The sequence below is a fragment of the Notolepis coatsorum genome, assembly GCF_963971535.1.
Source record: "Notolepis coatsorum genome assembly, chromosome: 3".
Lineage (NCBI taxonomy): Eukaryota > Metazoa > Chordata > Actinopteri > Aulopiformes > Paralepididae > Notolepis > Notolepis coatsorum.
In genome coordinates, this window is record NC_140167.1 from 175,379,769 (window position 1) to 175,523,619 (window position 143,851).

General features: G+C 44.5%; 1 protein-coding gene across 4 annotated transcripts; it reads left to right on the top strand.

The window, feature by feature from the left end:
- Positions 1 to 5,660: 5,660 nt before the first annotated feature.
- Positions 5,661 to 63,350, top strand: sf3b1 (splicing factor 3b, subunit 1). 4 transcript variants are annotated; one of them, XM_084310826.1, is made up of 24 exons: positions 5,661 to 5,713; positions 9,385 to 9,557; positions 10,052 to 10,153; positions 11,248 to 11,362; positions 15,233 to 15,312; positions 16,862 to 17,071; positions 19,342 to 19,810; positions 20,066 to 20,187; positions 20,307 to 20,504; positions 20,984 to 21,085; positions 22,927 to 23,106; positions 23,308 to 23,394; positions 23,985 to 24,255; positions 27,559 to 27,704; positions 30,976 to 31,122; positions 31,606 to 31,731; positions 32,989 to 33,210; positions 44,049 to 44,231; positions 50,681 to 50,792; positions 52,480 to 52,600; positions 53,583 to 53,714; positions 56,855 to 57,127; positions 59,782 to 59,998; positions 62,633 to 63,350. In XM_084310826.1, exons 1-24 carry the CDS (start codon positions 5,686 to 5,688, stop codon positions 62,789 to 62,791), a joined length of 3,975 nt encoding a protein of 1,324 aa, XP_084166952.1. In that variant the 5' UTR covers positions 5,661 to 5,685; the 3' UTR covers positions 62,792 to 63,350. The 4 variants fall into 4 exon arrangements, 3 of the variants coding, with proteins under 3 accessions (XP_084166952.1, XP_084166953.1, XP_084166954.1); XM_084310827.1 differs by having other exon boundaries at positions 19,345 to 19,810; XM_084310828.1 differs by lacking the exons at positions 5,661 to 5,713; positions 9,385 to 9,557; positions 10,052 to 10,153 and adding an exon at positions 14,813 to 14,867 and having other exon boundaries at positions 11,280 to 11,362.
- Positions 63,351 to 143,851: the final 80,501 nt, after the last annotated feature.

Below are 143,851 nucleotides of genomic sequence, written 5' to 3' on the forward strand. Positions count from 1 at the left end.
ACTATTCCTAATTTATGCAAATTACATGTCATCAGCTTGTGACTGCAACTTGTTCCTGTTTGCGGACGACTCAGCCCTGCTGGTCTCTGACAAGAACAAGTTACAGGTTGAAAAAGCCCTCAGCTCGGAACTAGGCAAAATCTGCATATGGCTCGCCGACAACAAACTATCATTACACATGGGCAAAACAGAGTCCATTCTCTTCGGTTCAAATAACAAACTCAGCAAGACCGACGGCTTCTCGGTTACAGTGGGTGACAATATTGTCACAAGGAAAGATGAAATTACCTACCTGGGTTCCATCCTAGAGGCTAATCTTTCCTGTGACAAAATGGCATCCAATGTAATAAAAAAAGTCAACCAACGAACGCGATTCTTGTACCGGATCTCCTCTCTGGTAAACAAGAATACCCTGAAGACTCTAGCAGGAGCACTCATTCAAGGGTACTACGACTATGCTTGCACCTCATGGTACCAAAGCACCTCAAAGGCACTAAAAAACAAATTACAAACATCTCAAAACAAGCTAGTCAGACTACTGCTTGACCTGACTCCTAGAACCCACCTCACCCCTGCCCACTTTGACAACCTAGGATGGCTTAGAGTAGACGACAGAGTACAGCAACTTGCAATGGGCCTGGTCTACAAGATACACTACGCGACCAAGGTACCCATGTACATGTCAAAATACTTCCCAAAGGTCAGTGAATACCACGATCACAACACCAGAGGGAGCTCCACAAATCATGTAAAACCCAGATTCGGCTCAAACAAGGGACTAAACCAGTGGCGGCTCGTGGATGCTTCGCCACTAGGGGCGCTATACCAAACATTTTGCAAACATGTACAAGGCACGCATTGGCGAATATTATCACCATTGCCATCGATCAATATATGATCACAGTCAGTCAAATGCAACCACGTTTCCAATAGCCCAACACAAACACGCACAGCTCTCTCTCTCTCACTCTCTCTCTCCCTCTCTCTCCCTCTCTCTCTCTCTCCCTCTCTCTCTCTCTCTCTCAGATCGATTCAATAAGAAACACATCTGTATATATTGTCATTTTAAACAAGTTACCATTCATTGTCTGAGTGGTTATGCTCTACCCGCGGCGAAATTAGAGAGAGAGAGAGAGAGCGAGAGAGAGAGAGAGAGAGAGAGCGAGAGAGAGGGGGAGAGAGAGAGAGAGCGAGAGAGAGACCGAATTAACTCACTGTTTACGTGGTCCACCACTCACTGTTGTCCCGACTCCCCAGACTGTTCTTGATAAAGTGTATAATCCGCTGTTGATGATGTATATCCAGTCCACTGTCCAGACTGCCATATAGCTTGTCAGCTGTTAGCAGTTAGCACCACACAACAAGTAGTTTGATTTCTTTGTCCATTTCCGCGTCGAACAGACTGCAAACTACCTGGCGTTCTATCGCCATGCTCTAAGACAAACTCTAACCTTAACCAACTTTGAAAGAGTGCCTAAGCTTAACCGTCTAAAGAACTTGCAGTCACGCTCTAAGACAAACAGCTACATCTCATGTTACTTTTGTGTTTATTGTCTCTTTCTATATACACCATGGGAAGGGGGGCACTTAATTAAATTTTTCTGTATGTCTTGCACAAATTGGAAAATGACAAAGTTGACTTTGACTTTTAACATGTGTCTATAGTGTCAGACACTAATTGTAATGTTAAAAACGGATACTGCTGTAATATAAAGTGAAATTCTACCATGCCTCAATGTATCAACTTTAAACATACACTATAGAAATGTTAATTTCCATTATTTCCACCATGTGCAACATTTCCTAAGAACAGCAATGTCCATTCTATCAACTCCAAATCTGTGCTATGAGCTCAATTCTCCCGGTGCATGCAGAAGTTGAGTTGCTGTCTTCTTTTGGATGAATGAGTAGAAATGAAAAACAGAAATATTGTTTTATTAAAGTAGTTTTGACATGTGATATAGATAAAGATATTGTTTCATTGTGTATTGATTAACTTTAAAAAAAAATGTATCAAATTTTTTATTATTACTTACATGAAACAAGACAACACATTAATCACAATCACAATACACAGAACTTCACAGGAAAATAACAAAAACAATAATAATACAGAATATAACAATTTATAAATTATAAAGACAAAAAGAAAAGAAAACAGAGTTCAACCTTTTAAATTTTAAATTCAAAATTCCAGGGGTACTATCTAATAGATGACCAAATAGCGAAGAACTAGCTAAATAGCTGCCCCCCAATAAAATCCCTAGTTAAATTCAAGACATCACAAAAGACAAGACAGACAAGACATTTCCTCCTCCCCCTCCCACGAGACCGCCGGACTCCCCTGAACAAGCACCCCAACCCCGCTCAGCCGCACATGGCGGTCCTAACCTTCACAGCTGCTGCGAACCATAGGTCAATCCCAGCCTGCCCCACCCCAATCACCCGCGCTGTGGATATCTCAAGATAAATCACATCCAACAGTGTTAGGGACCAGTTAATCACTGTGAGCTTCTCAGGCTCCTTCCATCTCATTGCTATTAGCTTCTTCGCCGCTGTGACACCCGCTAGGACAACCCTTTTCAGTTGTACGGACGCGGGTAGTGTTGTTATATCATTCAGGAGTAGCGTAACAGCTGTGAATGGGATAGTTAAGCCACACAGATCTGAAAGTTTGTCCGTTATTGACCTCGAGAAGCGGGCCACTGGTGGGCAATCCCAATACATATGCATATAAGTGCCAGTGGCCTTTTGAGAGCACAATGTGCACTGAGAGTCGGTTATCAGTCCCATAGCAAATAGCTTCCTAGGTGTAAGATAGGTCCTATGAATATAATTAAAATTAATTTGCTGGTGATTGGGGTTGCGGGAAGACAATGCCACATTTGCCCAAACATCATCCCAGTCAAACTCGGGGTCCAACTCCGGGATATCCACACGCCAGATTGTATCCAATGATACATTTTTATACGTGGATTGAATTAAGAGCGTATAAAAGTCTGAGACAAACCCTCTGGAGGTCGTCCTGTCCACTATGAGCCTGAGGAAGGGGTGTGGTTGCAAAGCTTGAGCCCACGGCACGCCATGCGCCCTCAGCGCTGACCTTAGTTGAAGGTAAAGAAAGAAGGACTCGCCGGGAAGATCATAAAATTCTCTTAAGTCCTGAAACGCACGGAGGCCGTTCTTATCATAAATATCCTCCAGAGTATGAACCCCCCTCCTTTGCCATTGAGGAATATTAACTGGCTTGTGCCCAACAAGTAATTGCTGGTTATTAAAAATTGGAGAGTCCAGGTGCCAAGGGCATTTAACCCCACACGACTTCTGTACATTACGCCACGTCTGGATCACGTGAGTTATGATCGGTCCATACCTCAGTCGGCATTTCAAAATAGGGACAGTGGAGTACACCACATCCTGCAATCTTAGCGGTGAGACCGCCGCCGCTTCTAAGGAGTGCCAAGATACAGCATCTACAGGGTCTAGCCAGCACATCAGAGGTCTCAGTGAAAAGGACCAGAAATAAAGCTTAAAATCAGGGATTGCAAGGCCCCCATCTTGTTTCCTATGTTGAGTAGTAGCTCTTTTGATTCTCGGGCGTTTGTTATTCCAGATAAACTTAGATACCATCGATTGTACCTTGCGCCAGTGGTCTATTGGAGGGGGCAGGGGGAGCATTGAGCTAACAAAATGTATCCTAGGCAGGACGTTCATTTTGATTATGGAAGCTCGGGCTTGTAAGGAGTTAGGAATCTAGATCTGTCTAGATCCTGGCGTATTTTATCATAAGTACCCGTGAAGTTGAACTTAGTAGTTTGACTCAGTGTGGGGAATATCTCTATGCCTAAGTATTTAAAATGTTCCACTATGGGGATATCAGCTGGTAGTCGCACCGCTTTGGCCAGCTCATTGAGAGGTAGGCAGGCTGATTTGTTCCAGTTAATCTTAAAGCCTGACAATTTACCAAAGTCGTCGATTATTCCCAATAATTTTGTGGCCGACCGGGAAGGGTCATCCATAAAAATCTGTAGGTCATCCGCATAAAGAGCAATTTTGTGTGGTGTATTATTGATCATTATGGGGACGATGTCCTCCGATTGCCTAATAAATTGGGCCAAAGGTTCGAGGGAAAGCACGAATAGTCCTGGGCTCAGAGGACAACCCTGTCTAGAAGATCTGGAGACTGGGAAAAGTGTGGAACAATTTTTGCCTGTCAGTATCATTGCCGACGGCGAGGCATACAGGACTTTAATCATATGAATAAAATTCTTTCCAAGACCCATGACCTCAAGTACCTTCCACAGGTATGACCATTCTAGTCTGTCAAACGCCTTCATGGCATCCAAAGACAGAACTGTGGACGGAGCTGTATTGTCTTTACTGTTATCGACTACATGCAACAGCCTCATAAGATTATCTGCAGCCAGGCGCCCCGGGATAAAACCAGTTTGATCGCAGTGTACCAATACCGTCATAAATCTCTGCAGGCGGCGGGCCAGCACCTTGGCAAACACTTTTAAATCGGGCCCGAGAAGACTCAAGGGCCTATAGCTACCACAATCATTGGGATCTTTGTCCTTCTTGAGAAGTAAAGAAATCAACGCCATGTTGACATCTCTTGAGAACTCCCCTTGTTCGATAGCGTAATTGATCATATCGAGCATCAATGGACCCAGTTGGTCCCAGAAAGCTAAATACACCTCGGGTGGAATACCATCCCAGCCTGGTGCCTTACCCCTCTGCATTTCAGCAATCGTCTCCCTTAGTTCCATAAGAGTGATCGGTTTCCCCAGTTCCTTAGCCTCTTCCTCAGAAATGTGGGGTATCTCAAGCCCGCCAATGAACGATTCAAATTTAGAGTTGTCGAGATTAACCTCTGAGCTATATAACTGTGAGTAAAACTCTTTAAAAGTGTCGTTGATCTTTTTCGAATCAGTAGTGACTGTACCCTGTTGCGTCTTGATCGAGGGGATATCCGAGAAATGATCATTCTAATACAGCAATTGATTATGGGTAAATGCAACGTTAAAGCAGTGGCAATGTAAGACTGACTTTACATTAAACAAATGACAATAATATAGTATAAAGTAGGGTATTATTTGGACTAAAGAATGGTGTTGTCTCACCCTACTCGCATGTTGAGGGAGAGCACCATACATTATACACTGAGAAACCACAGCCGAGAGTGAGCTCTCCTGGGAACAACCCCACTTTGCCTGACAGTTTTCTCAGCAACCCTCTTCCGGTCTGACTTCCTGTGCTAACCTTACTAATCTAATTGCAGCCATTTTGTATTAAAAAAACCGGAAAAATACAGGAAAATATTTTAATGGGAGGATGGCAGGAGAGAAGGTTGAAATACGGGATTCGGGAAAAATGGGAGGGTTGACATCTCAGCTTTGAAAGAGGGCCTAAGCATAACCAGTTCGAAACAAGGCGAACATTAATAAAATGTTCAATCAATCAATCCAATAACACACAATTGTGAAAACTGCGCACCTCCGAGCTGCTTCTATAGAAAGTAGGTTCGTACTTTATGCCAGATGTACACCGGCGCTGCAGCTGGACCCTATTGAAACGAACACCCACTCGCTCAAATCTAAACTGATCTGAGGACAGCCAGCGACTAACGGAAACTCATGATCACAGACTTCCGGTGTCGGTCAGTCACGAACCACCACCAAAATGGCGAAGATCGCCAAAACGCACGAAGGTAAATTAAATTGTGAAAATACATTATAATGCAATGCATATATCGCCTCAATTTGTACTTCATCGTGAAACTGAAATAGCGCTCTTGCAGCCTGGATATTTTATTGCTGGTAGATAGACGTGTATGTTCTGCCGTGGCATAAACCGAGACAATCGGGTAGTAGGCCGAGCGACAACGCAACGCGGACGGATAAGATAATGGCGCCGGCTAGCTAGCTAGCAGGCTTACATTAGCTACCACAATGCAGCGTGTTAATTCTTTTATCAGAGAAATGGCGATGAATTATCACAACCATATTAACTGGCACACGTAATATATCACTAGTAAGACACCCGTAGATTGATCATCTCGTCTTCTGGTTAAGTAGGTTGGCTTGGCAACGGACCACATTGACATTGCTAAAGTAAAATGGCGTTGATGCATATTAGCCTGCTAACGTGTCGTCTTGGGCCCAAATAATTTGTGCTATTGTTAAATATAACTGAAATATAGACTTTATTTCCTAGTCAGATATACTAACGCTAGTGTTTTCTTCAGGTCTGGTGGTACCAACCTTTTCCCACCACCGTCTAACAAATTATCGTATTACAATCGTCCTGATGTATACATTGATACACGTTTATTTTTTTTACATAGTCAAAACTCAGATATAGACAACTATGATAAAATTCTGATACTCAAGAAATATGAGATTGAAATTGAGAAATAGTTAACTAACTACTAATGAATTAGGCCTAATGTCATGACAAATGGAATATAGTCAAAACTCAGATATAGACATCAACTATGATAAAATTCTGATACTCAAGAAATATGAGATTGAAATTGAGAGTTAACTAACTACTAATGAATTAGGCCTAATGACAAATAGAGTATAAAATGATGCCTTCCGAAATAGCAATGTTGAAATATCCAAATAGTTTGGGCCAGTCTTAAATTAGTTGGGCGGTGCTTGTTGACCCAATTTCCAATAGTGTTGGAGCCATCTGTGTTTGTTGACGGACTCGGTTACAAGCTAAATAGATAATCTAAGAGATCAGACATAATGAATATAATAATGTTGCTTGTGCAAGGCCATCTCCATCACTGGGCCACTGGCCATGCTATCTCACACTCCCTCACTTTGTCTCACTCACCTTCTTCCAATCAGAATGTAGATCTGAGCGCTCCCTGCCTGCACTGATTCACTTTCAACAACTCTGATTCTAGAACTTTACGTTTATAATACCGGTACTTAGTTTTCAGGTGTTGTGAGTGACAACATGGGTACACTATGCTTACCGTGGGAGCATACTCACATTACACAGCCTGCTCTTATGATCTACCAGTAAAGTGGCAAAATGTGTGAAGCAGAGTTTCAGACCCGGGAATTCACTATCTATCTTAGCTTGATGATATGATATTTGCATTTATAATGCGCCCCTCAGCAAAGGGTCACATTTGTACATATGTCTATTAGGGGTGGGACGATACATCGATCCAGATCGATACATCGATGTAATTATCAACAATCGAATCGGATCGATGCGATGTAATAAGATCGATTCATTTTTTTTTTTGATCCACTTTTTCTCCCATTTTTCTATTTTTTCTCCCATCCCAATTTCGTATCATCCAATTCAACCCTCCCCTGTCACGAACGCTGTTTCTTGCCTCCCACAAGCCGGCTGCAATGTGGACTAAGTCATACATAGCACAAGTCCCCTCCGGTACTTGAGGTAACAGCAGTCGCATCTTTTCACCTGCGCAGCTCGATCTCTCAGTGTCGAGGAGTAACGCGTGGGAGGCTCACGCTGCCCCCGACACTTCCTGATTCTACTGCGCAGGCGCACCAACCGACTTGTAGGAGTCGCTTGTTCACAACGTTCGATCCCCACCCTTCAGTTTTCCCTCCCCGTAATACGGCCAATGTGTATTACTGCGGACGACCAGCTAAACTGAAAACAATGTGGAGAGCTGGATTCGAACACGCGAATCCTAGCGTCTCCACACTGGTGGCGAGTGCCTTGCCCACTACACCACCTAGCCGCCCTTAATAAGATCGATTCATATCGATACTCTTATTTTGAAAATCCTGTGGCGAGTCTCATATCCGCCCAAGAACAACAGCAGTAGCTCCGTGTGTGTAGATGTTACAGCATAGCATTCTCCCTTTCTGTGTGTGTGTGTGTGCGCGCGTCTTTGGAAAGACCAGATGAGGTCAGAGGAGTTTGATGTTTAAATAAACAATATAATACATAATAAATGTAGGTCTATACATGATCATGCAACATCAACAAATTGTTGTAGGAACGGTTTGGGAGAGGGAGGTTGTGAGTTTTGAGTTCCAAAAAATGTAGCTTAAAGTTTAAAGCTCAATATATAAAAACGTGGCACTTTACAGTGAACAGGAGGTCTATTTGTATTAAAAACAATAGATTCATTTTCCTTTAAATGTCTGGAAGAGCTCAAAAATACAAATGTCAAATGATATTTTCATTACCTTTTTTTTGTTGATCTAAATGTTACTGATTGTGTTAAATGGGCATATGATATCATCTCATATCGATCGCAGGCACCTGAATCTAATCGTATCGTATTGTATCGTGAGAGACTTTGTGATATCGGCAAATATCGTATCGTTGTCCAAAGAATCTATATCGTATCGTATCATGATGAAACTGGTGATTCCCACCCCTAATGTCTATACTGAACACTGTGACCTCATTTTCTACTTCTAAATTACATGCTATACTATGTTATTTGATACTATCTTGTCTAGCACAGTCTCTGGAGCTTAACAGTAAGAAGCATTTTGTATGAAAGTATTCTGTACTTCTGTATGACAACTATTAAAGAAACTTGAAACTTGATGGATCGAAGCACAGACAAACGCACAAGTGCAGCAACTTGCTACATTAAGTTACTAACGTTGTTAGTCCAAATACATCATTATTGTTGTTCCCTGTTGGTTATTGCTAGCTTTCGGAATCCTGTTAATGTTAACCAACTTAATCTATTATCAGGCTTATCATCTAGCCCATTAGCAAATGTCACCCTTATAACTATCAAATCAATCGCTTACGGTAGCAGATTCAGATTGTCAAGATAAGAGGCTCTTCCTGTACTTGGGTTGTAGTATTGAAAGTGCAAACGGGAGACAAATACAGCGACTTTGCGGTTCCACAAGAAAATATAGTTTAAGAAGCCTGGAAGAAGAATCAATGAAGATAAAGGGAAAAAACAGCCAGCATGTCTCCGATCCACTCCTCTCCATCATTACCTGCATCCATACGCTCACACAGTCACACACACTCTGCAGTCATTTGAAGTCATTATAAAAAATCTGAGTGGCACTCGCATTGCCTCAAGACATAGAGGTTGACTCATGTTTCGGAACAGCGCCACATGGAGGCTCCCAAATGCAAATCATTATTGATTTTTGAACATAATTTTTTTGATATTTTGTGTTATTTTTGGCCTAAAATATATATTTTTGGGGGCCTGGCAGGGGTTCTAGTACAATTACACAGGAAACACTGCGCTCAGCACATGCCATTCACCAGCAGCAAAGGCCTTCCATGTCTTGATGGTGGCTTCTCACCCATGTCGTTTGACATTTTTCCCACCATCGATTGACATTTTTCAGTTATTGACAGTTTTTTGTGTCCTTGTTCTCTCTGTTCCCACAGACATAGAGGCCCAGATCCTGGAGATCCAGGGGATGAAGGCGGCCCTGCTCGAAGAGGGAGAGCAGGGTGTCGGTCTGGACTCCACTGGGTTCTATGATCAGGAGATCTACGGAGGCAGCGACAGCCGCTTTGCTGGATATGTCACCTCTATCGCTGCCAATGAACAGGAGGATGTAAGTGTTGTTGTGTAGGACTGATGGATCAGGGAGAGATTATATCTTGTGGACTGCTAGTAATTAAGTACTAACCTAGCTGGTATGCCCAAACTATACTGATGCTTGTCAATATTAGGATAACGTTGGGAGAAGATACCATAGAAATAAAAAAAAATTGGCCTGGTGTGGGTTCTCCCTGGCCTGGTGGGCCATCAGGCCTGTGTAGTTGCAGGGGAAACACTGGCTTCCATATGGCTTGTCCTCAAACAGCTACGGTATTTATTTTCACCCAAACCTCTCCTAATGTGGTAGAGCATTGATAAAGGTAGGGCATCCCAGCTAGCACTAGCCACACCAACATATTTAAAACGTATAACGCATGATCCAGTTGTTCCAGCATTTTTTTTAATGGAGCTTGACTGCTCCAGTTTGCCTGTTGTTGTTGTATACGAGCTGGGAGAGTGCCGCGTTGGCAAGGCTTGACTAGACTCTTGCTTCTCCCTCTTCCCCAGGACGACGAAGAAGATTCATCAACCAGTCTGTTGGGACAGAAGAAGCCGGGGTACCATGCGCCCGTGGCGATACTCAACGCCATACCACAGTCAGAAGAACAAGTGAGTGTTGAATAAGCATTACCACTGTCGTCCTGTTCCCTTCAGCTTAGGCCAAGTTACTCCAGCAAGTAATGTGTATCTTTTCACATCTGACTTTAAAGAGACCTCCAGCCAATGAGGGATTTCTTGTTATTTGAACAGTAGGGCTGGTTATTGAACCTTGATTTTTGATCACCGACCGTATTGCGTCCGTTTCGCCAAGTATTGAAAACTGATTGCGTATTTGAAAGGTGATTTTTCCATTTAGCCTACTTCTCGTCCGTCATCTCCTTTCTTCCGTTGACTCTGAGGATTCTCGATGCCTTATTCAATATAAAAGCCTCATTGAAAAGGTTTTATTTTTTAAATGTAAAATACGCCCTTAGTGACATGAACAGGGTATCTGCAGCATATTAAAAAGTCTTAAGTATTAAATTCATAATTCTCAATTGAAGGCCTTAAAGGTATTAAAAAGTCTTAAATAGTTTGGTGGCCAGCCCGGCTGTCTGGAGAATATTATATGCCCACGTTACGATTCCTGCGATCATTCTCGCCTGTTCGACCTTTCCATGCTCCGATCAGGGCTAGTACTTCGCAAGATAGACACCAACATGAGAGCTAGCAGAGTTGACCTGTGTCTTCTCTGTTCTCACTCTGCACCCGTTGGTTACAACTGTAACAAAGCCTTAAAGAAGGAAGTCACTTAGCAGGTATACATTTTTTTCCGGGGGGCAGCCCGGCTGTCGGGAGATTAAATAATATTAAATATATTAAATGTTTTTGTATTCAAGTCGTAATTTTGTCCGTGGTTACTGGGAGCTTGGTGCGTCTGGCGGGAGCTTGTATGGAATGCATGCAAATTTAAATTGGCCAGTTAAGTGTCGTTATGTGTGTAGTGTGGTCGGGAAATTGGTATAAAACTTTGCTCCAAGTGCTATTAAAAGGTCTTAAACTTGTTGAAACCGGCAGATACCCTGATGAAGGTAAAATAATTTGTACTGAACGTATTCTTTAAATTGTGTCCAAGCAGAGGTAGAAAAAACGATCCAAAGGTTATTGCGGTAAAGTAAAAGGTGCTAAACCTCCCCGTTCTCTGTCCCCTTCTCGTCTCTCAGTATGACCCCTTTGCGGAGCATCGGCCTGCGAAGATCGCAGAGCGGGAGGACGAGTACAAAGCCCGCCGCCGACAGATGATCATCTCCCCCGAGCGCCTCGATCCCTTTGCAGACGGTAAGTTTCACCACTCCTTTCTCCTCTACATCGCATCCTCCCCATCTCCCCCCCCCCCCCCCCCTCCTTCTCACTGTACACCCTTGTTGTGTTCCCATGGCTACCAAGGGCTTCACACGCCCACAGCCTTGCTGTTGAACCCTTCGACCACAACGCGACCGCTTGCCTCCCAGACATAGCACCTCCTCCGTGGTCATTCCTCTCTCTGCTCCAGAGGACTCTATTCTCTCCTGTGACGTCTCTCGTCTTTATTCCCATTTGAATCCTCCTTCAGTTTTGCAACAAACTGCGAGTTGAGCTCTTTCCGTTCAGTGTTTCGGGTTTGGAAAAAGTGTATGATTTGAAGTGTTGGGAGTGCCATTTGTTTTAGGAGAGGTGGTTTGGTGCTCTGTTGTTGTAAAAAAAAAAAAAAAAGCTAGCTCACCTGACAAAAATGGGTGGCAGGTAGGACGTGTTTGTGTCGAAGGGTTAACAGGACCCATATGGCTGTCGGTCTCAGAGGCCGACGATGAGAAGCACAGTGTCCTCCTGTCATGTCTTAGGCCAATGTTAGCATCAGGGATGAGGACTAAAGTTAAAATTAGCTTAGGTTTGATGGTCAACGTTGGGGCGTAATTCACCTGCCAATGCAATGTGCCTCACCCTGTTGTGTCTCGCTAACTGAGAGCACACTGCGTCCCTCATCCACTCTGAGCCCTCTCTCTCTCTCTGTCTCTCTCTCTCTCTCTCACGAGGCTGGCAGTGGAGCGGAATGTTCTGGCTCCCAGTAACCTTGACTCTCTGTCAACTCAGTCAAACAAAGAGCCACGTGCAGACTTAGGGGTGGGAATCACCAGTTTAATCACGATACGATACGATATCGATTCTTTGGACAACGATACGATATTATCCGATATCACACAGTCTGCCACGATACGATACGATTCGATTCAGGTGCCTGCGATCGATATGAGACGATATTATGTGCCCATTTAATACAATCGGTAACATTTAAATCAACAAACAAAAAAGGCAATGGAAATATCATGACATTTTTATTTTTGAGCTCTTCCAGACATTTAAATGAAAAACAATCTATTGTTTTTAATACAAATAGACCTCCTGTTCACTGTTTTTGGTTCATTTCTTTTTTTTCTCGATATTAATATCCTATTCACTGTCACAGAGCTGTATTTTGGCTGGAAAAGCATATTGGGAGTCCCAAGGTGCAGTACCGGCCAGATCCTGTTAGTGGGGCTATCCCAGAGAATGCACCCTCCCAGTCCCCACTTCTCTCTGCCTATGGCTCTGGGTTAGCTTGTTAGCTCACGCTAAAGTAACGTTATCTTCGATCTTTAACGCGACGTGGGCATAATGGAGTGACGGGGATTGCAAAGCAGGTTAGATGCATTGGACCCGTTGTGGAATAAAACAGCAGGGACATGTTTTGGGTCACAGAATAGGCACACTAGTCTTGCTCTAGTAGTGGCGCTCTAGACGCTACTGGCAGCTGTTGATGTTAAACGGAGTTTGAGTTTCACAACACTGGGCGCGGGGCGATGACGTCGCCGGATTTTCAAAATAAGAGTATCGCAATATGAATCGATCTTTTTACGTGGCATCGATCCTATTTGATTATTGATAATAGATCGATATATTGATCTGGATCGATGTATCGTCCCACCCCTACGTGCAGTTAGCGGCTAGTATTAAGACTTCATACCACCCTTACAATTAATTACACCATCGGATCGCCCCAACATGGCCCCTTCTCCTTGGTACTACTTCACAGGCTTATGGTCACTTACCTCCACTGTTGACCTGTCAGACTTATCAGAGGAAATGTGAAATAATAGATCAGTTGACAGGGCCGCCAGTACAGGACACTGTATGAAAGAGTTAAATGTGAACTACTGTAGTACAGTTGCCACAACACTTGTAGCCATCATGCCATGGTGTCAGAATTCAGGCTATGATCTGCAATATCGTTTAGTCCAACATGACCAGGGTATTTATCTAGTCCAATATGACCAGGGTATTTATCTAGTCCAATATGACCAGGGTATTTATCTAGTCCAATATGACCAGGGTATTTATCTAGTCCAATATGACCAGGGTATTTATCTAGTCCAACATGACCAGGGTATTTATCTAGTCCTCCAGGAGTGTCAGTAAAATATGAACTTTTTTAAATATATACTAGTTTTGGCCTTAATGTTTACCACTCGCCTATTTTTAAAAATGATCATCTTTACTTATTTGTCAACAATATACACCCATGAATTAAACAATGGTAGCCATTTCAGAGTCTTTTAGAACTTAGAAACGTCACCAAGAAAATAGCAATATGAATGTAAGCTATACGCACAACTCTACCAGCAAGCTAGATGAATGTAACTTCCATGTTAGGTGCTTTACACAGCTTCCTAGAACATGAACCAAAGAGTGCCTCAGCGTTAGCTTGGCATAGGGCTTTATTTGAAGCCTGCATGTAGAGAGAGAGAGCGTTCTTTTTACAAAGATGTTGTGTAAATATATTTTTATTTTACAACTCTCTGTAAAATAGAAATATATGTTATCAAGAAAACTGTGTACCACAATACCTCAGGCCCATACTAACTGTCCTTAATTTCTCTCCTACAGCAGTACTGCTTTGCCAGTCCTGTACTGCACTCTCTTAAGGGTGCAGCAACTCCTGCTGTGTAGGTTATGGTGAACACAGAGCAAATGCGCACTTGTCAGTTTGGTCAGGGTCCGCTGGCTGCTTGTCCGACGGGGGGGCCTGTGAGGGGAAACACAGCAGAACCAGCTACACCAAACCTCTGTCCCCAAGACACTTGTTTTACACATTTGAGCCTTAGATTACATTAATTTAGTAACTGTAAATAAATTGAAAGTCCAAGCAGTTAATTGAATGTAGCCTTTTTCCTTCAGTTGACTTTTATTTATATATATATATAATCATAAAAAAAAGTTTACCTTTGTCCTGAAAAGGAAGTCAAGATGTAAATTTAGATTGGATCACAGTCACTGCTGGAACCTGCCAGACATTAGTGTTCGTCTCTGGCCTGTCTTGGCTCATCTCCCCAAGACTTAAGAGACTGTGTAGTGACTTTGGCTCTATTTACGCTGACCTCTTCTACTGACTTGGCTTCAGTAAGTAGCATCAGACTAGTTAGTTCCGACCCCCCCCCCCCCACACACACACACACTGAGACGATGTCATATTTGAAGATTTGGCCTCAAAATCTTGACTTCATTTTTTGCTCATTTTGTTTATGGAAATCTGGACGGCAGAATCTTTTTTTTTTGTTTTGTTTATTACAGTATAATAGTTTTCAGGGTTATGCCCCACACAGGGGATACTTTTTCTTTTCTGAGTGAAAAAAATGCAACACAGGTGGTATACTATTGTGTGTGAGTTCCAACCCTTTTCCAAAGTGTTACTAATGGTAAAGAGACATTTTCTAGGCTTCTTTTCTGCCGGTTGAAGTCTGACTGCACATGGACCCTTGGCACTGAAAGTGTACGTATTCTGGAGAGTACTGCCCAGGACCCCTGCATCACTGATGGCTATATCCTCTCCTTAAACCTCCTTAAAGAAAACAGAACAACCTCAGCTCTTCTCTCAATGTATCTGCTTGTTTTTCTTAAGACTGCTACGTGTCTATGTAAGAATGAGAGGAATGTATATGTATATCCGTAGGGTTTTGTTGTTGTTCTTGTCATTCAGCTGTAAGACAAAAGGAGAGCGAATGTAATCAGCTTTTAAAGAGACTCAGGGTTAGCTGTCTGTGATGATTGTGTGCTTGTTATGTTTTGTTATGAACCGGGTCCCTAAGGTGTGTCCTAATGTGTGTCCTCTGTTCTTGTTGCTGCTCTTTCGCGCAGGGGGCAAAACGCCGGACCCCAAGCTGCAGGTCAGGTCTTATATGGACGTCATGAAAGAACAACACCTGACCAAAGAGGAGGTGAGGTGTCCCTAGACCACAACATATTACCAGGTCTCACTCGGGCTGTCTTTGGTCCTAGACCAGGGGTCGGCAACCTTTACTATCAAAAGAGCCACTTTCCCCCCGTCCCACAAAATAAAATGCTCAGGGAGCTGCACAACCTATTTACCCTTAAAATGAAGATAACAGTGTATAACGTTTTATATATCCCCAAGCATACCCCACATTTAGCATAAAACGCCTGACAATTGCATACCCAAAGTAATTTGCGATTTATTATACTTTATACTTATAGCACACAGTTTGTTACATTCATGGGATTATAAAGCAACAAAAAGAAAAATGTAGACTTTTTATTGCTGTTTTTACCTGTTAAAACAAAGGAAAACCTCAAACTCTTATGAAGAGAAAAAATACTGGCTATGTAGACCTATTTTTAAATAAAACACAGAAGAGGAGACAAAACATTGGTGTCTGTAGACCGACTTTGAAATAAAACCCTGAACTATTCAGGTATATTTGAGTCCTTCCCTTATTTGTGGAACATTTATAAAATAAAAAGTAGTCTACTTTGAAAAAAGACTACCATGTGTAGACCTACTTTGAAATAAAACACAGAAGGGGCGGCTACATGGTGCAGTGGGCAAGGCGCTCACCATGAATACTGGAGACTGGGCTCGAACAGGTTCGCCTCCCTGTTCGAGCCCAGCGCTCCATATTGCTTTCAGTTTAGCTGGTCCGTACTAATACACATTGGCAGTATTAGGGGGAGGGAAACTGATGGGTGGGGATCGGGCGTTGTGGACAGCGACTCCTACAGGTCGGTTGGTGCGCCTGCGCCGTAGAATCGGGAAGCGACGGGGGCGGGGCCCCTCCAAAGCCCAAACCCCTGACGCTGAAAGATCGAGCCGCGCAGGTGGAAAGATGCGACTGCTGTTACCTCGAGTATTGGAGGGGACTCGTGCTATGTATGACTTGGTCCACATTGCAGCCGGCTTGTGGGAGGCATGAAACAGCGTTCAAAGACAGGGGAGGGTTGAATTGGATGATACGAAAATTGGGATGGGAGAAAAAGTGGATAAAAAAAAATAAAAATAAAACACAGAAAAGGAGAAAACACTGGCATCTGTAGACCTACTTTGAAATAAAACCCTGAACTACGGTATGCAGCTATATTGGAGTCCTTCCCTTATTTGTGGAAAATCTATAAAATAAAAAGTAAATTTTTCGTTCACAAATTTCGCATCACATATCAGGCATACAGGTAAGCCTTTTGTTGACTAAATATCTTAGTTGATGAAATATTTTTTCATTTCAGTGTCACAGTATGACATCGATCTCCAAAATAAGAAAAAAAAAGTAAAAAAAAATATTTTTGGGCCAGGGAGCCGCAGCTGATTGGCTAAAGAGCCGCATGCGGCCTCGGAACCGCAGGTTGCCGACCCCTGTCTTAGACCACATCATATTACCAGGTCTCACTCGGACAGTCTTTGGTCCTAGACCACATCATATTACCAGGTGATTAGGTGTTTGTGCTTCTGTCTGATGTTTGTCTCCATTTCTGCAGAAAGAGATCCGTCAGCAGCTGGCAGAGAAGGCCAAGTCGGGAGAGCTGAAGGTGGTGAACGGCTCCGCTGCCTCCGCTGCTGCCGCGGCAAAACGCAAGCGCCGCTGGGACCAGACAGCCGAAAATGAAAGCAAATCCCAAAGCGGGACCCCCTCCAACACCACACCCAAGAAAATTTGCAGCTGGGACCAGGCTGATGACGCAAAGGAGGTAAAGGAGTCCGTCTCAGTATTGTGCAGCTAGTCCGTTAGCTTGGCACAGTGTAATAATGCCAGTTTGTGAGGTTCCTTTTCACAAAGCGTATGAGAACTGATTATCCCAACTAAAGTAGCTTGCTGTGGTTAAATGCAAACATCCTACCTTGTCTGTGGCCTTATAATGGATATATATATATATAAATGCTATTTCTATAGTGTTTAAGAGCATCTCTAAGCTTAAAGGGATCGTTTGGATCTTTGGACATTAAGTGGTATAGAATACTTGCTATTAGTGTTCAAACCTTTTATTTATTCTCAAAGGACAATTGAGGTCACCCTCATTTTCAATGTCGTCGAGACTTGGACATTTCAATGCATCCTTTTTTATTTTATTTTTTTAACATTATAATAACAACTATCTAATATAGCACCTTTCACACATGGACCGCAGCCCAAAGTGCCCCACAGCAAATAGCATAAAATTAACATAGGCATAAAATCAGCATACAGTTGATGGAATAAAAACAATGCATAAAGTGCAGACCTAAGAATAGGTATAAAAGTAGTGCAACGTATGTCGAGCGTGTAGACATAAGAATAGGCATAAAATAAGTACGATAAGATGTTGTTCATAGGCATGTGAACCCCCCCGGAACAGCCAGTCCCTCAAACACCCCACACATCAATCCTCACCACATCCCCATCCAAGACCCCCCCCCCCCGATAAAGTACGTCACAATCGAAGGAAAACACAAACGGCCTGCGCGCCACTCACACCGCCATCCATGTCCATGGCCTTATAATGGATGTGATATAATGCTATTTCTATAGTGTTTAAGAGCATCTCTGTAAGCTTAAAGGGATAGTTTGGGTCTTTGGACATTAACACTTTGAGTGCCAACGACAAGATTTCTCGTCCTAACTCGCCATGTGTTGAGTGCCAATGACGAGATTTCTCGTTATTTCTTTTATTAGCGATATCCATAAATGTTTCATCCATCCAGCCTGACGTTATCATTAGGAATGGCTCTGAGCTCGAAAAGGGCAAATACAGCCCCCTATCGTCTCCCGGATGGTATTGCACATCATTGGATTGGATTGGATTGGATTGGCTGAAAAAGTGCATCGAAAAAATAACTCCGGTCCACGTTTTACTTCTGGGGCATGCATCTGGATACTATTGCATTGACTGAGGGGACTGGAAGAAGCGTCCATTATCTGTTTCGGAGTATAGCGTTGAATAACGCGATCACATTGGACATTGTGGACAGCGACTCCTACAGGTCGGGTGGGTGACGCCGGTGCAGCGGAAACGGGAAGAATCGGGGGCAGCGTGAGCCTCCCACGCGTTACTCCTCGCCACAGAGTTCGAGCTGCTGCGGTGAAAAGATGAGACAGGCTGCCTCCTCGTGTACCGGAGGGGACACATGATGCAAGGCTTCTATCCTCACTACAGCCGAACAGTGGGAGGCATAGTCTAGCAACGTTCAAGACAGGGGAGGGAAGAATTGGAAATACGAAATTGGGATGGGAGAAAAATTGAAAAAATGGGGAGAAAAAGTGGATAAAAAAAGGAATTGGATTAATCTTTTTGCAGAACATCTGATCTGAGGTAAGGACTCTGTTACCAGTTTTGGGGTAATCAGATGTTTTTTTCACAGCGACCACAACGCGTGTGTGTGCGTGCGTAACGTTAGCGCTGAGCACGGCATGGATAATAGATTTTTCAGCCCGCTTCTCTAGCGTGCATAAGTACACATATACTATCGATAATCTAGTGTTTATTTGAAAACGATTCATAAATCGGCCGGATTTTTATTTGTGTTTTGTGTATTCCACTAAAGGGCTATTATCGCGGAATTTCTCTGAAATTACTAGAACTCTCTGAAACTATACTCTTATTCAAAACGGTATAAAACGGAAATGTACCAATGAAAAAACAATCTGTTTTGTACATGTTGACTGCAAGCAAGTCATTGATAAGCGAGGGGTGTTTTAGACCCATAGCCATAATTTAAGATATAGTTTAAGCGTTCGCAAATATCCCCAACCTCCCATTGACTAAAGCGCTGGCACTCAAGGGGTTATCTGGGCAAAGGGGCGTGGCACCCAATGTGTTAAGTGTTATGGAATACTTGCTAGTCGTGTAGCTGATGCAGTTAGCTTAATCTGCCACGCTGCCCATTTCCGAGCGAAGAGTCAAGGTGGGCCAAAAAAACAGTCCCCTGAATTTCTTTTTGAATCCACACCACAACATTTCTTCTTTTACATTTTGTCATTTAGCAGACTCCCGGACATACCCCCGCAAACACCCCCTCCAACAGCCGCTGGGACGAGACCCCCGGCAGAGCCAAAGGCAGCGAGACCCCGGGGGCCACGCCCAGCTCGCGCATGTGGGACCCCACACCCAGCCACACCCCAGGCGGCTCCGCCACGCCCGGCAGGGACACGCCGGGGCACGCCACTCCCGGACACGGGGGCTCTGCCACGGGCAGCGTCCGCAAGAACCGCTGGGACGAAACGCCCAAGACGGAGCGGGAGACTCCCGGACACGGCAGCGGCTGGGCGGAGACCCCGCGCACGGACCGAGGGGACGAGTCAGTAGGGGAGACGCCCACCCCGGGCGCCAGCAAGAGGAAGTCCCGCTGGGACGAGACCCCCGCCAGTCAGATGGGGTCCGGCACACCACTGCTCACTCCGGGGAAGACGCCCATAGGCACCCCGGCCATGAACATGGCCACGCCCACACCAGGTGAACTAGGGACCACCTCTTTATCTCTCCCCCTCTTTCTGTCTCTCTCTCCCCCTCTTTCTCTCTGTCTCTCCCCCTCTTTCTCTGTTTCTCCCTCTTTCTGTCTCCCCCTCTTTCTGTTTCCCCCTCTTTATCTCCCCCCCCTCTTTCTCTCTCCCTGTATCTCTCTCTCCCCCTCTTTATCTCTCTTTCTCTTTCTGTCTACCGGGTGAACTGTGTCTTAATGGAACACCGTTTCTCTTCTGCTCTCCTCAGGTCATCTGATGAGCATGACTCCAGAGCAGCTGCAGGCATGGAGGTGGGAGAGGGAAATCGACGAGAGGAACCGACCCCTCACAGATGACGAGCTGGACGCCATGTTCCCTGAGGGATACAAGGTACACGCACGCCTCCAATCTCATTAGATTCATCCATTATCAATAATTTCAATTCAAAAGCTGTATAAAAGGAAATGCATCAGTGCCGACTATAATATTCCCCTGACTCTCCTCCTCAGGTCCTGCCCCCACCAGCGGGCTACGTGCCCATCCGTACCCCGGCCCGTAAGCTGTCGGCCACCCCCACCCCCCTCGGAGGCATGACTGGCTTCCACATGCAGATAGAAGACCGCTCCATGAAGCAGACCAACGACCAGCCCTCTGGGAACCTGCCGTTCCTCAAACCCGATGACATCCAGTACTTTGACAAGCTGCTGGTGAGGACTGCATACATGCACCATTTATCTACCAGGAAAATCTGTTGGAAGTCTGACATATTTAAATCTCTGGTTATAATGACCAGTGAAAATAATTTCGGAGTGGGACAAACTGGCCACGGTAGCGTGCTTGATCCCTGTCTTTATGCCACAGCGGAGCTGACGCGCACCAATGTACCATCACATGTTGTGTGTTTGTACATCAATGTGTGTGTGTGTGTGTGTGTAACATTGGCTGTGTGTATACATCAATAGGTGTGTGTAACAGTGGCTGTGTGTGTACATCAATGTGTGTGTAACAGTGGCTGTGTGTGTACATCAATAGGGGTGTGTCTAACAGTGGCTGGCTGTGTGTGTGTACATCAATAGGGGTGTGTAACAGTGGCTGTGTGTGTGTACATCAATAGGGGTGTGTGTGCTAACAGTGCTGTGGAGGTGGATGAGTGTGCTCCTGCTAACACTGCTGTGTTTGCTTCCAGGTGGAGGTGGATGAGTCCACGCTGACCCCTGAGGAGCAGAAGGAGAGGAAGATTATGAAGCTGCTGCTCAAGATCAAGAATGGAACTCCACCAATGAGGAAGGTTTGTCAGTTACTTTCTCTTGGCCCTTCTACACGTGACTGCCAGTATCCCCCACTCAAAGCACCATCCCTCTGTGGTTCCCAATCCCCTCTTCAACGTGTCTCATTCATCAGAGGGCTTTCGCCTAATCTATATTCTGATGTCAAAGTGGTTGCGAAGGTTGCGATGAGCCTACCGCACTCCCGCAAGCCTACCGGTGAGGCCTACATGCAGCTGGCCAAAAATGTAACTGCAGAGCTGTGATTGGCCGATGGGCCGTGTATGTGTTCCTCTGACGTACTTCCGTATTTATAATCTCTTGGTCGGAGCGTTCCATTATCGATCGTGATTAACTACAATACAAACATGGACCAAATCAAAGAGACTGGCCAAAGAAGTCAGAAAATAGTCATTTGTACAACACAACACTGCCGCCTAGTGGTTCGGTGTTGTACTGCAACCCACACATTGAACTGACCTGGAAGTATGTCGGTTTAGCTCCCACACGCAAGAATTCGGCGACATCTGACATTGACACATATCTCGGCTTTCACTTCTTTCCCCTCCTGCCAGGTCTGTTTAGTGGACTGGCTTTGCTGGATTGTAGTACAAAAGCAGATTCCCAATGCAAGATCAACACCCAACACTGAGCCTATATGTGGCTGCAGTGTGAATATTTGCTTGCTACAGAATCTCCTCTGTAAGGAGGAGCTGCTGCTCTCGGTAGAGCGGTCAGATGTTGGACCACTATGTTCTGCTGGGAGCAATAGACACAACATTCACTCAACTTATCCATCCAGTCATTATTCCAGTTTCCTTTCAGGGCTGTACGCTAAGCTTTTTCACTAGGGGCACACTTGCCCCTAAATGAGAAATTTAGGGGCACATTTTTAAATAACAATTTTACCATTATTTATATCGATTTTTTGATTAAAAAAAATTATAATTTTTTTTTAATAAAATATATATATTATATAATCATACTTGTAGTTGTATTATCTGCGAGACATCGCCACCACGCAACAAGTCTAAATGCTCGCTATATGCAACCAGCTCCACTGTCTGTGTGTACTCGAGTAGCCTCCAGCTACGGCCAGGATTCCCCGGAGCTGCAGCTGGACCCTATACTGTAGCCTCCAGCTACGGCCAGGATTCTCCGGCGCTGCAGCTGGACCCTATTGACTATATTCAGCGTGCCCTCAGCTCGAATACGCATCGACTCAGTGTTATAAGACATGGATATCAGGAGCTATCTGAACTATTTAGTTTAATGGGACGTTTCGTTTTGAACAGTAAGCTAACGCGAGCTATCATGCACTACTAGACTTACTGGAGCATTTGTTGATAGCTATGGCTATGGCTCACCGAGGTCCCAGTGTCCCACTAGACTAGTGTTTACAACAGCCACGGGTGCGGGAGGGAGGAGGCGCAGCAGACGCCGCAGCTCTCTCCGTGTGTCTGAGTTCAGTTCAGTTCAGCTCACTATAGGAGGTCGAACGCGTCGAAAATATGAAGCAATACTAACTTTACTTTTCTTCATAGCTAAATCAGACAGTCAGCCAGTCTATCAGAGTGAGTGCTCAGTCGATTGTTCCCGCTGATCATGCCTGCTGAGTGCTCACTGCTCAGCTCGCGTGAGTGACGTCATCGCGTCATCACACGCCTTGGATAATTTAGGAGTGAAATGCGAATACAAGGCTTGAAAGCACTACTCGTAAGCCCGCCCCCAGATAATATTTACCAATCGCAACGGCCAATTAAAGGGGCAATTCGCGACGATATCGTCGCAGTGTACAGCCCTGCCTTTGCAAACAGAGTATCCAGCAAATCTCACCTGCTTTCTCTGCCCTCTCCACCCCCAGGCGGCCCTGCGTCAGATCACAGACAAGGCCCGTGAGTTTGGAGCAGGCCCTCTGTTCAACCAGATCCTGCCACTGCTGATGTCCCCCACCCTTGAGGACCAGGAGCGCCATCTGCTGGTCAAGGTCATCGACCGCATCCTCTACAAACTGGACGACCTGGTTCGGCCATATGTGCACAAGGTAGGCTCGGCGGTGACTGTAGTACAACAGGAGTACGTGTGTTTGTTGTGTTTACCAGGCCCCCACAATGTGTTCCGTTATACCTGTGGGGCGGGCCGATTTAGGGTCAGGAAATACTGTTTAAATTAAGATTAAAAAAAAATAATAATTTTGTACATGCTTGTTTGTGTACCTCTGACACTGATTGTCCTCTTTGTCCAGATCCTGGTGGTAATTGAGCCTCTTCTGATTGATGAAGACTACTATGCCAGAGTTGAAGGCAGAGAAATCATCTCTAACTTGGCCAAGGTGAGACGCATCACTGTAGCTTCACCTGTTGCTGCTGTGGTTTTAGTGAATGACATCAGATTTATTAATGCCCACGGTATGATTCCTGCGAATCATTCTCGCCTGTTCAACCTTTCCGTGGTCAGATCAGGGCTAGTACTTCGCCAGATAGACACCAACATGAGAGCTACCAGAGTTGACCTGTGTCTTCTCTGTTCTCACTCTGTACAACTGGAACAAAGCCTCACTAATGGTTTATGTTGCCGTTTTTAACATCATTGTTTCGGGGAAAGCACACGTTTGATGCTAAATCTATAACCTCAATCGTTTTCTCCATCAAACAACCATGTGCATGACCTCATTTTGATGTCGTACTAAAAGACCAGAGTCAAAAGGTTGTGTGTGACATAGCACCGTGAAATTATTCTTTGCAAAGAAGGATGTTTGTTTTATTTGGATAATTTATCTACTGTTTTTGACATCAGCGATAACACAAGTAATCTTTGTAAACTGTTTAATGTGAGCGTTACTTCATGAATAAAACCTTTATGTATTGAGTGCTGAATGGAGCATCGTTGACCAACGCTAGACATTCTCTCTTCGCTCTCTAGGCTGCAGGCCTGGCCACCATGATCTCCACCATGCGTCCAGATATCGACAACATGGACGAGTACGTCAGAAACACCACGGCCAGGGCCTTCGCCGTGGTGGCCTCCGCCCTGGGCATCCCCTCCCTGCTGCCCTTCCTCAAAGCCGTGTGCAAGAGCAAGAAGTCCTGGCAGGCCAGACACACGGGCATCAAGATCGTTCAGCAGATCGCCATCCTCATGGGCTGCGCCATCCTGCCCCACCTCCGCAGCTTGGTGGAGATCATAGAGCACGGTAAGAATATAGTACTTTATTGATCCTGAGGGAAATTCAGCACCACAGATCGCTCACAATAAACATTTAGGTAGTAAAAAATCTAAAATGAGAATAAGAATACAGTTATTAAAGATATACATTCTAAAATATGTATACCGTATATAAGCATGGGGCTCTGTCCACTCATTCATTCATTCATTCTTTATTTAATCTGGAATAGGGATGCCCCGATCATGTTTTTTGCCACCGATACCGATCACCGATCGTCTTGAGCCATATCGGCCGATACCGATCAGATCGTTTTTGATTAATAAAAAAATATTTTATATAATTTATTTTATTTTTTATAAAATATATATATTATATAATTACACTTGTAGTTGTATTATCTGCGAGACAACGCCACCACGCAACAAGTCAAAATGCTCGCTATCTCCACTGTCTGTGTGTATACTCTGCTTTGATCAAATCACATTCGGCTCTGCCGATATACCCTAGGCTCTGCAGATATACCCTACTCCCTCAGCTGCGTCTCTAAATTTCGTAGCCGCATTTCTGCAGACCCCTCTGATTGGTTGAGCCCATTTCTGCAGAGCCCTCTCTGATTGGCCGCGCGCATGCGCATGAGCCGCGACAAGCTCCTCTAGCCAGGAGTCAAAACTCCGTTAAGCTCCAGAGAGAGAGGCTGAAAACCCACAGTTCTTGCCCGACGGATGGGAGCCGAATCCCGGATCCGAGTTTTCTGATGAATAGCCCCAAAACATGGAGGTCACGAACGCAATTTATACGCATGGAAGTATTGATTACGCCATAACGAATCATTAAAAAAATATACCGTTAACTGGAATATGTTGTGTGTTCCTTTACACATATGTTGGATAGGCTTATGTAATTGGTTTGTCATTAAAAACCAATAATAATCGCTCGCCGGCTTCGCTGACCAGAGCTCTCTCAGATTCAAAGTTTTAATTGCAGCCTGGAACATGCATGTTTCGGAACCAATGTGTAACTAGACAGTTACAATATAACATTTATATTAATTAACCCACTTAATGCCTTAAGAGAGAGTCTGGTGGTCAATTGCTACGGAAATGTTGTGTCTTACTAATAATAACTAATTCCTTGGTCAATAGAAGTCTCTGTGATACTTTCTGAATATGATTTGGGAACATCAAATGGGCAGGCCGCGAAATAACAACGTTACAATGTACAGTTTCTGACAGCTGGCTGTGTTGTGAAATGTGCATAACGTTATGAATAAACCGCGAAGTCACGCGAAATAACGTTATACGCGATTGATATGATAACATTACATCCGCCTTTTACTGCGTGAGAAGCTAAACCAATCGGAGAGGGGTCTGCAGAAATGGAGTTCAACCAATCAGAGGGGTCTGCAGAAATGCGGCTACGAAATGTAGAGACGCCCCTCAGCTATCCCCGTTTGTGACTGCGATGCAAGCCGGGGCTCGAATACGCATCGAATGAGTGTTATAAGACATTGATATCAGGAGCTATCTGTAGCTACTGCTAGCCGGAAATATAACGTTAAGACAACGCCTCGGTGAACTATTTAGTTGAATGGGACATTTCGTTTTGAACAGTGAGCTAAGCTAACGTGAGCTAACGGAGGTATCATACACTATACTAGAGTATTGCTGGAGCATTTGTTGATATCAGGAGCTATCAGTAGCTAGCCGGCTAGATACCGTTCGGTTAGACAATGCCTATCATGTATTAAACTAAAAGTGAATAGTTGACTGGGTCATTTTGTAACGGTAGCTAACGTTAGCTCATGGACGTCCCGTCCCACTAGACTACACTAGACCCGTGTTTACATGCGTGCGGGAGGGGCTGGAGGAGGAGCAGACGCCGCAGTTCTGTGTGCAGCTCCCGGTGTCTGAGACAGAACTCAGCGAGTGAGATCGGTTTTGACGATCGGCGAAAATAAAGCATGATCACCGATCGCATATTTATACTGATTATCGGCCGATAACGATCGGTAGCCGATCGATCGGGGCATCCCTAATCTGGAAAGATCATCGCTCTCATTTACAATGACGTCGAGAGGAACGATACATAATACAAAATCAGAAAAGTCAATCCGTTAATAAACAATGAAATGTTTGGCAATTATATATTTAAACTGACCAATGAATACTAATGTATTGAGTTTTAAGGTGCTTTGCAAAACATTCCACGTGTCGGGGCCACAGAAGCTCAAAGCAGATTTTCCTAATTCAGTGCAAACTCTGGGGACCTTAAGCCAATCACCAGAGCGAGTGTGATAGGGTCCAGAGTTTGGAGTGTAATATATAATTCGCAGTATTTGTTAAAGGCGATTGGTGATTGAGCCTCTTCTGATTGATGAAGACCACTATGCCAGAGTTGAAGGCAGGGAATTCATCTCTAACTTGGCCAAGGTGAGACGCATTACTGATTTCTTTTATTTGATTTTATTGACAACAAACATAACAACATTGACAGATCAATATTTGTATTTGCCTTGTCAGGGATCAAACGAAAAGTCCAGGACTTATTTCCATCGTTGTCCCTGATGTAGCTTCACCTGTTGCTGCTGTGGTTTTAGTGAATGGCGTGAGATTTATTAATGCCCACGGTATGATTCCTGCGAATCATTCTTGCCTGTTCGACCTTTCCGTGGTCAGATCAGGGCTAGTACTTCGCCAGATAGACACCAACATGAGAGCTACCAGAGTTGACCTGTGTCTTCTCTGTTCTCACTCTGCACCCGTTGGTTACAACTGGAACAAAGCCTCACTAACAGTCGATGTTGGCGTTTTTAACATTGTTTCGAGGAAAGCACACGTTTGATGCTAAATCTATGACCTCAATCTGTTTCTCCATCAAACAACCATGTGCATGTATTTGTTAAAGTCGAAATGAGAGTCAAAATGCCATTCTAAATTGAGTGTTGTGCTGCTGAGATGTCATACCATACCAACATATAATTTTCTACACACTTAAGAAAACTTCTGTCTGTTTGGTACATCATGTTTGAATAATTGAACAATGATCATTCCCGCTAATGTCAATAGACCTATCTCAAACCCTGCCCCTTTTCTTGATCCTCCAATCACAGCTGTCGCTTACCTCTGACTTCCTCGTACAAACAAAGTTTGTACGAGGAAGTCAGAGGTAAGCGACAGCTGTGATTGGAGGATCAAGAAAAGAGGGCAGGGTTTTGAGACAGGTCCATTGTATCGCAATCACAAGATCAGTCAAAAATATTCTAAATGAAGATATTTTTCTTCAGCCCTCATTGAGACTGAATCGTTGTCTTGGTTGTGTGTCTGTCCACAGGCCTGGTAGACGAGCAGCAGAAGGTCAGGACCATCAGTGCTCTGGCCATCGCTGCCCTGGCCGAGGCTGCCACGCCCTATGGTATTGAGTCCTTCGACTCCGTCCTCAAGCCCCTCTGGAAGGGTATCAGACAGCACAGAGGAAAGGTGAGGACGCACACACGCACGCATGCGCACTAGTGCACTGCAACCTTGCCCAAGCCCGACGGGGCCCTACCCGACCCGACGGGTTCGGGCTGGGTAGGGCTTTGTTTTTAAATAAATAATTCGGGCTCGGCCGGGCCGGGCAGTGCCCTCTTTAAATTTTTTTTTTTTTTATTGCGTCTTTTTTTTTTTTTTTTTTTTTGCGCTCGCTATACTCATATAACTAGGGTTATAGGTTAACCTTAAGTTTCTGTTTCATTTTCGCGTAACGTAGTGCTGTCATCAGAGCGTGAAAGCCTCGTGTCTGAGGAGTCAAGATGTATAGGTTAACAGATCAAATAAAATAAGGGAAAGTTGCATTTTTGGAAACATTTGGATGTCTCCCTCCGCAGCCTGCAGGGATAACTCGAGGGGAGCGCGCGGCTCAGGTGGATGATAACTCGAGGGGAGCGCGCGGCTCAGGTGGATGATAACTCGAGGGGAGCGCGCGGCTCAGGTGGCTGATAACTCGAGGGGAGCGCGCGGCTCAGGTGGATGATAACTCGAGGGGAGCACGCGGCTCAGGTGGATGATAACTCGAGGGGAGCGCGCGGCTCAGGTGGATGATAACTCGAGGGGAGCGCGCGGCTCAGGTGGATGATAACTTGAGGGGAGCGCGCGGCTCAGGTGGATGATAACTCGAGGGGAGCGCGCGGCTCAGGTGGATGATAACTCGAGGGGAGCGCGCGGCTCAGGTGGATGATGAACAAATTAACCAGACCGAAGCGGCATAGGTTGAAGTTGGAATATAGCCAGTTGGCGAATGTTTTAATTTGTTCTTGGATGTTAACGTTGTTAACGTTGTTCAACGCCTTGCTGACATCAACACAGCGAAGTGGTGAGTTTGATTATTATTATTTGCTGGTGTCTGGGGTGACGTCGCTGCTGCCCTGTTCTGTTGCGCTTTCATTATATAAATGTTGCTCTGCTCGAAATCTGATTTATGTTTTCTGTTTGTTTGTACAGTGACTGAGTAGGCTATTGTGTCGTGTGTGTGTGTGTGTGTGTCAAAGAAGATTCCATATAGCCTTCAAATTACGAGTTTTACGAGGCTGACTCGCGCTGGGAAATAGAATTTGCGAAAAAAGGCTATACTGGTTGTTAGTTTTCAGTAGAGTTGTTCCGATACCGATACTAGTATCGGAAATGCCGCCGATACTGCCTAAAATGCTAGTATCGGTATCGGCGAGTACACGTAAATTCTAGCCTCCGATCCCATGATGTAATTTATCTCCTGCCGAGTCCTGCGGAGAGTGAGGATTATAAAATGAACATGTTTTAAAGTGTGATGCTGTGTCATTTTAACAGCAGATACACTTTCTTAAATTCCATTGTCCCCGACAGTGCGGTGTGACGGGGAGCTCGGACGGGAATCGGGATGTGTTTGGCTGGTGTTATGATAGCATTAGCTGGAAAGATAGCTAGTTGGAACAACATCCGCTTTTAACGTTACATCAAATCAGATGATCGCCTGTCCTTTCTCCAGGACCTAACACTGTCCGTGACCGTCTATCAACAATAATGCACCCATGGTGAATTGTATTTAAGTTAAGTAGCTACGGACTAGCGTTAGCTGACTATTACTAACGTTATCTTAATGTCGATGCGGGAAGGCGAGCTAGGTCAGTTAGCTTAGCTTGATAACGTTACCGTGTCTAAAGTTGGTGCTATTCACATAATCCAGCCATAATGGCTGCAGACCTGCAAGCAAAGTACAGCAAGTGCCAAAGGATAAGAGTCTGAGGCGGAGTTTCAAAAGAGAATGTTGAATATTTATTTTGCATCAAAAATCACAACATGAACGTCTGCCACTAGCTTACAGACTGAATAGGGTATATCTGCAGAGCCACTGAGTAGCGAGTGCAACACCGTTTAATGTCCGTGTGGATCATTGGAGTAGGGTATATCTGCAGTGCTGCAGCCCATACTCATTGATTAATGATACTAATACAAATCTATACAATCACCTGTTGTTGAATAAATACCATACGTTCTAGTTATTACTAAAAAACAGTATCTGAAAAAAAAAAAAAGGTATAATTTATATAAAAAAAAATTTAATTTTTTTTTTATGCACTGGTATCGGATAAATATCGGTATCGGCCGATACCCAAAGCTTAGGTATCGGAATCGGATCGGAAAGGGAAAAATGGTATCGGAACATCTCTAGTTTTCAGCATGATAATGTGTTATTTAGTTAGACCTATTGGACATTTTCGTTTTTGTTTATTTATTAAGTTAATATATAAACAGTGTTTAGAATATTTAAAACAAAAAAATAAAATAATTTTTGGCTATATGTTATAATATATATATTGTTTCTTTCGTTTTCACTATCTGTTATTTAGGTAGACCTATTGAACATTTTCGTTTTTGTTTATTTATTAAGTTCATATAAAACCGTGTTTCGAATATTTAAAACAAATTAAAAAAAAATTAATAATAAATAATAAAAAAAAAATCTGGTTTTCACGCGGGCTAGGGCCTAAAATATTATTTACAGTCGGGCTTATTTTCGGGCAGGGCCTGAAGTTCACGGGCTCGGGCTGGGTACGGGCTTCATTTCAAGGCCCTTGCAGACCACTAATGCGCACACACACACACACACACACACACCCAACGTGGAGGAATACAAATCCCTTCAATGATGACTTGATATGTATTGTAATAATAAGCTCACCTGTAAGCAGGGTATTACAAACTATTAAATTCATAATTTGCAATTTAATGCCATAAAAGGTATTAAAAAGTCTGAAATTTAATTTGCACAGGTATACGATTTTATTTGGGTGTGGCAGCCCGCCGGTCGAGATGAGCCTGGTGCCTCTGGCTAGAGCTTGTATGGAACAATCTGGGATTTAAATTGGCATGCCAGTTCTTTGTCGCTATGTTTTCTTGCTAGTATGGTCGTGAAATGGTGGTATTATAAAGGTCTTAAATTTAACTTTTTGAAACCTTTGAATACCCTGTTATAGGATGTTGTACAAAAACAGACTCTAATGCAAGATCAACACCCAACACTGAGCCTGTATGTGGCTGCAGTGTGAATATTTGCTTGCTACAGAATCCCCTCTGTGAGGAGGAGCTGCTGTTCTCGGTGGAGCGGTCAGATGTTAGACCACTTATGTTCTGCTGGGAGCAACGGACACAACATTCATCAATAAAACAAAATAGATATTAATAGGTGAATAAAATGCGGCATCCTAGTTTGAACCGTCTGTTCTGTGTTTCCCAGGGTCTGGCCGCCTTCCTCAAGGCCATTGGCTACCTGATCCCTCTGATGGACGCCGAGTACGCCAACTACTACACCAGGGAGGTGATGCTTATCCTCATCAGAGAGTTCCAGTCCCCTGATGAGGAGATGAAGAAGATCGTACTCAAGGTACCAGAGGGGAAGTGTGTTGTGTGGGGAGGGGCAGGGTCGGACTAGAGTCTCTTGACATTAAAAACATGACATACCGGGGGGCTGGAAGGGAGTTGGTGCTGTCGGTCTTCAGTTTAATGTCTTTAAAGTGTTTAGAATTCACATGTCTTTACTGTACCTATTATGACCGTATATTCGTAAACATTCACCTCACCTGAAGCAAAAAAATCTGATTTGAATTGTGATCTTACCTAGATGCAAAAAGTGGTGCGAATCATTCTCGCCTGTTCGACCTTTCCGTGGTCAGATCAGGGCTAGTACTTCGCTAGATAGACACCAACATGAGAACTAGCAGAGTTGACACCTGTGTCTTCTCTGTTCTCACTCTGCACCCCGTTGGTTACAATATCTACTACACAGAGCTCAAAAGACTAAATGCAAAGTAACTCAAGAAAAATGCCTTAAGTCTGACATGTTGTTGTCTTCTTCGCCGTGTCCCAGGTGGTGAAGCAGTGCTGTGGTACTGACGGTGTGGAGGCCAACTACATCAAGACGGAGATCCTGCCGCCCTTCTTCAAGCACTTCTGGCAGCACAGGATGGCCCTGGACAGACGCAACTACAGACAGGTGAGCATGCACGTTCTCCAGAGGAGTGTGGGAGTAGAGCGAAGCAGTGTTCATTTCAGGAGTCCATTTGTCAGGGTATCGGAGTCTTAAAGTCTTAAAAAGAAAAAATGAAATGAACGGGTATTAAATGTTTTGGGGGGGCTGTCGGGACAGGAAATAATATTAATGCCCACGGTATGGTTCCTGCGAATCATTCTCGCCTGTTCGACCTTTCCGTGGTCCAATCAGGGCTAGTACTTCGCCAGATAGACACCAACATGAGAGCTACCAGAGTTGACCTGTGTCTTCTCTGTTCTCACTCTGCACCCGTTGGTTACAACTGGAACAAAGCCTCACTTAACAGTCGATGGTGCATCATTGTTTCGAGGAAAGCACACGTTTGATGCTAAATCTATAACCTTAATCTATTTCTCCATCAAACAACCATGTGCATGACCTCATTGTCTTTTGAGGTTGTAGTAAAAGACAAACTGTTGTGTGTGATGACATCATAGCACTATGAAATGATTCTTTGCAAAGAAGGAAGTCATAAAAAAAAATGGGGGGGGGGGGGGCAGCCCGGTTGTTGGGAGATTAAATAATATTAAATATATGAAATGTTTTTGTATTCAAGTCGTTGTTTTTCTACTGGGCTGCTGGGAGCTTGGTGCGTCTGGCGAGAGCTGGTATGAACAAGCGAGGATTAAAATAGTGCAGCCAGTTCAGTGTTGCTATGTGCATTCCGTTTCTGGTGCTTTCAGTTACATTTGAATGGCTTGTGGTAGAGTTAGCTGAAGTAAACAGCACAGTGGTTTTCTCAGGGGTGAATGACCTATTCCTACTGACCTTAAAACAACTTTCTCAAGTCTCCAAGGAGCATCTTTCCACTCCTTTTCAACATTGTGTGAATTGTGATTAGTAAAGTAGAGATCTACTAAAACATACACACGTATACACCTATGAGTCAATGAACACATAACTAGTTATGGACAGGAGCAATCTCGAGTAATTTTTTAATGCGGCCTTTTGTTGATTTTTATTTTTATTTAGTTTTAGCTCCACAGATTTAATTAATTTGACTAGTTTTAGCCCTTCACATTTCATGTTATTTTTTTACTCTTACTAGTTTTTATGTTCTTCTACACTGTAGCGCCTTGAGATTTGTTCCACAAATATAAAGCACCCCTACAAATTGAATATATTATTATTAATGTCAGCAAGTCAGAATTACACCAGTAGGGTCCCTTTCTCTAAATTGTAGTTGTTCTCCGCATGCAGCTGGTGGACACCACGGTGGAGCTGGCCAACAAGGTGGGCGCGGCAGAGATCATCTCGCGCATCGTGGACGACCTGAAGGACGAGGCGGAGCAGTACAGGAAGATGGTGATGGAGACCATCGAGAAGATCATGGGCAACCTGGGGGCGGCCGACATCGACCACAAGCTGGAGGAGCAGCTCATCGACGGCATCCTCTACGCCTTCCAGGAGCAGACCACTGAGGTGAGGAGGACGGAGGAACTAGAGGAGAGCAGTAGGGATGCACGATATTGATTTTGACACCGATATCGATAACTTTATGCTCCTCAAGCCGATAACCGATACCGATAACCGATATTTATTGTATTATAATATTTTTTTTAAATGTATATATATATATATATATATATTAGAGGTGGGCATAGATTATTTTTTTTTAATCTAGATTAATCTATCTGCAATCCTGGATTTAATCTAGATTAAAATGGCAAAAAAAAGAAACTGCCGAAGGCATTCAAAATATGTGTGTTCTACCCAAATAATGACCAGAAGTAAGTCCTTACTTTTTCTTTCCTCCTTATGTTTCTCAGGCCAGGTGGCCCATTACACCATGAGCCCATCTCCCGTTTCCAAAATGCATTACAGACTGTTTGAAAAAGCTGTTTTGCTATGATAATTGGTAATGAAATATCAAAATAATGTTCAATAAGATGTACTTGTGTTTAATAAGTTGTTTTATTCAGAAGTTAACACAAATACATAATATTACCAGTACAGTACAGTATCTAGCACACTCTCAGGAGCAAAACAGAAAGAATCATTTCAAACTTGAACTATGTGACATGGCTTGAATCAACTGCTCCAGTGGAGTTGCTCAGTGGCCAATGGTGTCAACTGTGGTTGTACTGGGCAGCTCCCAGGTGTGAATGGAAAAGAACATCTGTGCTCAGCGAACCTACCCTGGGTAAATAAAGGTAGAAAAAAAATGTAAAAATTAGATTAATGCGTTAATTATATTATCGCGCAATACTAGTATAGCGTTAACGCAGCACGTTAACGCCGTTAACGGCCCAGCTCTAATATATATATATTATTATTATTTTTTTTTTTTTTTTTTTTTTTAAATAAGCTCCGACGTCATCGGTACTGCCATCGGTACTCGAGAAATTATGGAGTTTTTTTTTTTAGGAATTTAAACGTCGCAAACTAATCTTGTTGGCCGTTGTCTATATCTCTCCTGCCTCTGTCTCTGCCTGCGCGGGGAGCGGGCTGTGCTGTGCTCTCCTCTGTTCCCCTCCCACACACACTCACTCACTCACTCACTCACTCACTCACTCACTCACTCACTCACTCACTCACTCACTCACTCACTCACTCACTCACTCACTCACTCACTCACACACACACACACACACACACACACGGGTGCTGCGCTGCCGAGTACAGACAGCTCTGCTCTCATAATGGCGGACAGAACGAAACGTTCAAAAGTCTGGGTCTATTTTACTAAAGTCGATGCTGACCACGCTCGTTGCCACAAGTGCAACAAGACATTTGCCAGTAATGTAGAAGCGCTGGTACTTGTCAATGTGGCTGGCGGGGAGATAACGTTAGCTCCGAGTAGAGTAATGGCTGACAATCCGGAGGTAAATAAACGAACGAGAGCTTCTGATTGGTGGTAAGAAGAAGAGGTGGGTGCAAGCGGTGGGACGTCATTGGCAGATCGACTGTCTGTCTCCGAATGTAACGTGACTACGTCACAGCCAAGAAAGGGAGTGCTGGATTTGTGAAAAACTCCCTGTTCCTAAACCACACGCCATCAGTTTTACCACAGTACTGGCAAAACGGGAGGCTATAATAAAAACAAGCGCCCTTCATCCAAATCCACCCACACCGGATTTCTTTTAACCAAAAAATGTATTATATGTTATCGGAGCTATCGATAACGTTATCAGGTTTATCGGGATGACTTCATAATTGCTGATATCGGCCCGATAATTATCGTGCATCCCTAGAGAGCAGGTGGCTTCAGTGGGCTCGATAAAGAGACTGTGAAACCATGCGTCTTATGACTGAACCCGTGAAGGAAGTCTTGAGCACAACCCGACTTAGACTCTGGGTCAAGTAGAAGCCAATGTTAGCGTTGAAACCGTGCATATTTAGTAAAAGAAGACTACTATGTTTCTTGTAATATTAAGCCAGGGTTGAATAAAAGAAGCTTAATGTTCAGGGTTCAATGCCTCTTCCTACATTCCAAGAGAATGACTCCATTGTTACACCATTGGTGTGAACCAGCACCCAAGGTCTAAAGTAACTAGCTCCACCTTCTCAGAATTTTCCCTTTTTTTTTGTTACATAATGTAAAATTACAGATTCATACCTTCAAAATAAGCCATCAATTGTCAAATTTGAGACGATAGTTTTCAATCAATGTCCTATCAAACATTCTGGTAAAATCCTAACTACTTTTCAGGATAGGACTTGAACTTGATCCAAGTTCATTCAGCTATCTGATGAGAGAACTACACTCCCAGAATTCAATGTGATCATTGTCACTAGAACCATTTCACACCTGGAGCAAAGGCCCAGTCATTCCTTTGTTATTCCAGTGAATGGACCCAGCAGGAGGCCTAGCCTAGCGACAAGCGGCCACTACATATTATCCATACAATACCCAACATATGCACAATTACCATGATTTTACTGTGTTTACAGTAGTGTATTTTAGGGTGCGGTTACACCTTTCGTTTCATCTTCGTATTGTTGTCATATGCGTTTCGCCGCGACGTCGTGCGCCTCGAGTCACACTTTCGTTTTTTTTTTTCGTTTTTGTCACCCGAGCACACTGATGTAGTACACTGCCAAAGCAGTAGGTGGCAGTAGGTGGCAAACATGAAGGCAATTTCAACCAATCAGAACTTGAATGTGCCTGCAAAGCAAATGTCAACAAGGCGGCCACCATCTTTTGCCTAGTTACCCAATGCAGCAATTCTTTTTCAGCAAAGCCTAATAAAAGTGCAATAAACAAAACTGATACATTCACTGTGTGTTCTGCCTGTCATTTGTTGATGAAACAAAACTAACATCAACACAAGTGACCACCAAGAGCGGATAGTTTAGTCTAAAAAAAGATCGGTAGCATTGTTAGCTGCATGCTAACGTCAATGGAGTATGCCATTATAACAATATAGCATTGTGGCTAGAAGCTAACGTTAGCTCACGCTACTTAGCCAGCACCAAACTGATGATATCGCGAGCTATCAGTAGTTGGATAACATTAGAGACAACGCTGTGTGTATTAAACAAAGGTGAATAGATGACTGGGCCATTTTGTTTAATGCTTGTTAAGTTGAAAGAGGAGCTCTGCGCTAACAGGGTCTGAATCCTGATAGCTCACGTTAGCCAGCTGCTCATGCAATCGGTAATGCTAGCAGAATGAATGGATGTAAACTTTATTTAACATATTGCATATGGGTACAATACAATACGGCTCAATACAAACAATTGTTAAGGGAATGCAGACTGTTGTAGCTTGGACTGGGGTCCTTATAACAATAACTTGACAACACATCGTAGCTGAAGCTATTTGGGACACGGAGCTATGTCCCAAACACACACACACTGTTGTCACCGGAAGGGCACGGCGATGGTATCTACTGCGCATGGGCGTTTTCGCAACAACGGCTCATGCAGACTACACGCTGTTGTCGACGCGTTTTTTTGCGTTTCTCCAAAACGCAAACACAATTTTGCGTTTCAGCCGTATCCACAAAAAAAACGCCAAAAAACGCATTTCTGTGTAATAGGGACATGAAACGTATAAAAAACGTATAAAAAAACGCCAGGAATACACTAGTCTAACCATGGCCTTAGGCTGCGGTTACACCTTTCGTTTCATTGTCATACGCGTTTCGCCGCGACGTCCTGCGCCTCGAGTCACACTTTCGTTTTTTGTTTGTTTTTGTCACCTGAGCACACTGATGTAGTACACTGCCAAAGCAGTAGGTGGCGAACATGAAGGCAATTTCAACCAATCAGAACTTGAATGTGCCAATACACTTCCTGGTAGCTCCAGCAAAGAAAATGTCAACAAGGCAGACGCCTATGGGCGCCACCATCTTGCCTATTTACTCAATGCAGCAATTCTTTTTCAGCAAAGCCTAATAAAAGTGCAATAAACAAAACGGATACATTCACTGTGTGTTCTGCCTGTCATTTGTTGATGAAACAAAACTAACATCAACACAAGTGACCACCAAGAGCGGATAGTTTAGTCTAAAAAAAGATCGGTAGCATTGTTAGCTGCATGCTAACGTCAATGGAGTATGTCATTATAACAGTATAGCATTGTGGCTAGAAGCTAACGTTAGCTCACGCTATTTAGCCAGCACCAAACTGATGATATCGAGAGCTATCAGTAGTTAGATAACATTAGAGACAACGCTGTGTGTATTAAACAAAGGTGAATAGATGACTGGGCCATTTTGTTTAATGCTTGTTAAGTTGAAAGAGGAGCTTTGAGCTAACAGGATCTGATAGCTCACGTTAGCCAGCTGCTCATGCAATCGGTAATGCTAGCAGAATGAATGGATGTAAACTTTATTTAACATATTGCATATGGGTACAATACAATACGGCTCAATACAAACAATTGTTAAGGGAATGCAGACTGTTGTAGCTTGGACTGGGATCCTTATAACAATAACTTGACAACACATGGTAGCTGCAGCTATTTGGGACAGCTCTGCCTCTGTCCCAAACACACACACACACTCTGTTGTCACCGGAAGGGCACACAGATGGTATCTACTACGCATGGGCGTTTTCGCAACAACGGCTCATGCAGACTACACGCTGTTGTCGGCGTGTTTTTTAGCGGTTCTCCAAAACGCAAACACAATTTAGCGTTTCAGCCGTATCCACAAAAAAACGCATTTCTGTGTAATAGGGACATGAAACGTATTCAAAAACGTATAAAAAAACGCCACAAAAACACCAGTCTAACCATGGCCTGAGAGAGAGAGAGAGGGAGAGAGAGAGAGAGAGAGATGTACCTGACTGTTCTTCATAATTTTCTGATTGCACTCGCATTGTTTTTGTCCTTTGTATGAGGCTTCCTTGTACTTCTGTTTATGTGGACATAAATAAACATTTCAAATGTGTGTGTATCTGCGTGGGTGGGTGAGTGGGTGCCTGCGTGGCATCAGTTTGTCTTTCATATGCAGTTCAGAGAAAGTGAGAGGGAGAGGGAGAAAAAGGGAGATAAGGAGAGAGAGATAAGGAGAGATATATAGGGAGAGATAGAGGGAGAGAGGGGGAGAGAGAGGGATATAGAGGAAGAGAAAGAAAGAGGGAGATACAGAGGAGAGATGGAGAGGGAGATAGGGAGATATAGATAGACATGAAACCTAGGTATGTAATTTCATCTTTCCTTGTGACAATATTGTCACCCACTGTACAAGACTGTACAAGAAATTCCTTCTGTAATGTACTGATTTCTTTTGATTTCTCTGTTAGAGAGAGAGAGAGAGAGAGAGTGTGTGCAGGGGAGTAGCTGGGGGGGGGGGGGGGTTAGGATGATTCCAAGGGCCCAGCAAATGCCCCAAATTTTTTTATAGATTGGGGTCCCCAATTTTTTTCATAGATTTGGGGTAGGGGTGGACGGTATAAACGGTATACGGTATAAACGGTATTAATTTGCTCTACGGTATGGATTTTGACTATACCGTGTAACCGGTAGAGCAGCTCTAAAATAGCAATGACGTCATGTAACCACAGCGCGACTATTTCAATCGCATTTGCCCCTAAAAATAGATAGAATTAGTCATAGATAATAGATATGTGCAAACTGGAAAAAGTTATTTAGGAGGCTTCGCGCAGTGGGCGTGTCAACACGCAATTGTCATTTCATAATAAACAAATATCACCGCGGCGCACAGCAAGTTTCAATTTCAGTTCCTGGCATTTTTAACCAGTGGAGAAAGGTAAGGGATGTCCCTATCGTTTTTCTTATATGAATTATTCTACGTTAATAAAACATACCTGGTGATCAACTACAGTTTGCTGTAAACATTATGATATGCGTGTAGTGTTATGATTAGAGATGTTCCGATACCATTTTTCCCTTTCCGATCCGATTCCGATACCTAAGCTTTGGGTATCGGCCGATACCGATATTTATCCGATACCAGTGCATAAAAAAAAAATTATATAAATTATACTTTTTTTTTTTTTTTTCAGATACTGTTATACTGTTTTTTAGTAATAACTAGAACGTATGGTATTTATTCAACAACAGGTGATTGTATAGATTTGTATTAGTATCATTAATCAATGAGTATGGGCTGCAGCACTGCAGATATACCCTACTCCAATGATCCACACGGACATTAAAGGTGCTATGCATTATAAATGTCATTTTTCAGTCTCTAGCATTGTATTATAGTAATAGGAGTTCGTATCAATGTGTTTTTGGGCCTAAATACTATATTGGCGAATTCCTCAGCTACAGCCCATCCCCTCTTTGCCTCTAGTAAATCAGGTCATGTTGATTTGACGACCTGGTGCACGTCACAGGGCGCTGTTTATAGCGCACGGTCATGTGATTGGCTCTGTGGTTTTAGTAATGCCCGCCTCCATTCTTGCTACCTGCAGGGTGGAAGGCTTGTCCAGAAGATCACTAATCAGCTGAAGCCTGATGCGGTTCCCTCGGTCTTAGACAGACAGACCGGCGTTAGCTCTCGGGACTCGGGAGCTATCACTAGCTACTTAGCACCAGCCGGGGCCGGCGTTAGCAACCGGGAGCGTCGTTGAGCATTCAGCCTGCTGGCTACCTAGATCCACTTCAACCAGCGTCGCGGAGCATTCAGCCTGCTGGCTACACAGCTTGTCGGTGTGCTGGAGCCTCTGCAAGCTAACGTTAGCTGGCTACACAGCTTGTCGGTGTGCTGGAGCCTCGGCAAGCTAACGGTAGCTGGCTACACAGCTTGTCGGTGTGCTGGAGCCTCTGCAAGCTAACGGTAGCTGGCTCCAGGCTATTAGCACATCGACAAGCTGCTGGAGCTCCCGAAGCTCGGCTGGTTGAAGTGGATCTAGGTAGCCAGCAGGCTGAATGCTCCGCGATGCTCCCGGTTGCTATCATGTGCAGGTCCTCTTCTCAGACCTGTGTGGCAAAGCACTGCACACGCATCATGCAAGCTACACATCGCTGCATGTTGATCAATGGTGGCCCACTCGGTGCATCACAGTGGGCTACTATTGTGCTAACAACAACCGCGGTGTCCGGCTTGTCGGCCGGCATGAGTGCTCGATTTGGGGTGGTTCTCTCCTCCTTGTGTGCCCCCGTTCTCGCGGGTGTCCTGCCGGGGAGCTTGTGGACGCGACAACAGCGGCGGCCGTAGCGTTAGTTAGCTCATAGCTATTGTGTACCACTAGCGTTACGGCGGGCTCGAGCACCCTACGGCTGCCGCCGTTGTCGCGTCCATGGGCTCCCCGGCAGGGTACCCGTGGGGACGGGGGTGTACAGAGAGGAGAGAACCATTTTGTGTCGGGCGTGCATGCCGGCCAGCGAGCCGGACGTCGGGATATGATGTTAGCACAATAGCTACCAAGCTAAGCTATGTTAGCTTCTAACGGTGTATACACAATATGTACAACGACACAATGATTTACATTATTACAAATATGGTAACGTGGTTGTGGCTTTTACAAATAGTGGTAACATATATATAGATAGACAGTACTGCTATATTTATGACATACCATATTTGTATTGCTACAGTACTGCTCAGTACTGCTATGATGGAGACCAGAGAAAGACTTTCGTCTTGTTTACATCAGGGTCCCCCAATTTCAATTCATGGTAACATATTATATATATATAGATAGACAGTACTGCTACATCTCTATATTTATGACATACCATATTTGTATGTAACCTGAAACCTAATCTCTGACGGGGAGATGGGCGGAGCTATTTGGTGGGTGGCTGTCACTCAAAGCATTCTGCTAGTATGGGTGGAGCCAAGCCAATAATAGCCTGCTTTCATGAGGCTGAAAAATGCTGGTTTTGAGTACAAGATTAGAAATATAAAACAATGATTATTTTTGGAATAAAAATTACAGATGTGTTACATAGACTCACAGGAAGTGTGTAAAGTTGCCCAAATAGTGCTAGGAATAGCAGTGCATAACCCCTTTAAACGGTGTTGCACTCGCTACTCAGTGGCTCTGCAGATATACCCTATTCAGTCTGTAAGCTAGTGGCAGATAGAACGTTCATGTTGTGATTTTTGATGCAAAATAAATATTCAACATTCTCTTTTGAAACTCCGCCTCAGACTCTTATCCTTTGGCACTTGCTGTACTTTGCTTGCAGGTCTGCAGCCATTATTGCTGGACTATGTGAATAGCACCAACTTTAGACACGGTAACGTTATCAAGCTAAGCTAACTGACCTAGCTCGCCTTCCCGCATTGACATTAAGATAACGTTAGTAATAGTCAGCTAACGCTAGTCCGTAGCTACTTAACTTAAATACAATTCACCGTGGGTGCATTATTGTTGATAGACGGTCACGGACAGTGTTAGGTCCTGGAGAAAGGACAGGCGATCATCTGATTTGATGTAACGTTAAAAGCGGATGTTGTTCCAACTAGCTATCTTTCCAGCTAATGCTATCATAACACCAGCCAAACACATCCCGATTCCCGTCCGAGCTCCCCGTCACACCGCACTGTCGGGGACAATGGAATTTAAGAAAGTGTATCTGCTGTTAAAATGACACAGCATCACACTTTAAAACATGTTCATTTTATAATCCTCACTCTCCGCAGGACTCGGCAGGAGATAAATTACATCATGGGATCGGAGGCTAGAATTTACGTGTACTCGCCGATACCGATACCAGCATTTTAGGCAGTATCGGCGGCATTTCCGATACTAGTATCGGTATCGGAACAACTCTAGTTATGATAACGACGGCTGCAGCGGGAGGACGGCTGCAGCAGTGGATTTGCGAATAGCATGCAGCTGCAGAGCCAGCGGCGCTTTCAGGTCTGGTCACAGGCCCGCTCAACAGCGCCCCCCCCCACCCAACGGCTGAAAGCTGTGACCAGACCTGAAAGCGCCGCTGGCTCTGCAGCTACATATGCTTCTAGCAAAATCCAGCATCCAGCCCCGCTGTTTGCAATGGGAGCAGCACGGACTCGGGACTTATTTTATTTGGAATATAATGACTTTATACGCAAAAGTAGCCTAGTTTTAAGTTAAAATATTATAAATCTACATGCCTTGAGGATGTCATTCTTTATATAGCCTGCCTATCAGGCAAAAAAAATTATTCTAACGGAAACACTGATACCGTGATATATACCGTTACCGTCTATGCTTCAAATTATACCGTGATATAAATTTTAGACCATACCGTCCACCCCTAATTGGGGGCCCACAAATTGATTCTTTCATGGGGCCCAGAATCTCCAGCTACGCCCCTGTGAGCGCACCTTTCTACTCTAGATAGAGAGCTGTCATCACCGTGATGCGCGCTTGAATGAACTGCGAGATAACTCATAACTCGTACACACACGCACTCTGTCTCTGCCATACAGTAGTTATGTTGTTTTAGCGCGACGTGGGTATATACATGGGCGAGGATGAAAAGCATGTTAGACTACTTTTAATTCATAAATTAACGTTCCGTCGGGTCCGCGTGTATTCTCGAGAATGATAATAATAATAATGCAGGACCTCTTCAGATTATATTATCAACGACAGACAGTGAGAAACACAACCCCCCCCCTCTCGCGCTGAAGAATATGCATATTAGATCACTCAGTGATTAACACCTATGCGCTGTTTGTGTGTGTGCGCGCGTGCATGTACGTGACGCGTTGTAGTTTCGGGGAATACAGGGATCATTTAGAACTATACAATTTAGCAAGAATTAAACATATTTACAAGTCGTATTACGTTTAGCAAGTAAGGATACATATAGATTACACTATATGCACTCGAAATTGTCTTTGTTCTATTTTTACAGATTTCTGAAAAACGGGACTTCCTGAGCATTTGTGAGAGATTTAAATCCTTTTGTTCTCCGCCCACGGGTGCAATAAGCCCCGTTGACTCCTAAGGGTTAAGTCTGAGTCCCTAATCTCATTATATGAACGTATAATGACAATAGTCTATTATTTATTTTTTTTAAGATATTTTTTTTTAGCGTTTATCGCTTTATTCTACTGGGCAGTCCAGTAGAGAGAGAGAGGTGAAACGGGACACAGAGTGGGGGGAAGACATTTGACAAATAACGACGGGTTCGGGAATCGAACCCGAGTCGGCCGTGCCGCGACTCAGCGCGTTATGTGGTTCGCCACTGGGGCGCCCCAATAAAGTCTATTCTAAAATTAATTGATTTTGATACATTGCACCTCCCCCCGCAAAAGTGAATAGTTCTCATGTATGAAAGAGTCTGATACGATCCACGGATACTTTCACCCACTGGTGTAATGTATGGCAGGGCCGGAGGGAATATGTCCATGGCACTTTTTAATTTGATATTTAATAGCATATGCGTTTTAAATCAAATATTGTTTCCATCGGCTCCACACAAAGGGTTAACTCCCTCATGTTCCTACCAGATGAGGAAAGATGGAGTTAAACGGAGCAGACTAGTATCTCCTCAGTGCCTCAGTGGGCTATAACATGACACCTGTAGGCTTATTATTCAGTGATGTATAAGAAAGAGCCATGTCTAGCTGGCTAACCTAAAGCAAACTAAATGCATATGGAAGGAGAGACTGAGAGTACCCAGATCAGGCAGGGCGAGAGGAGGCCGAAGTGAACGGGTGTAAATTTAGACTTGAGAGTTGATTGTTAATTCTAACATTCATGTGATTTTTAAGATTTCTTTTCAACTACTTTTTCCCCTGGTAATTCATGCCATTGCGTGAACAAAGCAAACCAAATATATTGTCTGTGTTAACCCCCTCCCCCCTTTCCCTGATTTGTGACCATACCACTTTCCACATCGATTGTAACAATGACTAAACCCCACCTCTCTCCTCTCTGGCTCCTCCCTCCAGGACTCTGTGATGCTGAACGGCTTCGGCACGGTGGTGAACGCTCTGGGGAAGCGTGTGAAGCCCTACCTGCCGCAGATCTGCGGTACGGTGCTGTGGCGTCTCAACAACAAGTCAGCTAAGGTCCGTCAGCAGGCTGCCGACCTCATCTCCCGCACAGCCGTGGTCATGAAGACCTGCCAAGAGGTACGCCTACACACACACACACACACACACACACACACACACACACACACAGCATGAAGACCTTCCAAGAGGTACGCTGTCTGTCACACTCACTCACTCACACAGAGCATGAAGACCTGCCAAGTGGTACGCCTTCCGTCACACTCACACACGCACATGTAACGGAGGTACCGCGTGTCTATCCACAGTCACGATGGACTGTGTATAGTGAAGTGGCTGTGGACGTTAACACATTCGTGGCCAACCACGTGTGTATATACTGTAATTCCTCTAATAGTAACCCCGGCTTGTATTTGTTTCAACTGTAGTGGGTACCAGGCTTGTATTAGGAGGAGGCATGTATAAGAGAGGCCTATATTTCTAATTTTCAAACAGATCATAATGAATAAATCAACATTTTGTGTCAGTTTGAACCCAGTAAAATGTACTGGGTTCATTTATTGAAACCAAGTACTGTATGAAATAGTAAACTGTGCAATTACAGGTGGTCACTGGTCATTTCAACGTTTTCAAAGTGAAATCAAGTAACTTTACCTTAGCAGCTCCGGGTGCTGTGGGTAGCAACCAGGGATGCACCGAATGGGAAATTCTTGGCCGAAACCGATACCGAAAATAGGAAACAGTTGGCCGAAAGCCGAAAGGCCGAAAATGATTCATAGAATAGAAGTTTTTTTTACCAATGTTGTTCACCTGATTATGGAAAAATATATGATTATGGCTAAACTTAACTTAAATAATAAATAATCACTATTATGGGTCCATAAAACATTTATTAAACACAAGCCAAGGTGCTTTAAAATTTTAATAAACATCTAGGCCAGTAGGCCTACAACAAAATAGTGTAAATAAAGACTAACAGCCAGGCCTTCAACAACAACAAAAAAACAAATGCACCTATACGTGCATGCATACAAATGTGCAAACTGGATAAATCCACATGAATGTAACTTACAAAGAAATTAAATTACAATTGAATTTCAAGAATCTGCAAATAAGGTGGTCTGTCCTCATGAGCAATGTAAACATTGTATCATTTAGATACATAAAGTAAACTGGATACAACATCCACAATCAATTACAAATTAAATGTAAATTCCAAGAATTTGCAAATAAGTTGGTCTGTCCTCATGAGCAATGTAAACTAGTAAACAAAATTGTATCATTTAGATACAGAAAGTACAATATATTGAACACTGTGCTGCTGTCATTTCCCCCTAATGATAACCTGAGATAATGAATTAACTACAACAAAGTGCATTCAGAACAAAGCCAAGGTGCTTATTGCATAAACATCTTCTAGGCCAGTAGGCCTACAACAAAATAGTGTAAATAAAGACTGTAACAGCCAGGCCTTCAACAACAACAAAAAACAAATGCACCTATACGTGCATGCATACAAATGTGCAAACTGGATAAATCCACATGAATGTAACTTACAAAGAAATTAAATTACAAATCAAAAATCTGCAAATAAGGTGGTCTGTCCTCATGAGCAATGTAAACAAACTAAACATTGTATAATTTAGATACATAAAGTGAAAAGTAAACTGGATACAACATCCACAATCAATTACAAATGAAATGTAAATTCCAAGAATCTGCAAATAAGTTTGTCTGTCCTCATGAGCAATGTAAACTAGTAAACAAAATTGTATCATTTAGATACAGAAAGTACAATATATTGAACACTGTGCTGCTGTCATTTTCCCCTAATGATAACCTGAGATGGTGAAGTAGAACTAGATAAGCCTATGATATGCCAGCCTTGTCTACTTATTAAGGAAAAGTGGGAGGTTCTTTTTAATGAACAGTAGCTTCTCTGCTTTATCAGCCATAAGTCTGTTCCTCTTCTCATCAAGCACATGAGAGGCAGCACTGAACAGTCTCTCGCTGTTGGTGCTTGTGCATGGAGCACTCAAATACTTGCGTGCCACCTTGGCCAGGTCAGGAAAGCGGTCTTGTTTGTTTCTCCAGTATCCAAGAGGGTTCTCGCTTCTGGGGATGGGTACTTCGGAGAGATAATCATCCAACTGTTGAGCAGTTGGGCTTGTCACCCTCCTGGCATTTAAGAGGTTTGAGAGAATAAGATTGTATTTAAAAAAGGACAGTGCATAATGAACATTTAGTCAAATTTATTCACGCATGCCAGATCACTTGGCAGACAAATAAAATCATCTGACATGTCAAAAGAAATTACAAGATTATTAAGAATACATAGCAGCACATACAGTACTAATATAAATAAACAATATCGCATTCAGTAGCACAGTACAGTAAGTAACCAAGTCGGAACAGAGTAGCCTACCTATTTGGGGTAGTATTCTCTTCCATGATCTCGTTGAACATATCAGACAACGAGGGTGGTTGCCCCCTCTTCCTCCTCCTCTTCCTCTGCTGTAGACTGACGAGCCCTTTTTTCTGTCGTCTGCGTCACGTCTCCTGTGCTGTGCGCAGCAGCCTCCTCTCCAAGTGGGGTCTCCTTATCCAACACAGCCTGGATCATGTGTCGTGCGCTTTGCTTTTTCCCTGCATCAAAATAATTATCTTTATATCGCGGGTCAAGTACAGTCGCGATACAGTACAGGGGATCAGAGTAGATATCAGCTAAACGTGTTGACAGACTCCAAGAGTGTACTCTTCATAGTTTTGACTCCACGGTCCGTTTCAACCTCTTTCATTAGAAGACGCTTTAGAGCCGCAACTAAAGGTATAACGTCTGCCACCGATGCGTCAGATGAGCTAATCTCTCTAGTTAGCTGTTCAAATGGGGCAAGAATGGAGAGAATGTTCTATATTAAGATCCACTGGTTTAGAGTGAATGATGCGGGGAGCTCATGATCTGCGCTGTATGTAGCCAAGGTTCGCTTTTGCGCAAAGAGACTTTCCAGCATATAATAAGTACTGTTCCACCGTGTCGTGTACTCACATCTTGTTGGAACCGTTTCCTTGTTACTCCAAGCTCATCTTGTATTGTCTCTATGCGAGAATAGGCCAGTTGCGAATGTTTAAATTGACCAACAATCTTTCTGCCTACGGCCAAAAGATCTTTTACACTGCGTTGAGCCAACACTCCCTCGTTCACAGCTAATTGCACAGTGTGGGCCATGCAGCGGATTCCACTCAGATTGCCGTGTTCCATAGCTTTAGTCATGTTTCTTGCGTTATCACTGACTATTGCGTGCACTTTAGGTCGGTCGATATGCCATGTCTCGAACATATTGGCGAATGCCAAGGAGATGGCTTGTGCTGTATGAGACCCCCTAAACTCTTGCGAATGCAGCAGAATCTTCCTCAGTTTAAAGTCCGTGTCGATCCATTGTGCGGTTAGACTGAGCATACTGGTGATGCTTATGTCTGAGCTCCATATGTCTGTCGTGAAGCTGATGGCTGTAATATCTGTAGCCAATAGCTCATGTATGTGATTCGCAACGACATTGTACAGTTCAGGTAAGCACACGTCGGCTAAGTGCCGTCTGCTAGGCAAGGAATACCGTGGCTCAATGTGCTCAATAAGCCTACGAAATCCAACGTCCTGTACGCCTAAATATTAAAGGCAACCAACTTGTGTCTAACCACGCCGAACTTGCGTCTAGCCACGCCCCCGCGGCGACGCGGCAGCAGCAGAGCGGAGCTCATTATATGCCAGTAACCGCCCCTTATTCAGTATCCAGAAATAGCTCAATTGGCAAAGCTGCATGGCTGTGGATCCTACGGCTCGTTGCTGGCGAGTTCGAATCCCTTCAATTTTTTTTTTTTTTTTTTTACGTGCATTTGCATTCTTTCGCCGTTAAGTTTAGGCATAACTTTAAGCATTGTTTCGGAGTTGGTTAAGGTTAGGCATTGTTTCGGAGTTGCTTAAGGTTAGAAGGGTTAAGTTTAGGCGCTGTTAAGGAGCTGGTTAAGGTTAGAGTTTGACTTAGAGAATGGCAATAGACAGCCTATTTCCGCGCTGCAGCGCGAGGCAATAGACAGCCTATTTCCGCGCTGCCGCTCTCTCGCGCTGCCGTGGTCACATGGGCGTATTGGCCAATCAGAGAAACGCTAAACACAAGTTGGTTGCCTAAAATATTCACGCGTCCTGTACGACAGAAAACGGTTGATCATCCATGGCGATGCATTCCATTAACTTTCGCGTAATGCCCTTTGCCTTTGGACCATCACTGGGAAACTTCTTTACTTTTTCAAAAAGGTCCGCCACAGAAGGAGTCGGGGCGCTGGGGAGGATTTTTCTTTTCTGTGCGGCAGTGACTTGCTCATACTCAGCATATTTCTCCGGGTGTTTTGATTTTAAGTGGTGGAGTAATCCCGAAGTGGAGAAATTCTTTGCAGTTGCACCCCCTCGAGAAACGTCAGCTGAACACGTTGTACAAATCGCAAATCGTGCATCTTTCTCTGATATTTTGAAATATCTCCAAGCAGCAGACATGTTGTTGTTGTCTGTGAGCCAGCCTCAAGCGTATCGTATTACCTTTACGCGTGAACTTTTTTTCTACCTTGACCTGTCGCGCGCCATGCTTGTCGCCGCGTTTTGATGACATCATCACAACAACACGTTGTTTCTGTTTCGGTGAAATATTTTCGGTGCATCCCTGGTAGCAACGTTAGCTCTCATAGCGTTAGCCAGTTAGCAGCTCTGGGTGCTGTGGGTAGCAACGTTAGCTCTCATAGCGTTAGCCAGTTAGCAGCTCCGGGTGCTGTGGGTAGCAATGTTAGCTCTCATAACGTTAGCCAGTTAGCAGCTCCGGGTGCTGTGGGTAGCAACGTTAGCTCGGTATACGTGTGTCGGATCCAACGCCATCCATGTATATATATACACGTGGTAAGGTTTTGGCTTTTATTCAAATTTAATATCCTACTCAATGTCACAGAGCGGCACTGCAGATTTACCCTACTCTTGGGATTCGGAAAAGTGCATTACCGGCCAGATCCTCGTAGGGGCGCTGTCTCGATAATGCAGTGTTCCCTATGGCAGAACCGGTGACGTTTTTTTTCATCCTGCAGTGAATTTTCCTGTTAGCCTGAAGCTATGCCTGTAGTGTGTAGCCTGGAATGCTTTTTGGGACGCTGAATTCAGTATGCAGTTAAGGAATATAGCATCAGCCAATGGACATATCTATCTACCAGATGGGATCGATAACTGGGAAATCCTTTTTGGGATACAAACGGCCCACGGTAAGAGCTTTTTCATGTAAATTTCATGCTGATCAGGCCTTGCTTTGATAGCCGATCAGCTAATGAGGCTAATGCCGTTATTGGTAATCGATAATCAGAACGACGCCCCCCCCCCCCCCCCCTTTCATGCATTCACGGTGGACCATGATGTCGATAATATGCATTGAGTTTTAGCTCTAGCTTGTGTATAGCCGAAACGCCATTCGATTTAACGTTATTAGCTTAGCGCCCTGTATCTCGCCTTCCAGGAAATACCCCAGACCAATCTGGTATAACGCTTATATTCACGACGCTATAAAATGGGAACGTATTGATGAAAAAATTATTTATTTAAGGCATATTGAAGGGACTGTTTATAGTGTCAATTGACAATGGACAGATAGCAATAAACAGCCTCACGCACAATGAAAGGTTGTTATGATAAGCTGGCCTTATAGAGTGAGATTAGACGGAGCCCAGTGGCGGAAATGTTAATCGGTACTGCAAGTAAACTCACTACCCAGAGGCATCCAGACCCATTACTAAGGTGAATTCATCTCTTGGTCTAGTGGTCTTTGATGTCGCCTGTGACGCGGGAGACCGGGGTTCAACTCCCACTCGGGGCATGTCAAATGAGACCGGTTACACACACACACACAACATGAAGAGGTACTCCATCTGTCGGACACACACACACACATACACACCGCATGAAGACCTGCCAAAAGGTACTCTTGTCTGTCAGACACACAGAGTTTGATCCAACCACATTCAGTCCGGTCCATACATATTTGAACCATGACACAATTTTCACAACTTTCGCCATCTCTCTGAAAGGTTTGTTTAGATTTCCAGCCTAATGATGGCTTGCTTCAGTGATAGTGACAGCTCTTTGGACCTCATATTGAGAGTTGACGGAAACGGATTCCAAATGCAAATACCACACTTGAAATCAACTCTAGACCTTTTATCTGCTCCTTGTAAAATGAAATGACGCATACCTGGCAATGGAACAGCTGAGCAGCCAATTGTCCAATTACTTTTGGTCCCTTAAACATTTTTTTAATAAAAATGTCCTACACTGTTCACCTGATTTGGATGTACCCTCAAATTTAAAGGTGAAAGTCTGCACTTAAAGCGCACATTGTTTCATTTCAAGTCCATTGTGGTGGTGTACAGAGACATTGTGGTGTTGTACAGTGAGAGACAGAATTGTGAAAATTGTCTCAATGTCCTAATATTTGTGGACCTGACTACATGTTCCTTCCCCTGCTAATGCATGTGGTCCCGCTCTGCAGGAGAAGCTGATGGGTCATTTGGGAGTGGTGCTGTATGAGTACCTGGGAGAGGAGTACCCCGAGGTGCTGGGCAGCATCCTAGGAGCGCTGAAGGCCATCGTCAACGTCATCGGTACGTCTGCGCTCATCTCATGCAGGGTATCTGCGGGGTATTAAAGTCTTAAAAAGTATTGCATTCATATTATATAATTAATAATAATTCTGAATTTAAGGCCTTAAAAGTTATTAAAGTCTTACATTTAATTTTCAACGGTATTAAATGTCTGTTGGGAGATGAAATAATATTAAATATATGAAACTTTTGGGGCGGCTACGTGGCGTAGTGGGCAAGGCGCTCACCACAAAATCTGGAGACGCTGGGCTCGCCTGTTCGAGCCCAGCGCTCCACATTTGCTTTCAGTTTAGCTGGTCGTCCGTACTAATACACATTGGCCGTATTAGGGGGTGGGAAACTGATGGGTGGGGATCGGGCGTTGTGGACAGCGACTCCTACAGGTCGGTTGGTGCGCCTGCACAGTAGAATCAGGAAGTGTCGGGGGCAGCGTGAGCCTCCCACGCGTTACTCCTTGCCACTGAGAGATCGAGCTGCGCAGGTGAAAAGATGCGACTGCTGTTACCTCAAGTACCGGAGGGGACTTGTGCTATGTATGACTTAGTCCACATTGCAGCCGGCTTGTGGGAGGCAAGAAACCGCGTTCGTGACGGGAGGGTTGAATTGGATGATACGAAATTGGGATGGGAGAAAATATAGAAAATGGGAGAAAAAGTGGATAAAAAAAATATATATATATGAAACTTTTTTGTGGGGCTACTGGGATGCTTGACACGTCTGGCGAGAGCTTGTATGGAATGCGTGAGAATTTAGTGCAGCAGTTCAATTAAATATTAATGCCCACGGTATGATTCCTACGAATAATTCTCGCCTGTTCGACCTTTTCCGTGGTCAGATCAGGGCTAGTACTTCGCCAGATAGACACCAACATGAGAGCTACCAGAGTTGACTTGTGTCTTTTCTGTTCTGTGTGTGAGAATTTAGTGCAGCAGTTCAATTAAATATTAATGCCCACGGTATGATTCCTGCGAATCATTCTCGCCTGTTCGACCTTTCTGTGGTCAGATCAGGGCTAGTACTTCGCCAGATAGACACCAACATGAGAGCTACCAGAGTTGACTTGTGTCTTCTCTGTTCTCACTCTGCACCCGTTGGTTACAACTGGAACAAAGCCTCACTAACTGTTGATGTTGCTTAAATGTTAACAATATTGTTTCGGGGGTGAAAGCACGTTTGATGCTAAATCTATGACCTCAATTTATTTCTCCATCAAACAACCATGTGTATGGCCTCATTGTCTTTTGAGGTTGTAGTAAAAGACCTGAGTTAAAAGGTTGAGTGTGATGACATTATAGCACAGTGAAATTATTCTTTGCAGAGAAGGAAGTCACTGTTTTTGCAGGGCTCCCGGGAGCCTGGTGCGCCTGACGAGAGCTTGTATGGAACGTGCAAGAATTTTAAGTGCATCCGCCAGTTGTGTTTTTTCTTTTTTCTTTTTCTTTTTTGTGCTAGTATGGTCGTGAAATTGGTATTACATTTAGCTTTAAGTGGTATTAAAAAGTCTTAAATGTAACTTGCTAAATCCTTCAGATACCCTGCCATGTATTCCCTGCAAACCTTCAACTCTTTCCGATCAAAACGTGCAGTGGGCATATTTTAACAACCAATCATGGTTCGCGGTTTTAACTATTCTGAGGGGAATGTTTCTGAAGAGCTGATTGGTTATTTTAATTAATTTCCATTGTAGGTATGCACAAGATGACCCCACCAATCAAAGACTTGCTTCCTCGCCTGACGCCCATCCTGAAGAACAGACATGAGAAAGTGCAGGAGAATTGTATCGACTTGGTGGGCAGGATCGCTGACAGGTCAGTACTGGGGAATGGTGTGGAACAAACCTGAGTGCTGATTCTAGAAATGCATAGTGGGAGGGTAGTGAATAGACTCATATATTGGAGTGATGGCCCACATGGCTGATTAACAAAAATGTATGTATGATTCCATTGATTACAGTCTTTTTATGAGAGACCTAGCTGTCATCAACCAGCTAAGCTAGCCAATAGTAAACAAAAGGTCTGTTAATCAGTCTTGGTATCAATCAGTCCCAAAATTCAACCATGTCAAGACTAGTCTCTTGACATTTAAAACATGACATGCCTGGTGGCTGGAAGGAAGTTGGTGCTGTGGGTGTTCAGTTTAATATGTCCATCTTATTAAAGGGTCATTCACCCATTTTTAGAATTCACATGTTTTTACTGTACCTCTTATGACTGTATTTGTGAACATTCACCTCACCTGAAGCTAAGAATCTGAGAGAACCCTGGAATAGTGATCTTACCTGTATGCAAAGGGTGTTGCGAATCATTCTCGCCTGTTCGACCTTTCCGTGGTCAGAATCAGGGCTAGTATTTCGCTAGATAGACACCAACATGAGAACTAGCAGAGTTGACACCTGTGTCTTCTCTGTTCTCACTCTGCACCCGTGGGTTACAATCTCTACTACACAGAGCTCAAAAGACTAAATGCAAAGTAACTAAAAAGCCTTATGTTCATCTATGCTTGGTATTCCAACAAAAAATGAAATTTACAGCATAAAAACCACAAAAAACATTGAGGAATTTGAGGAAAGCCACTTAAAAATCAAGCATTTTTTATTTGCAACAATCAAAACAAAATTGCCCTTGTTGATGATGGAAAGGTTTTCTTGATGTCCTGCTTCATGAGGTCCTGTTGTCATTGAACCATGAGTGTCTTGATGTACATTGTTGATTTGTCTCTACCGTTGTCACCAAGGTAAATTACTGTACATTGGTTGTATTTAGTGAATAACCAGTTTGTGTTTGTGTTCAGGGGAGCTGAGTACGTGTCGGCCAGGGAGTGGATGAGGATCTGCTTTGAGCTGTTGGAGCTGCTCAAGGCTCACAAGAAGGCCATCCGCAGAGCCACCGTCAACACCTTCGGATACATCGCCAAAGCTATTGGGTGAGTCAACACCTGTCTGAATGCCACGTGACCAAACCTAGTTCATCCGAGGATGAATGACAACAGAGTAACGGTATCAGGGTTTCCATTAGAAAAAATTGTTGCCGGCCTCAGTGTCCGGTAGATTTCAATCTACCGGTCAAATGAGAGACATTCCGGTCAGAGTTTATTGAGCTTAAAAACAATTGATAGGCAAAAGAATGACAACAAAACAAAAGAATGACATCATCAAGGCATGTAGATTTATAATATTTTTACTTAAAACTAGGCTACTTTTGCGTATAAAGTCATTATATTCCAAATAAAATAAGTCCCGAGACTCGTGCTGCTGCCGACTTTAAATCAAATAGGTGTCTGTGGGCAGTCGCCCGACATTAATAAACAACAGTCTGTTATAATCACATTTTTATGAGCTAACGAATTCCGTTATATTGGACATTTGTATTAATTATATCAAGCGAAGAACTGAGAAATTTGGCAGAGAGAGACGGCAACATTATCGTGGGTCTGCGTGACGACTCTCTCTCTCCACCTCCCAATGACTTATTTGCGAGAGTATGGCGCTGCAGAGCAGCAGATTCAGCGGTTATTGGCTCTTTTCTGGGAACCGCACAACAGCGCCCCCCACCCAACATTGAATTGAAAATGGCTGAATTGGAGTACTGCTGGAGTACTGCATTGTGCTGCTGTTGCTCCGGCTCTGCAGCTTCACAAAAGTTCGCACACCCAGCACTAAGCTCTCGCTGACAACGTCGTTGTCATTATTAGAAGCAACGATGAAACAAATCATGTAATGATTGTTTCGTTCATCGCATAGGCTATTTAATTTTAGCCTATTTTAATACAATTCAAATAATCAAATTGTGCTTAGACTCAGGGAATTATTTTCACCGGACATTAAGACCGGAGAGATTAAATATGTCGGACTTCAACAGATTTTGTCGGTCAAATACCGGTAATTACCGGCTAACGGAAACGCTGAACGGTATAATAACAGAATATAGAACATCTCAAAGAGTTTACTAAAGGGCACAAAAACAAGGAGCACTGTTCAGTAAGGTTGCTCGATACACAGATACTAGAAAAGTATTGCGATACCCAGTCGAGGTCCAATACTCCATTTTATTAGTATCGATACTTTTAGAATAGCCTGATGTATTTTCTATGAGTTGAGTGACTGCAGTAGTGTTTGTGTGTGTGTGTGTGAGTGAGAGAGCACAGGCTTTGTGTAGTGGGTGTGTCAGCTGATTTGAAGTAGCCAGAGATTAGCTATATAGCTCAGCAGCGGGTAACGGAATACTTTATAATTTATTTTAATGTAAGTTTCAACTGTGTCAAAATGATTTCTGTTTATTCTATTCATAAATTTTTTCCCCCCAATATTAATGCCCACGGTATGGTTCCTGCGAATCATTCTCGCCTGTTCGACCTTTCCATGGTCAGATCAGGGCTAGTACTTCGCCAGATAGACACCAACATGAGAGCTACCAGAGTTGACCTGTGTCTTCTCTGTTCTCACTCTGCACCCGTTGGTTACAACTGGAACAAAGTTGATGTCGGGAGATGAAATGATATTAAATATATTAAATGTTTTTGTATTCAAGTCATTGTTTTTTGTGTGGCTACTGGGAGCTTGGTGCGGTCTGGCGAGAGCTTGTATGGAACGTGCAAGAATCTTAAGTGCAGCTGCCAGTTCAGTGTTTTGTTGTTTGTTGACATTTTTATTTATTTTTTATTTTTTTAATGTTAAACTAGTATGGTCAATCATGAAATTGGTATTAAATGTAGCTCTTAACTCATTGGACGCCATCGCTTAAGTGCGCCAGAGGGCGGTAGAGCGCCACCGCTTTAATCAATGGGAGGACGGGGAGATTTGCGAGTGCTTAAAATATATCTTAAATTATGGGTCTAATACACCCGTCGCTTATCAATGAGTTGCTTGCAGTCAACATGTGCACAACGGATTGTTTTTTCATCGGTACATTTCCGTTTTATACCGTGATGAATATCAATATATTTCTAGAGTGTTCTGGCTCATCTCAATAAACTCCAGCAAATCGAGCTTCAATGTATTTAGTTAGAAATCGCGCCATTTGTCGCTTGATTTATGAATTGTTTTCAAATAAACGCTAGATTATCGATATTATGTGTCCTCATGCACGATACAGAATCGCTTATCCGTGCCTTGGTCGGCGCCAACGGCACACACAGACACGTTGTGATCGCTGTGAAAGAAACATCTGATTAACCCAAGATTGGTAACTCCTTGGTGAGTCCTTACCTCACATCTCATGTCCTGCAAAAAGATTAATCCAATTCCTTGATCGCCATTCCAAATATTGATCGCATTTATTGATCCAACGTTATATATCCAAAACACATAATCCGCTGCTCAGTGTCCCCAGTCAATGTGTTATAATATACTGCATGCCCGAGAAGGAAAAACTTTTTTTTTTTTGAAGCACAGTCCCAGCCAGAGGGATTCCAATGATGTGCAATACTATCCGGGAGACGATAGGCGGCGGTATTTGCCCTTTTGCGAGCTCAGACCCATTCCCAACGATAACATCAGGTTGGATGGATGAAAATGAATGGATATTGCTAATAAAATAAATAACGATTAAAACCCGACTATACTCGGGTCTGGCGCTCAAGCGATGGCGAGTTAACCCGACTATCATCGGGTCTGGCATCCAATGAGTTAAGTGGTAGGGCTGAACGATTAATCAATTTTAAATCGCAATGCCTGCAATTTGGGATACGTTATACAGCAAGTCTGATTCAAGGTTTTCTTGCGTGCCAGCCATTGCTCACCATCAGAAGTATCCCGTGCTAGCCACAACAACAGCATGTGAAACGCCCATATGTGAATACGTTACAGCCATACGTGTGAGCCTATTCGGTCACACATTGCGACCCCAAATAAGTCTCTGCTTTCTTTTCTTCTCCGCGCTGTTTCTATGTGCAGTGAAAACTATGAGTCCAATGAGTCAAGCTTTGCATCCTCACCGTTCCACAATTTTGTCATCTACTATTATTCTAGTACTATACTCCATTAGGTCCTGAAGTCAAAATGTTGGTATTGTGACAACAACACCATTGAGATAACTAACCCTCTCTCACACTCTCTCTCCTCCCAGTCCTCACGACGTGTTGGCCACGCTGCTCAACAACCTGAAAGTCCAGGAGCGACAGAACCGCGTCTGCACCACCGTGGCCATCGCCATCGTGGCCGAGACCTGCTCGCCCTTCACAGTGCTGCCGGCGCTCATGAACGAGTACCGCGTGCCGGAGCTCAACGTGCAGAACGGAGTCCTGAAGTCCCTGTCCTTCCTGTTCGAGTACATCGGGGAGATGGGGAAGGACTACATCTACGCCGTCACACCGCTGCTGGAGGACGCGCTAATGGACCGGTGAGGACCGGGGGGGCTGAACAAATATAATAATGATGATAATAAACTTTACTTGTATAGTAGCACCTTTCATACAAGAATTGCAGCCCAAAGTGCTTCACAGCAGTAAGGTAGACATAAAGTGAGCAGAGAATTGACGTTAAAACCTCCTGAAAAAGTTGTAATAGATTCGTCATTCAAATCTATTAAATCGGGGCACTCTAGTAGCACACCATGTAACACGCTGCGTCGCGAAACGGCCGACCCGGGTTCGACTCCCGGACCCGGCGTCCTTTGCCGAATGTCTTCCCCTGCGCTGTCTCCCATTTCCTCCTCTCCCTCTCTCTACCGGACTGCCCGGTAGTACAAACCAATAAAAATCTACAAAAACATATGGTATATATAAAATTTAAAAAATAAATCTATTACCGGTAAATATTTTTTTTATAGATTTCTGACGACATGAAAAGCACACTTTCGCCTTTCCATGCTATGAAATTTGTATAAAATAGACGGAATAAGAGCAATGCAAAACAAAAAGTGTAGACGGAATAAGAGCAGTGCAATAAAACATTTACATTTACATAAAATTAGCATAAGATGAATAGTGCAGTGCAATAAAATGGCTCCCATCTACAGTACAATCAGTCTTGATGCAATGAGTCCAAGCAGCAGAGTATTAAAATATGCCCTTACAGTAAGTATTTGACCACTGCTCTATATTAGTAGTGGCGTTTGGCCCGTTTCACATGCAGTCTTTTACCGTTTTGGAGGACTCAAATCAAATCAAATCAAATTTATTTATAAGGCCCGACTACACACGTTAATGTCCCCATGGGCCGTACATGTCTTCTTTAAACAAGTCAAGAAGAAAACATAACAATAAGTCAAGAACAGAACAAGAACACCATAAGGTCCAACAAATTTAAAATAAATGAAAGAATGCAAGCACTCCCAGACATACCCCACGCGAAGGTAAGGAAAAACTCACTAAAACCTAACAATAGGAAAAAATGCTCCACAGGCAGTGTGGAGGAGAGAAACCTTAGAAGGGCCATTCAAGGGGGGATCTCCCTTCTTAGATGTCGGTGATAGTAGTGTTGCAGACGGCCAGTTGGTAAGCATGCACTCAAGTGTGTAGTGAAACACAGATGAGTGCATGCAATAGCAACTGAACATTTTGAAAGATTAAAGATAGAGCTGATAGCGATAGCAACTGAACATTTTGAAAGATTGAAGATAGAGCTGATGGCGAATCTATTTGAGGCACAGGGGCGGCGCAAAGAGGGTCGCGTCCTCCCCGTCTTAATCACGGGACATTCAACACTCCGGTCATTGCTCAGACATCTGTCTTTACCGCTTGGAGGACACAATATTCAAGTGTGCTGAGATGGGTCCCAATTCGTGTTTCTAAGCAACCGAAACCAACTGCTTCTCAGAGGGTTGTAATTTAACAGCTCCATTAGCGTGGTCATTATCTCCTAGGACCCGTGCACTGGTACAGGCAACTTCTGCTCCATGTTTGTAGATAAAGAAACATGCAGCTTGTTTTCATCTTGGTTTCACCTCAACAGTGTCACTTTAGAGGGCACCTTCCACCTGTATCGGGTATCTGCAGGGTATTAAAAAGTCTTAAAATGTAATGCATAATTCTCAATTTAAGTATTAAAAAGTCTTAAAGGGGAACTCCAACATTTTGGGAAATTAGCTTATTTAACATCTTCCCTGGAGTTAGACAAGAAGATACATACCTTTTTTGTCTCTGTGCGACGTGCGTGCATTTTAGCTTTGGGAATAGACGCTCCGTTAGCATAGCTTAGCTTCATCACTGGAAGTGGGGGAGGGTTAGAGCCTTACAGTGCCTTACAGTGTATTGCAAGGTCTGACATTGACCAAACTTGATATGCATGACCTTGGTGGGCTCTAGGTCAACTCCTGAAAAGGGGGTCAATGTCAGACCTTGCAATCAAAAGTTAAGGGCGCACTGAAATTATGGCAAGGGTTATTAGCCCCCTAACTTTTGATTGCAAAGTCTGACATTGACCCCCTTTTCAGGAGTTGACCTAGAGCCCACCAAGGTCATGCATATCAAGTTTGGTCAATGTCAGACCTTGCAATACACTGTAAGGCACTGTAAGGCTCTAACCCTCCCCCACTTCCAGTGATGAAGCTAAGCTATGCTAACGGAGCGTCTATTCCCAAAGCTAAAATGCCCGCACAGAGACAAAAAAGGTATGTATCTTCTTGTCTAACTCCAGGGAAGATGTTAAATAAGCTAATTTCCCAAAATGTTGGAGTTCCCCTTTAAATTTCATTTGCACAAGTATTCGATTTTGGGGGTAGCAGCCTGGCTGTCGCTATATGAAATGTTTTTGTATTCAAGTCGTTGTTTTTTGCGGGGCTCCCGGGAGCTTGGTGTGTCTGGCGAGAGCTTGTATGGAACGTGTGATAATAGTGCAGCTGCCACGTCATTGTTGCTTGTGTGTTTTGTTTTTTGTTTATTTTGCTAGTATGGTGATGAAAGTGCTATTAGATTTGGCTATAAGTGGGTATTAAAAAGTCTTGGATTTAACTTGTCGACGCCTGCTGATACCCTGTGTCTGTGATCATGCTGGTAGCCTTGTCTTCAGTGTGTGTCTAGTCCTGACCACCACCCCTCGTCTCCCTCTCTGCAGAGATCTTGTCCACAGACAGACGGCCAGCGCCGTGGTCCAACACATGTCGCTGGGCGTCTACGGCTTCGGCTGCGAGGACTCCCTGAACCACCTGCTCAACTACGTCTGGCCCAACGTGTTCGAGACGTCGCCCCACGTCATCCAGGCCGTCATGGGGGCTCTGGAGGGGCTGCGGGTGGCCATCGGGCCCTGCCGGATGCTCCAGTACTGCTTACAGGTGAGCCCGAGCATCCATCGGACACAGGAGGAAATATCTATCATCTCTATAGTACTTTTTTTATTCTATTTATTTTTGGGCTTTCTGTATTTTTCATTTGGTCGTTATGCCAATTCCCTTCCTGGTCATTGGGTGCATTGCCCCACTGTCGGCCTGTGGAGGGTGTAGAACTACCACATGCCTCCTCCGATACATGTGGAGTCGCCAGCTGCTTCTTTTCACCTGACAGCGAGGACTCACTGGGGGAATGTAATGCGTGCAGAGGTTTGTGCTATTTTGCCCAGATCCCCTCCCTGCTGAACAGGCGCCCCGACCGATCAGTAGGAGTCACAGTTTACAACGACCAGGACGCGTGAATATTTTAGGCAACCAACTTGTGTTTAGCGTTTCTCTGATTGGCCAATACGCCCATGTGACCACGGCAGCGCGAGAGAGCGGCAGCGCGGAAATAGGCTGTCTATTGCCTCGCGCTGCAGCGCGGAAATAGGCTGTCTATTGCCATTCTCTAAGTCAAACTCTAACCTTAACCAGCTCCTTAACAGCGCCTAAACTTAACCCTTCTAACCTTAAGCAACTCCGAAACAATGCCTAACCTTAACCAACTCCGAAACAATGCTTAAAGTTATGCCTAAACTTAACGGCGAAAGAATGCGAATGCACGTTAAATTGAAGGGAATCGAACTAGCCAGCAACGAGCCGTAGGATCCACAGCCATGCAGCTTTGCCAATTGAGCTATTTTTGGATACTGAATAAGGGGCGGTTACTGCCGCTACGCTCTGCTGCTGCCGCGGGGGCGTGGCTAGACGCAAGTTGGGCGTGGTTAGACACAAGTTGGTTGCCTTTAATATTTAGGCGACCAGGACACGTACCCCACCGGCTTCCCAACCTGCTAACACTGCCAATTGTGTAGTATAGGGACGACTGACCAAGCCGGAGGTACCACTGACAGCTGGATTCAATCCCAGAGTCTGCGGTGGTAGGCAAGTGCTTAGTCCACTGCGCTACCCAGCCACCCCAGCAACATCGATTTAAACTTTAAAGACTTCACATGAGGACAAATTCAAACTGATTAACTATCTTTTTAGGATGTGTGAGAAAAATATCAACATTGTTGTTTTAGTTTTTTTCTATGTGCACCTATTAATGCCGTCAAACAGTGACCCTAGGCAAAAGAGCCCTGCTGTGTATTGCACTTGGTTTACATTTTTTGTTTTGGTCTGAGGGAAGAAGATGGGGAATAAGTTGCTATTCCTGGCCATAGAGGTCTGGAAAAACGCACTATAATAATTTACTGAAACTCCAACCCACACATAGACCAAAACAAAAGAATGTAAACAAGGTGCAATACCAAGCGGAGGTTGCCGTTTGACTGCATTACAGAATCAACCTTTTTAACACTTTGATCGCCGGGGTTAAATTCATAATTTACCATCCCTCGCCAGCCCTATTTAACATGGAGAAGTTCCCCTTCTTTGCAGGGCTATAACATTTTAAATTTTATTGCTAAATTGACATTACTATGGCCCATTCAACGTCCTATATCTATTGTTCAGGGTGTAGCAACGTTATACTTTTTCATTCACATATTCATACTAAAATACGGTCTAAAGTATAAGTATGTTTTTATCGTTTTCTGCAGCTTTCTCCAGAACTTGATTTATAGCCCTAAATGCATTATATTGATGATCAAATACAGTTTGGTAGGAATCTGTGCGAGATAAAAAAAAAAATCAACTGGACGTGGTTCTAAGAGTTACTACGTATGATCTGATGTTGACCGGATGGGCGGGGGTCGTTTATAATTCCGTGGGCAACGTTATATCATTCATCTAGTGTGGGTGATATGATCATCAGAGCAGTTTATATGGAACACGTTAAAAAAAAACGCTGAATCTTACCGTAGCTTCCTCATAGCGTTGGGCGATGAGCGTGGAGCAGAGATATTCCAGGTTGTATAATAGTATATACGTCCAAATCATGTCGTTTATCGAGTTATTTGCAACCGATCGACATCCATTGTGTCAAGATGGAGTCCTGCTAATGATAGCGAGTGCCCGGACGAAATATGGGTGAGCACCACTTCATCCGCATCACTTCCTGTTTGGGCGAGCGGCCGATCGGCCACCAGATGGCGCTCTTTGAACCGTTGGAGAATTGAGAGGGGCTCACCAGTACATATAATGTCTCCGGGGGAGAAATCTGATTTCGATCACAGATTTTTGAAATATTGATATCAAAGACGCTGTCCAGCGTCTTCGGCGATTAAAGTGTTAAAAGTCGATGCATCCCTTACAATGTAACTTTTCACCCAGTGAAAATAACAGATTCCCCTCTTTTTAATATAAACATCGAACAAAAAGTTTGGAAATGTGTGTTTGTTTGATGGTAGGTTATTTGTTATTTCTGTTGTAACAATGCTTCTTGGCAATAGTTTTTATACTGTTGGAAAGCCTGTTTATTTCCCTTTTTTTAAATGGTGCCCCATTTGTAAGGAACATGCATTTGTGCGATGAGCAGCATGTGGGTTGCACCCATAAAAAATGTGCCACAAATGTCCAAACTTTGTTTATATATAAGATGTTTTTTAATAAACAGAACTGAATTAAAACGTGCTGTGTTGCCTGTGTTCCCAGGGTCTTTTCCACCCGGCCAGGAAGGTGAGGGATGTGTACTGGAAGATCTACAACTCCATCTACATTGGCTCCCAAGACGCCCTGATCGCCCACTACCCACAGGTCTACAACGACGAGAAGAACCCTTTTGTCCGCTGCGAGCTGGAGTACGTGGTGTAAATACAAGTTCATGCTCTCTCTCTTTCTCTCTCTCTCTCTCTCTCTCTCTCTCTCTCTCTCACACAATTATGTCTCTCTCCCGTCTCTCTCCTTTGTCCTATCTATCCTGGCATAGGACTCAGTCCATTTTTTTATCGTTATTATTATTTAGCCTCGTTGATCTTGGTAGTGGGTGCCCAACAACAATAACCCCGACACCACATTCAGCCTCAGCCGGCCGACACCAAAACACCAATCGATTTCTTTCTTTCGTTTTATATTGAAAAGAAGTTGTAAAATTAGGGGAAGCATAAAACAGAACAATGTAGAGCCTGTATGTATTTCTTGTTTTGTTTTAATTCTCTGTATGCGTTTCCAGTAAGGAGTGACGGAGTAAGTAGCCTGCCTAAAGGAACGAGAAAGCAGTCAAGTGGAATTGTTTAAAAGAATGTTGTTGTGTTGGTTTCTCTGTGTACCGCTAGGCCTCAGTGCTGCTCCTTCTGCTCTTCTACCAGTCAGACTACACCTGTTCTTATCACAATGTTGCTTTATTTGACTTAATAAAAATGTTTGTGTATAAAATAAATTTTCTGTAGTAGAGTTTTTATTTCGTCACACTGAATAATGAGCGTCTGAATTTGACGACTAATTATGCGTTTTTTTATCCAACGAATGGACATAGTGACGGTCTCTTGTATTGCAGGGCTTTCCCTAAACACTGATATAGGGGCACAGTACCACTGCAAATCTTTTATTTTATTTTTTTGTAATGAAAGCTTGGGGCCAGCTTAGAAATGGTCTAATACATGATTGCTTGATCCTCTGTTCCACTGTGTCTGTGCATGGGTTTTCGTGTTCCAACGTTTGTGCAACCTTATATATTGTACTTAAATAACTTAAACTTATTTGGAACTTACCCTTTGCTATTTTATTTAAATTCAGTTTTTAACTTGCAGGAAATTACAGCAAATGGCTTTCTTTATTGCAATTTGTTTAGCCTCCACCCCCTAGTTGCAACTTAGCGCCATCTTGTTTGGAAATCCTGGGGATAGCCCTGTATTGGCATGCTTTGTATCCAAGGGGAGTGGACATAGTGGTGGAGACCTTGTATTGGCAGGCTTTGTATCCAAGGGGAGTGGACATAGTGGTGGTGACCTTGTATTGGCAGGCTTTGTATCCAAGGGGAATGGACATAGTGATGGTGACCTTGTATTGGCAGGCTTAGTATCCAAGGGGGGTGGACATAGTGATGGTCACCTTGTATTGGCAGGCTTTGTATCCAAGGGAGGTGGACATAGTGATGGTGACCTTGTATTGGCAGGCTTTGTATCCAAGGGGGGTGGACATAGTGGTGGTGACCTTGTATTGGCATGCTTTGTATCCAAGGGGAGTGGACATAGTGATGGTGGTGACCTTGTATAGAAATGCTTTGTATCCAAGGGGAGTGGACATAGTGATGGTGACCTTGTATAGGCATGCTTTGTATCCAAGGGGGGTAGACATGGTAATTGTGATCTCTCTATTGGCATGCTTTGTATCCAAGGGGAGTGGACATAGTGATGGTGACCTCTTGTACTGATATTACTTGTCCCAACAGTGCAAAGTTGAGATAGCTAGGATGGCCAGAATGACATCAATCTGGTTCAGGGGTGCCCCACCCTTTTTTCTCGTGGAGGGCCAGGAAATCTTGTGATATGGGTGGTGGGTTGTGCAGCCCAAATATTGCATTGCTTATTTATAAATGTAAATGTGATGTCATATCTTCCCACTCTTTGGAACCATTTGACGGGCCAAAAACCACTGAGGGCAACATTTGGACTGATGACCCTGATCTAGGAAGGTGCAGTTTTTATGCACTTGATGCTTGTAATTGTATCTGCGGTGTAGCCCTGTGTGGATTGAAGCCTAGTAAGCCTAATATCTCCCTTGTCCAGGGGGGGGATTTCACTCTTGCCGACTGGGTGATGTTTGGTTACCTACTATGCAAGGGACCCATGTTCAAATTCACGTGAGTTACAAAGCTTCTGAGAGAAAGGGATTCCTGAATTTAGATACTGAAGTAGTAGTGTCACAAACCAGCATTTGTCTGATGATTCATGGCGCTAATTGTCAGTAAAGGTATTATAGCCTCTGGCGGCTAGGTGGTGTAGTGGGCAAGGCACTCGCCACCAGTGTGGAGACGCTAGGATTCGCGTGTTCGAATCCAGCTCTCCACATTGTTTTTCAGTTTGGCTGGTCGTCCGCAGTAATACACATTGGCCGTATTACGGGGAGGGAAAACTGAAGGGTGGGGATCGAACGTTGTGAACAAGCGACTCCTACAAGTCGGTTGGTGCGCCTGCGCAGTAGAATCAGGAAGTGTCGGGGGCAGCGTGAGCCTCCCACGCGTTACTCCTCGACACTGAGAGATCGAGCTGCGCAGGTGAAAAGATGCGACTGCTGTTACCTCAAGTACCGGAGGGGACTTGTGCTATGTATGACTTAGTCCACATTGCAGCCGGCTTGTGGGAGGCAAGAAACAGCGTTCGTGACAGGGGAGGGTTGAATTGGATGATACGAAATTGGGATGGGAGAAAATATGGAAAAATGGGAGAAAAAGTGGATCAAAAAAAAAAAGGTATTATAGCCTCTATTGTAACGACCTTTTTGGTGGAATTCCATTGCTAGGCGAACAGCTGCCAGGAAATTAACTTGGGACCCATGTTTGTTATGTTTGAAAAGGTCTGTACATACTAGGGGTGGGAATCACCAGAGGCCTCACGATACGATAGTATTGCGATACTAAATATTGCGATATGCTGAGTATTGCGATATTAATATTCCGATATATTGCAATGTATTACCTTTTTTCAACTGCAAAGTAAAACTGTCAACACACCTTAAAATAGATGAACTCACATCCCTGTTTAATTCCACCTGCCTCTCCATTCTGGACTCAGTAGCCCCCCTTAGACTAAAAAAACAAACAAAGTCTAAGGGCCAGCCGTGGCTAAATGACACCACCAGAGCCCAGAGGAGAGAGTACAGGAGAGCAGAGCGTAAGTGGAAAAATGATAGACTCCATGTCTCTCTCGAGATGCTTAGAGACACTCGCATCAGTTATCAGTTAGCAGTTAAAGCAGCGAGAGCCGCATACTTCTCAGACCTCATCCGTAACTCTCAAAACCCCAGGACCCTATTTGCCACCATTAACTCTTTCATTAGCCCCCCCCCCTAGAACTAGCCTGGATGTGTCTCCAACCAAATGTGAGGAATTCTTAAAATTCTTCATAAACAAAGTTGAGGTAATCAGAAACAACATCACACCACCTACACGTAGCTTAGATGTCTCGCCGCCCTGTTCATCCACCCTGGCCTGTTTTCAACCCATCACCCTCTCTACTCTCACAGATATAGTCTCAGCCATGAAACCAACCACCTCCCCCCTTGACATAGTTCCCTCTGTTCTTCTCAAAGAAGTATTTCCCACAACTGGCCCCAGCATCCTCTATCATTAACACCTCCCTAGTCACTGGTACCGTTCCAACCTGCTTCAAACAAGCAGTGGTCCAGCCCCTTCTGAAAAAACCCAACCTAGACTCCACCCAGCTCAATAATTACAGGCCAATCTCCAAGCTCCCATTCCTATCAAAGGTCCTTGAAAAGGCTATTCTCTCTCAGCTGTCTCCCTACCTGCACTTGAATAACATCCTGGACACATTTCAGTCAGGTTTCAGAGCCAACCACAGCACAGAATCTGCCCTGCTTAAGGTCACCAATGACCTGCTCCTCACTACAGACAACCGGGACTGCGCTGTCCTTATGCTCTTAGACCTCAGTGCAGCTTTCGATACAATAGACCATGCTATCCTCATTGACCGTCTCCACCAAGCAGTTGGTGTCAGTGGCACAGCCCTATCATGGTTCACCTCCTACCTCAGTGACAGAAGCTTTTCCGTTAACATCGGAAACTGCTCCTCCCCCTCTGCCTCTCTCTCTTGCGGGGTTCCACAAGGCTCCATCCTTGGCCCTATCCTATTCTCCCTATACATGCTGCCCCTTGGTCTGATAATTAAAAAACACAACATCTCTTTCCATTTTTATGCTGACGACACTCAGGTCTATCTCCCCATGAAACCCAACAATATAAACAATCTTGACAGTCTTCATTCCTGCCTAGACGACATCAAATGCTGGATGGCACACAATTTTCTACAACTCAATCACTCAAAATGTGAAATCCTCCTTTTCGGCCCTCCAAACCAAACCAATGTCATTGCCAGCAGCCTGGGTAACCTGTCTCCCCTAGTCAAGCCCTTTGTTAAAAACCTGGGCGTGCTCTTTGACCCCGAGTTTTCCTTCAATAGGCAGGTAAACTCGGTGGTGAAGGGATGCTTTTTCCAGCTCCGGTCCATAGCCAAGATCAAGGCCATTCTCTCCCCCTCAGACCTGGAAAGAATAATTCATGCCTTCATATCCTCACGCTTAGACTACTGTAACTCCCTGTACCTGGGGCTAAATAAATCCACCATAGCCCGTCTACAACTCCCCCAAAACGCTGCCGCTAGACTGCTCACAGGTACCCGGAAGAGAGCTCACATCACCCCTGTACTTGCCTCCCTCCACTGGCTCCCGGTGCGCTTTAGAATAGACTTCAAGGTCCTCTTAATGGTGTACAAAGCCCTAAATGGTAAAGCCCCTGCTTACCTAGCAGACCTCCTCACCCCCTATACCAACGCCAGGGCCCTCAGATCGGCTGATAAGGGTCTCCTAACCACTCGTAGGTCCAACTTCAAGTCTAGGGGGGGACGTGCTTTTGCGGTCGCAGCCCCTGACCTCTGGAACAGCATCCCCATGTCCATCAAATCTGCCCCCTCCATCGAGTCTTTTAAATCAAAACTCAAAACCCACCTATATCGCCTGGCCTTCCCTGACTCACTTTGACTCTTGCCGTACTTGTTGACGTGTTGTTCTGTTTTTCCTTTGTCTATCCGTTGATTTTATTTTGTTTCTCTGTTTATTTTATACTTTGTACTTAGCTTAGCCATGTGAAGCACTTTGGTTGACAAGCGTCATGTTTAAACGTGCTATACAAATACATTTGATTGATTGATTGATTGATTGAACATGTTTTATCTAATAAAATAAAGTTCAGTCTGTTCATCTCACTTCAATCAGTTTTATTGCAGAACATGGTATTTTCTCACGCAGACAGATGTAAACACTGTCATCTGTGTTGCATGTACCTGACAAACTGAACTGTTTGTATTAGTCATATTCAAACTTAACTGGATGCACACGTGTGCGTGGACTACTGTACTATTACAGGTATTGAAATGAACAATGCAACTTATACAAAAAAATATATATCTTTAAATCTTTTTTTTTTGTGAATAATTAAATATCGATACTAGGCGTCCCTGTATCGATACAGTATCGCCACGCAACGTATCGCGATACTACTACGTATCGATTTTTTCCCCCCACCCCTAGTACATACGCACGTATTTTCGCTAATCTGTTTTTATACCTCATAGGAATCATTCACTCTATCACTTAAGTGGTCTTGTTTGTATTCAATTTGTTTTTGGTTGTTTTTTTAACAGGCCCTGTCCAGTTTAGAATTTCCAGACAGTTCCTCTAAGATTTAATTTAATTTCTTTTTTGATACATTTTTTCTCCCCCCTTTTTTCCGTATTTTTCTCCCATCCCAATTTAGTCGTTATGCCAATTCCCTTCCTGGTCGTTGCACACATTTCCCCCCCACTTGCCGGCCTAGGGAGGGTTGAAGACTATCACATGTCTCCTCCGATACATGTGGAGTCAGCCAGCTGCTTCTTTTCACCTAACAGCGAGGACTCTCACTGGGGGAGTGTAATGCGTGGGAGGATCACACTACCTCACCCAGATCCCTTCCCTGCTGAGCAGGTGCCCCGACCGACCACTAGGAATCGCTGTTTTACAACGACCAGGATACATACTCCACCGGCTTCCCACCCGCTAACACTGCCAATTGTGTTAGTAAGGACGACTGACCAAGCCGGAGGTACCGCTGACAGCTGGATTCGAACCCAGTGTCTCTGCGGTGGTAGGTGAGCGCTTAGTCCGCTGCGCTACCCAGCCGCCCCGGATTTCATCTAATTTCAAACCTTTATTTAAACTCGAAAGGCAACTGAGGTTTCCCTCATTTACAGTCACGTTGAGTGTTCATACAGAATGTTTTTTGACAATGGTTGGAGATCAAGGTTTTAAACTCTGCAACAAAGGGGAGAATCTCAAGCTTTAAGGACTGTTGGAGTTCATTCCATGAGCTAGAGGGGCGTCATAGCAAAATGCAGATTTGCCCTTGTTCCGGGAAAACTGGGAACAGCCAGACACTAGCGGGTTCCAAAATTCCATTCCAATAATGATGTAGTATAAGGAGCAGACTCAGCAGAGTGATATACAGAGTCTAATGATTTAAGGGTTGAGGCCGCAACATGCCTATAAATTACATCACCACAGTCCAGGACTGATAAGAAAACTGCTTTGACAACTCTCTTCCTACTAATCAAAGGGAAGCTGGTTCTGTTTCTGTACAGGAAGCCAATTTTCTGTCGCAACTTGGAGGCAAGGTTATCCACATGGAATTTAAATGTAAAAAGTGCCCCGTCAGGGCGGCTAAGTGGCGCAATGGGCAAGGCGCTCGCCACTAACGCAGGAGATGCTGGGTTCGAGCCCAGCTCTCGGCGTTGCTACCAGCTTGGCTGGTCGTTCATACTAACACAATTGGCAGTGTTAGGGGTGGGAAAGCCGGTGGGTGGGGATCGGACGTTGTGGACAGCGACTCCTACAGGTCGGTTGGTGCGCCTGTACAGCAGAATCAGGAAGTAACAGGGGCAGCGTGAGCCTCCCATGCGTTACTCATCACCACTGAGAGATTGCGCTGTACAGGTGAAAAGATGCGACGGCTGCCTCCTCGTGTACCGGAGGGGACATGTGATGCAAGGCTTCGTCCTCACTGCAGCCGAGCAGTGGGAGGCATGGTCTAGCAACGTTCGAGACAGGGGAGGGGAGAATTGAAGGGAGAATTGGCAAGGCGTAATTGGGATGGGAGAAAAATAGAAAAAGTGGATAAAAAAAAAAGTGCCCCGTCCAGTTTAGACAGTTCCTCTGTAGGATGGCGCATAATGAAAGTCTTCCTCGTCTAAACCATTTGCCTCTACTGATATTTCACTCTAGTCACCATCAAAATCAAATGACCTCCCCCCTGTGTGGAGCTGTTCAGAGGCCAACAGATGACTATAGTCGTACTGGGTATTTCCCCTGTGTGTTTACCCTCCATCGTCCTGCATCCACTCCCCCAGGCTGTTGCTCTAAATTAAAGATGTGTTCTTATTTTAGTCCGCTTGCCTGGGGTTGAGAAAGTAGCACAACACTGCTTGTGTTGGCTGTGTTTATGGAGGGAGATGTATCGCCTGCATGACGAGCCTATTGTCGTCCTAATCGGACTCACCATCCTGCTGAGACACAACAAGATCAAGCAGGGAGAGGCCATGGGGGTAGCATGGTAGGGCTGTGTGGTGCTACCCTCATGGATCCATGCAACGGTATGGCTTTTTACTATACCGCTGTTAATGTGTAGAAATTGTAAAATTATATATATTTTTAAAGGTGCTATAGATAACAGCATTTTTATTTAATTTTAATAAATAATACATCCACATAGCTTTTAGAAAGGTGCAAAAAACTAAATAAGATAAGATATTCCTTTATTGATCCCCATGGGGAAATTCTGGGAATCATAGCAGGGTAGGGGAGGTACAGGTATGGGCAGGGTAATAGTAGAAAGACAAATATAGGCAATAGAATTAGATCTGAATATAGAAATATGAGAGAAATACTGTCAAAAATAAGAAACATTGTGATATCATGTTTTCACCATATCCCCCAGCCCTCATCCCTGTGGCCTTGTTGGGGGTCAAGTTATAACCCAGATATGGCAGCGAGCACCTGGGGGGGGGGGGGCTGATGCTAGCATGGGCTCAGAATGTGAGCAAGCTTTAAGAGATGCATGGCTGTGTTCCGCGAGTCCTCAGCAGACCCTATAATCACAAAACCACGTCTTCTCACGGATCCTCAACCCTTTATGAAGGGGAACAGGTACTAGGTCCGACTGCTAGCGAGATGGGGTTTCAATGCGCCGGAAATGTACCAGATACTAAACATCTGTACCTCCCGGAAAAATATGGAATTCTCTGCCACTTCCTTTACCCCCCCGAGACCTTCTCTTTCTCGCTCTTGTCTGTTCCTCGCCGCAGAGAGAGGAGAGGTCAGGTCGGAGTTGTACGGATGAATGGATGGGGGAGCGACAACTCCGTTGAACCATAGAACTCGTATGAAAGCACTACTACTACTCAAAGAGCAGAGATCAAGCCCGGCCCTCCCAGCCCTCCCACAAAAGTCAGTCACACTAAACTAAGCTGCCTTTGCTGAGAGGTCAGTGTTGCCAGATGGGGAAACGTAAAATATTGTCCCCGAGGTTTAAGATTATCGTATTTTGGGGGATTTGAGGGAAATTATCATTTGCAAGTCATAACATACATCAGAGGGAGGAAATTCTATGTTAAACTAGGAGATCACATGTCTGATATATACGACAACAACTATGGAGTTGCACAAGGGAGTTGCTTAGGTCCTTTACTCTTCTCCCTTTACATGTTACCGCTGGGTGATATCATCAGAGAACATAATGTAGATTTCCATAGCTATGCGGATGATACACAACTGTACATATCTGCTGAACCAAATGATACAGCGATTAGCTCCATTACAGACTGCTTACTGGCAATAAATAAATGGATGAGTAAGAACTTCCTGAAACTAAACGAGAACAAAACTGAAATTCTAATTATCGGCTCCAAAACTAAAAAAGAAACATTAATAAAGAACCTGGGGGGACTAACCCCTTGGATCAAATCTGAGGTCACTAGTCTTGGGGTTATCATAGATTCAGAACTGAACTTCAATTCTCATATTAGCAAAGTGACGAAAACATCGTTCTTCCATCTCAGAAATATAGCAAAAGTACGACCATTTATTAATCAGAACGATGCTGAGAAGCTAATTCATGCATTCATATCTAGCCGGTTAGACTACTGTAATGCACTTTTCACAGGTCTCCCTAAGAAAACCACAGAGAGGCTTCAGCTAATCCAAAACTCTGCAGCCCGACTGCTAACTAGAACCAAAAGGAGAGAGCACATTAGTCCAGTCCTAGCCGCTTTACACTGGCTTCCTGTAACATTTAGAATTGACTTTAAGGTCCTTCTCCTTACATACAAAGCTCTAAATGGACAGGGACCTAGCTACATCGCCAACACTCTAATAAATTACACACCAGCAAGAACACTGCGATCATCAGCTGCTGGACTACTAGAGGCTCCCAGAAGCAGTCAAAAGAGGATCGGTAATGCAGCCTTTATCAACTATGCCCCAAAACTATGGAACAAACTACCCCAAAACATCAGGGAAGCCAACTCGCTAGACATCTTTAAAAGACAGCTTAAAACCTATCTCTTTGCTCAGGCATTTCACTGATAGATATCTGCTACCACCTAGTGGCAAGAGGAAACATCAGGGATATCCTGACACAACTTGTATTTATTCTTACCCTGCCTACTCTTTTACACTGCCTATCAAATTCATGTGTCGGTTATTGCACTTTTTACTTCTTACTGATGACTATTTTTAAACTGAATCATTTTAAACTATTCTTATTATTTGCTAGATCCAAATGTGAAACACTGATTATTTATGACTATTTTTAAACTGAATCATTTTATTCTTATTATTTGCTAGATCCAAATGTGAAACACTGTGATTATTTGTTCATGAACTACAGGAGTATTACTGAATAGAGAGCCTATTAGGATGCTAGATCCTAATGTGAAACACTGTGATTTGCCATATCTTGCTATGCTCGCTCATGCCTGTATTTTTTATGTCCGTTCTATTTTATAATTTTTTGACTATTTTTAAACTGAATCATTTTAAACTATTTTTACTATTTGTGTTACTGAAAACTGTAAGCGGAGAGCCTATTGGGATGCTAGATCCTAATGTGAAACACTGTGATTCTACCTGTCTATCTTTTTATGCTCGCTTATGCCTGTATTTTTTGCTGTTGTGAAGCACTTTGAACTGCAACCTCTGTATGAAAAGTGCTATACAAATAAAGTTATTATTATTATTATTATTATTATTATAACCAATAAAAAAAAATAGGCGTACAGAGGGCAAAACCAATCGTACAGAAGGCAGAATTATTGTGCAAATATGATAATTGTCGTACATCTGGCAACATCTGTGCAAGGTCTCCCCCCACTTCACACACATGCATATTCGTTTGCACACACAAAACGAACCCCCTCCCCCACGTTTCCTTCCATCCCGTCAGCTCCCCACAGCTCAATAGTGGGGCCCATGTGCTTTGACCCAGATTTCCCAAGCAGACACCATCCATGCTTTGGATCTGCCAGTCTGGCAGAAAGGAGTCGGACCATATGAGGTCTAGAAGGACTGTGTGGGTGTGTGTAAATGGTAAATGGCTGCATTTATATATTGCTTTTATCCAAAGCGCTTTACAATTTGTTCCTCACATTTTACCCATTCACACACCGATGGCAGAGGCGACCATTCAAGGTGCCAACCTGCACATCGGGAGCAATTAGGGGTTAAGTGTCTTGCTCAAGGACACTTCGACACGCTGCCTGGGAGGAGCGGGTATCGAACCGGGAATGTCCAGATTACCAGACGACTGCTCTACCTCCCGAGCCACTGTCGTGTGTGTGTAAGAAAAAAATAGAGGACTAACAACATAGAGGCAATTGCCTGTAGATGCTACTGTGTGTGTGGCCTTGTTTTCCTACCATTGTAGAGACCACATGTCCCCACTAGTGATGAAAACAAGGTTTCTTTGGGGGTTGTGGGCATATTGGCAGACAAGGTATAAGAGCTATTTTAGAGTTAGGGGTTCAAGTTCAAGTTCAAGTTCAAGTTCTTTAATAGTTGTCATACAGAAGTACAGAATACTTTCATACAAAATGCTTCTTACTGTTACGCTCCAGAGACTGTGCTAGACAAGATAGTATCAAATAACATAATAACATAATATAGCATGAATTTAGAAGAAGAAAATGAGGTCACAGTTGTTCGGTATAGACATATGTACAATGTTCTGAGTTACCATATAATATACAATACACAATACTATGCAGTGTACTAATGTACAGTACTATCTAGTGCAAAGCAGAAATGGGATGAGGTACAATTTTAGGTACAATTTACAGTAAGGTGTACGAGTTGTAGTGCAATCCTTCATCCATAAATATAAAGTGTGGGGAGTGGGTGCTACAGTGTGTTTGTTTAAAGTGGGTGTGTGCTATAAAGTGTGTGTAGTGGGTGCTACAGTGTGTTTGTTTAAAGTGAGTGTGTGCGTGTGGATGTGTGTGCTATGTGTGTTTGGTGGTTGTTGTTGTGTAGTGTTCATTCATTGTTCGTTTAGCAGCCTGATGGCCTGGGGATAGAAGCTACTTCTGAGTCTTTCTGTGCTCGCCTTGAGACTCCTGTATCGCTTGCCTGACGGCAGCAGTTCAAAGAGGCAGTTGTTCGGGTGGCTCGAGTCCTTAATAATTCTCTTAGCCTTCCCCTTGCAACGCTTGTAGTAAATGTTCTGGAGGGTGGGGAGCCCCCCTCCAATTGTGCGTTCGGCTGAACGTGTCACTCTTTGTAGTCTGCTTTGGTCTTTTGCAGTGCTATTCCCAAACCAGGAGGTGATGTTGCCGGTCAAGATGCTCTCTATTGTACATGAGTAGAAGTTCTTAAGGATCTTCTGGCTGACTTGGAACTTCCTTAGGCGCCTGAGGAAGTAGAGGCGTTGTCGTGCCTTCTTCACCACACTGTTAATGTGTATGGTCCATGTCAAGTCCTCGGATATGTAGGCTCCGAGGTACTTGAAGCTGTTGACTCTCTCAACCGGTGCCCCGTCGATGCTGAGGGGGCTGTAGTCCTTGACCCCCGACCTCCTGAAGTCCACAATCATCTCCTTTGTTTTGCTGACGTTCAGGGAGAGGCTGTTTTCCTGGCACCATCCCGCCAGGACCTTGACCTCTTCCAGGTAGGCCCTCTCGTCGTTGGCAGAGATCAGGCCCACCACCACTGTGTCGTCAGCAAATTTGACGATTGTATTGCTACTCCGCTGAGCCACACAGTCGTGTGTGTACAGGGAGTAGAGGAGGGGACTCAGAACACAGCCCTGGGGGGCCCCTATGTTGAGGGTGATGGATGAGGAGGTGCAGTTGCCTGCTCTCACCACCTGGGGTCTGCCAGTCAGGAAGTCCAAGACCCACTGGCAGAGGTCATAGCCCAAGCCCAGGTCCCTGAGCTTGGCTATGAGTATGGAGGGGACTATGGTATTGAATGCCGAGCTGTAGTCGATGAATAGCATTCTCACATAGTTATGATTAGGGTAAGGAGTTAGGGAATTAATGTAAGTATATGGAGTGTCGCCACAATGCATGAAGAAATGGCTGTGTGTGTGTGTGTGTGTGTGTGTGTGTGTGTTTGCTCATGTATGCCACAGAAAGGGTATTACCTCAGGCCTCTCCAGTGAAGGGCAAGTGACAGAGGACCTGTGAGGAAGAGATGACTCATATTTGGTCTGACCCAGGGCTTTGGCTGGTCTGAATCACATTTTCCCAGTCAGTCCTCTTTCTGTTGTGTGTGTTGCCTGGTTTCTATTGGTCGAGGCCCAAATTGGGGTGCAGGCCTTCTAGTAAAGTCAAAGTCAAGTCACATATTATTTGCACAGTCCAATGTTTAATTACAAACCTTTTAGAAATGTCCGTCATTTACAATGATGTTGAGTGAATAGACACGTTAATATAATAAATAAGACAAACACAGATGCAAATGAAGAATAATCAGTTAAAACAGTGGTTTGTGATCATGGTTTTAAACTTTCCATATGTTAGGAGAGTAGTGGTTTTTAAGGTGTGTTGAAGATCGTTCCATGAATTTGGAGCACTAAAATAAAAGGCTGACTTTCAGCCTATGCTTGGAGGACCTTAAAAGCATAAGCCAATCATTTGAGCAAGTTAGGGTCCAAAATTCCAATCTGGTATAATTTTGATGTAAGGCGGTAGCTTTCCAATAAGTTTTTTTTTTTGTATTTTATTTTTTTATTATTTTTTAAACAAACACATAAACAAACATGACAACACACGATAAGATATACAAGCATTAGTTGACAGTGCACATCCAATGAAATCACCATTTAGTTAATTGTCTTATACAGGATATACCCCTAATACCTGTTACAGTATCTAATACCCTACACACATATGCTCTTGCTCGTACCCCCCCCCCCCGGACCCCCCATTGGATAATCCAACCATTATAACTTGTTCCTAACCATACACTACCATTATATGCTAGCTTTTATTCTCTCCACCACTTCTAACCACATTGTCATTTTGGATTCATTGAGACCCAAAATTCTTGCTGTAGATATTTCTTGATAAATCACATCGAGATATGTAAGAATCCAGACCTTCCGGCACATTTTTTCCGGTTGAAACCATCGTAAGGGCTTTATAGATACTGATGTTTATTACGCCTCTCTGCCAGAGAAGACCAGCCCGCACCTTATCATACAGGATACAATGGTGAGTACCATAGCTATCACCAGTAACAAATCTATGGGCGGAATGATAGACCGAGTCTAGGGGTTCAAGAGTGGAAACAGCAGCATTTCTATTAATGACAGGGAGGGACTGGGAGACCCATGATAAATGGTAAATGGACTGCATTTATATAGTGCTTTTATCCAAAGTGCTTTACAACGTATGCCTCACATTCACCCAGACATCCACACACCGAAGAAGGAGGCAACCATGCAAGGTGGTGCCAACCTGCTCATTGGGAGCAGTTAGGGGTTCAGTATCAAGGACACTTCAACACGCTGCCGGGAGGAGCGGGAATCAAATTGGGAACCTTCCAATCACCAGGCGACCACTCTACCTCCTGAGCCACTGTTGCCCCTACGGCTGTTGGAATGTAGAGCTACTTAACACTTAGTTAGAGCATATTTAATCTTCAATAAAGATAAGGGGAAAAAACACCCACAAAACCGTAATAGTAAAAATAGGAAGAAACCTCAGAAGGGCAATTCAATGAGACCCCCCCCCCCCTCTCAGGGGTGCAATCGGTGTTGAAGTGGGCGACTGATGATTGGTAAGATCATTGGTAAATAATTGGTTATCAATACAAGGTAGAACAAAATCACAATACAAGGAAAATCATAGATAGGTGTAACAGGTAAGCAGAGGCAACAGGGCATCAACAACATCCATAAAGATAGCATCAACGGTGTCCATCCGGGTTCGTAAGGCTCTGCTCCGTGGGACAAGACGGAGACGGCTGGGACAAGAGAGAGGACAGAGCTCCACCTCCAGGAAGGGACATGACTTCCACACAGACAGAGGGACACACACACACACACACGCACACACACACACACACACACACACACACACTCGTAGGATAACAAAGAACACACAGGTAATCTGATGCTGACAAATGACGTCACTCCTAGGGTATAAGATAAGATAAGATATTCCTTTATTGATCCCCTTGGGGAAATTTGGGCAGCATGGGGGAGGGGGAGGGGAGTTACAGGTATGGGCAGGGTAATAGTAGAAAGACATACATATAGGCAATAAAATTTGATCTGAATAATACAAATCTGAAAAAATAAACAGTGTAAACAAAGGTGCAGATAAGGATCTGTGTGCCCCATTGGTTATATTATATGTTACATAGGCAATAACTATGTATGTAAAAAATCACATTTGGGTTCCTGACTTGAAAAGTAAAAAAACATGTAGCCTTGTATTCCTGTTAAATATCTGTATGTTAATTCTGACTGTTGCTAGATTGTGATATGAGTATATATAGCCAATGTTCGTTTTATCTACCCCCCCCCCCCACCCACCCAACACCTCCAATGTACAGTCCCACCACCCCTCCTACCCAACCCCCCCCCCCACTCCTACCCAACCCCCCCCCCCCCCACTCCTACCCACCCCCCCCCCCCCCCCCCAACCACCTCCAATGTACAGTCCCACCCCCACCTACCCAATCCAATGTACAGTTTCTACGCCTAATGTATATACTCTTTTCTTTCTGGACCTTTTTGTATCACAAATACAGTACTGTAATTGCAAATCTGGTATGTCATAAATGTATAGATGTAGCAGTACTGTCTATCTGTATGTCATGTATGTCATATATGTTACGATGAATTGGAAATGGGGGACCCTGGTGTAAACAAGACGAAAGTCTTTCTCTGGTCTGCATCCCCTTAACAATTGTATGTATTGAGCTGTACTGCACTGTACCCATTCTGCAATCTGTTAATAAAGTTTTCATTCATTCATTCATTCATTTTCATTCATTCATCTCATAATTGTCCTCTAAATTTAGCCTAATGAGAATTTTTATTTATTTTATTTTATCTTTCCTGCTCTGTGGAACAATAACCTTTGGAATGCATGTGAGCACAGCCAGCTGGGCAAAATATGGCGGGGTCTGTCACAGCTCTCTCCTCTCTGTGCGTGTGCGTGTGCGCGCGCGCGTGTGTTTGGGTGGGTGGGTGGGCCCCGGGGCCATCGAGCAAACCTTGACGTCAACATTGACGGACATCCCGGGTCAGCGACCAACCTAAAGTGAGACTGAGAGGGAGACCAAAGGAACTTCTAGAATGGGGTGCATGGTGCGATGATATTATATATTAGGCCAACCGAAGACATTGTTTTATTCATTTTACATAATCCAGTGTTGTGTTGGTTGGAAGGAAGCCGCATGAAGCCAGTAGTATCCAGGGGGTGGCAGTAGCGAGGACACTGTTGATGCTGTGCTGAATACCATTTTCCTCCAATTCTGCATCTGAGGAGGACAGAAGCATGAACTTCCTGTGCAATCTGTGTTCAGCTGACTTCACCCGATAGCTGTAGCATCGAGGGGGCCGGGTTTGGTTTGGTTTCGCAGAGGAGGAGGGTGGGTTAGTGTGTGTATGGCTCGGAAAGACGATGAGCTCCATGCAGCGGTCATAGATGTTTCCATCAGTCGGGAAAGCCGTCGCTTCTTCCCCGCCTCCCTCCGAGCTCTACGCGGTGTAACGGCGCCTCCGTCGCGGCTCCTCCATAACCCCGCAGATCGCGTCCGTGGAGCGGGCCATGGCCCTGGTACTCGCCCCGGCCTTCAGCATCCGCGTTTCGCTAGAAAGGTGCAGGATCATACAATAGATGCACGGTGGTTCACCCCTCTGAGCTCTTGCCAATAACACCGGACAAGGAGGAGAGAGGAAGACGGGCTTTGAACTCCACCGTCGGACCAAGACGTCGCCTGATCTTGTGATCTTCTGGAGTGGATGTGCTCCGAGCTGCTGACCGAGACATGGCTGTTCTCAAACTCGCCGACCAGGTACAGATGCTAGGCCTAACGTTAGCTTGTGTACTATAGAAATAGAGCTAGCGATCGTAGATATTTTTAGACGAGCGTTATCTCTCTGCTGTTATTTGTGCATCTTGGCGTTGTTGTTATGCAGTGGACTTTTCTTGTTTCACATTAAATGTGAAAGATTTCCCCGTGCATGGTTGGAAAGCAAGAGGAAACAGTTTTCTGATTTGCACGACATCATCCCTACCTCATCCTTGCATTTTTTTTAAAGCTTGCATTTGTACTTTATTGTTTGCATTTTGTACTGCACTTGTAGGTTGTACTTTAGCCCGTGTATTAGAAATAGCTAGCAAATCCGTTGATTTGTAGATGTTTTTAGATTAGTGTTCTCTCTGCTGTTATTTGTGCGTCTCCAAGTTCAAGTTGTTTTATGAATGAATGAATGAATGAAAACTTTATTTAACAGATTGCAGAATGGGTACAATACAGTACGGCTCAATACATACAATTGTTTTTTTTTTGATCCACTTTTTCTCCCATTTTCTATTTTTCTCCCATCCCAATTTCGTATCATCCAATTTCAACCCTCCCCTGTCACGAACGCTGTTTCTTGCCTCCCACAAGCCGGCTGCAATGTGGACTAAGTCATACATAGCACAAGTCCCCTCCGGTACTTGAGGTAACAGCAGTCGCATCTTTTCACCTGCGCAGCTCGATCTCTCAGTGTCGAGGAGTAACGCGTGGGAGGCTCACGCTGCCCCCGACACTTCCTGATTCTACTGCGCAGGCGCACCAACCGACTTGTAGGAGTCGCTGTCCACAACGTTCGATCCCCACCCTTCAGTTTTCCCTCCCCGTAATACGGCCAATGTGTATTACTGCGGACGACCAGCTAAACTGAAAACAATGTGGAGAGCTGGATTCGAACACGCGAATCCTAGCGTCTCCACACTGGTGGCGAGTGCCTTGCCCACTACACCACCTAGCCGCCCAATACATACAATTGTTAAGGGGATGCAGACCTGAGAAAGACGTTTGTCTTGTTTCCATCAGGGTCCCCCATTTTCAATTCATATAGACATATATGACATACATGACATACAGATAGTCAGTACTGCTACATCTATACATTTATGACATACCAGATTTGCAAATACAGTACTGTTTGTGATACAGAAGGAGTCAAGAAAAGGGAGTATATACATTTGACGTAGAAACTGTACATTGGAGGAGGTTGGGTGGGGGGGGTTGGGTACATTGGGATATTGACAACCATACTGGGTAATTTACATTGGAGGTGGTTGGGGGGGGGGGGGGGCGGGCGGGGGGCACACTGTATAAACAAGTAACACTGTACATTGAGGGGGGGGGGGGGGGGGGAGACACTGTACAAACAAACACAATTGTACATTGAACTATTGACAACCATACTAGGTAAATGACTGTACATTGGAGGGGGTTGGGTTAGGATATTTACAGGGGCCAGTGTTGAATTGCAGTCTCCCGTAGGTGTCCCTTGAGAGAGGTTTTGAAAGTGGGTAGTGATCCACATTCCTTTACAGCTTTGGGTAGGGCGTTCCACATTGATGTGGCATAATTGCGAAACGTGTTTAGTCCCTTATTTGAGCCGAATCTGGGTTTAACATGATTTGTGGAGCTCCCTCTGGTGTTGTGATCGTGGTATTCACTGACCTTTGGGAAGTATTTTGACATGTACATGGGTACCTTGGTCGTGTAGTGTATCTTGTAGACCAGGCCCATTGCAAGTTGTTGTACTCTGTCGTCTACTCTAAGCCATCCTAGGTTGTCGAAGTGGGCAGGGGTGAGGTGGGTTCTAGGAGTAAGGTCAAGCAGTAGTCTGACCAGTTTGTTTTGAGATGTTTGTAATTTTGTTTTTAGCGCCTTTGAGGTGCTTTGGTACCATGAGGTGCAAGCATAGTCGTAGTACCCCTGAATGAGTGCTCCTGCCAGAGTCTTCAGGGTGTTCTTGTTTACCAGAGAGGAGATCCGGTACAAGAATCGAGTTCGTTGGTTGACTTTTTTTATTACATTGGATGCCATTTTGTCACAGGAGAGATTAGCCTCTAGGATGGAACCCAGGTAGGTAATTTCATCTTTCCTTGTGACAATATTGTCACCCACTGTAACTGAGAAGCCGTCGGTCTTGCTGAGTTTGTTATTTGAACCGAAGAGAATGGACTCTGTTTTGCCCATGTGTAATGATAGTTTGTTATCAGCGAGCCATATGCACATTATTTGTCACATAAATGTACATTACAGTGAAATGCTTGGTTCTGTCTGACCCCCCCCCCCCCCCCCCCCCGCTGAGATTGTGCTTCATACAGTAAAACGAATAAAGACCATCACTACAAAATATACAATACACAAACTAAAGTACAAAGTGAAGTACAAAATACAAACTGTAAAGTACAAATGCAAGCTTTTTTAAATGCAAAAATTAGGTCGCCTGTCTTTTAGTAATAGATAGACATGGTGTAGTCAGTGTCTAAAGTGGAGTTGTTATGCAGTGGAGCTTTTTTGTTTCATAATGTGAAAAAATATTCCCGTGCATGGTTGGAAAGCGAGAGGAAATCGTTTTGCTCAGTATGGACTGGAGGCGGAGAGGTGCGCGCCCTGCAGCGCGCTCTGTCATGTTCAGGCTGTCCAGATTTGGCCAACATTTCTGCCCTCTATCTAACTTGGAAATTAGGACAGTCGACTTGGCTACTTCCTGTTCTGTAAAGTACACCCCGCGGTTGCTGTAGACGTGATCTACATAATATAACTTCATACCGATGGGCACTGGGTCATGGTGGTCAGCTACCGTTAGTCTGAAAATATAAAGGGGCCAAAATGTCCCCATGATTTAACGCATCATCTTCTTCCACTTCACAGCGCAGCCATATAGCTTAGGGCTCAGACGTTAGATCACCAATGCTCTCACAAGCAGATCCTAACAACTAACAGGCCTTGCTTCTACAGTCAGGAGTGTCATCCTGCATGGCAAGTCTCTTGTGATAAATTAAATCACTGATCTGATATGGCTTTTCTAGCTGGGACCAGTGTTGTAGTCAGTGGCGCAGTGGCAAATTGACAGTAGGTCAAACGCTCCACGCGCGTGCGCGCGCATGCACAGTTTTTTTTGGCACAGATTTTTTTTTTTTTTTTTTTTTTGCCTTGAAATAGAGAAGCTGAAAAAGGTAGCAGCGTATGAAACTTTTGTATCACAAACAGTACTGTATTTGCAAATCTGGTATATGTTATAAATGTATAGATGTAACAGTACTGTATAAATGACTAAATGTAAATGATATCTGTATGTCGTGTATGTCATATATGTTATGATGAATTGAAAATGGGGGACCCTGATGTAAACAAGACGAAAGTCTTTCTCTGGTCTGCATCCCCTTAACAATTGTATGTATTTAGCTGTACTGTACCCATTCTGCAATCTGTTAATAAAGTTTTCAATCAATCAATCAATCAATCAATCAATCAATCAATCCCGCAGTGCAATACTCCAATTCAGCCATTGGGTGGGACGGTCATGTGACCCAAATCAGCCAATGGAAGCGAGGGTCCTAGTGTGGGTCCTTAGAGTCCTGAGAGTGTTGCTGCTCTCGTCCTGCAGCTGGATACTATTGCCTCACAGCGCGGCCGTCAGCGCGCGGCCCAGAGAGCGCCGCTGGCTCTGCGGCTCTGCAGCTGCATGCTTCTCCGGGAGTCCGGTTGGATAATGCCATGTAAAAAGTCGCATGCCTGACATATCGGCATGTAACTCGAGAACCGAGGCACGGATTTTGGCGATCCAGATGGCATTCGAACGGCAACGAATAGCACTTTATTCGGTCATTTATATGTTCGGCGAAAAATGCAGCCCCGAGCCTTCAGATGCTCGCAAAGGGCCGTGAAACTGAAACTGAAAAACAGTGAAACCCCGGACATTTCGATGAATTAATAAACCCCCCCCGGACGCCCCGGACAGGGCGTGAAAAGAGGACATGTCCGGGCAAAAGAGGACGTTTGGTCAGCCTACTCTACCTGTGCTTTTGTTATGTAAAAACGGTGGCCGCGGGCCGAGCCGGTACTTAGTTACAACGAATGGGAACAGCGGATTTTTGTGTGCGTGACTGCGCGTACACGCGGGAACATTTCCGTGCGCGATTGCGCGTACTTCAGCCTCAGTGAGCGAGGTATAACGCCGTTATACCGAGTTATACCGAGTTATACCAGCACTGCAACACTGGTTGTAGTAGTACTCGAGTCTAGGACTGACAGACTGATTTTCAGGACTTGTGACTCGACTTGGACTTGAGCACTGATGACTTGGACTCGAGCATTGACTGCATTCAGATTCGGAAGGTGCAGACGAGGACTCGGACTTGGTCATTGATAAATACAGTTATTTTTATATTAAAAAAGAAAAGAAAATTGTAATAGGCCCTAATCATTTGGCATACGATATTGATGGCTAGTGCATTTGTTTGGCTATTGTGTCACAACGTAAATAAACTCTCTTTGAAATGGTGACAGCTGTGTCATTTATGTTTAATTTAGACCTTTTTTTATTTGTAAGTCAGCTCTTTGACTGCCCGAGTGGAGGTGACTCAACCTTGATGACTTGGACTCAGACTAGGGTAATGGGGACTCAACTCGGACTCGACTCTGGCTCTTCTTTGGTGACTTCCTCAAACTGAGCTACGGAATCTTGAGTGATTGCATTTGCAGGCCAGGCAAAAATGAACTGACCAGCAGGTATCTTCAATTAGTAAAACCCATGGGAAGTTACGTATGTAACTGGGGTTCTATGAATCCTGGATGACTGCCAGAGGCGGTGCTTAACCCTTTCACTATGACACTACCAAAGGGTTAACCCTTCCACTGCGACAATACAGAAGGTTAACCCTTTCACTGCCACACGACAACGGGTTAACCCTTTCACTACCACACGGGTTAACCGTCTGTAGTGAAAGGTTAATCTTATGTAGTCTGGTAGTGAAAGGGTTAAAGCACTGGATCTTCCATCTTGCGCATTCACAGGTTGAGTATTTATATAAAAAAAGGTCACCTGATGACCTGAGCTAGGGTATATCTTCCAGTGTCATCAGTGGCTTGGTTCTGAATGACTCATACCAACGGAGTGACGAGGAATCTCGAGTGTGTACTTTATCATAGAGTAGAAGCAGAGGAACTTGGGCACAAGGACCACGCTCAATGGATGGGCAATGGCAACATTCACTGTGTGGAACCTGGAGAATGTGCCCAGAGATGTGTTTCCAGGGGCACACTCCTCTCAGGGCTGCCCATGATGTGGAGACACTTCTGGCAGGGTGGCACCTTACACCTGATGGCAGGGGGCAGTTCTGTGCCCCGCATGCGTGGGAGATTACTTCCACTACCCAGTGAGACAGGTGCTGTTTTTGACAGAGCGCAGCCCTTCCTACTGGGCCACCATAACGAGTTGGTCTGACCGCTGTAAGCTTGCGGTATTCATTCACATAAGCTCTTAGGGTCTGTACCAGGGTCTGTACCAGACATAGCAGCCTCAATTTGACATCCCCCTCTCCTACTGGGGGGTTAAACTGCACCAGCTGGATAGGCTGGTTTAGGTGTGAGTGTGAGAGCACCTTCGGGGGGAACACTGTATTCGGCACCAGAACCACCTGAGTTCCACCACAGATATGAGTCACTCACTGACGAGGCATGTAGTTCACCTACACGTTCCGTTGATGTGATGACAAGGAGAAAGGCAGCCGTAGCTGACAACCACCTCTACTCTGCCTGTGGCAAGGGCTCTCAAGGAAGTAGACCGAGCATCCAGCACTAGGGGCAAGTCCCATGCTGGAGCCCTTGGCATGCTTGTGGCGCACAATCTCAGAGCCCCCTTTAAGACCAGTCTGTGGCTCCCCACTGTGCCATTGTCGGCCTTAGCGTGTTGCAATGAAATAACAGCCACATACACCTTCTGGGTTTGCGGAAGACCGGCCCCTGACCAAGAGGGATTGTAAGAATTCTAGAATGGCAGGCCCAGGATTCAGGATAGTCCTCCTGACAGGTTCCACGCAGTCACTCTGCAGTGGGTTGGGCACTCCAAAGGCCTGGGAGGCGGTGCAGTGGGACCATGTTCTCACTGGCCAGAAGGCGCCACCAGCAGAATGGGGCCACCAGCAGAAGGAGTCACCAGCATAAGGCAGAATGGAGCCACCAGCAGAAGGAGCCACCAGCAGAAGGAGTCACCAGCATAAGGCAGAATGGAGCCACCAGCAGAAGGAGCCACCAGCAGAAGGAGCCACCAGCAGAAGGGGGCACCAGCAGAAGGAGCCACCAGCAGAAGGAGCCACCAGCAGAAGGAGCCACCAGCAGAAGGAGCCACCAGCAGAAGGAGCCACCAGCAGAAGGGAGCCACCAGCAGAAGGGAGCCACCAGCAGAAGGGAGCCACCAGCAGAAGGGAGCCACCAGCAGAAGGGGGCACCAGCAGAAGGAGACACCAGCAGAAGGAGCCACCAGCAGAAGGAGCCACCAGCAGAAGGGAGCCACCAGCAGAAGGGAGCCACCAGCAGAAGGGAGCCACCAGCAGAAGGAGCCACCAGCAGAAGGGAGCCACCAGCAGAAGGGGCCACCAGCAGAAGGAGCCACCAGCAGAAGGGAGCCACCAGCAGAAGGAGCCACCAGCAGAAGGGAGCCACCAGCAGAAGGGGGCACCAGCAGAAGGGAGCCACCAGCAGAAGGGGGCACCAGCAGAAGGGGGCACCAGCAGAAGGAGCCACCAGCAGAAGGGAGCCACCAGCAGAAGGGGCCACCAGCAGAAGGAGCCACCAGCAGAAGGAGCCACCAGCAGAAGGAGCCACCAGCAGAAGGGAGCGACCAGCAGAAGGAGCCACCAGCAGAAGGAGCCACCAGCAGAAGGGAGCCACCAGCAGAAGGAGCCACCAGCAGAAGGAGCCACCAGCAGAAGGGGGCACCAGCAGAAGGGAGCCACCAGCAGAAGGGAGCCACCAGCAGAAGGAGCCACCAGCAGAAGGGAGCCACCAGCAGAAGGGAGCCACCAGCAGAAGGAGCCACCAGCAGAAGGGGCCACCAGCAGAAGGAGCCACCAGCAGAAGGAGCCACCAGCAGAAGGAGCCACCAGCAGAAGGGAGCGACCAGCAGAAGGAGCCACCAGCAGAAGGAGCCACCAGCAGAAGGAGCCACCAGCAGAAGGGAGCCACCAGCAGAAGGAGCCACCAGCAGAAGGAGCCACCAGCAGAAGGGGGCACCAGCAGAAGGGAGCCACCAGCAGAAGGGAGCCACCAGCAGAAGGAGCCACCAGCAGAAGGGAGCCACCAGCAGAAGGGAGCCACCAGCAGAAGGATCCACCAGCAGAAGGGAGCCACAAGCAGAAGGAGCCACCAGCAGAAGGGAGCCACCAGCAGAAGGGAGCCACCAGCAGAAGGAGCCACCAGCAGAAGGGAGCCACCAGCAGAAGGAGCCACCAGCAGAAGCCTGTGGCCTTTCTGAAGAGCTCTCTGAAATGTTGGAAGTATCAGAGGAATCGGCAGGAAGGCATAAAGAAGACCTTGCGGCCAGGTGTGAGCCAAAGCGTCCTGACCCAGAGGGCTGGACACCTCCATCAAGGAGAGCCAGAGGGGGCAGTGGGTCAATGCTTCTGAGGCAAAGAGATCCACGCCTGTCCTGCCAACGTCTGTTGTGACAGTCTCTCGGCCGGATGGGACACCCCTCCCGCCATATAGGACCTCTCCCTTCATGGGGATAGAGCGAGGAGGCACCATTGTGACACCCTGAGCCCCTTGTGCCTATGCCACTTGGCACCCAAGTGGAGGCTGTTCCCTGCAGGGGTGCAATGAGAGTAAGCCCAGGGGAACAACAGTTGAGGGCAGCAGACCACCAGAGGTAGCAGACAACGGCCGTAGTCTGAGGAGTTCAGGCAGTTCAAGTTCAAGTTTCTTTATTAGTTGTCATACAGAAATACAGAAAACTTTTGCATGAAATGCTTCTTTCTGTTTTGCTCCTGAGAGTGTGCTAGATAAAAATAACAAGATAGTGTAAAATAGTATAATATAAGTATAAAATAGAAAGTCAAGTACGTAAACAAGTGTAAACAAAACAAATTTTCAATATACAGTATATGTACAGTCTATACTTCTGTACAGTCTATACAGTACAGTGTAGAATGGTGAGGTATGGCTTAGCTTGTGGTGGTGAGGTGCAATGAGGTGCATGGGATTGATGCCAAATATATAAATATATAATATAAAGTATAAATATAAAGTGTGTGTTAGTGTCTAAGTGGGTAAAGTGGGTGCTACAGTGTGTTGTTTATTTAAAGTGAGTGTGTGCGTGTGGATGTGTGTGTTGTGGGTGTAATTGATGGTCTGTTATTGTTCATTGTTCATTGAGCATCCTGATGGCCTGGGGATAGAAGCTCCTTCTGATTCTCTCTGTGCTTGCCATGAGACTCCGGTATCGCTTGCCTGACCGCAGCAGTTCAAAGAGGCAGTTGTTTGGGTGGCTGGGTTGTGCGTTCGGCTGAACGGGCCACTCGGCTGAACGGGCCACTCTCTGTAGTCTGCTACGGTCTTGTGCAGTGCTATTCCCAAACCAGGAGGTGATATTGCCAGTCAGGATGCTCTCTATTGTGCATGAGTAGAAGTTCTTGAGGATCTTCTGACTCACTTTGAACTTCCTTAGGCGCCTAAGGAAGTAGAGGCGTTGTCGTGCCTTCTTGATAACACTGTCAATGTGTGTGGTCCATGTCAAGTCCTCGGATATGTGGACTCCGAGGTACTTAAAACTGTTCACTCTCTCAGCCGGTGCTCCGTCGATGCTGAGGGGGCTGTAGTCCGTGACCCCCGACCTCCTAAAGTCCACAATCATCTCCTTTGTTTTTCTGACGTTCAGGGAGAGGCTGTTCTCTTGACACCATCCCGCTAGAACCTTTACCTCTTCCAGGTAGGCCCTCTCGTTGTTTGCAGAGATCAGGCCCACCACTACTGTGTCGTCAGCAAATTTGATGATTGTGTTGTTGTTTCGCTGTGCCACACAGTCATGTCATGTGTGTACAGGGAGTAGAGGAGGGGACTCAGAACACAGCCCTGGGGGGCCCCTATGTTGAGAGTGATGGATGAGGAGGTGCAGTTGCCTGCTCTCACCACCTGGGGTCTGCCCGTCAGGAAGTCCAAGACCCACTGGCAGAAGTCATAGTTCAAGCCCAGGTCCCTGAGCTTGGCTATGAGTTTGGAGGGGACTATGGTATTGAATGATGAGCTGTAGTCGATGAATAGCATTCTCACATAGTTCCCCTGCCTCTTGTCCAGGTGGCCTGTATCAGTTCCGCAACCGTTTCCATTTCCGGGGTAGGCCTGATTGGCCGCGACAGGCACGTGACCCGCCGCGGCCACGCCCCGCGGCAGCCCCAGGACGCGGCAACGCGCTGTGTTGGACTTGAGGCTGGAGTTCGCCTTTCACATCGCAGTCATCAGTCATAATAATATCGCGCCACCCACGCTGCAGTCGGCAGTCATCAGTCATCTCTAATAATATTAATCACTGTTCAACGTTGAAGTAAGTGCTGTATTTTATTTCACATCAAGCAAGATTCACTTTGTCACAAGTGCTTAAGTTATAACTTGAGTCAAGAAAGCGCGAGCTTCACTCACTTTTCCCCATGTGCAGTCAGTCATCCACGCTGCAGCCATCAGTCACGCGTCATCTAATAATATTAATCATTGTATGGTACAGTAACGGTCTCTGGAGCGCAACAGTAAGAAGCATTTGCACTGCAACGCGTACACCTTACTGTAAATTCAGGCATTAAAGCGTTCCGTCTTGGGACGGATATCCGTCCATTTGATTTGGAGATTCCGTCATTTGATTTGGAGTCGTGACGGATTTTAACCTGAGCCAATCAGAGGCGTCAAATATCCTTTTTTCCCCTACCGCGGCCGCACCAAACAGTCATTTGCGAGCAATCGGCAAATTCTCAGGCAAATGCAACCAACCAGAAGGCGAGATTGTTCTGAGTTTACAGCCCTTTCACCCGCCTCCGCTGTGCTCAGCACCAATGGGAAGCGCCCATTTTGAGACTCTCTAGCGTCTAGCTCTACTCGCGAGTAAACTTGACTCATCAACACCATGCGGCAACTTTTTACGAGACCGTAAGTTCATTTGACTTATTCTAGTCTAAAGAAACATATATATTACTATTGCTATTGATAAATCTAGGTAACGTGAATGCCACAAAACGAATGCCTTTTGTTAATCAGAACGTTATTTACGCGACAAGCAGTGTGTTGTTGTCGTTGTTGTTGTTGTTGGTGGTGTTTCGTGTGTGTGCTTGCGCCGCTCGCTTTCTGATAAATGTATGAATGTTGATAAATCTAGATAACGTTAATGCCACAAAACGAATGACTTTGTTAATCAGAACGTTATTTGCGGTATCAATTGTTTTTAAGCTCAATAAACGTCTTTCTCCCATTTGTCCGGGAGATCTCTGGGTAACAGTACTGTATATTTGCATATCATATATGTCACAAATGTAACATTACTATATACCTGTATGTCATGTATGTCACTATGAATTGAAAACGGGGGACCCTGATGTAAACAAGACGAACGTCTTTCTCTGGTCTGCATCCCCTTAACAATTGTGTGTATTGAGCTGTACTGTATTGTACCCATTCTGCAATCTGTTAAATATTGATTGATTGTTATTAACAGATTGCAGAATGGGTACAGTACAGCTCAATACACACAATTGTTAAGGGGATGCAGACCAGAGAAAGACTTTCGTCTTGTTTACATCAGGGTCCCCCATTTTCAGTTCATCATAACATATATGACACACATGACATACAGATAGACAATACTGCTACATCTATACATTTATGACATACCAGATTTACAAATACAGTAGCCTATTGTTTGTTTGTGATACAAAAATAGTCTAAAAAGAGTATATACATTTGACGAAGAAACTGTACATTGGAGGTGGTTGGGTGGGATGGGGGGGGGGGTTGTAACTATACATTGGATTATCGACAAAACCTTACTTGGTCCCAAGAAGAGGGTCTCGTGTATTAAATAAAGTTTTCATTCATTCATTCACTCTGGATCTTGTAAATCCAGTAGCAATACACACAATTGTTAAGGGGATGTAGACCAGAGAAAGGCGTTTGTCTTGTTTACATCATCAGGGTCCCCCATTTTCAATTCATAGTGACATTTATGACATACACAACATACACATGACATCATGACATTTATGACATAGGGACATACATGCCTTACAGGTATATAGTAATAGTACTGTTACATTTGTCACATATACGATATGCAAATATACAGTACTGTTACCCAGAGATCCTAACAGTAAATATATACATATGATGAGGAGGAGACTGTACATTAGGAGGGGGTGAGTGAGTGGGTGGTAAATAAATATATACAAACGGTGGGGAGGAGACTGTCCATTGTTGTTGTGGCATAATTGCGAAACGTGTTTAGTCCCTTGTTTGTATGATAACAAGCCATTTAGTTCATGGTTCAAAGTGGGGAGGGGTGCTAGCTCGCCATCAATCAGAAGCTAGCCACAAGACTTGCATTCACGCTCTCCAGCACACAACAGTAGGGTCTCTATAGTCACAGTCAGGACAGTAGGCTCGCTCTACAAGTAGACTCCCTTAAAACGCTAACGCTATTAAAAAAAAAATACAGTAGAGGTTAAAATAAGAATATGACTTGGCCAGAAAAAAAGTTCAGTCAGGAGATTTTTTTTTGCTTTAATCCCTGTGTAAATTGTACCTCATCCCATTTCTGCTTTGCACTATAGCGTATTGTATATTGTATGGTACAGTAACGGTCTCTGGAGCGCAACAGTAAGAAGCATTTGCACTGCAACGCGTACACCTTACTGTAAATTGTACCTCATCCCATTTCTGCTTTGCACTATAGCGTATTGTATATTGTATATTGTATGGTACAGTAACGGTCTCTGGAGCGCAACAGTAAGAACGCTGTACATATGTCTCTATACTATTTTATTTCATACAACAATGTATGCCTTTCAAATGTTAAATGATAAATGATTGCATGATACAATACGCTATAGTGCAAAGCAGAAATGGGATGAGGTACAATTTACAGTAAGGTGTATGCGTTGCAGTGCAAATGCTTCTTACTGTTGCGCTCCAGAGACCGTTACTGTACCATACAATATACAATACGCTATAGTGCAAAGCAGAAATGGGATGAGGTACAATTTACAGTAAGGTGTACGCGTTGCAGTGCAAATGCTTCTTACTGTTGCGCTCCAGAGACCGTTACTGTACCATACAATACGCTATAGTGCAAAGCAGAAATGGGATGAGGTACAATTTACAGTAAGGTGTACGCGTTGCAGTGCAAATGCTTCTTACTGTTGCGCTCCAGAGACCGTTACTGTACCATACAATGATTAATATTATTAGATGACGCGTGACTGATGGCTGCAGCGTGGATGACTGACTGCACATGGGGAAAAGTGAGTGAAGCTCGCGCTTTCTTGACTCAAGTTATAACTTAAGCACTTGTGACAAAGTGAATCTTGCTTGATGTGAAATAAAATACAGCACTTACTTCAACGTTGAACAGTGATTAATATTATTAGAGATGACTGATGACTGCCGACTGCAGTGTGGGTGGCGCGATATTATTATGACTGATGACTGCGATGTGAAAGGCGAACTCCAGCCTCAAGTCCAACACAGCGCGTTGCCGCGTCCTGGGGCTGCCGCGGGGCGTGGCCGCGGCGGGTCACGTGCCTGTCGCGGCCAATCAGGCCTACCCCGGAAATGGAAACGGTTGCGGAACTGATACAGGCGTCCAGGTGTGATGCTGCTGTGTGCAGCACATGGGCTATGGCGTCCTCCGTGGACCTGTTGGGGCGATATGTAAATGGCAGGGGGTCCAGGTTGATGGGGAGGGAGGAACAGATGTAGCCCTTTACTAGCTTCTCAAAGCACTTCATGGCTATGGAGGTGAGAGCTACAGGGCGGTAGTCATTGAGGCAAGCATGCTTGGATTTTTTGGGTACAGGGATAATGGTGGACTTCTTCAGACAGGTGGGGATGATGACCGCCTGTTCTAAGGACAGGTTAAATATGTCAGTGAATACCGGGGCCAGTTGGTCGCCACAGACATTTAGGACACGGCCGGCGATACCGTCCGGTCCTGCTGCCTTCCTGATATTCACTTTCTTAAAGGTCCTCCTCACCTCATGTTCTGTTAACTTGAACACTGAGTCTCCATCGGCAGTGCCCCCCCCCCTCCATTGCAGTGGTTTGTAGGCTGGTGTTGTTATTCACAGCCTCAAACCTCGCATAGAAGGTATTGAATATAATTTGCCTGGATGTCACTGTTCAGCTTGAGGGAGGTGCCTTTGTAATCTGTCATCGTTCTGAGGCCCTGCCACATACAGGGCTGTACGCTAAGCTTTTTCACTAGCGGCACACTTGCCCCTAACTGAGAAATTTAGGGGCAAAGAATATTTTTTAGGGGCAAATTTTTAAATAACTATTTTACCATTATAGTAGGGCTGGGCGATATGGCCTCTAAATGATATTGCGATATTTTTTGGCCATATCACGATACACAATATATATCGCAATATTTTGACATTTCCTAAAGCACTTAAAAATGCTTGATTTAACCCTTTGATGCATACAGTCACGCCAATATGATGATTATAATAAGTCCCTGCAACATATGTTTGCATTATTAAACCATGAAGATGCTTTAAAAAATTATTTAATGAAAATGTACTAAGAGTAGTCTACTGACACACTAATAAAAAAAATTATTTACATCTAAGACTATTTATATAAAAACTCTTGGGTGCCCTTTTTTTGCACAGTACTGTGTTTTCTATCCACTTTAGCCAAACACACACACACACACATATATATATATATATATATATATATATATATATATATATATATATATACTACTGTGTAGGGGTGGGACGATACATCGATCCAGATCGATACATCGATGTAATTATCAACAATCGAATCGGATCGATGCGATGTAATAAGATCGATTCATATCGATACTCTTATTTTGAAAATCCTGTGGTGAGTCTCATATCCGCCCAAGAACAACAGCAGTAGCTCCGTGTGTGTAGATGTTACAGCATAGCATTCTCCCTTTCTGTGTGTGTGTGTGTGCGCGCGTCTTTGGAAAGACCAGATGAGGTCAGAGGAGTTTGATGTTTAAATGTTATTTAAACATAAACAATATAATACATAATAAATGTAGGCCTATACATGATCATGCAACATCAACAAATTGTTGTAGGAACGGTTTTGGAGAGGGAGGTTGTGAGTTTTGAGTTCCAAAAAATGTAGCTTAAAGTTTAAAGCTCAATATATAAAAACGTGGCACTTTACAGTGAACAGGAGGTCTATTTGTATTAAAAACAATAGATTGATTTTCCTTTAAATGTCTGGAAGAGCTCAAAAATACAAATGTCAAATGATATTTTCATTACCTTTTTTTTGTTGATCTAAATGTTACTGATTGTGTTAAATGGGCATATGATATCATCTCATATCGATCGCAGGCACCTGAATCTAATCGTATCGTATTGTATCGTGAGAGACTTTGTGATATCGGCAAATATCGTATCGTTGTCCAAAGAATCGATATCGTATCGTATCATGATGAAACTGGTGATTCCCACCCCTACTACTGTGAGAAAATAATAATTACACACAAAGGGATAATGGCTTATAGCAGACTTAATGATTTTAGAATATTTCAGATAATGAAATTAAATGTTTATCATCAACTATCCAGTTAGTATTTATACTGTCTGTAACGTTTGGCTACTTTAAATCATTGAATGTAGAGAGAGAGCGAGAGAGAGAGAGGGGGCGAGAACGCACAAGAGAGCCAGCCCCCCCCCCCCCCCCCGGGTTTTGTTCTAGGTTCGCGTTTTGATCGTCTAAGCTGCCGTAGGTGATGACGTCACACTCGAATGTAAACAGGAAGAGTCTAACACGGAGATGGAAAGTCACAGTGGATGATATACAGAAACGAATAACTAATAAATATGAAGTTATGTTTAAACTTCTGTTGTCAAGCGTTGTCACTTGTCAATATAACCCACCCCCTTTCCTCACTTTTCCACCGTCCCTGCTTCACTCGGGACCACCAGCTAACGTTAGCCTATAGCTCCGCCGTCCCTGCTTCACTCGGGACCACCAGCTAACGTTAGCCCATTGCTCGTGTCAATTAAATTGCATGTTATTAAATGTCCGCGCTGGTCTGTCTAATGAAATTACAACCGCAACATTATGTCGCCTGTACAGCCCTGGTTGTAGGCTAATGTTAGTGTAGTGAAATGCGAATGAAGGGGTGAAATCACTATTCGCAAGCTTGCGAGTAGATATAATTTTTCATTCGCAGCGTACAGGCCTGACATACCTCTAGAGTCAGCCTGTTCATATTGAAGTTAAATTTTATCCCTGTAGCGCCGTTTTGACTCTATTACTGCTCTCCTTACGTTGTATCTCGCCACCTTGTGGTCATTCATGTTGCCTGTCACAAGCCCGGCATTGTATGCTGAGGTGCGCGCTTTCAGAGCATCACGGACGGATTTGTCCACCCAGGGCTTTTGGTTTGGGTAAACTCTAATTGTGGTAGAGGGGATTGTTTCTTCTACCAAAGTACAAACAAAGTCCAGCACCGTTTCCGTGTAGTCATTAATATTATGTGTTGTCGCGGAACACACTCCACTCTGTACATTCTAGTGCAGCTTGGAGCGTCTCCCCCGACGCGACAGTCCAGCGCTTAACCCCTCGCAATACTACAGGAATGCGCTTGAGACTTTGTCTGTACTCCGGAAGAAGGAAGATGGCATCGTGATCTGACTTGCCGAAAGGACTGGCAGCATGAGACTTGTATCCGCTCTTAAATTGCGAGTAGCAATGGTCTAAGATATTCCCGCCTCTGGTGGAACAAGTTACATGCTGATAGAAGTTTGGCAACACTTTTATCATATTAGCGCTATTAAAATCAGTTTAAGTCAATGTTGATATCCTTTGTTAGTGAATGCAGCGTGTTTGAACTTGGCCGCGTAAGATGAGAGGAGCGATGTGTCCTTGGTCGCCTGAAACCAGGACGGCACACATATCGCCCAGACATCGGGGTCAAGGGCACCTGGTATCCAGCCTCGGAGCCTCCTCAGGAGACCCTATGAGGGAAGCAACAGTGGGCTCAATAGTTGGAATGCGGTCAAGACTCCAGATCAAACCATGCCGCATCCTGCGTGGCTGCCAGGGTTTAGCCACCAGTCGAGGGACGGGACGGGAGTGAACCCTGGTGTCCCTCCAGCATGCATGTCACTCTTAGGAAAACACTACTGCTTATGTGAATTATGGGAGCGAGCACACTCATTCACTAACGATATCAACATTGACCTAAACTAGCTTTAAGCAAAAACTCTACTGCTTATGTGAATTACGGGAGCGTCGAGCACGCTGCATCCACCAACAAATTATGTCAACATTCACTAAAGTTAGTTTTGAGTGAAAGCACTACTGTCACCTGTGAATAACAAATTAGGAACAACATACCGACCACAGCTAACACTCATGTTGGCCTACGATAATCTACAGACTGTAAGCTTTTGTACTTATCCAGCTGAGACCAATCAGTTGGTGACAAGGCTAGAAGCCACAGTTCGGTGTAGAGCATCAACACCAAGTTACTTCCCTGGAGAGGGATAGCTGGTCGAGGGCGAGTAGTACTCACTGACTGAGTGCCCCGCAACCCAGACTGCTGCGTGGTCACAAGGCTTACCAGCGACACGCTCTTGAGTAACGTAATTGATTTAGCTTTAGCTAACACTACAAGGTATTGTTTGTTACCTGCAAAGTGAGAAGATTAACTGATGACACTGGAAGATATACCCTAACTCGGGTCATCATCAGGGGTCATGACTCACCACGTGACTATTTTTGTATAAATACTCTAGACCTGCAGTACTTTAAGCACCACCTCTGGGGGTCAGTAAGGATGAAATAGATCCAGTACTTTAAGCACCACCTCTGGTGGTCAGTAAGGATGAAATAAAACTATAATTCTGGCATGGCAGGTCATCTGAAGTCATTTCATTTCTTTTCATTACGTTGCGCCTAATTGCCGAACATTTGTTCTATGGTATTATCACCCAACCTCATACTATGCGGTTGAGCATAGTAGATGTTGGTTATAACAGCTAATCACTAGGGCTGACCTTCGAAGCTTTTTTTGGCCGTCGAAGCTTCTGGGCCCAAGTTTCGATTTTAATTAGAAGCTTCAACAATAAAATATAATTATGTTGCAACCTTCGTCTATAAAGCAAACAATTATATAAATATTTATATGTAGTTAATAGAGACAAAGGCAGAATTCGACTTAATTAAGCACGTTTTATTACATGTTTGTATATGGGTCGGGACACTGCTGCTGACTGGGTGCCGTGGTCTTATCAAACACAGGTAAAACTAAAAATACTATAGAGAATTGTCAGTGCTGTAAAGTTTAAATCTTAGACAAACGAAACACTTTGCTTTTATGAAATTATAAGCTGTCATTTGAGGCTTTATAAAAGCAGCAAGTTGTATTCAACACAGAAGAGTTAATGAGGAATATCCATGTGCTTGTTGTAGTTAACAAAGAGAGGCGGAGTTAATGAGATTTTGCAGGTAATTTCTTTTATTTAAAATTTTTAATATTCAAATGTTCTTTTCCCGTTCGAATCCCGTGCCCATCGAACGAAGCTTCAAAGTATTTAAGACAGCCCTACTAATCACATTGTTAATACAGGGCTTCATCAGGGTATTAAAAAGTGTTAATCATAATTCTCAATTTAAGGCTTTAAAGGGTATTAAAAAGTCTTTCATTTGCACAGGTATAAAAGTTTTGGGGGGGGGGGCAGCCTGGCTGTCGGGAGATGAAATACTACTACTGGTAGCTTGGTGCGTCTGGCGAGAGCTTGTATGGAACGCACACGAATTTTAATTGGCAAGTGCTTTAATTGTAGCCGCCAGTTCAGTGTCACTATTCTTAATGTTTTTCCTAGTATGGTCGTGAAATTGGTATTACATTTTGTGATATTAAAGTGATCTTAAAAAGTCTTACATGCAACTTGTTGAAACCTGCAGATACCCTGTAATAATTTTTTTTTTTTACTTTATTTTTTTAGCGTTTATCGCTTTTCTGGTCAAGCATGACCGACAGATACAGGGTGAAACGGGATATAGAGCAGGGGAAGACATTCTGGTAAATGACGGCGGGTCCGGGAATCGAACTCGGAGTCCACCAGATCCGTGACGCAGCACGGTTTTCCCCGACGCAGAAATAGCGCAGAGATATGCGGTGAGCTACTGGAGCTCCCCACCCTGTAATAACTTAAGGGGTGGGGGAGGCGTGTAGCTTTATGCCAAGCAAGCAGTGCAAAAACTTACCGTAGTGGCATGCAGTAATGCGCCTTTCATTTTCCGCCGCCCAGCGCCCAGGTCGCGCGGAAATAGGCTGTCTATTGCCATTCTCTTTGACAAACTCTAACCAGCTCCTTAACAACGCCTAAACTTAACCGTTCTAACCTTAACCAACTCCGAAACCATGCCTAACCTTAACCATAGAAATTATATTGCCATTCTCTTTGACAAACTCTAACCTTAACCAGCTCCTTAACAGCGCCTAAACTTAACCGTTCTAACCTTAACCAACTCCGAAACAATGCCTAACCTTAATCGGCGAAAGAATACACGTTAAAAAAAAATCACGTTAAAAAATATTTTCGATGGGATTCGAACTCGCCAGCAAACAAGCCATAGGATCCACAGCCATGTGTCCTTGCCAATTGAGCTATTGCTAGATACTGAATTTAGGGGCGGTGACTTATATATATTGAGCTCCGCTCGTGTCGCATGCGCGGGCACCTCGCGCGAGCACGCCGGCGCACGCACGCACCTGAGCGAGCACGCCGCCGCCGGTGCACGCACGGTAGCATTTGTCTGAAAAGAAGGGCGCTTTACCGCACTAGCGTGCGGTGACGAATGCGGAAGCATTTTTGCACTGCTTGCTTGGCATTAACGTACAGGCGTGGGGGAGAGGAAAGGATGCTTCTCTTTTTTAGAGCTCATAAGTATGCGACTTCCTGTTATTCCAACAACATAGGCTGATTATATCTGATAACTTCCTCAGCCTAGTTCAAAGACATTCTGGCTATAGATGTTCTACTTAGACTTATAATCAGGGAGCGAAATTAACTTTTTGACTCACCGGCCAGTGGCGGGTAGATGGGAAGAGTCTACCCGCCAAGCATATTTCTTACCTGCCAAATTTTTTTTGATTAAAAAAACTATATATATATATTTTATATAAAGTTTTTTTTTTAAATAAAATATATATTATATAATCATACTTGTAGTTGTATTATCTGCGAGACATCGCCACCACGCAATAAGTCAAAATGCTTGCTATCTGCAAACAGCTCCACTGTCTGTGTGTATACTTGAGTAGCCTCCAGCTCCAGCAAGGATTCTCCGGCCCTGCAGCTAGACCCTATATTCAGCTAGACCCTACATTCAGCATGCAAGGATTCTCCGGCGATGCAGCTGGACCCTATTTATAACGTTACGGTTCTTTTGTCAAATCACATTCAACATGCCCTCAGCTAGAATACGCATTGAATCAATGTTATAAGACATTGATATCAGGAGCTATCTGTAGCTACTGCTAGCCCGGTAGATAACGTTAAGACAATTTAGTTTACTGGGACAGATAGATCTAACGTGAGCTAGCTAAGCTAGCTAACGAGGGAACGGAGGTATTATGCACTCGAGTCGACTATTGCTGGAGCATTTGTTGATATCAGCAGCTATCAGTAGCTAGCCAGCTAGATACCGTTAGACAATGCCTCGTCATGTATTAAACTAAAAGTGAATAGTTGACTGGGTCATTGTTTAAACAGTAACGGTAGCTCATGGAGGTCCGATATAGACTAGAGCAGACTGCCCGCATATCGCAATGGTGGCGTTTCAGGAAGTAAACAAGCCAAATGAGAGCTTCCGATTGGTCATTTGCTTTCTTTCTCATGAAACCAGTCACGTCACTCTACTGTGATTGGACCGTTGACTTGAGTGCAATGTGGGACTTGTAGTTTTTTAACGATCTCGCGGCGGAGAAAAAAAAGACGAGAGGCTATAATCTGTACTCGCACAATCAAAATAAGAGTATCGTTATGAACTACACGTCTACACGCCACACGGCGGGCAGCCCTCTAAGTGTCAAGCGCCAAAGGTAAAAACTGAGCGCCCCTGGCGGGCGGCAGGCTTTAGTTTCGGTCCCTGCTTATAATATTCCAAACCTAGAACAAAATAGCTCTTATGAGATGCTGTCACAGACTGTTTGCACCCATATGCAAATATTTGTTATTATCACCCCTTATGGAAAGTAAGGACAATCGGCCATCAGTGGTGCTGATTGGCATTTGAGTGTCGGTACTCTTATCGACCATATAAGCGACCCCTGCTTTGGTCCTGCAAGTGCTGACAAGCTGAAGCGGTCAAGGTCATACTGATGTGATATATGGTTCCTCTCACTAGCCTTAGGCCTACACTAGCACAGGTGCACTGCACAGGGATCAGAGGTTTCAGATTAACTGTGTGTGTGAGGGGAATACAAAGACGACTAGTTTCTTCTTCAGCATATGCAACAGATTGGCAGTGAGCCTCAATCCGTTTTTTTCACCATATATATATATTCATCACATACATTCTTGAGGTGTTTGATCTGTAGAGGGAACATAAGATATTTGGAACTTTCTTAACTCCTTGTAAATTGGAACATAGATATGTTTCATTCCAGTGTTTACAGGACACATTAATGGTAAATGGACTGCATTTATTTTTGTGCTTTTATCCAAAGCGCCAGTCTCCATGCCTGTTTGTTTCTTATTTCCGGCTACTCATTTGTTTATATGCTGACTGGGCCTTTAATAAAATATCAAAATTGTTTTCCATATGTATTTTCTGTCCGACATTGTCTGGACCTGAGTTGTGTAGAACAGGAACATAAGAGACATAGGAGCTTGTTGACATCTGACATTCCTTCTCCACATCTTTCCTGGTTTATGCTCCACCTTCCTACTTTGTGTGTGTGTATGTGTGCGCTTGTCCACGTCAGGACTTTTTTGTTTGTTTTAATATTATTTTTAGATTTTACTGACACACACAGGCACACACACACACACACACACACACACACACACACACACATACCTTTGTTTTTAATTCACTCTTCCTGTATTGTTTCCTGTGTATCTTCCCGTCAGGTGAAACATATACACGTCACTACCCCCATGCACGTACACACACACACACACACACACACACACACACACACACACACACACACACACACACACACACACACACATACACACACAAACTCTTTATTGACGAAAGCAAAAACCACATCAAGCGATCGATATTGAGGAAGTTCTATCTAATTTCTGTGTTTCCATCCAGCTTTTCCAATTCAGCACTTAATATAATCCACACAGAGAGACTCGGAGGAACATGTGGCTCAGCAGCAGCTCTTACTTTACACACTGACATCAGCAGTGCTTCTTACTTTACACACTGACATCAGCAGCTCTTACTTTACACACTGACATCAGCAGCGCTTCTTACTTTACACACTGACATCAGCAGCGCTTCTTACTTTACACACTGACATCAGCAGTGCTTCTTACTTTACACACTGACATCAGCAGCTCTTACTTTACACACTGACATCAGCGCTTCTTACTTTACACACTGACATCAGCAGCTCTTACTTTACACACTGACATCAGCGCTTCTTACTTTACACACTGACATCAGCAGCTCTTACTTTACACACTGACATCAGCAGCTCTTACTTTACACTGACATCAGCGCGTCTTACTTTACACACTGACATCAGCAGCTCTTACTTTACACACTGACATCAGCGCTTCTTACTTTACACACTGACATCAGCGCTTCTTACTTCAGCACTTACTTTACACACTGACATCAGCAGTGTTTCTTACTTCAGCACTTACTTTACACACTGACATCTAGGGATGCACCGAATATTCGGCGAACTAAAATTATCGGCCGAAAATGGTTAAAAAGGCTCTTTCGGCTTTCGGCCGAAAGGGTTTTAGCACCGAAAATATATCACCGAATGTCAAAGAACAGGTTTACGTAACGTTCGTAACCTAAAGTGTTGTTGTGATGACATAATCAAAACGCGGCTACAGACATAGCATGCGCAACGTATAACGTGAGCAGCTTGGCAGCTCTTCCTGCGTTCTGCAGCCTGTGATAACTAACTCCTCTTGGGAGTCGCGTTGTTTCTATGTAAACTCCGCGAGCAACGCATCCAATAAATGCGTCTTTAACATGCTTTATATCCTCGCCATTACTATAAGCCCGTCGTGGTTAAAAACCTTTAACTAACGTTAGCGTTAAGCTAGCTAACAATGCTTCCATTCCTCTTTGACTCGTCTCTCGTAAGCTATGTCATCCCCCGCTAAGAGTCATGGGAGATGTAGTAAATACAACAGTCCTTGTGTGTGTGCCTTTATGCAGATCTTTAGCCGTTTTAAAGCACCTTGGCTTTGTTCTGAAAGCACTTTGTTGTAGTTATCCTACAGAGAAAAGAAAATTCACTTGACTTTAATGCACATTTTGTTGTATGCAAAGAGAAAATGTTTAAATTGTACAATCTTTCAGCAGTCAGTCTGGAATTAATGTATGCATTCAAAAGTGCTGAATAAATGTTTTATGGGCCCATAATAGTGATTATTAATATTATTTAAGTTAAGTTTTGCCATAATCATGTCTTTTGCCATAATCGGGTAGCTAAAAAAAATAAAACATATATATATTTATATGAATCATTTTCAGCATTCGGTTTCGGCCAAGAATTTCCCATTCGGTGCATCCCTACTGACATCAGCAGCTCTTACTTTACACACTGACATCAGCAGCTCTTACTTTACACACTGACATCAGCAGCTCTTACTTTACACACTGACATCAGCAGCTCTTACTTTACACACTGACATCAGCAGCATTTCTTACTTCACTTACTTTACACACTGACCTCAGCAGCTCTTACTTTACACACTGACCTCAGCAGCTCTTACTTTACACACTGACATCAGCAGTGTTTTTTTTTTTTTGTATTATTTTTTAAACAAACATAATAAACAAACATGACAACACACGATAAGATATACAAGCATTATTAACAGTGCACATCCAATGAAATCACCATTTAGTTAAATGTCTTATACAGGATATACCCCTAATACCTGCTATCTAATACCCTACACACATGCTCTAGCTCGTACCCCCCCCTCCCGGATCCCCCATTGGATAATCCATCCATTATCCCTCGCTCCTAACCAGACACTACCATTATATGCTAGCTTTTATTCTCTCCACCACTTCTAACCACATTGTCATTTTGGATTCATTGAGACTCAAAATTCTTGCTGTAGATATTTCTTGATAAATCACATTGAGATATGTAAGAATCCAGACCTTCCGGCAAATTTTTTCCGGTTGGAACCATCGTGATGCTATCAGCTTTTTAGCCACTGTGATACCCGATAAAACCAATCTCCCCGATAAAACCAATCTCTTTAGCTGTGGATGTACTGCACACTCAAAAACATCATTCAGCAGTAATACAGAGGGGTGTACAGGTATATTCAGAGTTAAGAGATTTGATAATTGCTGGATCACTTCTTTCCAGAATATCTTAACTGGTGGGCAGTCCCAGTACATGTGCATAAATGTCCCCTCGTCCCCATTTGTACATAAGGAGCATTTGGAGTCTTGTTTAAGACCCATTCTGTTCAGTCTTATAGGAGTCAAGTATGTCCTGTGAATATAGTTAAGATTGATTTGTTGATGGTCCGGGTTCCTTGATGTAAATCGAACATTTGCCCAGGCTTCTTGCCAATCAAAATCTTTTTCCAGGTCTGGTATATCCCTCCTCCGTCCAGACTGAGTCTAGGTGGAGGGTTTCATACGAGGACATTAGTAATTGATGATAAAAATCTGAAACAAAACCTCTCGATGTCTCTCTTTCATAGAAGAATTTGTGGTATCTGTGGTGTTCAATTGGTATCCTTAATGGAACACCGTGAGCCTTCAAACATAACAATAACTGTGCATAAAAATAATATGTGGACTCGGTGAGATAAAATTGTTTGCGTATTTCATCATAACTACAAAAACCCTGTTTGTTGAAAACATCACCTAATGAGTGTATGCCTTGCTTTTCCCATATAGGGAATCTTATAGGTCGTTTTCCAATCAAGAGTGCATTGTTATTGAATAAGGGAGTATGATTATGCCATTTATGTGGGTTAGAATATTTTTTTTGTGTTTCACGCCATATCCGGATCGCATGAGTAATTATGGGGCCAAATTTCCGTTCGCATTGCTTAATTGATAATTTGGTGTATGCTATGTCCTTCAGTCTATGTGGAGCTACTATATTTTCTTCAAAATTTATCCAGGATACTAATGCTTGGGGATCAAACCATGTTGTCAATGGTCTTAAAGTGTACGCCTTAAAATAGTGGAAAAAATCTGGAAATGCCATACCACCATCTGCTTTGTTTCTCTGTGCGGTGGATCTTTTTATACGTGGTGGTTTGTTATTCCAAATAAATTTGTATGTGGAGGAGTCAAATTTTTTCCAGTAACCCTCTGGAGGGGGTAACGGTAGCATTGAGCTGAAGAAGTTGATTCTAGGTAGGACGTCCATCTTAACTATTGATACCCGTGCCTGTACTGAGTTTTTAAGTTTTGACCACCTGTCAAGGTCGTCTTTGATTTTGTTTAGGATTTTTATTTAATTGTGCTTCACCATTTGGCTAATGTTAGGGAATATTTCAACTCCCAAACATCTAAAGTGTTTTACCATAGGTATCTCTTCCGAGTGAAGCATTCAAGACCGACATCACTACAAGCATCAAAGCACTCCATCCCCTCATGAGGAAAATTTGGCAAGAAGAAAGGATACCCAAAGATTGGAAAGAAGGATACATAGTGAAGATACCAAAGAAAGGGGACCTTGCACTATGCAAGAACTACCGGGGGATCACGCTACTTTCAACCGCCAGCAAAGTCTTCAACCGGATAATTCTAGATAGGATGAAGACTGCCGTTGACATGCTCCTCAGAGACCATCAAGCAGGATTCCGGAAAGAAAGGTCATGCATAGACCAGATCGCCACACTGAGGATCATCATCGAACAGTCCCTGGAATGGAACAGCTCTTTATACATCAACTTCATCGATTTCGAACAGGCCTTTGACAGTCTAGACAGTCTGTGGCACCTGATGGAGCACTATGGAATCCCACCGAAGTACATCAACATCATCAGAGGATCATATGACGGGATGACAAGTAGGGTACTGCACAGAGGGGAGCCCTCAAACCCGTTCGAGATAAAGACCGGAGTGAGACAAGGCTGCCTGCTGTCCCCCTTCTTGTTCCTGCTGGCCATTGATTGGACCATGAAGAAGACAACAGAAGGAGCCAGAAACGGCATCCAGTGGACACTGATGCACCAGCTTGAAGACCTCGATTTTGCAGATGACCTAGCTCTCTTATCACACAGTCGCCAGCAAATGCAACAAAAGACCAACAAACTAAAGGAAACAGCCTCAACTCTAGGAATGAAGATCAATAGGGTAAAAACCAAGATTATGAAAATCAACACAAAGTGCCAGCAAAACATTGAACTAGAGGGAGAGGCCATCGAAGAAACTAACTCCTTTACGTACCTTGGGAGCGTAGTAGATACAGCGGGTGGCACAGAAGAAGACATCAGAGTGCGAATCGGAAAAGCAAGAACGGCATACAACCTACTTGGTCGAGTATGGAGGTCTCGTGAAATAAAAACCAACACAAAGCTGAGGATCTTTAACTCCAATGTTAAATCAGTCCTCCTGTATGGCTCGGATACCTGGAAGACAACCGTAGGGCTGAATCAGAAAGTACAGTCCTTCATAAATTCCTGCCTCCGCCGCATTCTAAGAGTGAGATGGCCAAATGTCATTACAAATCTGGACCTGTGGGAGCGCACAAAACAACTACCCCCGCCAGAAGAAATAAAGAAGAGAAAGTGGATGTGGATAGGCCATACCCTGAGAAAGGAAGACACAAACATCACCCGGCAAGCCCTACGATGGAACCCACCTGGAAAGAGGAAACGCGGCAGGCCTCGAAACACCTGGCGCCGTTCTTGGGAAGGGGAAATGAAAGAGGCTGGACTGGGATGGCACAACATCGTTCGGGAGGCCAAAAACCGCGCAACATGGAAAGAAATCGTCAGTGGCCTATGCTCGGCAGGGAGTGCAAAGGCTTAAGTCAAGTAAGTCATCTCTTCTGGGAGTTATATATTTTTTTTGCAGGGGCGTTAAGTGGAAGGAAAGCCGACTTCGGACAATTTATCTTAAATCCTGATAAATCTCCAAAGTCCTCAAATCAACTTGAGCAGATGAGGCAATGTGGTGTTGGGGTTTTGCATGAACAGTATTACGTCGTCCGCATATAAACGAATTTTATGTTGTGTGCCCTTGATTACGATTGGTTCTATGGATTGGGATTGTTTTATATATTGTGCTAAAGGCTCTAATGATAGATCGAATAGTCCGGGACTAAGAGGGCAACCCTGTCTAGATGAGCGTGATACCGGAAAGATTCCGGAGGTGATTATACCTGTTGTAATCATGGCCGATGGGTCTTTGCAGAGGTGGACGGTATGGTCTAAAATTGATATCACGGTATAATTTGAAGCATAGACGGTAACGGTATATATCACGGTATCAGTGTTTCTGTTAGAATAATTTTTTTTGCCTGATAGGCAGGCTATAAAGAATGACATCCTCAAGGCATGTAGATTTATAATATTTTAACTTAAAACTAGGCTACTTTTGCGTATAAAGTCATTATATTCCAAATAAAATAAGTCCAGAGTCGAGACTCCTGCTCCCATTGCAAACAGCGGGGCTGGATTTTGCTAGAAGCATATGTAGCTGCAGAGCCGCAGAGCGAATTGAATTGAATAAGAATTGAGACAAAGGTGCCACTCATCCTCAGCTTTAAGAATTGACAATTGTGTCAACAAATTGACACATGTGTCAACAAATTGACACATGTGTCAACAAATTGACACACAAAATGCTTAGAGACGATGGGGGTCAGAACGGCGCAAGGGTGGGGGGGCGCTGTTTGACGGGCCTGTGACCAGACCTGAAAGAGCCACAGGCTCTGCGGCTCTGCAGCTGCATGCTATTCGCAAATCCACTGCTGCACGCCTTCCTCCCGGCTCCCGCTGCTGCCGTCGTTATCATAACACTACACACATCGTAATGTTTACAGCAAACTGTAGTTGATCACCAGGTATGTTTTATTAACGTAGAATAATTCATATAAGAAAAACGAAATATCTTACCTTTCTCCACTGGTTAAAAATGCCAGGAACTGAAATTGAAACTTGCTGTGCGCCGCAGTGATATGTGTTTATTATGAAATGACAATTGCGTGTTGACACGCCCACTGCGCGAAGCCTCCTAAATAACTTTTTCCAGTTTGCACATATCTATTATCTATGACTAATTCTATCTATTTTTAGGGGCAAATGCGATTGAAATAGTCGCGCTGTGGTTACATGACGTCATTGCTATTTTAGAGCTGCTCTACCGGTTAAACGGTATAGTCAAAATCCATACCGTAGAGCAAATTAATACCGTTTATACCGTATACCGTTTATACCGTCCACCCCTAGGTCTTTGTATAATACTTGAATCATATCAATGAAACCTTTACCTAACCCCATCCTTTCTAATACTGCCCATAGATACGACCATTCCAACCTGTCAAAAGCTTTCATTGCATCGCCTTAGGTGTGGTGTCGTCCTTGTCAGCATCTAGTACGTGCAGTAATCGTCTTATGTTATCAGTGATCAAGCGGCCTCTTATGAAGCCAGTTTGGTCCGGATGAACTAAAGACGTCATATGCTTTTGTAATCTGATGGCTAATACCTTAGAGTACAGTTTTGATATCGGTTCCGAGGAGGCTTAAGGGTCTATAACTACCACACTCGGTGGGGTCTTTGTCTTTTTTAAGGAGGACTGTTATGAGTGCAATATTGTCGTTCTTATGGCAGTTCCCCTCCTTGACTGAGTATAAAATCATATTTAGTAGTAAGGGTCCAATTATGTCCCAACAAGAGAGGTACATTTCTGGTGGGATACCGTCTCTTCCAGGAGCCTTACCACTTTGCATTTTGGATATGGCCTTCCTGAGTTCCTCTAGTGTGATAGGTGTTTCTAACTGTTTAGCGTCATCCTCTGAAAGTTTGGGGAGGTTAATTTGATTAAGATATGTGTCCATTTTGTTTTGATCGAAGGTCGTTTCTGATTTATAGAATCTTTGTAGAATTCTTTGAATATCGCGTTTATTTTTTCAGGGTCTGTAACAAGTCCTTGTTGTGCTTTAATGGTAGTTATATCTGCAAATTTTGCGTTAACTCTTAATCGCATAGCTAATAGGTGACTTGGTTTGAAACCTTGAGAGTACTGCTGTTGTCTTGTGCTACGTATTTGTATTTCAGATTGTCTGTATATGGCGTTAATCTCTTTTTTTATTACATTAACTTGATTTTCCAGTCGAACAGAGTTGTTGTATTGTAAAGAATTAAATAACGTTGAGTAAAGCGTTTCCAGTTCAGCCAGTTTTGAGCATCGATTCTTGCGTATTTTGGAGGAAAAGCTATCGGTGAAATCCTTGATCATTCCCTTTACCGACATCCATAATATTCTGGGGTCCTGCACTGAGTTTGCATTCCTCCGTAGGAATACTGTAAGAGCTTCTTTGATTTGTGTAATGAATTCCTTGTTATTAAGCAGCATCGAGTTAAATCGCCATCTTGGGGCTCCGGAAGATAGTATACCAAATGTTCCTTTTAGGAGTAAATAACAGTGATCTGATAATGCATTGGGTATCATTTCCACATCATAGTTATCAAATAGTCTCGGGGATGCAAAAACATAATCTATTCTGGATAATGTGTTATGTCTCGCAGATCGACAAGAGTACTTCCGGGTTGTGGGGTTGAGTGATCGCCATAAGTCATTTACACCTGTATTCTTCGACCAATCCTTTAATGCATTAGATGAATTTTTTTGTTCGTTGGAAAAGGAGGGGTAAGATTTGTCCATCCTTGGATTCCAAATGGCATTAAAATCTGCACCAATTATAAATGAGTATTCGGGAAGGTCTAACATTGCTTTGGTAAGTGTAGTGAAGAAACCAACTTCGTACAAATTTGGGGCGTATACCGCTACCAACGCTATTTTCCTGTTCTTGTGTACAATCTTAGCTATAGTTATCCGACCATCTGCATCAGACCATACTCCCTTCAATTCAATATTCAACTTCCGTCTAACGACTATGGCAACTCCACGAGTTCTCGTTCCAAAGGAAGAGTGACTGATGTTATGATATGTGCTGTCCGCTAACGTATCTATGTCTTTCTCTAAAATGTGCGTTTCGCTTAGCAGAGCCACGTCAACCTGTTCTTTTTTCATCAGTGTGAGCACGCTTTTGCGTTTGTGTTGATTATTTATTCCCCCAGTGTTCCAGATCATTATATTCAAACTAGCCATAATCTATACATGTTGTTGTTGGTAATGCTTCTGGAGTGCGAAGCTACAATAGATATACATTCAACTATTGAGGTCCCGTTGAGAGCCGAGCTTAAAAACATACATATATACTAGGCCTGCCGCGATAAGCAATAAATCGATTAATTGCTGCGATAATTAAAATGAATGCAATGATTTTGACGGGCGCGATTAATTGCTATTTGCGCGTTTGTTTTAATGAGGCGGAACCAGTGCCGCTTGTCAGTCACTGTCCGTGTTGGGAGGCGGGCCGCTGACGTTACTAGAGTACAGTACGGGAGCTCCGTGGGGCAACGCCACAGCTTAACTACATTTCTCAATAGTGTTGCTCCTTTTAACCAAGTAGCATTATTTGTAGTGTAACGTTAGCTATTTTTACACCCAAGTAGTTACTCGCTACTGCCCGGAGAAACTGGACTGCTAAATAAAGATGAAAGATAGAGCGTTGATTCTCATTCCATGCTAACAACATTAGCTAAATAACTAACAAACGAAATACAACGTATAGCATAGCTACAAGTACAACACAGAATAACGTTAATACAATTACATGCATCATTGTTTACAATGAACGGGTGGGGCTAGTCAAAGGACTGGACACGGGGACAAGTTAAACATGAATTAATTTATTATAACACTCCGGTAGTTTCGAGTCGTGCTGCAGTGCTTACGCACCACAGCTATTCTATTATATACTGCTTTGACGCTTCCTCCTCATCGTTGATTGCCTGTAGTAGCTGCATCTAACGTTAGTAGCTAACGTTAAAACTAACCTAAAGTTAGTTGTTCACCAACAATCTCAACATTTGTTATTAGCTCAAAAACAACCGGACGAGACAAGTTGTCGGCTCATATGTTCTGCTTAGGATAATCACAACAATACTTCCGGTCCGGTCGGTGGGCTTCAAAATAAAAGTCTAAAACCGGAAAAGACGGAGCGGTGGGCTTCAAAATAAAAGTTTTGGGAAATAAATTTCTCAAAAAAAATTCTCTAACCGGTCGCAATAATATCGCTTATCGCGATATTTTCGGGGGCAATTAATCGCCCAGCAAAATGTGTTATCGTGGCAGGCCTAATATATACAAATAAAAATCCCCTAATTCCCCCTCCCAACGAGATTCGTACAGGACTGTGTTCCATAGACACATCCTACGCGTACGGCTCCCTCCCTTAAACCACCGGGTTGCCCAAAATGAGCTTTCTAACCCTAATATTCCTATGCTAATTGCCATAGGATCTAAAACTTTCATTCTAATTCAATAGAATGTCGCTTTTGGTCTTGCGCCTTCCCATTAATGTAATAACAATAGTGTGAAAAATGAAAAATATACCTTCATTGATATATTCATTTGAACCTTCTACTAACTTATGTTGGAACCATCAGAAAAAAGAAAAGAGTGGAGAAAAATACTATCACCATAAAAAAAAAGTGAGAATTAAAATAAAACTCATCAGAGAAAAAAAATAAATAGAAAGAAAAACAGAGATTTTTAGAGCTGGGTCATTGACGGATAAGACTTTTCAATAGGCCAATTTTAAAATACAAAAAATACGGATATATTTGGCCATTTTTCAAACATTTGAAATGTAGTGTATACATGCATTTATGCAAAAAACCCAAATTAAGAGATTTTAGTGTTTTTAAAGTTGAATTAATAGGACATGGCCTTAATAAGTCATTTGGGGCGACCGTAATTTATCTCAAAATTAATATATTTCCTTAACATTACTAATATTTTAACAGGTATCAGTAATTAAATATCCATCTTAAGAAAGACAGGCTTGTGTGCCCTTTAATTTTTTGTAAACCATGATTTCACAAGTTTATTCTATAATGGCAGTGTCTCCCTCGTAATGCAGTTACAATACCCATATATGCTCTAAAACCCATAAAACTGATTTAAAATGTGTACAGATAGTATCCACTTAAGCATAGTATACCAGTGATTAATATTTGAGCCAAAACTGATGGATATTCTATTTTGAATTTAGTACAGTTATTGACAATCATTGGTTACCCCGCATGACAAATGGTCGCCCAAAATGATGAGAGTAGTTAAAAGTCTATTTAAAATGTTACACAATGCAGTTCAGACAAAAGAAAACTGAACAATGTTTTTATTACAATCTTTTCAAGTGGTCAACAAAAATATTCTTCAATTCATTCAAATATCACAAAAGTAAAACACGTTAACATGCGAGGGCCCACATGTGGGCCCTCTTGAGGAAGATTTTCCCACCTGCACTTTGGCAACCTCTACCGGCTCGGGTGTGCATATATTCTAATCCAATATATATATCGAATTAAAGCCCTATTTGTTGCCTGTCGATTTCAGGTGACACAATCCGTTCAGCGGTTCTCGAGTTAAATGCCGATATGTGAGGTGTGCGCCGAAGTACACAGTGTTGTACAAATACAACACCGACTCCCGGGGCTCTAGCTCCGTCAATCATTTGGCACGGTAGGTTACAAGCTTCGTCAGGAACATTCAAATATTACAAATGTTAAAAACATTAAACATTCAAAAAGTTTAAGTGCAATACACATTACATGCTTCAGGAACTTGAACATTTCACAAATGTCCATTTTCATGTCCTCATATCATCATTGGTTTTGTCAATGTATGAGAGCGAGAAGGTGGGTTAAGTAGCATCACTTTTGTGATGGTAGTCACATTGGACAGGGATTAACAATTTAAGTCAATAATAAAAGGTAAATAGAGTTGTATGTATGGAATAAAAATTAAACCACAACACAGTTCTATAGAGTCAATAAACAATAACCACCAACATAGTTGCATGGATGAAATCAACGCTAAACAATTACAACACAGTTGTATCAGTTCCTTTTAGGGATGGCACGATACCACTTATTCATGTCCGATACTGATATCACAGCCTTCTCCCATCCCAATTTCGTATCATCCAATTCAACCCTCCCCTGTCACGAACGCTGTTTCTTGCCTCCCACAAGCCGGCTGCAATGTGGACTAAGTCATACATAGCACAAGTCCCCTCCGGTACTTGAGGTAACAGCAGTCGCATCTTTTCACCTGCGCAGCTCGATCTCTCAGTGGCGAGGAGTAACGCGTGGGAGGCTCACGCTGCCCCCGACACTTCCTGATTCTACTGCGCAGGCGCACCAACCGACCTGTAGGAGTCGCTGTCCACAACGCCCGATCCCCACCCATCAGTTTCCCACCCCCTAATACGGCCAATGTGTATTAGTATGAACGACCAGCTAAACTGAAAGCAATGTGGAGCGCTGGGCTCGAACAGGCAAGCCCAGCGTCTCCGTCATTCGTGGCGAGCGCCTTGCCCACTACGCCACGTAGCCGCCCACGGAGTGTATTATATTCTAGAAGGTTGTAGAATACCCTTGTAAATTCGTAAACACTGCTGTTATGTTCCAGAATGATCTTCCTACCCAGGAGTTATGACTTACTAGTATTTTCCAGAATATCCATTGTGCCCCTGAGTAGTCGAGAGAAGAGTCCAGAATGTTCCCAATGTCAATATTGGATTATTGCCTCCTCAGAGACCAGAAGTCTATAAATATAATGCCTTTCGATCCGTATTAAACACTTTGTGCCTCAGTGTTGCCAGCATGCATATCAGCTGTTGCTTTTGTTGAGCCGTGGTAAAGTCATTCTAATAAAAGTACTAAAATACAAAGAGGACAAAAAAATTGTATAATCTCTGCAGCACATCCTTGTAGGGGACACGTAGAGCAATGGCCTCCTTGCATAGATCCTCGTAGAAAGATACTGGTTTATCACCATATTTCAGTTTCCCCCATTGACTGCGCGCCCCTCTGATGATCGCGTCTCTTATTTCTGTCTTGCGCAGAGTAGCAATGATAACCCTCGGCCTCGTCCCGTTGCCTCTTTGGTCTCGTGTACCGACTCTATAACATTGGTCCACTATCGGCGCTGTGGGTAGGATATGGTTACCTAGAATTCCTGCTAACACAGTTGGAAATAAGTCGTCTGTGCAATTGACTGATTCATCCAGTCCCACAATACGGATATTATTTCTCCGGTAGTAACGTTCGATCTCGAGCCGCCTCTCCATTGCTTCCTCTTTGATGTCTTGTATTTTCTTCCGAAACTATTTTTCCGCCTGTTTTATCTCCTCCGTTAACTCTGTGAATCCATCGTTAACAGTCTTCTCGTTCTCTTGGACTTTCAGTGTAATTCCTAGCACCGTATTCTCCACTGCAGTGATTCGCCCGGCCTGATCTGCGGCCGCTTTTATAACCTCTTCGAATTTAGCATCGATGTGTACTTTGAATTCATCGATGTGTAATTTGAAAGCGACCATCTGATCCTTCCCTGCTTGTATCTGATCTTTTATCAGGTTAGTCAGAGACTTGAAGTCGGGTTGTGTAACTTCACTGCTTGTGTCAGTTGACGTAGGTGCATTGGGGGACACGGTGGATTTGACGGAAATGTTCTTCTCAAGTTCCCCTGCTTTCTCTCTCACGGTGTTTTTCCCCGCTGTTACCGTTATGTTGTCGTCTGCTGTCACCCTCTCGGGGCTAGTCATCGTTGGTCCCGGCATATTTTCCACTATTGTCTCCCCGACGGGGCTAGTCAACAACGGTACTGTTGTACTGGCGGCTGCTGTGTCCTTCGAGCGTGTCAAAACTTGCGCCGTTGAACTGTCGGCTCAGAGTTTCTTTCCACTCTTTTTCTTGTCCTTAGGTTCCATGTTGAATCTTTATTTCTTTTGATATAGTTAGTAGAAGGTCTTATTTAATATATACGATGTGGTTTAATCTCATTAGTGTTGTTAAAATAAGGTTTTTAAACGAAATTAACGTTGACGGGAGCGGAGCTGTAACCAAACGCGCCTGCTACATATTGCTGTCAAACCGGAAGTCCAGCAGTGTTTCTTACTTCACTTACTTTACACACTGACCTCAGCAGTGTTTCTTACTTCAGCTCTTACTTTACACACTGACATCAGCAGCTCTTACTTTACACACTGACATCAGCAGTGTTTCTTACTTCACTTACTTTACACACTGACCTCAGCAGTGTTTCTTACTTCAGCTCTTACTTTACACACTGACATCAGCAGCTCTTACTTGACACACTGACATCAGCAGCTCTTACTTTACACACTGACATCAGCAGTGTTTCTTACTTCAGCTCTTACTTGACACACTGACATCAGAAGCTCTTACTTTACACACTGACATCAGCAGCTTCTCACTGGGCCTGAGGGGAGGAGGCCAAAGAGGTGTGTGTGTGTCGGTGTAGCCTGGTGTGTGTGTGTGCCTGCTGTGTGTGTGTGTGTGTGTGTGTGTGTCAGGAACAGGGTAGCGCTGTGTGCGTGTGTGTCAGGGTAGCCTGCTGTGTGTGTGTCAGGGACAGGGTAGCCTGCTGTGTGTGTGTCAGGGACAGGGTAGCCTGCTGTGTGCGTGTGTGTCAGGGTAGCCTGCTGTGTGTGTGTGCGTGCGTGCGTGCGTGTCTGTGTGGAATGAAAACAGGGTTTATCAGATGGAGGAAGTTTGTAGGATAAGGGAGAGTGAGGGGGGGGGGGTTCAGTGCTATATCAGCTGAGGGACTGAATGGGTTCCTTAGGGACCGGCGCTGACAGGAGTGGATGATTTAGTAGACTGTCCTCCAGAACAACTCTTGTGGATGTAGACCAGAAAACACCTCATTCCTATTGGTCGATAGGGGCGCCTGAAGAACTTTCATTGGGCCTTTCTTTAGGCGAGTGAGAAGTGTGTGTGTGTGTGTGTGTGTGTCTGTGTGTTGTTTGTGTGTCTGAGTATGTGGTACAACAATGAGCTCAGTGTTTGGGATGTTTTTAGATTGCCTGGAGGGGTGGTGGTGTGGGTTTGGGGGAATGTCCTCATTCAGGACGGCTGTTTCCAGGGTCCCATACACACACACACACACACACACACACACACACACACACACACAGACACATACACACACACAGACACTCCTCATCCAAGCCTCCCTGACCGTTATATCCCAAATACTGTTTGCACTGGGCTCCCCAAGTCCCCATGGCAATTACACACACCAGCATTGTGACTAGTGGGTGATGCCAGCTGTGTGTGTGTGTGTGTGTTTGTGTATGTGTGCGCTCAATTGTATGTGTGTACTATGAGCACTTGAAAGAAAGAGGCCATATGCTGCCAAGTGTTCCCTGCTTGTTTAAAGGTGCAGCCCTTCTTGTCCAACTAGGGTCTTGTTCTGTATTTGTAACCCAAGTGTGTTCTTCCTTTATCCATTTCTATGTCCATCAAAGTAGCCTAATCCCAGATCTAAAGCTGCCTGGATTGGCCACAGCAACCATTTGACTGTTCTACTTTTAGAAGAAGAAGATTCTTTTTATTGTCACTGTACACAAGGCAATTGAAATGTGTCTTTTCGCCTATGCCTCCTAGTTACACGCATTTGCATTTCATCAGAGAGGTCGCAGCGCCCCCCTGGAGCGGTTGCTCAAGGTCACTTAGGCAGCAGGATGGTGGGCACCGTAGATGTAATACCAGCCACCCTTCGGTCACCAGCTCACAGCCAGAAGCCCAGAATACACCCTCCTGTCAGTGGCAGGGATCGAACCAGTGACCTTTTGGTTACTGGCTGGCCTCTTTACCTCTAGGCCATCCTGCCTCCCCATAGAATGATATATATATATTTTTTATAAGATCACCTAGAATTAAGGCTGTCAAAGTTATTACGTTATGGGGCGGCTACGTGGTGCAGTGGGCAAGGCGCTCACCACGAATACTGGAGACGCTAGGTTTGCCTGTTCGAGCCCAGCGCTCCACATAACTCCTGGGTAGGAATATCATTCTGGAACATAACAGCAGTGTTTACGAATTTACAAGGGTATTCTACAACCTTCTAGAATATAATACACTCCGTGGGCGGCTACGTGGCGTAGTGGGCAAGGCGCTCGCCACGAATGACGGAGACGCTGGGCTTGCCTGTTCGAGCCCAGCGCTCCACATTGCTTTCAGTTTAGCTGGTCGTCCGTACTAATACACATTGGCAGTATTAGGGGGTGGGAAACTGATGGGTGGGGATCGGGCGTTGTGGACAGCGACTCCTACAGGTCGGTTGGTGCGCCTGCGCAGTAGAATCGGGAAGCGATGGGGGCGGCGCCCCTCCAAAGCGCAGACCCCTGACGCTGAAAGATCGCGCCGCGCAGGTGAAAAAATGCGACTGCTGTTACCTCGAGTATCGGAGGGGACTCGTGCTATGTATGACTTAGTCCACATTGCAGCCGGCTTGTGGGAGGCAAGAACCAGCGTTTGAGACAGGGGAGGGTTGAATTGGATGATACGAAATTGGGATGGGAGAAAAATAGAAAATGGGAGAAAAAGTGGATACCAAAAAAAAAAGTTATCACGTTATTAACGAGTTAACGCAAAATTCTTTTAACGACACTATTTAAAAAAAAAGTATGCAAATTTGCAATGCATGAGGCCCTCATCCTTTTGTGTTAAATGGTTGCTTAAACAAACATGGGGATGAATAGTTCAAGTGTAAAGTTCAACACACTACTGTGTTAGTAATCATTACTATGTAATGTTACAGTAAATTGATATGCCCATCTGTTATTTTTTTGTTGGGCTTTTATTAGATTTTTTCTCATGATTTCAGCATTTTTTTTACAATGCAGTTTGCACATCTTAGTTACTTGAAGATTCTGGACAGTATTTCTCATTGTGGCAATAAATAAACATGCATTTTTTTGCATAAAGCAAGCATTTGTCTACTCTCAGTCTCATGTTGATAAGAGTAATAAAACTTGAAAAAGATCTGTTTAAGGTAGATTTAGAACAGATACAAAATATGCGATTAATTACGATTAACTATGGACAATCGTGCGATTAATCTGATTAAATATTTTAATAGATTGACAGCCTTACCTAGAATATAATAGAATACTAGAATAACCGTCTATACTTTAAGCCAGTGTATTGACTTAGCCTGTAGCAGTAAATACCATCTATACTTTAAGCCAGTGTATTGACTGAGCCTGTAGCAGTAAATAAATACCATCTATACTTTAAGCCAGTGTATTGACTGAGCCTGTAGCAGTAAATACCATCTAAGCCAGTGTATTGACTGAGCCTGTAGCAGTAAATACCATCTATACTTTAAGCCAGTGTATTGACTGAGCCTGTAGCAGTAAATAAATACCATCTATACTTTAAAGTGGAAATGAAGCAGTGCGATAAATACATATTCATAGCATCACATTAGTATTTAGATAAGCCACAGAAGAAGTCACGTTATAAAAATAAGCAGTTTCTAAGAAAAAACGATTTGTTGTGTACATTTCTGAAGCATTTAGCATTATGGGCGCGGCCATTTTGTTGCTGACGTCATACCGGGGGTTGGGTGTATACACTCTGGTTAGCTGCCTATATTGAATGGGTCAGTCAGCAAATAAAATGTTGCCTACAAAACAACGGGACCGCGGTGGTTCTGTTTGTATTGCTCCTGGCTGTTCAAACTAATTTTACCATGTGAGAGAGAGGAAAGTTGGTTAATTTCCACAAACTACCAGTGAAAAAAACAGTTGTTGACATGTTGGCTCGGGCTGGCTGCACTCAGGCGGCGCGACCAGCCTGTTGGACAGGGAAGGAGGATCTGCAGAGAACACTTCATTGCCTCGGATTATGTTGTTGGGGTGGGATGTTTGTCCAGAAGACCACTAATCAGCTGAAGCCGGACGCGGTTCCCTCGGTCTTCGACAGACAGACCGGCGTTAGCTCTCGGGAGCGATCGCTAGCTAGTTGGCACCAGCCGGGGCCCGGCGTTAGCTCTCGCTAGCTAGCGTTAGCAACCGGAGCGTCGCGGAGCATTCAGCCTGCTGGCTACACAGCTTGTGTAGCCAGCAGGCTGAATGCCGTCGCGGAGCATTCAGCCTGCTGGCTACACAGCTTGTGTAGCCAGCAGGCTGAATGCTCCGCGACGCTGGTTGAAGTGGGTCTAGGTAGCCAGCAGGCTGAATGCTCCGCGACGCTCCGGTTGCTAACGCTAGCTAGCGAGAGCTAACGCCGGGCCCCGGCTGGTGCCAACTAGCTAGCGATCGCTCCCGAGAGCTAACGCCGGTCTGTCTGTCGAAGACCGAGGGAACCGCGTCCGGCTTCAGCTGATTAGTGGTCTTCTGGACAAACATCCCACCCCAACAACATAATCCGAGGCAATGAAGTGTTCTCTGCAGATCCTCCTTCCCTGTCCAACAGGCTGGTCGCGCCGCCTGAGTGCAGCCAGCCCGAGCCAACATGTCAACAACACTGTTTTTTTCACTGGTAGTTTGTGGAAATTAACCAACTTTCCTCTCTCTCACATGGTAAAATTAGTTTGAACAGCCAGGAGCAATACAAACAGAACCACCGCGGTCCCGTTGTTTTGTAGGCAACATTTTATTTGCTGACTGACCCATTCAATATAGGCAGCTAACCAGAGTGTATACACCCAACCCCCGGTATGACGTCAGCCATGACGTCAGCAACAAAATGGCGGCGCCCATGTTGAAAACAGGGATATTATATTATATTTTTCAGACAAATAAGATAGATTTCACATTTGATTATAGAACCCTGTCTTACACAAGGTACACAACAAACAAACTAGGATCACATTGCTCACTGCTTCATCTCCACTTTAAGCCACTGTATTGACTGAGCCTGTAGCAGTAAATACCATCTAAGCCAGTGTATTGACTGAGCCTGTAGCAGTAAATACCATCTAAGCCAGTGTATTGACTGAGCCTGTAGCAGTAAATACCATCTATAGTTTAAGCCAGTGTATTGACTGAGCCTGTAGCAGTAAATACCATCTAATTGTGTTGCTATGTCAGCTTTAACTCCAGTTTATTTCCTCTTAGGTCACCATTGTATGCATGCATGCCCACATCAGTGTGTTACAAATAGTTAATAATACAAAAGGTAAATTCTGAGCTCTATTCTCTGCCGGAGGCTAAGGCGTGCGTGTGTGTGCGCGTGTGTGTGTGTGCGTGTGTGTGTGTGTTTTTTTTTTTTACTTTATTTTTTTAGCGTTTATCGCTTTTTCTGGTCAAGCATGACCGACAGAAACAGGTTGAAATGGGATGTAGAGCAGGGGAAGACACTCTGAGAAAATACGGCGGGTCCGGGAATCGAACTCGTGTACCCCAGATCCGTGACGAGCACGGTTTTCCCCGACGCAGAAATAGCGCCGAGATATGGCTACGGGAGCTCCCCGCGCGTGTGTTTTTTAAGCAGAAGTGAAACAGCCTCTGAAGTTCCTCTCTCTGGTGTTTCTGAGACTTTGCAACAGGAAGTGCGGCGGGAGGTGACAACGACGCACAGGAAGTTAGGAGAAGCCTACTTCTGCACAATCTGATTAATCAGCAGCACATCTAGCTTGTAGCCTACAGTACAGCCAGGCCTATATATTCTATAGTATAGACCGCTTAGCCTATATGTTGACGACGTAAGCATTCTAAATGGACCAGGGACAAGGTGAGAGCACACCGTTTGTCCCTGGAACACTCTAAACAAATTTTTAAAAAAGAAAGAAGAATCTTCTTACTGTCTGTACTATTATATTATGTACCTTACTACTATGTACTTATATAGTACTACCTATCATCAACACTCAAGTTTGACACTATTTGACAAACAATGCCACTGACCCTTAGCTGCCACTAGAGATGTACCCTTCCTGCTGACTTGTTGTTCACAATCTGTAAGTCGCTTTGGATAAAGGCATCAGCTAAATGACTACATGCCTAAATGTAAACTTTCCTGCGTCTGTTTGTGTTTAGCCATTCATATATTTTGTTACAATCATCACATATCAGGGTTAATATAAGAAAGACATTCCAAGTGTTGTTTCAATTTCAGTTACCTTTTCATTGGCCTTTTTGTTACAGAAGGTTCTAAGTCGATATGTTAAAGTAGTCTTTGTTTCTGTAGACAGCTAACCAGCGGCGGCAGCACTGAATGGGGAGAAGGCCGCTCCACACTCCTGTGTCTTGTGAGATTGCACACATGCACCTACGCAGAGCTGTCCCTATGCCTGGACGTCACAGCCTGCGAAACAGCTCTGCCCAGGGGAGACTAAATCTGGACCAGATCCGGATGTCTGTGACAGGCGTACAGGAAGCTCTGTGTAGTAGTGTTGTCACGATACTGGAATTTCGAACTTCGATACGATACATTGAAAAGTACCGATATTCGATACCATTTTCGATACCACAGGGAAAAAGGTTCAATCTTAATATGTAAAAAAAAAAAAAAGGAAGAAAAAAGATAAATATATATATATTTAAAAAAAAATTGCTTTTGTTGCTGGTTGATTCTCCTCAGCTTCTCTCTGGTACTATAAGAGAAGATAAATATAACACTTTTAAAACCCTTTGTTTATCTTTAGATCACACATTTAAAAATAACTAAATGACATAATCTTAGAAATTAAGTAAACACTGTAATCTGTGTTGCATGTACCTGACAAACTGAACTGTAGCTAAGGGGCTACACAACCCTGACTGTATTTAAATGTTTAGATTAGACCACTACTAGAATATTAATTAGCCAGACAGTATAGTTACACAAAATGGCGGACACTCCATTAACTGCGAGGGGACAGTGAAACCAAGTTAAACAATCACTTTAATATTAATAGAAAAAAACATACATAGAATATAAACACAGATCTCCGGTTACTACTATAATATCAATGCCACAATGTCCGAGGTAACGATAGTTCCTGTACTACGGGTACCCGACCGTTGGAGCTCTGAATGGAGTGAGACGGAGCGAACTGCACGGGGAAAAGCAAGATGGTGGATGGAGACGGTAATCCTCTGGAGATCGTACTCCAGAGAGCTGCAGACACACTTGGGATAATCCGGTCGTCGCTGGGGAGGAAAGGGTCTCGTACGGACCGGTCCTTATATTCCTAGCGCCCGATGGCAGGATTAATAGCTATTAGTCCAAAAGCCCGTTGGCATGGGTGATAGCTAGTTAGCCCCTTTGCTAGGCTAACCCGCAGGAAGTCTTCAATAAGTAGTTCGATCCAGAACGTCGCTGGGTTCAACTATAAGTCTCTCCACGTTACTTCGCTTACACCAGTCACTATACTGTGCCAATAGTGGCTCGACAATATTATGGTTGTATCTAATTAGCCGTTCGGCTCTCTATAACGATACGTTGCTTTTCTGTCTGTTTACAACTGCGCCAAACGTTACTTCTCTCTCTCAGACTATGTCCAGGCATGTCCTAGAAAGCCCGCGCATGCGCTCACTCTGTCTACGGCGTTAAGAGTGGAACATATACAAATAAGCGAATGATGAATACTGGTAGGTAAACAGATGACGTGAAAATATATATCTTATATAAACAATATATAAGTTATACAAAATAATAAACGCAGACTTTCAGTGTTAATCTGGACCTTCAGAACAGCCGCCCCCTAATTAGTCGGAACCTAATTAGCAAATAAAATTTGGGGCACAGATTAATATCCAGGGTCAAGTCAATTTCTCCATAATGGGCTATGGGGAGTTGGAAGTAACCTATAAAGTCGATGGGTTATCGTCGTCGTCAGGGGGGTCAGGGAACGCAGGAAGCTCTATCAACTTAGCTACTGGTCTGGTATAAGTCCGCCCTTGGACGATGACCTCTGCCGCTCTGACCTTCCCATCCGAACCATTGATCACTCTGCTCACACGGCCGGCTGGCCACGTAGCTCGGGGTAGTGACTGGTCTATGATCATCACGACGGTCCCCACGGTCAGGTTGTCCCTGTCTTTCACCCATTTCTGACGGGCTTGAAGGGAGGGTAAGTAGTGTAGGAGGAAGCGGGCCCAAAACTGGTCGGCCAGTACTTGGCTGTGTCTCCACATTCTCCGTCCGTTCATCTCGTCCTGTCTGTACACAGTCTGAGGAAGGGCAGGGTCCAGCCGCCCCATCAAGAGGTAGTTTGGGGTGATGGGGTCGATGTCAGCTACGTCGCTTGAAACGTAGCCGAGGGGCTTGGAGTTCAGAACTCCCTCAATCTCGGTGAGGACCGTAGCCAGGACTTCATCGCCCACTGTCTGGGCTCCAAGTACAGTGTACATAGCAGTCTTTATTGATCGGACCTCTCTCTCCCACGTTCCCCCGAAATGGGGAGCATTCAGTGGATTGAACTGGAAGGTGACCTGCACCGGAGCAAGGCGGGTCTTGAGTTCTTCACCCATGTTCAGGAAGCTCGCTCTCAGTTCCGTGTCTCCTCCTCGGAAATTTGTCCCTTGGTCTGACAATAGCACTGAGGGGGTCCCTCTCCTCGCTTGGAACCTCCGGAATGACATGAGGAACGAGTCTGTACTCATCGACTGGAGGAGCTCAATGTGAACAGCTCTGGTGGTCATGCATTTATACACGATGCCCCACCTCTTCTCTGTTCCTCTCCCTCTCTTGACATTGAATGGGCCGAAGCAGTCCACGCCCGTGGAATGGAAGGCCCGCTCGCCGAGTCGGAGGCGGCAGGGAGGCAGGTCTGCCATCTTCGAGATAATAGGCTGTGCCCTCCACTTGCGACATGTCGGGCAAGTTAGTTGGAATCGGCGTACAGCTTCTCTCCCTTGGAGTATCCAGAAGCGCCGTCGGATCTCCGCAAAGACTCGCTCGGTCCCCGCGTGGCACACCACCTCGTCGTATTTCTGAATGATCAGATCTGTTATCCTGTGTCGGCTGCTTAGGACGATGGGATGCTTAACATCCTCGGCCAAGTCCGGGGCCCGTCTCAACCGACCACCCACCCTGATGAGGCCCTGGGCGTCGATTTCTGGGGCTAAGGTGAGGAGTCGACTGTCTGAGGGGACTGGCTTTGCCCTTATCAGACACTCCATTTCCTCGGGGAAAGAGTCTCTCTGCGCCCTCTGCAGCACAAGAAGTTCTGCTTCCTTGTAGGCAGATGCACTGAGGTCTGTGGTGGGGAGGAGCTCCGGGTGGTGCCATAGGAATGTCCTTTTCTGGGCACTCTCCAGAGTTTGACAGTCGTCTAGGTCCGGGCCCGTTGGAGCCGGGGCTTGACTCAGCCCGCAGAACATAGACCTTTTTATTTCTGACTCGTCTTGGTTCGCCTCCCGCGGTGTGGAGATAGGCCACTTCTCCTCCGGGAGCTTGAGGAACTCTGGACCATCACTGTATGAGTTAGGACGGGTGAGGTCGGCTAGGGACATCCCCCGTGTGATGACATCCGCTGGGTTCTGCTTGGAGTCAACATATCTCCAACATTCCGCTCCTACCAGGTCTTGGATTTCGGATACTCGGACTCCTACGAAAACTTTGTACCGACAGGAGGCGGACTGGATCCAGGTGATCACGGTCATGGAGTCTGACCATAGGATGATCTCACGCACCGGTATGGTGAGTTCACTTCGCACCATTTTGGCGAGTTGTGCGCCTACCAAAGCTGCGCAGAGCTCTAGTCGCGGGATCGACTGCTGCTTGCGGGGAGCTATCCTCGATCGGGCCAGGACGAAGGCTACGTGGACTTCTCCTCCCTCTTCTCGAGCTCTCAGGTAGGCCACTGATCCGTACGCCACTTCAGAGGCGTCGCTGAAGACGTGCAGGTCTGTCTGACACTTCTCCAGTCGCACGGTAGGGGGGAAGTAACTCCGCGGGATGGCAACCTCGCGGAGTAAGACAAGTTCATCCTCCCACTCTCTCCATGTGGTGGCTAGGTGCTCGGGTATGGGGTCGTCCCAGCCCTGCTCCTTGGCCCACAGTTCTCTCACCAGCATCTTCGCCCGGGTGGTGTAGGGGAGAATACACCCCATTGGGTCGTACTGGCTGGCGAGTGTTCGGTACACACTCCGCCGAGTGGTCAGTCTAGTCGTGGACGTCTCCTGATCCGTCCTCAGAGGTGTGTGTCTGTAGTGAAGCGAGTCCGTCTTGAAGAGCCAGACGAGGCCCAGGGTCATCTCTTGCGCTTCGCCTGGGGTGTGCGCCATCCAGGTCTCGCTGCTAGCGGCTTTAGTCTCTGGAGGGAGGTGTAGGAGAACTTGAGGGTCGCTACTGGCCCACTGTCGGAGGTCGAATCCACCTTTGGCTAACGAAGCCCGTAGCTTCATTAGGATGCTCTCTGCTTCTTCTGGCGTGGATACGCTCTGTAGGCAGGTGTCCACGTAGAAGCTTCGTTCAATGCTGTGTCGGACATCATCGTCAGCTCCGGGGTCTTCGGCCATGTGCTTCTGTAACGCGAACGTGGCGCAGCACTGGCTGCAGGTGGTGCCGAAGGGGAGTACCTCCCATTGGTATATCGAGGGTTGTTCGTCGTCGAGCCTCTCCCTCCACAGAAACCTCAGTAAAGGCTTGTCTTCCTCCATCAGTCGAACTTGTAGGAACATCCCCTTGATGTCGCCGCTGATGGCCACTTTGTCCTGACGAAAACGTATCAGGACGCCGAGGAGGGAGGGTCCGAGTGTTGGACCGGGCAGGAGTAGGCTATTCAGATTCTGCTGTCCAATCTGATAACTGCAATTGAACACAATGCGGTTCTTTCCGTTGTGGGTGACCTTGTGGTGGGGCACGTACCAGGACTCTGTCGTCCCTTCTGCCTCGTGGTCATCGATTTTCTTTATGTGGCCGGCCGTTACCAGCTTCTCGATCTCGGCGCGATAGATCGTTGCTTGTGGGGGGTTCTTGGCGAGGCGCCGCTCGGTGCTCTGTAGGTAGTGGTGCGTCGCTCCCTTAGGCACATGCAGAGTGGGCATCCCTTCCCGCCTCAAGAGTGGGGTTGCGTATCTTAGCACTCCGTCGACCTCGACCCTCGTAGTCTTCTGCTCTAGTAGAGCGATGGCATACTTGTCCTCCTTGGACCGAACCATCTTGCGTTCGTTCTTGAATGGCAGCGCGTCTAGTGTCCATAGCCTCTCAACGTGCTGTAGGAGAGTGTTGTCTGTGTCGCTCGCCTTGGTGTAAAGGCAGCGTGTGGACGTTGGCCGGCTGGAAGGCCCGGAGAGGGGGCCCTGGAGCGTTCACCCCAGTCGGGTCTTAACCGCGGCTGGGCATCCTCTGGGTCCGATGTGGACCGCATCAGTTGGGACAATGAGGTCCGCGTGGTCGGAGCCAATGAGTAGGGTCGGTGTAGCGCCGCTGATGAGCGGTATGGGCAGTTGGCGTAGGTGGTCGTACCTTTCCCTCAGCTGTGGGATGGGGTAATCGTAGCGTGACAAACCTATGTCGTAGCTCGTGAGCGCCTTGCTGATGGCGTACCGCTTCTCAGGCTGGTCGATCGCTGCAATGGTGAATGAGACGTTTTCACCTTTGATTGTCTTTAAGTCTCGACGAATGGTACGGAGGGTCATGGTCTCCTCTGGACCCTGCAGGTCCAACTGGGTCGCGGCGGAGGCGAGGAGGAGTGTCTTCTCCGACCCATCGTCGAGGACGGCGTAGGTGTCGTACCTTGTCCCCGTGGCTGAGGAGTACTCGTACCACCTTGAGGAGCACTCTGGAGCTCCCACTCTTCGCGGGGTCGATGTAGAGTACTTCTGCTCTCGAGTTGCTTAGTGGAGCTGGGTTTTGCTTGTTGCTCTCGTGCAGTGCTTCGAGGTGAGCGCCGTCACACTTGCCACACTTCTTCTTAAGGCGGCATTCTGCGGCCATGTGGCCGCGCGCGCAGCGGAAGCAGCGGCGGTTAGCCTTAATCCACTGACTTACTTCGGCGGTGGTCAGTTTCTTGACTGCGTCGCACTGTGACAGCCAGTGTTCGCTGTCGCAGTATTGACATGCGATCTTCCATTTCTCCTTGGCAGGGGGGTTGTGACTCTTCTGTCGTGACACCGACTCGTCCTGGTGCATCACTGTGATGGGCCTGCTTTGGTCTTTAAACCTCCTCGGTCCCTCTTTAATGTTCGAGCCACCCCATGCGAAGGTGTCAATTCTTAGGCTGCTAACCTCCCTGGCTAGGAAGTCAGCAAGGTCCAGCAGTGACTGTTTTGGGCCATTCGGGTCACGGTAGTTTCTTTGCCGCCGAAAACGTTCTTGGCGGAATGGGGGGAGCTTCTCTAATATGCGCTCCACGTTGGAGTTGGCGTACAACTCGTACATCCCTTTCTCTCGTTGGGACCCGAGCATCCCTACTAGGGACTGTACTTTGACGGATAGGTCATCCAGGGCTCGGTTGTCTTTAGCCGGGGGAAGGCGTTCGATCTCACGTATCTCCTGAATGACATAATCCCACATACGTCCGTAACGTGCGTCGAGGGCAACCAGGGCGTCAGAATAGGGAGTTTGTGAATTGGAGTAGGCCAGCGCTATGTTGTGCGCTCTAGTTACCTTGAGATGCTTAAGGAGAATGGCATACTTGTATGGCTCGTCCTGTACTCCTGACATAATTGTCTCTAGGCACATACGCAGCTCGGTATACTGTGCTCGGTCTTCTCTTGTGAAGTCTGGGAATACGGGGGTCCCAATGTAGGGTGCCATAGAGGGCTGTGACACTGACACGTGGGGGGAGAGGCATCCGCCGCGAGTCTCCCTGTGCGTTGGGTCGTTGGTTCGTGCTGGGCGGGAACCAGGGGCTGGGTTGCCAGGTACTAGTCCTCAGTGCCGTCTGGTGCTCGAACTCCCCACTGGGGTGTGTTGGGGGTTTATGGCGCAGCGTGTTGGGACTGAGACCGGGGCTGCGCTGTGCCTCCTGGTCTGAGATGGGGTAGTGCGGGTGGGCCCTCTGCCCTCCCTCGTCCTCAGTCAGGCTTTGTAGTCGCTCGGCTAGCTGCTCTGCAACGTAAGCAGGTTCTTCCCTGAGGGGGGGTCCCATGTAGCTTCGTCGGGGAGGGGAGGGTGCCCTCGACCCTTGGCGTGATGATCTCCGGGAGCTCCGGGTGGAAGAGTGGGGAGTCACATTCTGGAGCGCTTGCGCCATCATTTGTGCTTGTAGACGGTCTCGTTCTGCCTCGCGCTGTGCATTGGCGCGGTCTCGCTCCATGGTTTCTTTAGCCTGGAGGCGCCTCTCTTCCAGTCTGTGGTCAGCTTGGAGGCGTCTCTCTTCCAGTCTGAGATGTTCACGCTCACTCTCTCGTTGCGCCTGGAGGCGGTCACGCTCACCCTGGAGGCGATCCCTTTCCGCCGAAGCGGTTATCGTGGCGATCAGGACTTGCGCTAGCCTCTTATCGGCTCCGCTTGGGGAGGATGCTGAGGATGGTGATTTGGAGCTGGCCGGGCTTGGCGGTGACCTGGTCTTCTCACATGCTCCGAGGTCCATCTCGGAGGCGCTGTACTCTGTCTTCTCCCGCGCTCCGAGGTCCATCTCGGGGGCGCGGTACTCTTTACTTTCATGCGCTCCCAGGTCCATCTCGGGGGCGCGGTGTTCTATGGGTATAGTTAAGTCATGCCCCGCTTGTCCCCCCCTGTAAGCTAAGTCAGTTTCACTTAAACTAGCTTGGGTCTCTACATCTAGGGTTGACTCCTCAATAAGGTTGGGCATGCTTGGGCTACTAAGGTTATCCCTGCTTAGCATGCTCTGGGATAAGCTATGAGGTAAATCTACAGCGTAGCCCTCCAAGTAGGGAGGGGGCTGACGCTGGCGCCTAGGGCGCGGTAATGGGGGGGGGCTGGTTGGAGAGTGTCCGCCGCTGGCCATATTATCACTAATATTATTATTACTGATACCATCCGGCTCGAAGGACCAATTGTAGCTAAGGGGCTACACAACCCTGACTGTATTTAAATGTTTAGATTAGACCACTACTAGAATATTAATTAGCCAGACAGTATAGTTACACAAAATGGCGGACACTCTATTAACTGCGAGGGGACAGTGAAACCAAGTTAAACAATCACTTTAATATTAATAGAAAAAAACATACATAGAATATAAACACAGATCTCCGGTTACTACTATAATATCAATGCCACAATGTCCGAGGTAACGATAGTTCCTGTACTACGGGTACCCGACCGTTGGAGCTCTGAATGGAGTGAGACGGAGCGAACTGCACGGGGAAAAGCAAGATGGTGGATGGAGACGGTAATCCTCTGGAGATCCTACTCCAGAGAGCTGCAGACACACTTGGGATAATCCGGTCGTCGCTGGGGAGGAAAGGGTCTCGTACGGACCGGTCCTTATATTCCTAGCGCCCGATGGCAGGATTAATAGCTATTAGTCCAAAAGCCCGTTGGCATGGGTGATAGCTAGTTAGCCCCTTTGCTAGGCTAACCCGCAGGAAGTCTTCAATAAGTAGTTCGATCCAGAACGTCGCTGGGTTCAACTATAAGTCTCTCCACGTTACTTCGCTTACACCAGTCACTATACTGTGCCAATAGTGGCTCGACAATATTATGGTTGTATCTAATTAGCCGTTCGGCTCTCTATAACGATACGTTGCTTTTCCGTCTGTTTACAACTGCGCCAAATGTTACTTCTCTCTCTCAGACTATGTCCAGGCATGTCCTAGAAAGCCTGCGTATGCGCTCACTCTGTCTACGGCGTTAAGAGTGGAACATATACAAATAAGCGAATGATGAATACTGGTAGGTAAACGGATGACGTGAAAATATATATCTTATATATATAAACAATATATAAGTTATACAAAATAATAAACGCAGACTTTCAGTGTTAATCTGGAGCTTCAGAACATGAACTGTTTGTATTACAGTCATATTCCAGTCTTATTCCAACTTAACTGAATGCACATGTGTGTGTGTGGACTACTGTACTATTACAGGTATTACATTTTTATTTAATTTGTATTTTTATGAATAATTAAATATCTATTGCGGGAAATGAGTATTGAAACTGTTTTAAATATTCAGAATCGATATGTATCGAAAAATCGATATTTTTGACAACACTACTGTGTAGGGGTCTGTTTCAGGCTGTGTGACATACAGGCGTAGAGGCAGCTCAGTGTAGGAGTGTGTTTCAGGCTGTGTGACGTACACTACAGGCGTTGAGGCAGCTCTGTGTAGGAGTGTTTCAGGCTGTGTGGCGTACAGCCATTGAAGCAGCTCTGTAGCAGTGTGTTTCAGGCTGTGTGACGTACAGGCAGCTCTGTGTAGGAGTGTGTTTCAGGCTGTGTGACGTACAGGCAGCTCTGTGTAGGAGTGTGTTTCAGGCTGTGTGACGTACAGGCGTAGAGGCAGCTCTGTGTAGGAGTGTGTTTCAGGCTGTGTGACGTACAGGTGTAGAAGCAGCTCTGTAGGAGTGTGTTTCAGGCTGTGTGACGTACAGGCAGCTCTGTGTAGGAGTGTGTTTCAGGCTGTGTGACGTACAGGCGTAGAGGCAGCTCTGTGTAGGAGTGTGTTTCAGGCTGTGTGACATACAGGCGTAGAGGCAGCTCTGTGTAGGAGTGTTTCAGGCTGTGTGACATACGGGCGTAGAGGCAGCTCTGTGTAGGAGTGTGTTTCAGGCTGTGTGATGTACACTACAGGCGTTGAGGCAGCTCTGTGTAAGAGTGTGTTTCAGGCTGTGACATACAGGCGTAGAGGCAGCTCTGTGTAGGAGTGTGTTTCACTTGGATATGAGCACACGCACTAACAACCAATCAGTGAAGGAGATGGCCGACAGCGGAAGGAGAGCCGCGGTGCACCTCTGGGTAGAGAGGTAGGACTCAAGTAGTAAACAAGGCTGGCTAGGATAATTAGCTTGCACGGCGCTATTTTATAGTTTACATGCCGAGTGGGTGTGTGCCGTGAATTCTGAGGCCACGGTTATAGTAGTGTGGGGTATACGGTGGACGTCGTTGCAATGTATTGGGGCGGAACAGAGTATTTTAGGGTGATATTTAGTGCATTGGAAACAAGGCTGGCTAGGATAATTAGCTTGCACCGCGGCGCTATTTTATAGTTTACGTGCCGAGTGGGTGTGTGGCGTGAATTCTGAGGCCACGGTTAGAGTAGTGTGGGGTATGCGGTGGACGTCGTTGCAATGTATTGGGGCGGAACATAGTATTTTAGGGTCATATTTAGTACATTGTCATGGGATACACCGCTTGCTCTGGCTAACTGCTAACGTGCGCGGACTGATGACGACATCAACTCGAGACATTCGCAGCAGCAAAACAAGTCTATTAATAGCCCGTCCATCCGCGCCGGGCATAAGAAGTTAATTAAACTTGACAGACATTATATCGACGCTAATTATCGATATCGAGTTATATGAAAATAATTTTATAATTTTATCGCGATAACGTTTTTGGCCATATCGCCCAGCCCTAGTTTCAGCTCTGTGTAGGAGTGTATTTCAGCTCTGTGAAGGAGTGTGTTTCAGCTCTGTGAAGGAGTGTGTTTCAGCTCTGTGTAGGAGTGTGTTTCAGCTCTGTGTAGGAGTGTGTTTCAGGCAGCTCTGTGAAGGAGTGTGTTTCAGCTCTGTGAAGGAGTGTGTTTCAGCTCTGTGTAGGAGTGTGTTTCAGGCAGCTGTGTAGGAGTGTGTTTCAGCTCTGTGAATGAGTGTGTTTCAGCTCTGTGAAGGAGTGTGTTTCAGCTCTGTGAAGGAGTGTGTTTCAGCTCTGTGTAGGAGTGTGTTTCAGCTCTGTGTAGGAGTGTGTTTCAGCTCTGTGTAGGAGTGTGTTTCAGTTCTGTGTAGGAGTGTTTCAGCTCTGTGTAGGAGTGTGTTTCAGCTCTGTGTAGGAGTGTGTTTCAGCTCTGTGTAGGAGTGTGTTTCAGCTCTGTGTAGGAGTTAGGCTTGGGCGGTATGACGGTATTAAGGTATACCAGGGTATTTAGAAATACCTACGGTATTGATTTTCAATACCGTCCGTCACCGTCAAAATCACAGATGCGCTTCAGTTTCTATAACAGTGAAACGGAGTTTTGAGTGTAGTGCACACACTGAGTGTAGTGCACACACTCGCCAGCAGAGGGCGAGACCGCTCTAGTGGAGCGAGTGGGTCACAACGGTGTAATGTTGCGACAGTGCTGTGAAAATACCGTAAAGCGTTGTGACGAGAGCAGTGTTGTTGTGGTCCTTGTGGAGCAATCAGTCTCTTATTATATGTGAACTAAAGAGTACAAGGTTTACACAACATCCCCCACCCGCCTTTTTATTGTATTTGTACCGTCCTGTACTATCCGCTGTCAGCTGTTTATCTCTCTCTGTGAGCTACTGAGCTTGAATAAATAGCGTTAGCTCACGTTAGTAGCGTTAGCTCTGCGGCTAATCTTGGATTACCCTGAACTAAATCAATGGCTAGGTTATAAAGCATTCGAGTAGTTTTTACTGCACATAGAAGTAGCCAAACAACGGGAGCATTTCGGGAGCATATGACCAAAACCCAGGCAATTTCTAGCCCTTAAGGAATCAAATAGTCTGCCATGGCTATAGGCTAGATGCTAACGCTAAAACGGTGCGGGCTTCTACCGGTGCGGGACGGGACTATCATTCTGAGAGCTGGCGATGATTTGTTTACTTGGTAACACGTAACACCCCCCCCCCCCCCCCCCCCCCCCCGCTGATGAAAATGAAAGTCATACCGTCAAATACCGTGCACCGGGGTATTATAACATAAAGGTTTGCCGGTTTGAAAATAAGGATACCGCCCAAGCCTAGTAGGAGTGTGTTTCAGCTCTGTGTAGGAGTGTATTTCAGCTCTGTGTAGGAGTGTGTTTCAGCTCTGTGTAGGAGTGTATTTCAGCTCTGTGAAGGAGTGTTTCAGCTCTGTGTAGGAGTGTGTTTCAGCTCTGTGAAGGAGTGTATTTCAGCTCTGAAGGAGTGTGTTTCAGCTCTGTGTAGGAGTGTGTTTCAGCTCTGTGAAGGAGTGTATTTCAGCTCTGTGTAGGAGTGTGTTTCAGCTCTGTGAAGGAGTGTTTCAGGCAACTCTTTGTAGAAGTGTGTTTCAGCTCTGTGAAGGAGTGTGTTTCAGCTCTGTGAAGGAGTGTGTTTCAGCTCTGTGTAGGAGTGTGTTTCAGCTCTGTGTAGGAGTGTGTTTCAGCTCTGTGTAGGAGTGTGTTTCAGCTCTGTGTAGGAGTGTGTTTCAGCTCTGTGTAGGAGTGTTTCAGCTCTGTGTAGGAGTGTATTTCAGCTCTGTGAAGGAGTGTTTCAGCTCTGTGTAGGAGTGTGTTTCAGCGCTGTGTAGGAGTGTATTTCAGCTCTGTGAAGGAGTGTGTTTCAGCTCTGTGTAGGAGTGTGTTTCAGCTCTGTGTAGGAGTGTATTTCAGCTCTGTGAAGGAGTGTTTCAGCTCTGTGTAGGAGTGTATTTCAGCTCTGTGAAGGAGTGTTTCAGCTCTGTGTAGGAGTGTGTTTCAGCTCTGTGAAGGAGTGTATTTCAGCTCTGTGAAGGAGTGTATTTCAGCTCTGTGAAGGAGTGTGTTTCAGCTCTGTGTAAGAGTGTGTTTCAGCTCTGTGAAGGAGTGTTTCAGGCAACTCTTTGTAGAAGGGTGTTTCAGCTCTGTGAAGGAGTGTGTTTCAGCTCTGTGAAGGAGTGTGTTTCAGCTCTGTGTAGGAGTGTGTTTCAGTTCTGTGTAGGAGTGTTTCAGCTCTGTGTAGGAGTGTGTTTCAGCTAGGGGTGCACCGATGTATCGGTCGGGTATCGGTATCGGCCGATAAGTGCCTTGTTGACTGCAATCGGCCTATCGGCCGATAAGCTCGAATGTGCCGATGGCAGTAGCCGATAAGTTCAGTCGCGTCCTGCACAACGCCGCCCCCAGTCCCCCACACAAGCTACTGCATCAAAGTTACTACTAAATATTCAACATTCTCTTTTGAGACTCCGCTTCAGACTCTTATCATTTGGCACTAAAAGCTAAACATTGTCACTGATATGGCTGTCCGCAACATGTCATTAATTGTGTACGCGAGGTGGTCGCTCAGTGACGACGCTAACGTGAGCTATGTTAGCTAGCATGAGCTACCGGGATATGGAAAGACTAACGTTACTGGTGAAAATGTGATTTACGTTGGAATACTCCTTTGCCAACTTGCTGTACTTTGCTTGCAGGTCTGCAGCCATTATTGCTGGATTATGAATAGCCCCAACTTTAGCCAAGGTAACGTTATGGCTAAACCTTTAACGTTAGTTAACGCTAGCTTTCGGTTAGCTGTTCAATGCTAATAACACAACCAAGCGAACCCATCACAGCTCCCCGTCAACACCCCTCTCTCGGGAAGATGGCATTTAAGAAAGTATCTGCTGTTAAAATGACACAAACATTCGTTTTGTGGCATTAACGTTATATAGTTAGTGTTACACGTTCAATAACATAAGCATAGTATTTACCCGAACTACTAGCTCAGTTCCTTCTGTTGCTCATAGAGCCCTGAGAGTTGTACCCAATCCATTCTGCATCTGTTAATAAAGTTTACAATCAGACAAATGTATAGAAAGGCTTTGTTTTATTATAACATTCGTTGCAGTAAAATCATTATGCCTCGTTTGGACATCCTGTGGAGCGCTGGTTGGCGGGCAGCTAACGTATTAGCTACGGTAAGCTTGTTGTGGTTCTTCTCGCAAGCAGATCAATGGCGGCATGCCCGGAAGTAGAAAATGAATAAACGCTTGCCGATTGGTGGTAAGAACAGCAGGAGGTGGGTGCTAGCGGTGTGACGTAATTGGCCGAATCGACTGTCAATCAAAATTGTTCTATTGCATTGGTTGAGAGCTCTGGTTGAGACAATAGTATCCAGCTGCAGGCCGCCAGACCATACTGGGAGAGGGATAGTGCTACATGGCATGGTGGAATTAATACCATAAACATATTTCTTGATGTTTCCTTTTTTTAAGTAAGTAAAGAGGCCTACAAATACAAACATACACATACAAATATACAGTAGTTTCATAAAAAAAAATACAAAAAAATATATATATATAAAAGAAAATTACAAATATTTTTTTTGCCACAAATATCGGTATCGGCCGATTGTGTTAGTTGAACAATCGGTATCGGTGGCAAATTTTCATATCTGTGCATCCCTAGTTTCAGCTCTGTGTAGGAGTGTGTCTCAGTTCTGTGTAGGAGTGTGTTTCAGCTCTGTGAAGGAGTGTGTTTCAGCTCTTTGTAGGAGTGTGTTTCAGCTCTGTGTAGGAGTGTGTTTCAGTTCTGTGTAGGAGTGTGTTTCAGCTCTGTGTAGGAGTGTGTTTCAGCCCTGTGAAGGAGTGTGTTTCAGCTCTTTGTATGAGTGTGTTTCAGCTCTGTGTAGGAGTGTGTTTCAGCTCTTTGTAGGAGTGTGTTTCAGCTCTGTGAAGGAGTGTGTTTCAGCTCTTTGTAGGAGTGTGTTTCAGCTCTTTGTATGAGTGTGTTTCAGCTCTGTGAAGGAGTGTGTTTCAGCTCTTTGTAGGAGTGTGTTTCAGCTCTGTGTAGGAGTGTGTTTCAGCTCTGTGTAGGAGTGTGTTTCAGCTCTTTGTATGAGTGTGTTTCAGCTCTTTGTAGGAGTGTTTCAGCTCTGTGAAGGAGTGTGTTTCAGCTCTTTGTAGGAGTGTGTTTCAGCTCTTTGTATGAGTGTGTTTCAGCTCTGCATAGGAGTGTGTTTCAGCTCTGCATAGGAGTGTGCCGCTGCTACCCCTGTCATTCCAATGCACTGTTTTATTATCATCCAATCACACCAGGAGTATTTAGGGTGGAATGGAAACACTAGATATCAGACGGATTATTCTAAATTAATTCATATTTGTACAGTCAAATCATGTCACTTTTAATAGCACATTTACAAATAAAGACATTCACATTGAGGTGTCCTGATTTTAAGTAACATCACATATAGTATCATATTTCTGTTGGATATGCAGTAGTTCACTGTGCTTACCTTATGATGACCATGTGATTTCATAACTGTGCAGGGCTGTACGCTAAGCTTTTTCACTAGGGGCACACTTGCCCCTAAATGAGAAATTTAGGGGCAAAAAATATTTTTTAGGGGCACATTTTTAAATAACAATTTTACCATTATTAAAAAAATATGTTCCTCCTGCCTCATTACTGTGGTCCTTTTATTTAACATTTAAGTGCGTTTGTTTTCAGGTTTGTATCTTTTATAATGAACCAACCAGGGGAGGAAATTAGGCCACTTTACTCGCCAATTGCGAGTATTTTTTACGTTTGGCGAGTAATTCATGAAGAGCACTCGCCAGTCTGGCGAGTACTAGTAATTACAAAACAAAACAAAAAAATCATTCTGCAATCTGCTGATTCGCTCACTGGCACAAACCGAACTCTGACTCCCCCCTTGATTCCTCCCATTTGCGCCACATAATAATCAGACCATAACCAATGAACATCATCGTTGTACAGATGCGCTCTAAGCTCCTCCAATGAACACTCGTTTTCTAGAAGATGCCGCCCATCTAGGGGAAGTGGACAGACCACTGCGCGCAGACCTACAAACTCCTGCCACCGGCAGCCGGCTTGACAACGTAGACAAACTTACAAAAACACATGAGTGGATGAAAATAATTGCATGTAGAGTCGTCGCTTTCGGATATCGGTGCGGTCTGACATGGGGGCGAACAACAGCACGCGACGCGTCTCCTTCGAGTCGGATGAGAATGACAAGTCAACCAGCATTAGCCGGCTAGCTACCTAGCATGTAACAAGCTAGCTACCATAACGCGCATTCAACATAGTGGACGACTATACTGAGCGGCTTTGCTTAAATGCAGCCGAGTGACATTTTATTATTACCGGGTTTCCCAGCATATCACCACTCGCCCATATGCCCTTCACAACAGTGATGTTGTCATATTTGGCATTCAGAACACACCTGCTGAACCCCTAGCGTTGTCGATTCGGTTCCAATGTATTGTCATCTTACAGCACAAGTACAGTACAACCAGAATACATTTGGCATACAACCAGAGTGCAAATGTAACAAGTCAAGTTCAAGTTGTTTTATTTAGCTATTACATTACAGTGAAATGCTTGGTTCTTTCACTGCCCAACCCAGTATTGATTGATTGATTGAAAACTTTATTAACAGATTGCAGAATGGGTACAATACAGTACAGCTCAATACACACAATTGTTAAGGGGATGCAGACCAGAGAAGGATTTTAGTCTTGTTTACATCAGGGTCCCCCATTTCAGTCCTGTTTGCTTAATGCCTTGTCCACTTCCTCCACACTCCAATATGTTATGATGAATTGAAAATGGGGGACCCTGATGTAAACAAGACGAAAGTCTTTCTCTGGTCTGCATCCCCTTAACAATTGTATGTATTGAACTGTACTGTACCCATTCTGCAATCTGTTAATAAACTTTTAAATCAATCAATCCCTTCAACCCTGCTCCTGTCAAACCTGCTCTTTCCATTCCCTCCATCATGTCCCCCCTTTCTGATGAATATTTCCTGCACTTAAGAGTCAGACACACATTCCTAGTAGTTGAGCTGTGATGAATGAAAACTTTATTTAACAGATTGCAGAATGGGTACAGTACAGTACGGCTCAATACATGCAATTGTTAAGGGGATGCAGACCAGAGAAAGACTTTCGTCTTGTTTACATCAGGGTCCCCCATTTTCAATTCATCATTCAGTATAACCTAGACCAGCCCAACCCAGCATCTTTCACTGCCCAGTTCAGCCCAACCCAGTCCAGAATAGTTCCCTCTTTCATGTTAATATGTGATTTAATGATGTAATATTTTGAAGAGTAGAGACAGTGTGATTAATTTACTATGATTGAAAATCAATTTAGACGAAGACGTACAAAGAAGTAATTATCACAATTAGCGATTTTTTTTGTCTGGTAAAAAATCTATTTGGCTGGTAAAAAAAATCAGATACCCGCCAGTTGGCTGGTAAGCCAAAAAGTTAGTTTCCTCCCCTGGAACCAACTGAGAAAGTGTGTAAATCACTAATGGAACAAAAACAACAAACTGTGTGTGTGTGTGCGCGCACTTGTATAGTGCTCCTTGAATGAGATCACCACAACACACACACACCATTGCATTAATCAGGAGGACAAGAAACTCTGCATACATTTGTTTCACAATGAAAAGTGCTTTAGAAATCAAATGAATTATTATCGTAAATAACCCCATGAAAGGTTATTATTTGTATGGGTAATTACCTGCTTCATATTTGTGATGTTACTGGTTTCAGTGTGTGCCTAAAGTGATCAATTTGTTGGGCCGTTTATAGAGATCTATGCCAATTAATGTTTATGTATATCCGGGACTTTTTTTAATAAGAATTGAGAGGTATTTGTATATGTGACCTTTATTTTGAAAACCGTGTTACAACGCAACCTTATTTACATTTGCGCTTTTGACAGTGAAATGTTCAGTCCAACTTAGCTTGAAGGAAAGACTAATCAAAAAGGTTTAATTGACCCGTATGAGGCTCTTACGGTAGGACTTTGATTGTTTATAGAAGTGGAATGTAATACTATGCTAAACGAGAAATAAACAGTGATTTTACCAGCAGTAAAGTTGCAAGCCACTTTCATTTCATATACAGGGAACCGTGACAATTATTAGTATTATCTTATTTGCATATTGTCTCATTATTAGATAGATAAGATAGGTTGATATTTTATAAATTTAAGTAGACAGTATTTCACGTCCTAATAGTGGGCTACTACTACTCACCTAATGCATGGCTGAACCTGAATGTTAGAAGTGTCCGTGTCCCCGTCAATCAATCATCACATCATCACGTCAATCATCATCATCTTATCATCTCTCCACATCGGACGTGGTTGTCATAAGATGGACTGATATCCACTCCGTTGTTCTTGCAGAGCAAAATTTGCGTCTTAAATGTATTGAAAGGAGGTGCTTCTTTGGCGATGCAATAGCCCATATTGAAAGGAAGAGAGGCCACATTCAGTTTCGTTTTGCTAGGAATTATGGGATTTGGTGTTGGATGTATAGACTACGCAGATAGGGACATGGTCTTTAATCGCACGATAGACTACAAGTACCAAGTATATAGCGTGACCCAGATTCACTCCACACGCAAATCTTTTTTTTCACTCAGGCTATCGGTGATCGCAGTAAGTTCATTCATTGCCGACAGATTCTTTCATAGCACCACAACATTGTGTCGCACTGTACAGCCTTGGTTGTAGGCTAATGTTTTTTAAAAAATGTATCCAATTTGTATGGATTAATTTAGGAGTGAAATGCGAATGAAGGGTTGAAATCACAACTCGCAACGTTGCTCCCAAATAATATTTCCAACTCGCAACGGCCAAATTAAAACAGCCCTGCTGTGGACTCATGCAATCTCGACAGCATCACGAACATGATCGCTATGATCAGATCTCAAAAGTCACATTGAAATGTTAAGTGTTACTCTAGCCAATCATTATACATTTATTTACATAGTTGGAGTTATTATTATTATTTTTTTTGTAATTAATGTCATTTAGGCCAGCGTTTCTCAAAGCTTTCGGCTACTTGTAATATGCATGTAATTAAGTTGTTGTTGTTTCTGCAAAGTCCACATGTGATGGATACGCTCTGACGATCATCAAAATACTAAATTCTACTGCGACTTTAAATCCGATCTTTTTTTGAGGGGCCTTGGAAACTAGTGGTGCCGTCATCAAGGACTTCAAGGACCACTCACACTGAATCTATATAACATGAGAAAACAGCCATTCCAATCAATCAATCAATCAATCAATCAATCAGATTTATTTATATAGCACATTTAACATGACACGTGTCAACCAAAGTGCTGTACAGAGGGTAGATACATAGATACATATTGACAACAATTACACGTTTTATGGGAGGGCACACAGGCAAGCACACAGGAAAACGGGGCATGAGTCAGTGAACGGGAAAGGCTAGTAGGTATAAGTGGGTTTTGAGCCTATAGATTTGAAGGCATCTATCGAGGGGGCAATCCTAATGGAGGTGGGGATGCTGTTCCACAGTTCAGGGGCTGTGACAGTAAAGGCACGGCCCCCCCTGAGCTTGAGGTTAGACCTCCGGACTGTCAGGAGCCTCTGATCGGCTGACCTGAGGGACCTGGTCTTGGAATAGGGGGATAGGAGGTCTGAGATGTAGGAGGGGGGGTGACCATTAAGGGCTTTAAAAACAAATAGAACCTTAAAATCTATCCTGTAGCGTACTGGAAGCCAAGGACAAGGGCAAGGACTCCAAGGACCGCCACTGGTCCCCCAGCCCGCCCTGAGTTGAGAAACACCGATACATCTTGATCTGCAGGCTACGACCACCCCGACCTCCCTCATGTTATTCCCTGTATGCCGTTAGTCATCCCCCACGTTCCGTGCTGTAATTGAAATCTTCTGACGCAACAGCAGTCTGGTTGCTATGCTAGCTCTCTGAGTTATGGCCGAGTTGTATTGCTGAGTCTTGTCTCCAATGTGCCTCACTCTCTCTCCGTTTCTCAAGAATGCTGACCTCCACTGCCGCGGTGCTGATAAGTACTCTGATAACTGCCCTGTGTGTGTGAGAGAGAGACACCTGTATTTACTGTATGTCTGAGATAGCAGGGAAAATAGAGGCTTTTCGAAGTCTGACCTCTACAGATTGTCCTTTGTCTGACCTTGTGCTCAGCGCTGATTTCATTCTACTGTTGTCATTGTACAAAGAATGTACCGCGATAAGCAACGTCTCCAAATGGCCTCCCGGCGCTCCTCTCTCGGAGACGGGGCTCACTTAACCTAATGAGTTGACTTCTGTGTCCAAGCGCAGGTGAAGGAGTTTTCCAAACGGCGTAGAGCAGGGGTTCTCAAACTTTTTTATTTCCCACAACCCTATTTTATTTAGGATTTTTTTTGGCGACCCCACACTTAATGTATTGCGTAATTTCAACGTGGAATTAAGGAATATCGAAATAAAAGCACACGTTGTTGAACTTGATCATGCATATTTATTAGAACATTTAATTACAGCACTGTTATCAATACACATTTATAAAACGAGGCATATTTAGCCAAAATATGTTGCCAGAACATTAAAAGAATAATTAAATTATTTTTTAAATTATATTTTCTTTTTACTTGCCAATGCGCGACCCCGCTGTCACCTACCCCAGACCAGGCTGCAGAAACAAATTAGTGGGGGGGCATAAAATGTTCTCGGGGGGGCACAATGGTTTTTCAACACAGGTTCCCTTTTATACGTTTCAGCTGGGACAGCGGCGCTGTGGCTTGCTTGGCGCTGCCCACGGTGCTGAACTAAACAGCAGAGAGGCAATTGAAAAATCTAATTTCTCTCTATCTTAAGAACATTCACTTATACAAAAACAGACTGAACGGATATATATAACGGACCTGCTGGGGCAGCGGACTGAGAGCAGGGGACACAAACAGGCTGGATAAGATGGTCAGGAAGGCCAGTAGCGTGGTTGGGGTGGAGCTGGACTCTAGCGAGGGTGGCGGAGAGGAGGAACCTTGCTAAGCTCCAGGCCATCAGGGAAAACCCCTCCCACCCACTATACACAGACTTGGCTGACAGGAGGAGCATGTTCAGTGCCAGGCTCACACTACCTAAATGCAGCACTGAACGGCACAGGAAGTCCTTCATTCCGACAGCCATCAGACTATACAATGCATCACTGTGCCTCACTGCATCACTGAGCACAGAGTGACAGTTACCATCTTCCTGGACTCTTACTTTTTAAACAGCACTGTGCAATATTACACCTACTGTAGACTTCAGTATATTTTTACTGTATTTATTTACTGTATCTTTTATTCTATTTCATTTTATTCTATTCTTAGGCCATTTGTTTTGTTATTCTTATTCGTGACTTGTTATGTCTAAATGTTTAATGTTGAGTGATTTGCAGTGTCAAATTTCCCTCAGGATAATACATTTCTATTCTATTCTATATCTTTGAAAAGTCTCCATTTATTCAACACTTCTGAATTCACTGACAAACTGAACTGAACTGACAAAAATAAGGTGCATAATATATATGTATTTTATTGATTAATCCTCCACTGCACTGTTTCTTGTCCTGTGTCTGTGTTGGTGTTTGTCGTTTACTGTGAAAAAAGCATACTGTATTGCTGCAACAATTACCAATGTGTTTTACACAAATGGCTAAATAAAGGAATCTGAATCTTAAAACACTGTCCCTCCACTCATTCCTGAACTTTTTTGTTAAGTCCTTCTCAAATGCCAACTGAATTAAATTGGCCTTGCGTCGATGAAGCATACTAAGGCGATGTTCTGTAAAGACGTTCTTGAGGGTAGAAAACGAATTATCACAGAGTGCCGTGCTAGCTTCAGTAGTGTTGTTGTTGACATCAGTGCCCACTAGGGCTGTCCCCGACTAAGGATTTGGATAGTAAACTTTGATTGGCCAACATTTTTTATTTTTTTTTACCAGGGCGGGCACAGCTGACTCAGTGGGCGGGCCCGGCCCCCAAATGCCCGCCCATGCCGCCGGGTCTGACCTACCCACGACCCCACTTTGGGCCGCGACCCGTAGTTTGAGAATCGCTGCCATAGAGTATTACTAGAGAGTAGAGAGTGTTGTATTGGAAGCTTCGGGGTCGAGATTCGATTTTAATTCGAAGCTTCGAGATTAAAAATAAAATAATAATAATTCGATAATTCTTTATTTTATTATTATTTTTTTTATGTTGTGGGACTTGTACAGCACTTTGGTCAACTTTGTTGTCTTTAAATGTGCTCTAAATAAAGTGGATTGGATTAATTAATTAAATTAATGAGTTGGGAGCTGAGCTGCCTGGGCGGAGCCCTGCTCTCCGTTACACAGCCAACAACATTACATTACATAATTATGTTGCAACCTTCGTCTATAAAGCAAACAATTATATACATATTTATATGTAGTTATACAACGGCATGCAAATTTCTCGATTCTGATTGGCTGAAACAGTCCATTTACACGTATGTTTTGCGATCAGTCCACGCTTGCTGGCCCAGGACCCGCCCACAACCGAATCACATCACATCAATCCGCCGGATCACAAGAAGGTGGACAATAATCTTTACAAATGGATATGTTGATAGCGACTAAACGACTAAATATCAAGCGATTCTGTCACAGCGAATGTCTTAGTCGTTTAAACAATGTTGGATGATGTAATTGATGGGTCTTGAATCATTCTGTAACAAAAGAAAAATCGCGGATTGATTGATTGATTAATTCCCCCCCCCCCCCCCCCCCCACACACACACACACACACGCACACGCACACGCACACGCACACGCACACACACACACACACACTCTGCCTGCAACGCGGGGGATAGTCAGACTGAGAGAGAGCTGGGTGCTGCGCTGTTCTAAGTGAGCATGGCCTATTGAGTTGATTGATTGATTGATTGATTGCTAATTTTATTACTATACGCTTGGTTTCCAACTGGTTAAGTTTAGGCCCTCTACAGTAGGTTTAAAAAAATAAATAAAAGAATAGGGCGAAGAAAACGTTTTTTTTCCTATAGGGCAAAGAAAACTTTTTAATTTGTTTTACCTACTTTCTATAGAAGCATCTAAGAATGAAGTTCTATGGAAAGTAGGTCTGCATTCCCTTAACAATTGTGTGTATTGAGCCGTACTGTATTGTACCCATTCTGCATCTGGTAATAAAATGTTCAATCAATCATTCCAATAATACACAGTTGGATGTGTTAGTTGGTTGGATGCACTTCAAGCTGCTTCCACATGAGGCAACTTCTCTCAATCATTCCAATAATACACAGTTGGATGTGTTAGTTGGTTGGATGCACTTCCGATCTGCTTCCACATGGAGGCAAATTGTCTTTTTTGTAGTTGTGGGAACTACTTTTTCTGGCGGATGGTTTTTTCAATACATCTTCGATTAATGTGTGTTTATTGTATAGAAATAAGGTTGGATGAATGTGGCAGTTGTATAAAAGCTTTACACCACTTGCAGTCGTGATTTGTGAACAATAAACCATGCCTAGGGGGGTCTAACGACCACCCCTAGGCATGGTTTATTGTTCACAAACCACTCCTGCGCGTGATGTAATGCTTAATTAACACTTTGGCTGCCGGAGGTTAAATTCATGATATACCATCTGTTGCCAGCTCTATTTGTCTATGGATAAGTTCCCCTTCTTTGCAGGGCTATAACCTTTTAAATCCTATTGCTAGATTGCCATTATTAGGGCCCATTCAAAGTCCTATATGTATTGTTCATTGTGTAGCAACGTTAAACTTTTTCATTCACATATTCATAGTAAAATATGGTCTAATGTATAAGTATGTTTTCATCTCTTTCTGCAGCTTTCTCCAGAACGTGATCTATAGCCCCAAATGCATTATATTGATGATGAAATACAGTTTGATGGCAATCGGCGCGATATAAAAAATGTCAATTGGACGTACTTCTAGAAGTTTCTACGTATCATCTGATGTTGACCGGATGGGCGGGGGATCGTTTATAATTCCGTGGGCAGCGTTATATCATTCATCTAGTGTGGGTCATATGTTCATCAGAGCAGTTGGACGATCAGCGTGGTGTAGACCGTTTTCGATTATGGGATGTTTATCCAGATGAACCATTTTCAGGTTTTATAATGGTATATACGTCCAAATCATGTTGTTTATCGAGTTATTGGCAACGGATCGCTGTGTGTTGTGACGAGCTCGAGTCCCGGGACATGTACCGAGTGCCCGGAAGTGGTGTGGGTGAATAGCACATCGTCCAAGTGGCTTCCTGTTGGGCGATTGCGCCGATCGGCCACCAGATGGCGCTCTTGAACCGCTGGAGGGTTCGGTGGGGCTTTTTGGTGGGTCTCAGGCCAGCGGATGGGAAATATGAATCCGATCACAGATTTTTGAAATATTGATATCAAAGACGAGTTACGCCGTCTTCGGCACCTTGAGCATGGCGGGGAAGGACGCCTAAAAACGTCTTCTGGCAGTTAAAGTGTAGAGACAAAGGCAGAATTCGACTTAATTTTTTATTAAGACATGTTTTTATATGGGTCGGGGACACT

What these genes read in the sequence shown, in the direction of transcription:
- sf3b1 (XM_084310826.1), top strand. Translation starts at nt 5,686, where the DNA reads ATGGCGAAGATCGCCAAAACGCACGAAG. An exon ending in GATCGCCAAAACGCACGAAG is followed by an intron (nt 5,714 to 9,384) that starts GTAAATTAAATT and finishes CTGTTCCCACAG; the next exon opens with ACATAGAGGCCCAGATCCTG. An exon ending in TACATCGCCAAAGCTATTGG is followed by an intron (nt 53,715 to 56,854) that starts GTGAGTCAACAC and finishes CTCTCCTCCCAG; the next exon opens with TCCTCACGACGTGTTGGCCA.